This window comes from Rhinoraja longicauda, chromosome 41 (assembly GCF_053455715.1).
Source record: "Rhinoraja longicauda isolate Sanriku21f chromosome 41, sRhiLon1.1, whole genome shotgun sequence".
NCBI lineage: Eukaryota > Metazoa > Chordata > Chondrichthyes > Rajiformes > Arhynchobatidae > Rhinoraja > Rhinoraja longicauda.
Window position 1 is genome coordinate 14,734,619 of NC_135993.1, and position 144,179 is coordinate 14,878,797.

The 144,179-nt window shown below is 47.6% G+C and overlaps 3 protein-coding genes and 1 long non-coding RNA gene across 7 annotated transcripts in view; 3 read left to right on the forward strand and 1 right to left on the reverse strand.

The window, feature by feature from the left end:
* Window positions 1–17,044: 17,044 nt before the first annotated feature.
* On the forward strand, window positions 17,045–79,592 carry LOC144611828 (uncharacterized). 4 transcript variants are annotated; one of them, XR_013549583.1, is made up of 4 exons: window positions 17,045–17,620; window positions 20,411–20,546; window positions 28,705–29,481; window positions 78,795–79,592. XR_013549583.1 is itself a non-coding variant. In XM_078431116.1 (3 exons), the coding sequence occupies exons 1-3, from the start codon at window positions 17,390–17,392 to the stop codon at window positions 29,364–29,366; spliced, it is 1,029 nt and encodes a 342-aa protein (XP_078287242.1). In that variant the 5' UTR covers window positions 17,045–17,389; the 3' UTR covers window positions 29,367–30,096. The 4 variants fall into 4 exon arrangements, 1 of the variants encoding a protein (XP_078287242.1); XR_013549584.1 differs by lacking the exon at window positions 78,795–79,592 and adding an exon at window positions 43,614–43,751; XR_013549585.1 differs by lacking the exon at window positions 78,795–79,592 and adding an exon at window positions 39,616–43,562 and having other exon boundaries at window positions 28,705–29,452.
* LOC144611842 (putative G-protein coupled receptor 139) lies at window positions 64,392–66,691 on the reverse strand. Its single transcript, XM_078431144.1, has 2 exons — window positions 66,622–66,691; window positions 64,392–65,290 (listed from the first exon to the last, which is right to left on the reverse strand). The coding sequence occupies exons 1-2, from the start codon at window positions 66,689–66,691 to the stop codon at window positions 64,392–64,394; spliced, it is 969 nt and encodes a 322-aa protein (XP_078287270.1).
* Window positions 79,593–115,129: 35,537 nt separating the features above from the next.
* LOC144611690 (uncharacterized) lies at window positions 115,130–123,037 on the forward strand. Its single transcript, XR_013549571.1, has 3 exons — window positions 115,130–115,262; window positions 120,896–120,972; window positions 122,980–123,037. It is a non-coding gene; the product is annotated as an uncharacterized LOC144611690 (long non-coding RNA).
* A 13,827-nt stretch (window positions 123,038–136,864) lies between these two features.
* The window catches only part of LOC144611843 (adhesion G protein-coupled receptor E3-like), an 85,437-nt gene continuing 78,122 nt past the window's right edge, over window positions 136,865–144,179 (forward strand). Inside the window, exons 1-4 of the mRNA XM_078431145.1 lie at window positions 136,865–136,960; window positions 137,045–137,121; window positions 138,977–139,222; window positions 139,361–139,581. Of these exons, the coding sequence (XP_078287271.1) occupies window positions 136,865–136,960; window positions 137,045–137,121; window positions 138,977–139,222; window positions 139,361–139,581 (640 nt within the window). The remainder of the gene's footprint in view (window positions 136,961–137,044; window positions 137,122–138,976; window positions 139,223–139,360; window positions 139,582–144,179) is intronic.

A 144,179-nucleotide genomic window follows, 5' to 3' on the forward strand; every position in this document is an offset into this window, starting at 1 on the left:
TATATCCAGGCCAGGGTTTGTCCTGCGTTATCCTGCTGTTAGTTAGGGGACTATCCTGAGGGCTGGAGGTAACGGTAGCCAGCATCTGTACTGCCAATGATCTGCTAATAAAGAACTTATTATTAAGTGCCTCTGAATGTACCCACTCATAAACATGGTGTCAGAAGTGGCTGTAATTTAGCTTTTTGAGTCACCACCATTTGTTTCGTCACGACTTTTATCGTCTCTAACCATGGCTGAATCTTTTCGGAAGCCTTATCCACTTGTCTTCGACGGCAACATCGGTGAATGTTGGCGCACCTTCGAGGAGGATTACGATGTATTCATGGCTGCTGCACACCACGACAAGACTCAATGCGTACAAACATCCATTCTCCTCAATCTAGCAGGTTTGGAAACAATCCGTCGGGCGAAACTGTTTGTTTATGCTGAGGCTGTGCTGGATGCGGCTGGTGCAGTTGTCACACCTGCCCAGATGATTGTGTCTTAAGACTGTGTGTCTTAAGAATAAATTTCGACAGCTGTGTGATCCACAGAGTAACCTTATCATGGAACGGCACAAATTCTTTGCATGTGCCGACAAGGTGAGCCGGTTGAAGCCTATATAAACTCATTGAAACACACCTCGTCGAGTTGCAGATTTGGTGACCTCTGTGATGAACTCACTAGAGACAGGCTGGTGTGTGGTATCACTAATGACAAATTGAGAAGGGACCTTCTGCATGATTGCGATCTGACTGTAGCTAAAGCGATCAGCACCTGTCGGATTTATGAATTGACAGATGTCCACGCAAAACTTTGAGTGCCGTGCCTCAGCCTGTATTGCATATTGACTCGACAGGACCGTATATCAGAAAGGAACGTTGACTGTTCAAAGTGACACAAGACGGAAACAGCAGGGGACCGGGGGTCAAATGAGATGGAGGAACTGAGTGAAATCCAGGTTAGTCGGGAAGTGGTGTTAGGTAAACTGAATGGATTAAAGCCCGATAAATCCCCAGGGCCAGATAGGCTGCATCCCAGAGTGCTTAAGGAGGTAGCCCCAGAAATAGTGGATGCATTAGTGATAATTTTTCAAAACTCTTTAGATTCTGGAGTAGTTCCTGAGGATTGGAGGGTAGCTAATTTAACCCCACTTTTTAAAAAGGGAGGGAGAGAGAAAACGGGGAATTACAGACCAGTTAGCCTAACATCGGTAGTGGGGAAAATGCTAGAGTCATTTATTAAAGATGGGAGAGGAGCACATTTGGAAAGTGGTGAAATCATTGGACAAAGTCAGCATGGATTTATGAAAGGTAAATCATGTCTGACGAATCTTATAGAATTTTTCGAGGATGTAACTAGTAGAGTGGATAAGGGAGAACCAGTGGATGTGTTATATCTGGACTTCCAGAAGGCTTTCGACAAGGTCCCACATAAGAGATTAGTATGCAAACTTAAAGCACACGGTATTGGGGGTTCAGTATTGATGTGGATAGAGAACTGGCTGGCAGACAGGAAGCAAAGAGTAGGAATAAACGGGTCCTTTTCAGAATGACAGGCAGTGACTAGTGGGGTACCGCAAGGCTCAGTGCTGGGACCCCAGCTATTTACAGTATATATTAATGATTTGGACAAGGGAATTGAATGCAACATCTCCAAGTTTGCGGATGACACGAAGCTGGGGGGCAGTGTTAGCTGTGAGGAGGATGCTAGGAGGCTGCAACGTGACTTGGATAGGCTAGGTGAGTGGGCAAATGCATGGCAGATGCAGTATAATGTGGATAAATGTGAGGTTATCCACTTTGGTGGCAAGAACAGGAAACCAGACTATTATCTGAATGGTGGCCGATTAGGAGAAGGGGAGATGCAACGAGACCTGGGTGTCGTGGTACACCAGTCATTGAAAGTAGGCATGCAGGTGCAGCAGGCAGTGAAGAAAGTGAATGGTATGCTGGCATTCATAGCGAGGGGATTTGAGTATAGGAGCAGGGAGGTTCTGCTGCAGTTGTAGAGGGCATTGGTGAGACCACACATGGAGTATTGCGTACAGTTTTGGTCTCCTAATCTGAGGAAAGACATTCTTGCCATAGAGGGAGTACAGAGAAGGTTCATCAGATTGATTCCTGGGATGGCAGGACTTTCATATGAAGAAAGACTGGATAGACTCGGCTTGTACTCGCTGGAATTTACAAGATTGAGGGGGGATCTTATAGAAACTTACAAATTTCTTAAGGGGTTGGACAGGCTAGATGCAGGAAGATTGTTCCCGATGTTGGGGAAGTCCAGAACAAGGGGGTCATAGTTTAAGGATAAGGGGGAAGTCTTTTAGGACCGAGATGAGAACTTTTTTTTCACACAGAGAGTGGTGAATCTGTGGAATTCTCTGCCAAAAAAGGTAGTTGAGGCCAGTATATTGGCTATATTTAAGAGGGAGTTAGATGTGGCCCTTGTGGCCAAAGGGATCAGGGGGTATGGAGAGAATGCAGGTACAGGATACTGAGTTGGATGATCAGCCATGATCATATTGAATGGCGGTGCAAGCTCGAAGGGCCAAATGGCCTACTCCTGCACCTATTTTCTATGTTTCTAAGACCAGCTGGGCAGGAATGGCATAAGATTTGTTAACAATTGCACTAATTGTGGTTACTCTCATATAGCCAAACGGGAGAAATTCCCGGCTTTTGGACGGATTTGTCATGGTTGCAAACGAAGAAATAATTTCTGGAAATGCTCCAGAAGTTCCAATACGATTGAGATAAAACAAGCTGTACATTTGAGCCTTCACACAACTTATCTGATAGTGATACTGTAAACTTTACAGAGAGTATGCCTTCAGTGGATGGAGTTCGTGTCTGTCCGGGACCAGTTAATTAAACACAAAGATCCCATGGTCACATTAAAGATAAACAAAAGGCTGGAGTAACTCAGCAGGTCCGGCAGCATCTCAAGAGAGAAGGAATGGGTGACGTTTCGGGTCGAGACCCTTCTTCAGTCTGATTACAGAGATTGAGGAGGTCCAGGAATACATCGGACCCGGCTCTTTTGGATCTCTCCATGACCTGTTTGGCATTACGGACAGCCCTCTCGGCTAGCCCATTCGACTGTGGGTATTCAGGGCTGCTGGTGACGTGTTTAAAATCCCAGTACGTAGCAAAGTCCTTGAAACACTGACTGGTAAATTGACTAGCATTATCCGACATGACGATGTGAGGAGACCCATGGACCGAAAAATGTCGTTCCAGATTTTGAATTATCGCCGCCGAGGAAATTGTGCGGAGCAAATCGATCTCAAACCACCCGGAATAGGAATCCACCAGGACCAGATATTGATTGCCATGCCACTCAAAAATGTCAGTGGCCACAGAGGACCAGGGTAAATCAGGAACCGGATGCAGCAACAGTGCCAAGGAGAGGCACGACTGTGTGATCAACGACGTAGAATTGCAAATTGTACGATTGTGCCGCGAGGTGGCACTGTAACTCCACACTCCAAGAGGAAGCACTTCGTTCCCCCCGTATGCTGTGAGGGCTGTGTCGCATGTTTTTAATTCTTCAGCTCTGCGAAGCCTTGAAAACTCGGCATGAGATATGACATTGCATGCCGCACCTGTGTCTATCTTCACAACAACAGGCACATTGTTTATCTTTAATATAAGAAAATAACTGCAGATGCTGGTACAAATCAAAGCTATTTATTCACAAAATGCTGGAGTAACTCAGCAGGTCAGGCAGCATCTCAGGAGAGAAGGAATGGGTGACGTTTCGGGTCGAGACCCTTCTTCAGTCTGAAGAAGGGTCTCGACCCGAAACATCACCCATTCCTTCTCTCCTGAGATGCTGCCTGACCTGCTGAGTTACTCCAGCATTTTGTGAATAAATAGCTTTGATTTGTACCAGCATCTGCAGTTATTTTCTTATATTAAAGATAAACAATGTGCCTGTTGTTGTGAAGATAGACACAGGTGCGGCATGCAATGTCATATCTCATGCCGAGTTTTCAAGGCTTCGCAGAGCTGAAGAATTAAAAACATGCGACACAGCCCTCACAGCATACGGGGGGAACGAAGTGCTTCCTCTTGGAGTGTGGAGTTACAGTGCCACCTCGCGGCACAATCGTACAATTTGCAATTCTACGTCGTTGATCACACAGTCGTGCCTCTCCTTGGCACTGTTGCTGCATCCGGTTCCTGATTTACCCTGGTCCTCTGTGGCCACTGACATTTTTGAGTGGCATGGCAATCAATATCTGGTCCTGGTGGATTCCTATTCCGGGTGGTTTGAGATCGATTTGCTCCGCACAATTTCCTCGGCGGCGATAATTCAAAATCTGGAACGACATTTTTCGGTCCATGGGTCTCCTCACATCGTCATGTCGGATAATGCTAGTCAATTTACCAGTCAGTGTTTCAAGGACTTTGCTACGTGCTGGGATTTTAAACACGTCACCAGCAGCCCTGAATACCCACAGTCGAATGGGCTAGCCGAGAGGGCTGTCCGTAATGCCAAACAGGTCATGGAGAGATCCAAAAGAGCCGGGTCCGATGTATTCCTGGACCTCCTCAATCTCTGTAATGTTTCGTTGGGTTTGCCGGCCCAACGTTTGATGTCCAGACAAACACATCCCACCCTTCCTTTTGCAAGACACATGCTGCAGCCCCGTGTTCATGAGCCCCAATCTGTTCAGGCTCAGCTGCAACATAAACGGCAGATCCAGAAGTCGTACTATGACAGGTCTAGCCGTCCTCTCCAGCCACTGTCGGACGGTCAGGCCCAGAAGGGTCATGATTGTCTGGATGTAGTTAGTGGGACCAGCCACGAGCCACGGTCCTATCTTGTCCAATCGGAAGGAGGAACACTTATTATGGACTCTGATTAATTACAGTCCTTACTGTTTCCTTTCATTTATCTTACTCAATTTGTATCCTCCTCTGCTTAGCGTTTGCCATACTTGCTGTTTTCATCCCTTATATTAGGATGTCGTTAGGCTGTATTTCTTTTTCATATTGTAGTGGCTTTATATATTCTTATCTAGTTTGGGGACTTATGCTTAAGAAGGAGGATGTAGATCCATGTCTGGTTTTACTTTTGTGCATCCATTCCATAATCCAGGCTGGGTTCTGTACTGCATTATCCTGGTGTTAGTTAGGAGACTATCCTGAGGGCTGGAGGTAATGGTAGCCAGCATCTGTACTGCCAATGATCTGCTAATAAAGAACTTATATACATCGGAGTGCCTCTGAATGTACCCACTCACAAACACCAAGTCTTTCCAATCTTTGACAGTCCCTTCATCCCAGGGATTAATCTTGTGAACATATGCTGCATTGCCTCAATGGCAAGGACGTCCTTCCTCAATTTAGGAGACCAAAACCGTACACAATACTCTGGATGTGGTCTCACCAGGGCCCTATCTAACTGCAGAAGCACCTCCTTGTTCCGACACTCAAATCCTCTCGTTATGAAGGCCAACTTGACATTAGCTTTCTTCACTGCCTACTGTACCAGCATGCTTACTTTCAGCGACTGATGTACAAGTACACCCAGATCTCATTGTACTTCCCCTTTTGACAATAGATCTCAAAGGTCCAAAAATCTGAATCATTGCTGCCCGTATAAACACCTCAGCCACACATTCATATCATCATGTTCCTACTGTCACTTGCATGTGGCACCGAGATTATTAGCCTGGAGGCCCTGATTTTTATCCTTGCACCTAACTTCTTATGAACAGTTTAGGGCTTTGTATGTGAATAGGAGGAGCTTGAAGTTGATTCTGTACTGTACTGGGAGCCAGTGGAGAGAGGCCAGAATCGGGGTGATGTGGTCCCTTTTACGGGTACCCGTCAGGGTCTCGCTGCGGGGTTTTGGACCAATTGCAGGTGGGACAGAGATGATTGGCTGATCCCAGTGTATAGGGAGTTGCAGTAGTCTAGGCGGGAGGAAATGAATGCGTGGATGATTTTTTCAATGTCGTCAAATTGGAGGAATGGTTTGATTTTAGCTAAGATACGAAGCTGGAAGAAGCTGGCTTTTACCACAGCGTTGACTTGCTTGTCAAACTTTAATGCAGTGTCAAATATCACGCCAAGGTTTTTGACATGCAGTTTGACTAGGGAGGATAGGCTTCCAAGGCTGCCTGTGTTTCGTTTTGATGGAGTCAGGAGGGCCGAATAGGATGACCTCAGACTTGCTGTCATTTAGTTGAAAGAAGTTCTGTGCCATCCAACATTTTATGTCCTCAATGCAGTGCATGAGGCTGATTAAATTTGACCGGTTGTTGGGTTTCAGGGGGAGATAAAGCTGTGTGTCATCCACACAGCAGTGGAAAGGAATGCCGTGCCCTTGAATGATTTGGCCGAGGGGGAGCATGTACAGAGAGAAGAGAATGGGGCCTGGATGGAGTCCTGTGGAACCCCGCAGGAGAGGCTAGCTGGGGAAGAGGAATAATTGCCTATGTTGATGGAGAAACTCCTATTTTTGAGGTAGGAAACGAACCAGCTCAGGGCAGTGCCATCAACGCCAACCCCGTACCGGAGACGGTCAATAAGGATGGTGTGGTCCACTGTATCGAACGCTGCGCTGAGGTCGAGAGGGAGCAAGATTGCACAGTCACCTGTGTCGATGGCGAGAAGCAGGTCGTTGTGCACCTTCAACAAGGCAGACTCTGTGCTGTGGTGGGCCCTGAAACCTGACTGGAAACTTTCCAGGATGGTATTTTGGTAAGGCAGTAGTTGATTTAGAACTAGGTTAGGTTTTTTCAGGAGGGGCTGGACCACCGCATGCATGAAGCAGGTTGGAACAGTGCCAGTGGCCAGAGAACTGTTGATGATAGAGAGGATGCTGGGACCGGCTATTGCAATGACATCCTTCAGAAGGGCAGTGGGGACAGTGTCAAGGGGGCAGGTTGCAGGTTTCATAGTGGCGACAAGTTTTGCAAGGGAGGATGGAGTGACGGGTTGGAAACAGTCCAATTTAGATGAACAGACCAGTGAGACAGCTAGGTCACGGGTGGGAGGGGAAATATTCATTCTAATGTTCTCAACTTTGCTCGTGCCAAATTTAGAGAATTCTTCGCACTTAGCAGGGGACCCAACTAAGCTGGTACTGGGGGCGGGACATATGACAGAGGTAATAGTGCTAAATTGGACCTTGGAATTATGAGAGTTTTTGGAAATAAGGTCGGAAAAGTATTGTGCTCTCGCAGACCTTACTGCTTCCTGGTATTTGAGAAGATTGTTTCTCAGAATTTCGAAGGAAATTTGAAGCTTATCACATTTCCACCGCCGTTCTGATTTTCTGCACTCCCTTCTTAGGGCTCTGGTGGTGTCATTGAGCCAAGGCCGACCGTTGGGCTTAGGCTTTTTCATTTTAAGAGGAGCGATAGAATCCAGGATGGAAGAGCAAGTGGTATTAAATAAAGAGATGAGATCCTCAGTGCTGAGGTGGGGGGGAGAAGCCTCAATACAATAGACAATAGACAATAGGTGCAGGAGGAGGCCATTCGGCCCTTCAAGCCAGCACTGTCATTCAATGTGATCATGGCTGAACATTCTCAATCAGTACCCCGTTCCTGCCTTCTCCCCATACCCCCTGACTCCGCTATCCTTAAGAGCTCTATCCAGCTCTCCCTTGAATGCATTCAGTGTAGATGTTGGGGGCAGCTATGAGAGCCTCGGAGAGCTTACTGGCAGTGAGTGAGTTTATGTAGCGGGAGTAACGAACAGGAAGATGAGATTTGGCGGGAGAGAAAGGCAGAGATGCATCAAATATAATAACGCTATGATCCGACAGACAAGCCTCAATAATTTCCATATTGCAGATTGGGAAACCGGATGATAACACTAGGTCGAGTGTATGGCCTACCTTGTGAGTGGGTCCAGTGGTAAGTAGAGTCAGATTGAAGGACTCAACCAGGTGCATAAATTCACTCATAAGAGGCTTAGTAGGACAGCAAAAATGAATGTTAAAATCACCAAGAATCATGACCCGGTCAAATTTGGGCAAAACTTTAGAGATAAGATCAGCAAATTGGGTGATGAAGCCCTTATGCATTTTTGGTGGGCGATACACAAGAACAATTAAGAAGGGATAGGCTAGGCCTACTTTAATTAGTTGCACCTAGAAACTGGAGAAATGATCAGCATTCAGAAGGCGGCAGTTGAAATGTTTTTTAACACAGTGACTAGGCCCCCACCGTGTACAGAGAGCCTAGATGAGCTGAAGAAGTTACAGTCATCAGGACAGAGTTCCACGAGTGGAGCAAGCTCACCAGGGTTAAGCCAGGTTTCTGTGACCAGTAAGAAGTCCAATCTACGGGTGGTGAAGGTATCGTTGAGGATGAAGGTCTTGTTCAGTAAGGATCTTGCGTTGATCAGGGCCACTTTAGCAGGGACAGCAGGTAAGTTTCAGTCTGGTAATGGCTCCCACGCCAGCGGGCGGAGGTTCAGGGAGACCACGCTGCTGTGTTTCACAGATGGCCTTGCTGGGAGCCCGCGCGCCGGAAGTCCGGGGATCGGGATGATCGGTCGGAGAGAGGCATACCTGAGCTCAAGGGAGTGCTGGTGGATGGAGCGGTAAGGCCGACCAGGTCCGACTTCGCAGCACTGGGCGAGGTAGGCCGATGTTGGGCGAGCATGGGTGAGGTTCTTCAGCTTTTCAGAGGCGCCCGCGCGTTTACTCCGCCTCCTAGTGCGGTTTGTACGGCGATGGCTGTATGGCACATCTACCGGTAGTTGAGCGAGGAGCGATCGTTGGGAGAAGCTTTGTCCGGGACCTCGAATGAAGAAGTCGACGACGGAGGCTCGGATGTTCAGGATGTTCGGCTAAGGTGGCTTGCAGAACACACGGATGACAAGGTGAGCGACGACAGGCAGCCAGACACAACGGCGCGGCCATCTTCAAGTTAACTAAAGATTAATCTACCACTATGGCTCCCACATAGCCATATGCGATGTCTTTATGGCTCTGCCTGACTACAACCTTCCCTGATTTGCCCGAGTGCCAGGCTCAGTGCCACAGCCCTGCCTGATACTGCTGCTCAACCCTGATGGATAATTCCCCCTAATTCCCCCACCACAACAGTATCCAAAACTGTGTACCTGTTTTGAAGGGGAACGGCCACATGAGTCACCTGCTCTCCATGATTGCTAGTCTTCATAGTGGTCACCCACCTACTCTCTTCCTGGACCTTTGACATGACCACCTCACTATGTCTTATCCAAAATGCTCTCATTCTCCCTGATGACCCTGATGGCCTCCAGCTGCAGCGCCAGTTACCTAATGTGGCTTATAACAAGACGTACCTGAACTCAATTTGCACAGGTATAGTCACCAGGAATACAAGCTGTTTCCCTGACTTCCCATTTCTGCAGAAGCAACATTGCACTATTCTACCTTTCGTCACTACTGCACTGAAAGAAGAAACAAAATAAACAAGAATCCTAAACAACAGGTAGAATCGACCATACCTTTACCTCTCCTCACAAAAGACTCTTGAGCCACAGACACACACTTGCCCTCAATACAGTACCTCACTTTAAAACAGCCTCTCTCCCAACCTTCCTGGTTCGCTACACCATTCTCTCTTTATATTTGGTGCTCAATTAGCCAATTTGGATGCCCCAAGCAATCAATGGATTTGCTTTCAAGGCACCCTCTCTCCTCCAACATGAAATTGACTTGCCCAAACCTTTCCACAGACCCTTCAGTCTGAAGAAGGGTCTAGACATGAAACATCACCCATTCCTCTAAAGAGGAATGGCTTCCCAGGTGTTTGTAAATGGTATGGCAGTCGACAGCTTTACCTATCTGGGTAGTACACTCTTGCGAGTGGTGAACATTGACACTGAGGTCAACAACAGGATTGCCAAGTCCAGCGCTCCCTTTGGACGACTCCGTGAGAATGTTTGAGAGCGGAGAGGACTCAGCCTTACCACCAAGCTGAAGGTCTCCTGTGCAGTGGTACTCACCACTCTTCTCTATGCCAGTGAGACCTGGACTGTCTACAGCAGACAGCTCAACGACTTTCACTTGAGCTGCCTACGCAGACTCCTTCACATCAGGTGGCAGGACAAAATTCCCGACTCAGAGGTCTTGGAACGGGCTGGAATCCCCAGCATCCACACCCTCCTATGGAAAGCCCAAGCCAGATGTTCAGGCCATGTCGTCAGAATGCACGAGAGTCGACTGCCAAAACAGCTTCTGTATGGAGAACTGTATCAGGGCAAGCGCTCAGTAGGAGGACAGAAGAAACGGTTTAAGGACTGCCTCAAAGTGTCCCACAAAGACTTGGACATCAACCTGAGCACTTGGGAGTCACTTGCTGTGGACCGTCCAACCTGGCGTAGCAAGCTCACCAAAGGAGCCCGTGCAGCAGAGAACGGATGCACTGCAGAGGCCCAGAAGAAACGCACTGCACGCAAGGCCCGGGCTACTTCCACTTCCACTGCACAGACATCCACTTGTGTCCTACGTGTGGGCGTGCCTTCCGGTCCCGGATTGGCCTCACCAGTCACTTCCAGACCCAGAGTCACCAATTCTCCCTGATGGTCATCTTCGAACCCGAAGGACGAACAACAACAACAATTGTATGGTATGTTTAAATGCCTTCTTAATGCAGGTATAAGAGAGCTTCCAGCACCTAGTCTTTCCTCCAGTCTTTCCATCACCTTTGGAAACTTTTATTGCTGTTTATCAACATGAGGATCAAAGTTGTGCCAATAAAAGTCAAAGAAGCCATTATGAGACTGAGAAACAAGAATAAAACTGTTAGAGACATCAGCCAAACCTTCGGCTTACCAAAATCAACAGTTTGAAACATCATTAAGAAGAAAGAGCTTACTAATCGCAAAGGGACTGGCAGGCCAAGGAAGACCTCCACAGCTGATGACAGAAGAATTCTCTCCATGATAAAGAAAAATCCCCAAACACCTGTCCGACAGATCAGAAACATTTTTCAGGAGTCGGGTGTGGATTTGTCAATGACCATCCTTCTGCAGTTGTACAGGGCCCTAGTGAGACCGCACCTGGAGTACTGTGTGCAGTTTTGGTCTCCAAATTTGAGGAAGGATATTCTTGCTATTGAGGGTGTGCAGCGTAGGCTTACTAGGTTAATTCCCGGAATGGCAGGACTATCATATGTTGAAAGACTGGAGCAACTAGGCTTGTATACACTGGAATTTAGAAGGATGAGAGGAGATCTTATGGAAACGTATAAGATTATTAAGGGGTTGGACAAATTAGAGGCAGGAAACATGTTCCCAATGTTGGGGGAGTCCAGAACAAGGGGCCACAGTTTAAGAATAAAGGGTAGGCCATTTAGAATTGAGATGAGGTAAAACTTTTTCGGTCAGAGAGTTGTAAATCTGTGGAATTCCCTGCCTCAGAAGGCAGTGGAGGCCAATTCTCTGAATGCATTCAAGAGAGAGCTGGATAGAGCTCTTAAGGATAGCAGAGTCAGGGGGTATGCGGAGAAGGCAGGAACGGGGTACTGATTGAGAATGATCAGCCATGATCACATTGAATGGCAGTGCTGGCTCGAAGGGCCGAATGGCCTCCTGCACCTATTGTCTATTGTCTATTGATCACTGTCCGCAGAAGACTTCATGAACAGAAATACAGAGGCTACATTGCAAGATGCAAAATGGTAGCTGCAAAATAGGATGGCCAGGTTACAGTTTGACAAGAAGTACTTAAAAGAGCAGCCACAGTTCTCGATGGTACCTACACACGAACGCTCAGCAAAGTTCCAAATATCAGTTGGGAGGACCACATCACTAACGCCTAGCTCTATGGGGAGATTCCACCTCTGACCGAGAAGATCAGGTGGAGAAGGATGAGGCTGGCTGGCCACTGCCACCGCTACCCAGAAATACCAACAAACAAGGTTGTGCTGTGGGAACCCATCCATGGAAGACGGAACCGGGGACGGCCAATCAAGACGATGCTGAAGACATTGATGGAAGAAGCATATGTAGAGACAAAAGAGGAGCTTGCCAGCAGTATGGCGGACAGAGAAGTGCGGTGCGTCCGTCACCATGCCCATCGGAAACCAGCGGCGCTGCGTCGCTAATGTTTATAAATGATTGTAATTTAAACGAGTCGCAGCGCTTCGAGTGCGGCTGTGACTCACCTTCGGAGGCTCCGGAAGCTTCTGCGTGAACCGCGTGGACATCGGAAGCTCGCAGCCCCTGCCCTGGCTGGGGGCCGACATCGGGAAATCTGGCAGCGGCAGCGTCTTCGCCCGCCCCGAATCATGGGGCTTGGGTCTGCCCGCCACGGACCTTTCACCGTCCGGTGCCGCCTGGAATAGGCCGCGGAATTTTTCTCTGCCCGGCGGGGGCTTCAATTTCGGGAGCCCCGACCGCCCCGACGTGCAGCGGCAGCGTCTTCGCCCATCCCAAATCGTGGGGCTTCGGTCGGCCCGCTGTGGACCTTTCACCGTCCGGCGCGGCCTTGAACGTGGCAACCTCAACAGCCTGACCGCGGGAGAAGACGGCAGGGAAAGAGAAAAGGCATTCTGGCCTTCCATCATCGTGAGGAGGTGACTGGAGGAGACTCACTGTGATGGATGTTTCTTTTTTTTGTTTGTTTTGTGTTGGTTGTGATTGTGTGTGAAATTGTTTATTTTTATTGCTCTATTGCTGGACTGTGGGTGACCTTTCATTTCACTGCACATCTTGTATGTATACATGACAAATAAACTTGAATTAATTAATTTAAAACAGTTCTGGAAAAAGGTCTTATGGACAGATGAGACGAAAATTAACTTATATCAGATTCATGGCAAGAGCCAAGTATGGAGGAGCGAAGGAACTGCCCAAGATCCAAAGCATACCACCTCATCTGTGAAACACAGTGGTGGGGGTGTTATGGCCTGGGCATGTTTGGCTGCTGAAGGTACTGGGTCACTTATCTTCATTGATGATACAACTGCAGATGGTGGTAGCATAATGAATTCTGAAGTGTTTTGATACATCCTATCTGCTCAAGTTCAAACAAACGGGAGATTGGTGAGCAAAATTAGATCACATGGTATTGGGGGTAGGTTGTTGACATGGATAGAGAATTGGTTGGCAGACAGGAAACAAAGAGTAGGAGTAAACGGGTCCATTACAGAATGGCAGGCATTGGTGAGTGGAGTGCCGCAAAGCTCGGTGTTGGGGCCGCAACTGTTTACCATATATATTAATGATTTGGATGAAGGAAGTAGAAGTAACACACCAAGCTTGCAGATGACACAAAGCTGGGTGGCAGAGTGAATTTCAAAGAGGATGTTAGGAGGTTGCAGGGTGACCTGGACAGGTTGAGTGAGTGGGCAGATGCATGGCAGATGCAGTATAATGTAGATAAATGTGAGGTTATCAACTTTGGCGGCAAAAACAAGGAGGCAGATTATTATCTCAATGGTGTCAGGTTAGGGAAGGGGGAGGTCCAGCGAGACCTGGGTGTCCTTGTACACCAGTCACTGAAAGTTGGCTGGCAGGTACAGCAGGCAGTGAAGAAAGCTAATGGCATGTTGGCCTTCATAACGAGAGGATTTCAGTATAGGAGTAAAGAGGTTCTTTTGCAGTTGTATTGGGCCCTGGTATGACCACATCTGGACCACATCAGTTTTGGTCTCCTAATCTGAGGAAGGACGTCCTTGTAATTGAGGCAGTGCAGTGTAGGTTCACAATATTGATCCCTGGGATGGCGGGACTGTCATATGAGGAAAGATTAAAAGGACTAGGATTGTATTCACTGGAGTTTAGAAGGATGAGAAGGGATCTTATAGAGACATATAAAATTATAAAAGGACTGGACAAGCTAGATGCAGGAAAAATATTCCCAAAGTTGGGGTACATTAGTGGGATCCCGTTGGGGGCACAGTCTTAGAATAAAGGGAAGGCCATTTAAAACTGAGGTGGGAAGGAACTTTTTCACCCAGAGAGTTGTGAATTTGTAGAATTCTCTGCCACAGAGGGCAGTGGAGGCCAAATCACTGGATGAATTTAAGAGAGAGTTAGATGGAGCTCTGGGGGCTAGTGGAATCAAGGGATATGGGGAGAGGTTGGGCACTGGTTACTGATTGTAGATAAGCAGCCATGATCACAATGAATGGCGGTGCAGGCTCGAAGGGCTGAATGGCCTACTCCTGCACCTATATATATATATATATACACGTTGGAGGTGACAGAAATGTTGGAGGATAATTTGTGATCATGAAAGGGAGAACCATGTGCTGAGAAGTGTGTGCCTGACACACTTCTCAGCACATGGTTCTCCCTTTCATGATCACAAATTATCCTCCAACATTTCTGTCACCTCCAACGGGATCCCACTACTGGCCACATCTTCCCATCTCCCCCCCTTTCTGCTTTCTACTCAGACCGTTCGCTCCGTAACTCCCTGGTCCACTCGTCCCTTCCTACCCTAACCACCCCTTCCCCAGGCACTTTCCCCTGCAAACTGCAGGAAATGTAACACCTGTCCCTTTACCTCCCCCCTCGACTCCATCCATGGACCCAAATAGTCTTTCCAGGTGAGGCAGAAGTTCACCTGTACCTCCTCCACCCTCATCTATTGTATCCGCTGTTCCAGATGTCAACTTCTCTACATCGGCGAGACCAAACGCAGGCTCAGCGATCGTTTCGCTCAAAACCTTCGCTCAGCCACCTTAACCAACCTGATCTCCCGGTGGCTGAGCACTTCAACTCCCCCATGCACTCCCAGTCTGACCTTTCTGTCATGGGCCTCCTCCAGTGTCATAGTGAGGCCCACCGCAAATTGGAGGAACAGCACCTCGTATTTTGCTTGGGCAGCTTACAGCTTATTAACTTCTCTAACTTTAGATAGCTCCTCTGTCCCTCTCTTCTCCTCCCCTTCCCAGTTCTCCCACTGTTTTCCTGTCTCCACCTATATCAATAGACAATAGACAATAGGTGCAGGAGTAGGCCATTCAGCCCTTCGAGCCAGCACCGCCATTCAATGCGATCATGGCTGATCACTCTCAATCAGTACCCCGTTCCTGCCTTCTCCCCATACCCCCTCACTCCGCTATCCTTAAGAGCTCTATCCAGCTCTCTCTTGAAAGCATCCAACGAACTGGCCTCCACTGCCTTCTGAGGCAGAGAATTCCACACCTTCACCACTCTCTGACTGAAAAAGTTCTTTCTCATCTCCGTTCTAAATGGCCTACCCCTTATTCTTAAACTGTGGCCCCTTGTTCTGGACTTCCCCAACATTGGGAACATGTTTCCTGCCTCTAATGTGTCCAATCCCCTAATTATCTTATACGTTTCAATAAGATCCCCCCTCATCCTTCTAAATTCCAGTGTATACAAGCCTAATTGCTCCAGCCTTTCAACATACGATCCGCCATTCCGGGAATTAACCTAGTGAACCTACGCTGCACGCCCTCAATAGCAAGAATATCCTTCCTCAAATTGGGAGACCAAAACTGCACACAGTACTCCAGGTGCGGTCTCACCAGGGCCCGGTACAACTGTAGAAGGACCTCTTTGCTCCTATACTCAACTCCTCTTGTTATGAAGGCCAACATTCCATTGGCTTTCTTCACTGCCTGCTGTACCTGCATGCTTCCTTTCAGTGACTGATGCACTAGGACACCCAATCTCGTTGAACATCCCCTCTTCCTAACTTGACACCATTCAGATAATAATCTGCCTTTCTATTCTTACTTCCAAAGTGAATAACCTCACACTTATCTACATTAAACTGCATCTGCCATGTATCCGCCCACTCACACAACCTGTCCAAGTCACCCTGCAGCCTTATTGCATCTTCCTCACAATTCACACTACCCCCCAGCTTAGTATCATCTGCAAATTTGCTAATGGTACTTTTAATCCCTTTATCTAAGTCATTAATGTATATCGTAAATAGCTGGGGTCCCAGCACCGAACCTTGCGGTACCCCACTGGTCACTGCCTGCCATTCCGAAAGGGACCCATTTATCCCCACTCTTTGCTTTCTGTCTGTCAACCAATTTTCTATCCATGTCAGTACCCTACCCCCAATACCATGTGCTCTAATTTTGCCCACTAATCTCCTATGTGGGACCTTGTCGAAGGCTTTCTGAAAGTCGAGGTACACCACATCCACTGACTCTCCCCTGTCAATTTTCCTAGTTACATCCTCAAAAAATATCCTTTCTTTGTTCCACCCACTTACTCTACCCGAAACGTCCCCCTTTCCTTCTCTCCAGAGATGCTACCTGACCCGCTGAGTTACTCCAGCAGTTTTTGATACCATAGGCACCTTGTTTTTTTTTTGTGATTTATGGATTCTTCAAATGTGAATATCTCATAACAACACATTTGCGGGTAAGCAGTTTCCCCCTTCAATTTTACATCATTCCAAAATGAACTTCATAAACAAGGAAAAAACGTTCTATTTCTGTCATTCATGGTAAGATTTACATCATTTTGTGTGCGTGTGGCACTGTTTCAAAAATATCAGCTAACCAATGAAAAGATCAGGTCCTGATTTATAATAGCTCTTCACCCCCCCCCCCCCCCCCCCCCCCGTCACCCATCCTTTTTCTCCAGAGTTGCTGCCTGACCCGGTGATTTACTCCACCACTGTTTATTTGAATTGGATTCGTGTTTCTGCATCACGTCAGGCAGCATTCGTCATTTTCGTGGCTATCAACGGTTTTTAACTAATAATTAACTAACCAATTCAAATAATTTAACTAACCAATTCAAATTTTCTTGGCTCTAGGTATAAAGTTAAATGTCTTTTCAATTATATTGTGGATACAGTAGAGTTCTATTGTTTACAAATGCCTAATCTCTGCTTCCATGACTCTTTCAAACAAAACAAAAAGAGATACAGCTCGTGGAGGTGAAATTAAAATTAACAGAGAAAGCAAAGAACAGTTCATTAAATATGATCAATTGGCCTGATACGGAGTGGATATCTCGTGCAATCAGTAACATCTAAATTTTAACGATCACGAAGCAGCAACTCTTCAAGAAATTGTTATAAATGTCAACTATCAACTTATCCAAGAAGCTGAACAAAAATATTTGTTTGCAAACATTTCATATACGAAGAATCGCAGAAAGCTGTGAACACTGCCCAGTGTTTCCCACAGAATCTGCCTACTAAAATGGCGCTGAGATGTCTCCATGACCTACTGCGGTTTGTACAGTCGAGTGGTCTATCTTGCTCCTCTAGTGTCTTTGGCGAGCAGCGCTCTGACCGGCAGTCCCACTTTCCCCCTGATTGGTGGGAATGAACAAGCCGTGGACCGGCCCGGCCCGGCCCGGCGCCCAAACAGGAGGAGGGGTTTCCGGCCGCCAGGACGGCGCTGCCCTCGGTCTCCCAGTCAGTCGTCGGCCCAGATGCCGCTCTCCTTCCGTGCTCTCGTCCGGGGACCCGGGACTCCTCTACACGCGGGATGGCTCAGCCCAAAGCCCCGCGGTTCAGCGACGCGGCCGTGGAGGTCTTGCTGGAGCAGGTGAAGTCCCGCAGGGAGGTCTTCTTTCCCACGGATGGGAGGCCGCTGCTCCGGCACACCCTTCGCCAGGCTTGGAAGGAGCTGGCCGTCAGCGTGAACGCCCGCAGCAATAGCCCCAGGACAGGGGAACAGTGTCGCCAGAAGTTCAATGACTTGACTCGGACGGCCAGGGTGAGTGGGGTCGCTGCCTTCTGTACGGCTGCGCTGGGGAAGCGACTTTCCTTTGGGACAAGAAGCCAAGTCCGTGTCCACGGAGCCACAAGAGACGCAGTGGGCTCAAAATAAAGACAGTAGTTTTAAATAATATTTAGGATTTCTTCTCTGAAAGGGTGAGCTGTCTTTAGAATCACTTTCCCCAGACAGCTGCCAGAGGTGAAACCAGGAGCACACCACGGTGGGATGGACAGATCGTTCCCCGTTGAGGGAGCCGGGATAATAGGCAATGTAGTTTTGAGGAAAGTCAGCTCAGCAAGGACAATTAAAATGGGGAACAGGCCGAAGGGACCGAACGGCGTCCTCCTGTTCCTCATAGTCTGATTGAGTCCATGGTCTCTTCCGGGCACCTCACGTCAAGAAAGAGGTGAAGGTGTGGAGGAGATTCTAGCGATAAGTGATCAGTTCTGTGTCAGAGTCGAGAGGCCGAGGCCATTCCTCCTGGAACAGAGGGTGTTGTGAGAGATTCTAATGGGGTTCAGAATCACGGGAGCTGCCAACAGAGAGAAACCGTTCTCATGGGGGTGACACAAAATGTTGCAGGAACTCAGTGGGACAGGCAGTATCTCCGGAGAGTTTCGTTTAGTTTTAATTTATTTGTCATTCCACTCCTTACAGATCATGCAACGAATGGGACGAAACAGAGTGCCTCGGAGGCTATAGTGCAATACAAATGCAAAACATAGAGAGAGGGGATGACAGTGTAGTACAATACGATACAATACAATACAAATAGACAGTGTAATACAATACAATACAGAGAGACAGGGGATTAAAGCATTTAACCTTTTAAAGCAGGAATAGGTGAAGTTTTGGGTCAAGACCCTTCAGACTGAGAGTCAGGGGAGAGGGACATATCGAGATATGGAAAGGTAAGGCATGAGAACACAGATCAGGGGACAATCCAGAAAAGTGTAGAATGGTTCATTGTTAGATGAGGAGAAGGTGACAACGAGATTACATTCAGTGAAATGGAATCAGGAAGACAGTAGACCTAATTGTAGAACTAGGATGGGGTAGGATAGTGTTAATGTGCAGGGATCGCTGGTCTGCGCGGACCCGGTGGGCCGAAAGGGCCTGTTTCTGCGCTGTATCTCTAAGCTAAACTAAAGTATAACAGACGATGCAGAAAGAGAAAGTAAACAGAGTGCAGAATGCAGTAATACATCTGCAAGAATGTGTAGATTAAAAATGACAGGGTTCCATTAAGATATTTTGTGAGGAGGACTATGCCCTTGCCTTATAAAAGGACCATTCAAAGTGTCTGATAACATTCAGGGAGAAACTGTTTCCAATTGTGGTGGTACACTTTAGCTTTTGTATCATCTGCCTGTTGAGGGAAGGGAGAAAAATGACTGGGGTATAAATAATCCATTATTGTTGTGGCTGCTCTCTTGAGGCAGCATGAAGTATAGATGAAGGCGGGGTTGGAAAAGTCTGGTCCTATTTGACGGTTTGGGCTGCGTCCACAACTCTCTGCAATTTCTTGTAATCTTGGGGGGAGCAGTTGCTACAGCAATGTGTGATGCATCCCAAAAGTAGTGATTGGTTAGATTCTTTTGGGAAATGCCAGATTTCCTCAGTCTACTGTGGAAGTAAAGGTGTTGTGTGCTTTCCTGGTCAACATGGTTGGACATTGACCAATTGAGGGATTCTTTAACATGGCAAACATGAGATTGAGAATGCACTGTGTCCTTGGTTGGCAGGTAAGTAACCAAAGGACAGAATTAAGGTAAAGTGTCCGACACAGAGCTGAGGAAGTTTCTCTAACCCAGAAAGTGGTTGGAATCAGGATTGCACTATACTTGATGTCTCTCTAACCTTCCAAGTAGGTGGGATCGGGAACACACATGCTGAAGGGCGTGCAGCGTAGGTTCACTAGGTTAATTCCCGGAATGGCGGGACTGTCGTATGTTGAAAGGCTGGAGCGATTGGGCTTGTATACACTGGAATTTAGAAGGATGAGGGGGGATCTTATTGAAACATATAAGATAATTAGGGGATTGGACACATTAGAGGCAGGAAACGTGTTCCCGATGTTGGGGGAGTCCAGAACAAGGGGCCACAGTTTAAGAATAAGGGGTAGGCCATTTAGAACGGAGATGAGGAAGAACTTTTTCAGTCAGAGAGTGGTGAAGGTGTGGAATTCTCTGCCTCAGAAGGCAGTGGAGGCCAGTTCGTTGGATGCTTTCAAGAGAGAGCTGGATAGAGCTCTTAAGGATAGCGGAGTGACGGGGTATGGGGAGAAGGCAGGAACGGGGTACTGATTGAGAGTGATCAGCCATGATCGCATTGAATGGCGGTGCTGGCTCGAAGGGCTGAATGGCCTACTCCTGCACCTATTGTCTATTGTCTATTGAAGTAAACGGTGGAGGAAGGTTTCTTTGAAGAGGGAGTTGGATTAGCCGGATGATAGACACAAGAAGCTGGAGTAACTCAGCGGGACAGGCAGCATCTCTGAAGAGAAGGAATGGGTGATGTTTCGGGTCGAGACCCTTCTTCAGTCTCAAACCGAAATGTCACCCATTCCTTCTCTTCAGAGATGCTGCTTGTCCTGTTGAGTGATTCCAGCACATTGTGTCCATCTTCGGATTAAACCAGCATCTGCAGTTCCTTCCTACACAGTTGGATTAGTCTGTTGGAGGGAGCACAGGGAGTGGGCTGGCTGGTGTGGAGTCTTGAGCTGGTACAGAGTGGACAGTCGAATTGCTTCCTGTGCTCATCAAATGATTTGTGACACTTCCACAGGACAAGCTGGCGCACAGACAAAGAGAGAGGAGCTGCGTTCTTCCATTGAGCCGTGTGGAGCAGGAAGCCCTAGATCTTTGGAGAGCTGGCAGGAGGAGACTGGAGAAGCAACCAACTGGTGCTCAGCCCCCACAGGGTAAGGCCCATCCCACTTACCCTCTCCCCTTCCAGAGGCTAGTGCACAGGATGTGTGTCCCTCTTGGAGACACCTGATGCGGCTCACAAGCCCATGAGTAAACAGGAGCAGGAGTGGACCACTCGGCCCCTCTGGGCTGTCCCACCATATGTAGGATCCGTCACAGGCATTGGCTCTCCCTCTGTGTCAGACCCTCAGTGTCTTCAGTCCCCTGATCCTTTAAGCATTGACCCATTTCCCCATTAACTATTGCTGCTGATCCAGCCTCCACAACTCACTGGATGTAGAACTCCAGAGTTCACTACTCTGTGCCGGTGGAAATTTCTCCATTACTCAGTTTAAATATCTGGCCCATGATGTCAAAAGTACATCCCTTGCTGCTGATTCTCCCACCAGTGAGAATATCTCTTTATGTGCCCAGTGGTTCCCCGAGGAAATTAAATGCTTCAATAAGATTACCCTTCATTCCTCTGAGCTTCCAATAAAACAAACCCAATCTCTTTCCAAATACAGAAGATGCAGGGAAAAACTCAGCAGATCAGGCAGCATCAGTGGAAGGTGAAACAGTCTGCAGATTAAGATTGTTGACTGTCTCGCCCCAGGTGCTGCTTCACCTGCTGAGATGTTCCAGTATTTTGCTGCAAAATTCCTGCATTTGCAGTTTTTAAAATTTTCTTTTCCAAACCATCTGATGGAACAGCTCTTTCATCCTAGGGATTAGAGTCGTAAAGTGACAACACATGGTAACAAACCTAACCCATCCATGCCGACAAAGATGCCAACTTAAACCTGCCTCAAATGCCTGCATTGGGCCCTTATCCCACTTAACCTTTCCTAACCATGTGTCCTGCCAGATCTCTTTTAAATGTTATTGTACCCACCCCAACTACTTCCTTTGGGAATCTCTTCCATCTGTGTGAATGTTATCACTGAGAAACCTTTTACATTTTTCTTGTCTCACCTTAAAACCATTTGCTCTTCTTTTTGATTCACATTCCATGAGAATAGAATGTGTTCATTAACCCTATATCTGCCGCCAAGATTTTAGACACCTCTCTCTAGTCATCCTAAATTCTCCCACTCTCAAGAGAATAATATCTGAGCCTGACCAACCTCTCCCTGTATCTCAGGCTCTTGTGTCGTGCCAGCACTTTTGTAAATGTTCTTTGCACTATTTCCAGCTTAATGTCATCTTTCCTATGGCCCGGTATCCAAAACTATACAATGCTCCAAGTGCAGCCCGCCAAACAATTGTAACATTGCGTCCCAGCTTATGTTATCAATGCCCTGTCTGAATAAGGCCAACATGCCAAATGCCTTCTTCACCATCCTATCTGCCTATTTTCAGGGATTATGTACTAGTTCTAATGTCTAATGACACCCCTGACAACCACATATGTGGGAAATGTGTCCACATTCAGCTACTTACTGACCGCATTGCGGCACTGGAGTTGAGGGTGGACGGGTTATGGAGCATTTGCGATGCTGAGAGGAGTGTGGACTACTCCTTTAGGGAGCTGGATACACCGCAGCCTAGGGGTGTACAGGTAGAAGGGAAATGGGTGACCATCAGAAAGAATAGGAAGGTAAGGCAGGTAGAGCAGGGTACCCCTGTGGACATCCCCCTCACTAGCAGGTATACCGTTTTGGATACTGTTGGGGGGAATGGCCTACCAGGGGAAGGTAGCAGTGGCCAACCTACGGGCACCGTGGGTGCTACTGCAGTTCAGCCGGGGGGGGGGAAGCGGAGAGTGTGCGTGCAATAGTAGTAGGGGACTCTGTCGTAAGGGGAGCAGATAGGCGTTTCTGTGGCCGTAGACGTGACTCCAGGATGGTCTGTTGCCTCCCTGGTGCCAGGGTCAAGGATGTCAGGGAACGGCTGCAGGGCATCCTGAAGGGGGAGGGGAACCAGTCAGAGGTCATTGTACACATTGGAACCAACGACATTGGTAAAACGAGGGATGAGGTCCTGAAACAAGAATTTAGGGAGCTAGGTAGAGGATTGAAGTGCAGGACCTCTAAGGTTGTAATCTCTGAATTACTCCCTGTGCCACGAGCTAGTGAGTATAGAAATAGGAGGATTGAGCAGCTTAATGCGTGGCTCAGGAGTTGGAGCAGGGGGGAGGGATTCGTTTTTCTGGATAATTGGGCCTGTTTCTGGGAAAGGTGGGAACTGTATAGGCCGGACGGTCTCCACCTTAACCAGAGGGGGACCAATATCCTGGTGGGGAGGTTTGCTAGCACTGTTGGGGAGGGTTTAAACTAATTTGGCAGGGGGTTGGGATACAGCATGGAGCTAGTATAGGGGGTGAGGAGAGGGAAAATATAGAGGAAAAAACTGGTCAGATTGGGAGGCAGAACAAGAATGCCCCAGCACAATGGGGTAGGGCAAGTCTGAACGGCATATATTTTAATGCAAGGATTATTGGAAGAAAGGGGGATGAATTGAAGGTGTTACTGAACACATGAGAGTACGACATTGTTGCCATTACGGAAACATGGTTGAAGGAAGGGCAGGACTGGCAGCTCAATATTCCAGGATATAGAATCTTCAGGAGAGACAGAGAGCAGGGAAAAAGGGGAGGGGGTGTTGCAGTATTAATCAAATAATCTATTTCTGCTGTAAGAAGGGATGACATATTAGCGGGTTCCTCAAATGAGGCTATTTGGGTGGAATTGAGAAATAGAAAAGGGGCATGCACCTTACTGGGTGTATACTACAGACCCCCAAACAGTCAGAGGGAAATAGAAGAACATATTTGTAGGCAAATCTCAGGGGTGTGTGAAAACAACAGGGTAGTAATAGTAAGGGATTTCAACTTCCCGAATATTGATTGGGGTAGCCAAAGTGTCAAGGGCGCAGAGTTCCTAAGGGTCATCCAGGAGGGCTTTTTGAGCCAATATGTTGAAAGTCCAACAAGGGAGGGGGCGGTATTGGACTTAATCTTGGGAAATGAGGCCGGACAGGTGGCTGAAGTGTCAGTAGCAGAGCACTTTGGTGACAGTGATCACAATTCAGTGATATTTAAGGTGGTAATGGAAAAGGATAAAGAGGGACCAGAGGGAAAATTTCTAAATTGGGGAAAGGCCGATTTGAATCTGATAAGGCAGAAGTTGGCCCTGGTGGACTGGGATCAGCTTCTCGTGGGGAGGACCGCATCAGAACAGTGGGAGTCATTCAAAGGAATATTTGAAAAAGTACAGAGGAAGCATGTTCCCCTAAAGTTTAAGGATGGGACCAACTTGTCCAAAGAACCTTGGATGTCGAGCGATATAGTAGGATTGATTTGAAAAAAAGGGGGGGCTTTTGGAAGTCATAAAGAACTTAAGGCACAGGCATCATTAGAGGAATACGGAAGGTGTAGGGCGGTTCTTAAAAAATAAATTAGGAGAGGAAAAAGGGGCATGAGATAGCACTAGCGGGCAAAATAAAAGAAAATCCCAAAGTGTTCTATAAGTATATCAAGGGTAAGAGGATAACGAGGGAAAGAGTGGGGCCCATCAGGGACCATAGTGGAAAGCTGTGTGTGGAGCCAGAGGATGTAGGAGATGTTTTAAATGAATTTTTTGCATCTGTTTTTACGAGGGAGGAGGGCGATGCGGACGTAGAAATGGAGCAGGAGTGTTGTGATGTTCTTGAGCATATTGCTATTGACAGGGAGGCGGTGCTGGAGGCTCTGGCAGGCTTAAAAGTGGATAAGTCTCCGGGCCCTGATGAGATGTATCCCAGGATGCTGAGAGAGGCAAGGGAGGAGATTGCGGGGGCTCTGGCACAAATTTTCAGAGCCTCTCTTGCAACAGGGGATGTACCGGAGGACTGGAGGATAGTTAATGTGGTGCCATTATTTAAAAAGGGCAGTAGGAATAAACCTGGGAACTACAGGCCGGTGAGTCTGACATCGGTGGTGGGGAAGCTGCTAGAAAAGATTCTGAGGGACAGAATCAGTCTTCACTTGGAGGATCGAGGGTTAATTAACGATAGTCAACATGGCTTTGTTAAGGGAAGGTCGTGTCTGACTAACTTGATTGAATTTTTTGAAGGGGTGACCAAGGAGGTAGATGGGGGTAGTGCAGTGGATGTGGTATACATGGATTTCAGTAAGGCTTTTGACAAGGTCCCACACAGGAGACTAGTCAAGAAGGTAAGAGCCCATGGGATCCAGGGCACCTTGGCAAAATTGATTAAAAAAACTGGCTTAGTGACAGAAGGCAGAGAGAGGGTGATGATAGAAGGGTGCTTCTGTGACTGGAGGCCGGTGTCCAGTGGGGTGCCGCAGGGATCGGTGTTGGGTCCCTTACTGTTTGTAATCTACATTAATGATCTGGATGTCAATGTACAGGGCATGATCAGCAAGTTTGCAGATGATACAAAGGTAGGGGGGGTGGTGAATAGCGAGGAAGGGATCTGCAAGCTGCAGGAAGATATAGATGAGATGGTCAGATGGGCGGAGCAGTGGCAGATGGAATTTAATCCTGAAAAGTGCGAGGTGATGCACTTTGGCAGGAATAACTTGGAGAGGGAGTACACCATGAATGGAAGGACCCTAGGGAAGACAGGGGTACAGAGGGACCTTGGAGTACAGGTACACAAGTCCTTGAAGACAGCATGACAGGTGGACAGGGTGGTCAAAAAGGCATATGGGTTACTGGCCTTCATTAGCCGGGGCATCGAATATAAAAGTAGGGGGGTAATGATGGAACTGTACAGAACACTGGTGTGGCCACAGCTGGAGTATTGTGTACAGTTCTGGTCACCACATTATAGAAAGGATGTGATAGCTTTGGAGAGGGTGCAGAGGAGATTCACCAGGATGCTGCCAGGGATGAAGGGCCTCGGCTATGAGGAGAGACTGAGCAGACTGGGGTTGTTTTCCCTGGAGCAGAGAAGGCTGAGAGGGGACATGATCGAGGTGTACAAGATCATGAGGGGCATAGATAAGGTAGATGGCGGGGAACTTCTTCCACTGGTGGAAGGTTCAACAACGAGGAGACATAGATACAGGGTAAGGGGAGGGAGGTTTCGGGGGGATGTGAGAAATAACCTTTTCACCCAGAGGCTGGTTGGAGTCTGGAACTCACTGCCTGGGGTGGTGGTGGAGGCGGGAACACTCACAACGTTTAAGAAGCATTTGGATGGGCACTTGAAATGCTACAACATTCAAGGCGACAGTCCAAATGCGGGAAAATGGGATTAAAATTAGACTGGCTTTGGTAACGGGCGGCACGGACACGATGGGCCGAAGGGCCTCTTTCTGTGCTGTAGGACTCTACGACTCTATGACGCTGAGTTCCCCACGGGTCTGAAGATGAGTCTTGACCCAAAATATCGCCCGTTCCTTCTCTCCAGAGACTCTGCCTGTCCGGCTGAGTTACTCCAGCATTTTGTGTCCAATTAGCTCCATATACAACAGCACAGAACCTCACCAATCAGTTTGCAATGTTGGCATTGAACATGATGTCAAGTTAAACTAAACTCATCTGTCCATGACCCATATTCCCCTATTCCCTGCACTTCCATGAGCCGATTTAAATGCCTCCACCACCACCAGTGTGTCCCAGAGCCTCACCATTCTATGTAAAAAAAAAACTTGTCTTGCACATCTCCATTAAAAATTCCCCCTCTCAACTTACAGCTATGCCCTCCAGTATTGGACATTTCCACCCTGGAAAAAAGGTCCTGAATGTCTTACCTGTCTCTGCCTTTCATATAATATGACTCACTGTGATGGATGTTTCTTTTTGTTTGATTGTGTGTGTTATGCTTATTTTTATTGCTCTTGTTGTTGGACTGTGGGTAATCTTTCATTTCACTGCACATTTATGTGTATGTGACAAATAAACTTGACTTAACTTGACTTCTATCAAGTCTCCACTCAAACGTCGACATTCCACAGAAAATAATCCAAGTCTCTCCAACCTCTCGCTATAGCTAAAACCCTCCAATCTAGGCGGCTGTGTGGTAAACAACCTATGCACTCTCTCCACAGCCTCCACTTCTTTCCTACAGTGGAGCAATCAGAACTGCACTCAATACTCCAAATACGGCCTCACCAAAGGCCTACATCTGCATCATGACTTCCTGACGCATATTCAATGTCCCAAGCAAGGAAGGCAAGCATACCTTATGCCTTCTTGCCAACCCTATCTACTGCACTGCCGCCTTCAGTGAGCAATGAACTTGGATTCAAAGATCCCTCTGCACATCAATGCTGTTAGGGGTTGATATATGCTGTACATAGACACAGAAAGCTGGAGGGAATCAGTGGGACAGGCAGCATCTCTGGAGAGAAGGAATGGGTGACGGTTCTGGTCGAGACCCTTCTTCAGACTGTATACTCTTTTTACATTCAAACTCCCAAACTGCAATGCCTTTTACTTGCTCAGACTAAACTCCCATCTGTTATATCTCCGCCCATTTCTGCAGCTGACCTATATCCCTCTATCTTTCAACATTCCTTACTGTCTGCAACCACTTCAATATGGTGGCGTAGGCAAATATAGAACCAGACTATGTAATTTCCACCTCAACCCTGTCTTCTAAGAATTAGCCAGTTCTGAATCCATATGACCAAGCCATTTGTGAATTTCGTACATCTTAATCTTCGGGATCGACCTTTCATGAGGGACCTTATTAAAAGCCATGCTAACGCAAGTGTAAACAACATCTACTGCCCCATCTCCATCATCACCTCCTCAAAAACTCAATAAAGTTAATTAGACATAACGTGCCACGTACAAAGCCGTGCTGGCTGTCTCAAATTCATCCATTTTCTTCCAAATGGGAGTACATCCTCTCGAAGAATTCTTTCCGATGGTTTCCCTACCACTGATATGAGGCACAGTGGCCTTCCAGACCAGCCTGCCATGTGAAACTGTTGCATTTGGATAATGTCCACCATTGTGTCCCCAACATTCCTTGGAGACCTCTTCAAACAATTATCATAGATTTATGAGACAAATTTCCCATGCATCAATTCATGCTCATTATCCTTAATCAGGTTTGTCTATCCAAATGCCGGTAGATCATATCCCTCAATACCCTCCACTTCCCCTTCACTGATGTCAGGCTCACCGGCCTGCAGTGCACTGGCTTTTTCTTGCTCTCCTTAAATAACGTTGCAACATTCATGACCCTCCGGTCTTCCCAACATTACCTGTCCCTAAAGATGAAACAAATAGCTCTGTAATTTCCTCCCAAGTTTCTTACAGGGATGCACATGACCAGGTATCCATCTAAATGTGCGAGAAGATGCTAATCTTAAAATCCTGACCTCCTCTTTGATAATCTATATATGGTCAAAGACATCAGTATTTATTTGTCTCAACTTTGAAGATTCCATGATCTCCACTGTAAAAACAAATGAGAAATATTCATTACAAACCTCACCTACTGTGCCTTCACATGTAGTCAACCATGCTGATCTTGAAAGGGAGTAATTTTTTAGTTTAGAGGTACAGCATGGAAACAGGGCCTCCAGCCCTTGGTCCTTGCCAACCAGCAACCATCATGCACTAGTTCTATCCTACAGACCAAGGACAATATACAGAACCATTAAACCTACAAATCTCCACAACTTTGGAATGTGGGAGGAAACTGGAGCACCTGGAGAAATCCCATGTGGTCACAAGGAGAAGGTACAAGCACCCGTAGACAGGATGGAACAAGTCTCTGGTGCTGTCAGACAGCAACTCTACCCCTGCACCACTGTGCTGCTCTTTGTCTCTCGAGCCAATGTTTTACTCTTAATCTATCTGTAGAATCTCCTGCAATGTTCTTTCACCTGCCAGATCAATGTCCTCTCGATTTGCCCTCCAGATTTTATTCTAAAGTGTACCTCTACGGTTCGTATAGTTGATTGGTTTGATCCCAACAGCCTAAACATGATGAACACCTGCTGCCACCTCAGTCACTTGTGCTACCTCACTCTCCAAGAGCAGGCCATTGTGTGGCCTCTCTAGTTGGGCCCTTTACATATTGATGAAGAATCTTTCTTGGACACACACAACCCCTTCCAGGCCCTTTATCCGACAGTTCACCCAGTCATTCATTGGACAGTTAAAATCTGCCACTCTACTCCCCTTTGTGGACACCTCTCCTCCCAATTCCTGCATCCACTTCCCACTGCTCACTGACCCTAGCCTCTGCCGTGTGTTCCAGGTGCATCCCAGGATTGGGGTCGTGCTGGACGAGAGACTGAGGAGGAGCAGCTCCCAGGAGGTACAGCAGCCTCCACAGTCCAGCATTCAGAGCCAGGAGCTGGCAGGGAAAGCGTGGGACAGTCCATGGGCTCAACACGGAGCGAGTCGCTGGGTGAGGGCGAGCAGGAGCCACCTGCCGTGGGCTGGGCAGAGCGAGTGGGCGATGGCTGGAGTGGAGGGCTGGCATTTGGTGCGGGTGAAGATGGCGAGGACAGAGAGCTCGGCAGCCCAGCCTTCAGACGCAGGGTCTTCCACCTGCACCACCAGCTACTGGAGGCTTTGGACAGCCTATCCGGCAGCTGCCAGGCCTTGTCCAGGGGCACAGAGTCCGCCCCCACCCTGGCACACCTCTTGCTCCGGACCCTATCCAGTCTGCAGGATCTGACCCAGCGGGTGCCCAGTTGTGTGAGCACTGCTGGGACCACCTCTGCCCCAGAGCCCGAGGCACCTGCATTGGCACCACTGATCCAAGCTCAGAAGGCTGCCCTCCAGGGTCTGGTCTGCAGCGTCTCCACCGGCCTGGACCAGTTGCAGGAGCGGCTGGACAGAGGCTTCAACCGAGTCACAGGATACCGCAGTCCATCCTCCCATGGGGCAGCAGCGTGGGAGAGCCGTGCATAAGCGGACCAGGCTGCACAGGAGCTGCGGCAAGCCAGGGAAGTGACTGTGACCCCAAGGGCCCAGACTGAAAGACCCCATGGCACCAGGTCTGTGACGCAGCAACGGCGCAGCAAGTGTGAATGTGCTTGATCTCGGGGGTTTGTGGAGGGGATTGGAATGTGCTGCCTCTAGACTGTGACCTGCTTTTGCTGGGTGGCTTTATTATTGAGACAACTCCTATGTTTATGGTGATCATGTCAACTTGTCGCTCAGTACCTTCTGGGAGTGTGTTTTACAATGCAGTCAGTGTTCAAATTTCATGGGATTTATTTGTGTATATCCTGAAAGGGAACAATGAAATTCTTACTTGCAGATGTACAACATATGTAAATGTTGTATATTTAGTATAGTATGTAATTATTACATATAAAACCCATAATAAACAACAACAACAATTATTTTAAATTATTTAAAAAACCCCAGATTAGATGGGATGAGATATGTGCACAGCAAGATCCCACACACAGTTCTGTGCTTCCAGGATGACCTCCCCTGTGGTGGGGATGAGGGTTGTTATTAGCTGGGACACCTGGAAACCATCCTCTGCTCCTCTCCACTTAGTGCCCTTGGCTGTTTAATCATCACATCAGGAACAAGAGGAGGCCATTCAGCTTCTTGCCCCTGCCCCACCGTTCACAAAGACCACAACTAATCATATCATATCATCATATATATACAGCCGGAAACAGGCCTTTTCGGCCCACCAAGTCCGTGCCGCCCAGCGATCCCCGTACATTAACACTATCCTACACCCACTAGGGACAGGCTTTACATTTACCCAGCCAATTAACCTACATACCTGTACGTCTTTGGAGTGTGGGAGGAAACCGAAGATCTCGGAGAAAACCCACGCAGGTCACGGGGAGAACGTACAAACTCCTTACAGTGCAGCACCCGTAGTCAGGATCGAACCTGAGTCTCCGGCGCTGCATTCGCTGTAAAGCAGCAACTCTACCGCTGCGCTACCGTGCTGCCCAATCTTCTACTTGTTCACAAAAAAATACTTCTACAGATGGCTCCCCACCTGAAATGTTGCCTACTCATGTTCTCTAGCGATGTTGCCTGAACTACTGAGTTACTCTAGCACTTTGTGTCCTTTTTGGTAAACCATATCTGCAGTTCCTTGTGTCCACATTCTACCTCAACACCATATCCCTGCATTGTCCCCATCTCCCTTGATTCTCCCAATAAGTTTCAGAGAACTGAGACAGGCTTTGTCCCACTATATCCCATCATCATGCCTGTCTACACAAATCCCACGTTTGCGTTATTGCTGCATCCCATTGTGCCCTGCCCCTTCAAGTACCTGTTCAGATGCCTCTTAAACGTGGTTACTTGTTCCTTCCTCCACCACCTCTTGCAGCTCATTCCAGATACCAACTACTGTTTGTGAAACATTTACCCTTGGATCCCCTTTAAACTTCCTCTTTCACCATCAACATATTCCTTTTCAGTCACCGACTATGGGGAAACAGCCCCCAGTTAGCTACCATATCTGTGCTGTATAATTTTGCATACCTCTATCATATCACCTCTCGACCCCTTTTGTTCAGAAACAGAAAACAGCCTCTCCAATCTCTCCGGAAAACGCAAGCCTTCCAATCCAAGTAACGTCCCGCTGAATCATTCTACTAACATTCTTTAGGTATGTTAGGAGAAAAAGATTAGTAAAGACAAATGTGGGTCCCTTGAAGGCAGAAACGGGTGAAATTATTGTGGTTAATAAGGAAATGGCAGAAGAGTTGAACAGGTACTTCGGATCTGTCTTCACTAAGGAAGACACAAACAATCTCCCAGATGTACTGGAGGATAGAGGATCTAGGGAGACAGAGGAACTGAAAGAAATGTGCATTTTTCAAGAAAGGAGTGAGAGAGAAAACGGGGAATGCCTTCTCCTCGTCCACTCACGGCCCCGGGAGACGCTCTCCGTCCGGCAACGGGTCCATGCCGTCCCCACCGTTCCCCGCCGCAGATTGCAGCCGAGCTGCAGGAGTCGCTTCGGCTCCGCAGGAGAAACGGGGATGGCATCACTGCCTTTCCCCTCTCCTTCCTTGCTTGGTCTAGTATGACTATAAGCTCAACTCTCCTTCCTTGCTTGGTCTAGTATGACTATAAACCCAACTCTCCTTCCTTGCTTGGTCTAGTATGACTATAAACCCAACTCTCCTTCCTTGCTTGGACTAGTATGACGATAAACTCAACTCTCCTTCCTTGCTTGGTCTAGTATGACGATAAACCCAACTCTCCTTCCTTGCTTGGTCTAGTATGACTATAAGCTCAACTCTCCTTCCTTGCTTGGTCTAGTATGACTATAAGCTCAACTCTCCTTCCTTGCTTGGTGTAGTATGACGATAAACTCAACTTGAACTTTATTGCAACAAAGGACACAAAATGCAGTTCAGGAGCAGGACCAGAGAACATGAATAGGTGACGCTTTGGGATCGGAATTCTTCAGACTGACTGGAGGGTGGGGGGGGGGGGGAGAAAGCTGGAAAAGTCCAAACAAAATGAGGGGAAAGAAGTAAGTCAGGAGAGAAAGGATACAACAAGGGAAATTACATGATATCGCGAAGGAAATAATATACTGGAATGAAGTGCCATCAGAAGAGAAACAGGATTAATAATTTAATCGAAGGCTCATGATCAAAACTGGGGAAGGATTGATACCAGTGACAGAAGAGGCTGGTGAAATGAATGGAAGTAAAAAAAATTCCGATTGACCCAAAACTAACAATCCATAATTACTATTAAGATAAGGTGGTACTCTTTTTGTATTGTATATTTGGCATGTTTAGCAGGCCAGACTGTATTAATGCAAGGGAGATGAAGCGTGACATGTAAAGGGTGAACTCAAGGAAGACAAACAGCAGAGATGTAAAAAGCAGAAGGTATTAGACAAAAGGCTTGAAGAGTTGCCAATTATGAACCCAGAAAATGCAAATTGGGGGGGTTTGGGCAAGAAAGTTAGTGTGTGGAAGAAATGGAGGGATGGGGTTCATAGAGATTACCTTGCATTGGAGAATTAAATGTTCACACCATTATGGAATATAAGGTGCTGTCCTCCAGTTTGCATGTTGTCTCACTCTGGCAATGGAGGAGCCCCAGGACAGAAAGATCATTATGGGAATGGGTAGGGGAGTTAAAAAAAATAAATTATTGAGGTGCAGGAGGAGGCTGATCATCTACAATCAGTAACCTGTGCCGACCTTCTCCCCATATCCCTTGATTCCACTCGCTCCTAGAGCTCTATCTAACTCTCTTTTAAATTCATCCAGTGAATTGGCCTCCACTGCCTTCTGTGGCAGAGAATTCCACAAATTCACAACTCTCTGGGTGAAAAACTTTTTTCTCACCTCAGTTTCAAATGGCCTCCCCTTTATTCTTAGATTGTATCCCCTGGTTCTGGACTCCCCAACATTGGGAACATTTTTCCTGCATCTAGCTTGTCTATTCCTTTTATAATTTTATATGCCTCCAAAAGATCCTCTCTCATCCTGCTCAACTCCAGTGAATACAAGCCTGGTCTTTCCAATCTTTCCTCATATGACAGTCCCTCCATCCCAGGGATTAACCTCGTGAACCTACACTGCACTGCCTCAATAGCAAGGACGTCCTTCTGCAAATTAGGAGACCAAAACTGCACACTATACCCCAGATGTGGTCTCACCAGGGCCCTATACAACTGCAGAAGGACTTCTTTGCTCCTGTACTCCATATAACCATATAACAACTACAGCACGGAAACAGGCCCATTCGGCCCTACCAGTCCACGCCGACCACTCTCTCTGACCTAGTCTCATCTACCTGCTCTCAGACCATAACCCTCTAATCCCCTCTTATCCATATACCTATCCTATTTACACTTAAATAATAAAATCGAGCCTGCCTCCACCACTTCCACCGGAAGCCCATTCCATACAGCCACCACCCTCTGAGTAAAGAAGTTACCCCTCATGTTACCCCAAAACTTTTGTCCCTCAATTCTGAAGCTATGTCCCCTTGTTGGAATCTTCCCCACTCTCAAAGGGAAAAGCCTACCCACGTCAACTCTGTCCGTCCCTCTCAAAATTTAAAAAACCTCTATCAAGTCCCCCCCCTCAACCTTCTACGCTCCAAAGAATAAAGACCCAACCTGTTCAACCTCTCTCTGTAGCTTAAGTGCTGAAACCCAGGCAACATTCTAGTAAATCTCCTCTGTACCCTCTCCATTTTGTCGACATCCTTCCTATAATTTGGCGACCAGAACTGCACACCATACTCCAGATTCGGCCTCACCAATGCCCTGTACAATTTTAACATTACATCCCAACTTCTATATTCGATGCTCTGATTTATAAAGGCAAGCATACCAAACGCCTTCACCACCCTATCCACATGAGATTCCACCTTCAGGGAACAATGCACAGTTCATATCATATCATATCATATACATACAGCCGGAAACAGGCCTTTTCGGCCCTCCAAGTCCGTGCCGCCCAGTGATCCCCGTACATTAACACTATCCTACACCCACTAGGGACAATATTTACATTTACCCAGCCAATTAACCTACATACCTGTACGTCTTTGGAGTGTGGGAGGAAACCGAAGATCTCGGAGTAAACCCACGCAGGTCACGGGGAGAACGTACAAACTCCTTACAGTGCAGCACCTGTAGTCAGGATCGAACCTGAGTCTCCGGCGCTGCATTCGCTGTAAAGCAGCAACTCTACCGCTGCGCCACCGTGCCGGCCAGATCCCTTTGTTCCACTGCATTCCTCAATTCCCTACCATTTACCCTGTACGTCCTATTTTGATTTGTCCTACCAAAATGCAGCACCTCACACTTATCAGCATTAAACTCCATCTGCCATCTTTCAGCCCACCCTTCCAAAAGGCCCAAATCTCTCTGTAGACTTTGAAACTCTACTTCATTATTAACTACAATAGACAATAGACAATAGGTGCAGGAGTAGGCCATTCAGCCCTTCGAGCCAGCACCGCCATTCAATGCGATCATGGCTGATCACTCTCAATCAGTACCCCGTTCCTGCCTTCTCCCCATACCCCCTTACTCCGCTATTCTTAAGAGCTCTATCCAGCTCTCTCTTGAAAGCATCCAACGAACTGGCCTCCACTGCCTTCTGAGGCAGAGAATTACACACCTTCACCACCCTCTGACTGAAAAAGTTCTTCCTCATCTCCGTTCTAAATGGCCTACCCCTTATTCTCAAACTGTGGCCCCTTGTTCTGGACTCCCCCAACATTGGGAACATGTTATCTGCCTCTAATGTGTCCAATCCCCTAATTATCTTATATGTTTCAATAAGATCCCCCCTCATCCTTCTAAATTCCAGTGTATACAAGCCCAATCGCTCCAGCCTTTCAACATACACCACCTATCTTAGTATCATCTGCATATTTACTAATCCAATTTGCCACACCATCATCCAGATCATTAATGTAAATGACAAACAACAGTGGACCTCTCGTTGTTGCATACTCTCATCCTCTCATTATGAAGGCCAACATGCCATTAGCTTTCTTCACTGCCTGCTGGACCTGCATGCTTACTTTCAGTGACTGGTGTACAAAGACACCAAGGTCTCGTTGCACTTCCACTTTACCTAATATGACACCATTGAGATAATAATGTGCCTCCTTATTTTTGCCGCCAAAGTGGATAACCTCACATTTATCTACATTATACTGCATCTGCCCACTCACTCAACCTGTCCAAGTCATCCTGCAACCTCCTAACATTCTCTTCGCAGTTCACACTACCACCTAGCTTTGTATCATCCACAAACTTGCTAGTGTTACTTCTGATTCCATCATCCAAATCATTTTATATATATTGTAAATGGTTGTGGCCCCAGCACCGAGCCTTGCGGCACTCCACTCTCCATTACCAGCCATTCTAAAACGGACCCGTTTATTCCTACTCTTTGCTTCCTGTCTGCCAACCAATTCTCTATCCATGTCGATACCCTACCCCCAATACCATGTACTCTAATTTTGCTCCGAAACCTCCCCTATGGTACCTTATCAAAAGTTTTCTGAAAGTCTAGATACATTACATCCACTGGCTCTCCTTCATCCATTTTACTTGTCAGATCCTCAAAAAATTCCAGAAGATTAATCAAGCAGGATTTGCCTTTCAGAAATCCATGCTGACTTGGACTAATCCTGTTACCGCTGTCCAAGTGCGCCGTTATTACCTCTTTAATAATTGACTCCAGCATCTTCCCCACCAGAACAAGGGGCCACAGTTTAAGGTCCAGAACAAGGGGCCACAGTTTAAGTCCAGAACAAGGAGCCACAGTTTCAGGTCCAGAACAAGGGGCCACAGTTTAAGAATAAGGGGTAGGCCATTTAGAACGGAGATGAGGAAGAACTTTTTCAGTCAGAGAGTGGTGAAGGTGTGGAATTCTCTGCCTCAGAAGGCAGTGGAGGCCAGTTCGTTGGATGCTTTCATGAGAGCTGGCTAGAGCTCTTAAGGATAGCGGAGTGAGGGGGTATGGGGAGAAGGCAGGAACGGGGTACTGATTGAGAGTGATCAGCCATGATCGCATTGAATGGCGGTGCTGGCTCGAAGGGCTGAATGGCCTACTCCTGCACCTATTGTCTATTGTCTACCACAGATGTCAGGCTAACTAGCCTATAATTCCCCGCTTTCTCTCACTCCTTTCTTGAAAAGTGGGATAACATTTGCTACCCTCCAAAACACAGGAACTGATCCTGAAACTATTGAACATTGGAAAATGATCACCAATGTGTCCACGATTTCTAGAGTTACCTCCTTGGGTACCCTGGGATGTAGACCATCAGGCCCTGGGGATTTAGCAGCCTTCAGTCCCATCAGTCTACCCATTACTATTTCTCGCCTAATGCAAATTTCTTTCAGTTCCTCTGTCTCCCCTGATCCTCTGTCCACTAGTACATCTGGTACATGAAGCGATTATGTAATGAACTTTATTCCAAAAGAAGGCACATTGTGTGGGTCAGGCAACATCCCCGGAGAACATGGATAGGTAACTTTTGGGGTGGGAAGGAAACCTTGGAGAAGGGGCAGGATAAAGCATGGGAAGTAATAGGGAACACAGGCTAGCCGGGGGGGTGGGGGGCTGACTCACTCTGACTCTGTCTTCACTCTGACCATGGAGTCGGTCCAAGACAGAAAGGTCATTATGAGCATGGGAAATGGAGGTAAAATGGTTAGCAATTGGAGAACTGATGTACAGGAGGTCACATTGGGAACACTGGATGCAGTCGATGAGGTTAAAGGAGGTGCACATGAAGCTCTGTCTCAACTTGTAGGACAGAGTGGTCCCTGCATGGAGCCAAGGGATGAGGTATAGGGATATGTGCTTCTTCAGTTGCAGGGGATAGTACCTGGGGAGGTAGTGGTTTGGGTGGAAGGGATGAACCAAAGAGTTGAGGAGTGAGCAGTCTCTGGAAGGCAGAAAGAAGTGGAGATGGAAAGATGTAACTGGTGGAGAGATCACATTTGAAGGTGATGGAAATGTTGGACGATGATGTGTTGGATGCAGAGGCTAGTAGGCCGAAAGGTGAGGACCAGGGGAACTCTACCCTATTTCCATGTGGGTGGACAGAGAGCGAGAGCAGAACTATGCGTCACCGAAGGGAAGTGGGTGAGGGATCCTGCTATGTCCACAGGGGACACTTGGATATCCTAGAATGGAAAGCCTCATCTTGGGAGAAAATGCGGTAGAGACGGAAGATTTTAAGAGCAGGGGATAGCGCTTTTGCAAGAGTTAGTGTAGTCCGCACAACTGTGGGAGTCAGCAGGTTTGTTGTAGATGTCAGTAGAGAGTTACATAGAAAGTAGGTGCAAAAGTAGGCCATTGGGCCCATCGAGCCAGCACCGCCATTCAATGTGATCATGGCTGATCATCCAGAATAAGTACCATGTTCATGCCTTCTCCCCATATCCCTTGATTTCGTTAGCCCGAAGAGCTATATCTTTAAAAAATATATATTTTTATTGCTTTTTCTGAACAGCATACAAAAACACTTAACATACCATAACATAACATAACATAACAAGGCACATCAACAACAAGGCACATTTAGGCACCTGAAGGCACTTCAAATATAAAGAAAGTAAGGCACGTTTCTGCTGTAGTACATGTTTACAACAAACTATTCCTCATCATAGTGGATAGGGAATAAACAAAAACAAACTTGGTAAAAATAACTATATATATATATATGTGTGTATGTATATGTATATGTATATATATATATATAAATATAAACTGCTCCCACCTTTAATATCCTAACCAGACAATAATCACAATGGAAATAAAGACAGACAGCAGTTCACTACAAGGCCTCAGTAAAATCTTCCCCCTCCAGAAATTTCATAAACGAGCCCCAAATCTTTTAAAAAGTGTCGTATTTCCCCTTAACTATATGTAAGTTTCTCCAAAGCAAGACACTGCAGTAATCCATCAACCCAACTTTGCTCGTTTGGTCTATAAACTGATATCCATGACGGAGCAATTTAATGTTTAGCTTCAAGCAGACAAAATATAAACATCTTCGTATCTGTATTGTTAAGTTCACAGCTTACTGGGAAACACCTGAAAATACAATGTTTAGGACATAGTGGAAGCTTCTCTTTCGTGGCAATAGATAAAGTTATCTCCTTCCATTACTCTTGGATGATGGGGCATTCCCAAAGGCAATGAAACAAGCTACCCTCATGTACACCACATTTGTTGCACAGATCAGGTGTATTAGGGTTAATGCGATGCAGTAAAATAGGAGTAATATCATTATCCATTTGTACTGGAGTAAATTGAACCGCGTATTTATTGTTTGGACTTGAGACTAAACATATATACTGCCATTCTTCTGCAGTAATTTCTTCATCAAGATCTGAACACCACGCAAGCCTTTTATCTTCTGAAAATTCCTTTGCTGTAGCTCTAATAATTTGGTAAAACCGTGAGATTTGGCCACCTGCCTCACGAGGTTTTAAAGCCACCTTTTCTAAAGAGTTTTGAGTTGGCAGACCTATTTTATTCTGAATATCATTAATTTTAATACCAGCTATCTCGCCGTTGCTTCTAATTCCAATAGCTAAAGGCTCAATGGCCAGAACAAAAAGTAGAGGTGACAGGGGGCACCCTTGCCTTGTGCCTCTGGAGAGAGAAAACTGTTCTGATACCATATAATTGGTCATTACTGAAGCCCTTGAATCATAATATAAGATTTTAATACAATTGAGGAAGTAACTGCCAATTCCAAAATGATTAAGCACTTCAAATAGGTATTCATGTCCAACCCTATCAAAGGGTTTTCAGCATCTAGTCCTACCACAGCCGCATCTGGGGACTCTTTCTTTGCATATATAATATTCAACACTCTACGTATATTATGGAAGCCCTGTCTTCCTTTAATAAAACCATTTTGATCTGGAGCAACAATACATGGCAGGTGTTTCTCAAGCCTCCGTGCAAGAACTTTTGCTATTATTTTCAATCGGAGTTGATCAAAGAAATGGGGTGAAAGGTTTCACACTTTGTGGAGGGCTTTCCTGGCATTAACCACATAGTAATTTACCACATAGTAAGGATTTACTACCCGGTCCTTGCAGCGGTTGGTATCACTGGTAAGACACTAGATCTCATTTTATGGTTCCAATTTTCCCGTTCCGTCCCAACATAGTACAGATGCCTCAAAATTATGTTGATGCTGCCTCACCCGATGAATGTTTCTAGCATTAATCTGGCTTCAAATATCTATTTTTATATGGTTGATCTTTTTAATGCCCGCTTTTCGCAGCCGGCGATGTTGAATTGCGGGCGATCCCGTTGATTTGTGTAATGGCAGCGTTCACAATTCTGCAATTCCTTGTGATCTTGGTTCCTCAATCCATTTTGTTACCACTACCGATGCTCACTTCAGCACTTTAGGTTCCAATGATGGGCCAACTGGCGATCAGTTGTTCACTGGAATGGATGGCGTTGTCGTCCCAGGCCAGGTTCTAAACAGCTGCAAACAGCCCCCCCCCCCTCCTTGTCCGCCAATGCACAACCTCCCCCCACCCCCCCCCCCCCCCCCCCCGCCCTTGTATTCCAAGTGGAGGCCAGTAGATTAAATTTCTAGTCTGCGATTCCCAGCCCCGGCATAAGGATCAGAAGGAATGGATTAGGTTTAGAACATTTGAACTAATTTTTTTGTTTTTCCCTCATTACAGTTAATTCACTGGCAATTGTGATCCTCTCTCGGAGTCAATGTGGCCTCTCCAAATGCGTCTCTCGCTATCTGGTGGCAATGGCCACGGCTGATTTAACGGGTGTTGTCTTTGGGGTTGTACTGGAACAGATTACTTATATTTATCTTTATGCTCGTTCCTTGCTCATTACTCCAATTTGCTCTATGACAATTGTCTTGGGGTTAGCGAGCACGGATTGCTCCGTTTGGCTAACTGTGGCTTTCACGTTCGATCGCTGTATCGCAATTTGTAGTCAAAAGCTGCGGGCGCGATACTGCACCGAGAGAATTGCTAACGCGGTGATAACTATTGTCGGTATAGGGAGCTGTGCAAGATGCCTACCGTTTTACTTTACAGTGGAACCTTACGTGGTTATTGACAACGTGCCATTACGATGCACCACCAAACGTGAATACTTTACCTCTACCTCGTGGAAAGCATTTCAGTTGTTCAACAGTATCGTTACACCTTTAATGCCAATCTGCTTGATTGTATTTTTCAATACTATAACTGTCAGTCATATTGTAGCGGCAAATAAAGTACGCCAGGGTCTGCGAAATGGCAGTGAAAATCAGAAGGATCCCGAGGTGAAGAACCGGAGAAAGTCAATGATTTTGTTGCTCGCACTGTCGGCCAATTTCATATTGCTCTGGATACCCTTTATAGTATCTACCATGAGGTGGCAAGTTCAAAATTATTTTTACACAGACAGGTATTTGAATACCCCCACATTTATCCTACAGCAATTTGGGTTTATATTGCAATTTCTCTGTACCTGCACAAACACATGTATCTACACGTTGTCACAGAGCAAATTCAGAAAGAAGCTGATGAAAGGAGTGAAATATCTGTTCACATTAAACGGACAGCTTTGTGGATGAAATGCAAGTCCAATTCCAATTTTTGTTTCGTGTTCACATGAATAGTCACAGGTTAAGGTAATAGCTAATGAATCTACCTAGCTCGGTGCTTAAACGCCTCAAGCTTAAAATTTCCAACCGAGGCAGCAAAAACATAATTTAGTTTAGCAGGATAAATGTGCTAACCGATTAGGTGGCTATGATGCGTTTTCTACATTTATGGAATGACATTCCAAATCCCAGGAGTATATGGATCTATGAAACATGCGTGGACATTTTCAGGAACAGAAGGAGCAATTCAACTGGGAGTTATTCCCAATTCAACTGGGAGACAGTAGACAATAGGCAATCGACGATCGATAATAGGTACAGGAGTAAGCCATTCGGCCCTTCGAGCCAGCACCGCCATTCACGGTGATCATGGCTGATCATCCACAACCAGTACGCCGTTCCTGCCTTCTCCCCATTTCCCTTGACTCCGCTATCTTGAAGAGCTCTATCTCTCTTGAAAGTATCCAGAGAATTGGCCTCCACTGCCTTCTGAGGCGGAGAATTCCACAGCTTCACAACTCTCTGGGTGAAAAGGTTTTTCCTCATCTCCGTTCTAAATGGCCCTCCCCTTAGTTTTAACATAAATGCAGAACTGAAATAGAATGAGCCATAACAAACCAGATTTCATACATTAATCATGTTTAAAATGTTGATTAATACTGATTCTGTCGGTAAACTGACGGTCAGCACAACGGAAATGTGCAACAGTTGGCAGAGAAAACAGGTCTTAGCCAGATATTGTCATTCTTGCAGTATTTGATGGATGAGGCACACATGTTGAGAAGGGCTGGTGTCTTCAATGCGTCCCTGACCTGACAAGCAATGCTCGCATTCTCAATACAAATATATATCTGTGTTGGAAAGAAGTGCATATGCTGGTTTAAATCGAAGATAGACACAAAATGCAGGAGTAACTCAGCGGGATAGGCAGCATCGCTGGAAAGAATGAATGGGTGACGTTTCGGGTCGAGACCCTTCTTTAAACAAATATATATCTCATCTATCCTGTTCCTTCCACGAATCATCTCGCACGACGGTCTAGAAACGTGGGACACGTCATCGGCCCACTCTTATGAGTTAAGTTTCCACACCTTTCATGCTTGATTTTGTTTTGATTTGTCTTTACTTGCAAGAACAAAAACATAACTTTTGAATTGACCATTATTTAAACTGCCTAGAGATTATAACCACACGTCTTAAATTTGTAGGGAGGCAGCACCATTCGTTTGGGTAAAAATGCAAATCTGTGGCAATACGTTAATGTCCATGATCTGATGAAGGGTCTTCGTCCTGAGCGGTATAATTCTTCTCCGACCCACGATGTTTACTGCTTATTTCCGCCTTTTTTAATGTTTATTTTCTGTTTCAGATGTCCACGGTCTACAGTTATATTTCATTTTATTGCATTTCTTTTAACTGCGTTATTTTTCTAAAACATTAGTTAAAACATAGAAACATAGAAAATAGGTGCTGGAGGAGGCCATTCGGCCCTTCGAGCCAGCACCGCCATTCATTGCGATAATGGCTGATCATCCACAAACAATAACCCGTGCCTACCTTCTCCCCATATCCCTTGACTCCACTAATCCGTAGAGGTCTATGTAACTCTCTCTTAAATCCATCCAGTGATTTGGCCTCCACTGCCCTCTGGCAGAGAATTCCACAAATTCACAACTCTCTGTGTGAAAAAGCTTCTTCTCACCTCAGTTTTAAGTGGCCTCCCCTTTATTCTAAGACTGTGGCCCTTGGTTCAGGACTCATCCAACTTTGGGAACATTTTTCCTGCATCTAGCTTGTCCAGTCCTTTTATAATTTTATATGTTTCTATAAGATCCCCTCTCATCCTTCTAAACTCCAGTGAATAGAAGCCTAGTCTTTTCAATCTTTCCTCATAGGACAGTCCCGCCATCCCAGGGATCAATCTCGTGAACCTACGCTGCACTGCCTCAATTGTCCTTCCTCAAATTAGGAGACCAAAACTGTACACAATACTCCAGACGTGGTCTTACCAGGAACCTATACAACTGCAGAAGGACCTCTTTACTCCTATACTGAAATCCTCTTGATATGGCCAATTAGCTTTCTTCATTACCTGCACGTCAACTTTCAGTGACTGGTGTACAATGACACCCAGGTCTCGCTGCACCTCCCCCTTACCTAACCTAACACCATTGAGATAATGATCTGCCTCCTTGTTTTTGCCGCCAAAGTGGATAACCTCACATTGATCTATATTATTCTGCATCTGCCACGCATCTGCCCACTCACCCACCCTGCCACCTCCTAACATCCTCTTCACAGTTCACACTGCCACCCAGCTTTGTGTCATCCGAAAACTTGCTAGTGTTGCTTCTAATTCCATCTTCCAAATCATTAATATATATGGTAAACTGTTGCGGCCCCAACACCGAGCCTCTCGGCATTCCATTCGCCACCGCCTGCCATTCTGAAAAGGACCCGTTTACTCCTACTCTTTGGTTCCTGTCTGCCAACCAATTTTCTATCCATGTGAACACCCTACCCCCAATACCATTTTCTCTAATTTTAGTCACTAATCTCACGTACGGGACATTATCAAGGGCTTTCTGAAAGTCTAGATACACTACATCCACTGGCTCCCCTTCATCCGTTTCACTTGTCACATCCTCAAAAAAATCCAGAAGATTAGTCAAGCATGATTTCCCTTTCATAAATCCATGCTGACTTGGACTTATCATTTTACCGCTTTCCAAATGCACTGTTATTACCTCTTTAATAATTGACTCCAGCTTCTTTCCCACCACCGAAATCAGGGTAACTGGTCTGTAATTCTCTGTTTTCTCTCACGCTCCTTTATTGAAAAGTGGGATAACATTAGCTAACCTCCAATCCATATGAACTGATCCTGAATCTATTGAATCTATAGTTACGTTTCCATTAATTTTCTGAAGGGAACCGCTCTTCAATAGCAGGATGAGAGTCTTGTACTCTCTCACATACAACGGGATCACTGTGTGAAAATGTACCTGTGTGTTGAATGGATAACATGACAGCTGACGGTCATGAACATTTTTGTTATATGTGCAATAGGAAAGGACAGTCTATGCTTGTATCACCTGGTGGTTAGAAGAGCGATCGGGAGACGTGGGGTCCTGTGGAGTCCTCTGCGAAAATCGAAAACCTGCGGATACTGGTTCAATTTATATCTGCGGTTAAGAGAACAGCAATTATTTTAGGTAGAAAAAAATGCTGGGGTAACTCAGCGGGTCAGGCAGCATCTCTGGAGAGAAGGAATGGGTGATGCATCGGGTCGAGAACCTTCTTCAGCTCGACCCGAAACGTCACCCATTCCTTCTCTCCAAAGATGCTGCCTGACCCGCTGAGTTACTCCAGCATTTTGTGTCTGCCTTCGATTTAACCCAGCATCTGCAGTTCTTTCCTGCAACTATTTTTAGGTGTACTTACACTGATGCGTCGAGCAACACGTAAATGCTGCGACCGCCTGTTTCTCACGTGACTGTATTATAAAGGGAAAATCCTCAGTGGACAGAACCGCAAATGGTATTTTTAACAGCAGTGTTGGAAAGCGACTATCAAGAACGGGCTTATCATTAGATGGGACCACCTGTTGTCAAGCTCCTATAAAATGGCACACGAACAGTTGCCATTTGGTTTACATAGAAACATAGAAAATAGGTGCAGGAGTAGGCCATTCGGCCCTTCGAGCCTGCACCGCTATTCAATATGATCATGGCTGATCATCCAGCTCAGTAATCTGTACCTGCCTTTTCTCCATACCCCCTCATCCCTTTAGCCATAAGGGGCACATCTAACTCCCTCTTAAATATAGCCAATGAACTGGCCTCAACTACCTTCTGTGGCAGAGAATTCCACAGACTCACCACTCTGTGTGAAGAAATGTTTTCTCATCTCGGTCCTAAAAGACTTCCCCCTTATCCTTAAGCTGTGACCCCTGGTTCTGGACTTCCCCAACATCGGGAACAATCTTCCCGCATCTAGCCTCTCCAACCCCTTAAGAATTTTATATGTTTCAATAAGATCCCCCCTCAGTCTTCTAAATTCCAGCGAGTTTGGCCTTCTCTGACCATCAGGTGTGGTTCGCTACTTATTGCAAATTTGAGTTCCCCGCCTCCAGCTGACTCCAGCTGTCATCTACCGGCCTCTATCGCACCATTATTTGCACTCCTACGTATACTCGGACAACCTTCGCTGTTCCCTCTCAGTCATAATATAGAGTCTTGTCGTGGTTTTCTTCAACTTCGAAATTAAGACAGGCGACACGGAGAATTCTTCGAGAAGTTAAAAGCCTTTATTTGCAAACAACGGCTGGAACAATCAGGAAGTCAACCATCTGACTGCCCACTTAGTACATCGGGCAGTCTATGTTTATAGGATTATTCCAAACCTTATCTTTTTACATTACCTCATACCCACACTCCTCTATAATAATTCATTTCTTTGCAGTCCTCCTGTCTGGTCTGCCACCATTAAATCCCATTACCCTTATCTTAATACTCTTATCTCTTCACATTCCCCCACCCTTGTTTTCTATTCTAGTTCATCCATCCTCCCAAGACATATGTTTTCTCTTCTCTTGCCACCATTATCTTTCATCCAAATGTGACAAGGCAAAGATATAATGATGTACAGGCAATGCCTAAGCCAAAGGGTACCAAAGTAGGAATACCTAAGGATTAAGTCTAAGGACCAAATATGGAATAAGGGATCTAAGGACTGCTGAGGAATAATGCCAGGCTAACTGAGGAATGCCTAAGAGTACACATGCTACACAGTTAACACTTGAATGTCTGAATAGTTACAATGTGTATGCTGCACAGTTACACTTGAATGTCTGAATTTTGTGCACTATACAAAATATCTACTCCCAAAGTCTCAGCCGGGAACCTCGACTTAATTGATATTTTTTGCCACCACAAACCCGTTGAGTTGTTGCAACGCTCCGTATTTTTCGTTCTAGATTCCATCATCTGCTGCCTCAATTGACAGTGTGATATGGCCTTCCTGTTTAGAACAAAAGTGACATTTTAAATGTGTTGGCTTTCATAGATAACTGCTCTTCCCTGTACATAGTTCCACGATTATTTATTGGTGCGGGCAATGATAGCCCTTATTTATCATTAAATCAAGAATAATTGAGTGAGTGCTTGGAGAGTCTTTTATTCCATTGCTAACACTTCTCTTAGCGACGTTGTTTGGTTTATTCGTGGCGTCGGATTTAATTACACCATTTCCATCCTTCTAGTATACAACTTCATCACATTATTCTCACATTCCCCCTATCGTGTTTACTTAAGACGTCATCATTAATTTGTTATCACGTAATACCGGTTGCAATGCAGTCTGGAGTATCATTAGCCACTGAAAATACTTTTCGAAAACTCTCCAAAATTTGACAGTTATTGCTAATTTGGTTTGCCCAGTTGATCATTTCATCACATACTCTGGTAGTTTCTTATTTTTTTACCACACTATCCCACATATTTCTGGCCTCAAATAGATCTGCGTCAATGCGCACTGTCCATAGTTTTGTTTCGGACATGAACTGTCTTGATCAGTTTTATCAATTAAGATTTATCTTCTTGTTTACCTGACACCACTGCTGCTGTCCCTTCAATAATAAGAGCAATCATTTCTCGCAGAGAAGACGTACAAACACATACTTACTTCGCTGGTCTTTATTTCCCCTACAAAAATAGTTTTTCATTGTTTGGGAAAGAATACTAGATGTACACCAACTTTCATTGTCTTCTGTTTTATAATATGGAACCAGCTGCTCCTATTTTCTCAGATGAACCACATTCTTTGCCAATTGTTCAATGGCACTTATGCCCTGAGCTGCACAAGAATATCTATCTCACTTACCATATTTCCAGATACATGCATGCTTTTCCACTCCCACAACCCAGGTGGAATCTTACCCTCGGGGAGTTAAACGTCTGGGGAAAGTATGCTCAGTGTCCTTAGTCACCAACAGCATTAATTATATGGTTGTCAAATAAGTTAATGAAAACCATTCGGATCACTGTATCCATGGTAGTCGTGCGTTTGCGTATGGCCTCACTGTGGTTGTTGAGGAAGGCAAAATCAGAAAGGTCGGTATGAAAATGAGCAGTGGAGGACACGGGCCTCCTCGGCATCTGCAGCACCGCTCTTGTTCCACCGGCCCCAACCCCCCTCGGTCTGAAGAGGGATAGTGTCTCCATAGTCCTCAAATTCACCCCATACAGCACATTATCCTCCAACACTTTCCCTACCTCCAACGGGATCCATCCGCTAGCCATAACTTCCCATCTCCGCTTTTCACAGGGACCCTTCCTTCCGCAACTCCCTGCTAATTCCTCCATTCCCATCCAAAGTAGTCCCTCACCAGATGCTTTGCAGTGCGACCCGCAGGACATGCAACACCCGACCCTATACCTCCTCCCTCGACTCCGTCCAAGGACCTTGACAAGCCTTTCATGTGAGGGAGATGTTCACTTGCACATCCTCCAACTTCATCCACTGTATCCGCTGTTCCAGGTGTGGACTCCTATATATCGGCAAGCCTAAGCGCAGGCATGGCAATCGTTTAGCTGAATACTTCCGCTCAGTCCGCCTAGGCCTACCCTATCACCCGGTTGCTAAACTCCTTAACTCCCCTCCCATTCCAACACTTACCTTTCTGTCCTGGGCCAACGCAAATTGGAGGAACAATACATATTTCATCTGTTTTTCATAGTTTTTAGTTTTAGAGATACAGCGCGGAAACAGGCCCTTCGACCCACCGGGTCCGCACCGACCAGCTATCCCCGCATATTAACATTCTCTTACGCACACAAGGGACAAATTACACATACTCCAAGCCAATTTATCTACATACCGGTATGTCTTTAGAGTATGGGAGAAAACTCACGCAGGTCACGGGGAGAATGTACAAACTCCGCACAGACAGCACCTGTAGTCGGGATCGAACCCGTGTCTCCGGCGCTGCAAGCGCTGTGAGGCAGCAACTCTACCGCTGTGCCACCCTCATACCCATGCGGGGTGAATATTGATTTCTCTAACTTCAAGTAACCACGTGCTGTCCCTCTCTCTCCATCCCTCCCCATCCTAGTTCTCCGATTAGTTTAATTGTCTTTCTGATTAAATATTACTGAATATATGCCTCGCTGTCAACTTCCCGGCAGCTAACAATGTACCATTCCACATTTCCTTGATTATCGTATCTTTTGATCTGTGTTGTCACACCTCACCCTTCAATATCTCCATGTCTCCCTCTCCTCTGACTCACAATCGGAAGAAGGGTCTCGACCCGAAACCTCACCGATTCCTTCTCTACAGCGGAATTAAAATGTTTGCCAAGCGAGACCTCCAGCAGCACTTGGCGGACAGAACGTAAGTCTTTGGAAAAAGATTCTCCATGCGGAGTCCATGTGTCTCAGGTTAGGTAAGGGGGAAGTTCAGCGAGACCTGGGTGTCCTTATACACCAGTCACTGAAAGTTGGTATGCAGGGACAGGAGGCAGTGAAGAAAGCTAATGGCATGTTGACCTTCATAACAAAAGGATTTCAGTACATGAGTAAAGAGGTTCTTGTGGAGTTGTATAGGGCTCTGACAAGACCACATCTGGAGTATTGTGTACAATTTTTGTCTCCTAGTTTGAGGAAGGACATCCTTGTAATTGAGGCAGTGCAGCGTAGGTTCACGAGATTGATCCCTGTGATGGCAGGACTGTCATTTGAGGAAGGATTGAAAAGACCAGGCTTGTATTCACTGGAGTTTAGAAGGATGAGAGAGGATCTTATAGAGACTTATAAAATGATAAGCTAGATGCAGGAAAAATGTTCCCAATGTTGGGCGAGTCCAGAATTAGGGGCCACCGTCTTAGAATAAGTGGGAGGCCAATTAAAACTGAGGTGAGAAGAAACGTTTTCACCCAGAGAGTTGTGAATTTGTGGAATTCTCTTCCACAGAGGGCAGTGGAGGCCAAATTATTGGATGAATTTAAGAGAGTGTTCGATAGAGCTCTGGGGTCTAGTGGAATCAAGGTATATGGGGAGAAGTTGGGCACAGGTTACTGAATGTGGATGATCAGCCATGATCACAATGAATGGCGGTGCCATGGCTCGAAGGGCCGAATGGTCTCCTCCTGTACCTATTTTCTATGTTTCTATGTTTTCTACGTTTCGTGACACATAACCACAGATTCATTCTGGTTTCTTGCACTCACATTTCTGTTTCGATATATCTTGACTAGAACAAATTGTCATTTGCAAGAACACATACAGGACATGAACGTAAAACAATAACACAACAAGGCTCCCTAATACTATTTTTTTCGTTAACATCACGTTGTTTTTCCGCTCAGCTCAAACTACGCTGCAGAGATGCTGCCTGTCCCGCTGAGTTACGCCAGCATTTTGTGTCTTCCTTCGGTGTTAACCGACATCTGCAGTTCCTTCCTACACATTTTAATTCCCCTGCTCATTTCCATACCGACCTTTCTGTTCCTGGCCTCCTCGACAGCCAGACTGAGACTTCATGCCAACGCAAGTTGCTGCTTCATCAACACGCCATGGACTGCCCCTTAAATCCACACAAACTTACCTCCTCGTCCTCTATACGTAGCTGCGCCTTTAATATTTTCGGCGCAGAAGGCAGTGGAGGCCAATTCACTGGATGATTTCAAGAGAGAGTTAGATGTAGCTCCTAGGGCAAACTGAATAGTAAATATGAGGGAGTAGGAGCATGGAAAGTGGAAGTTATTGAGGAGACGGGGAGCATGTGGTGTGTCTTGGACATAGGTAGGGAGGGATCGGACCGGGGGGATAGTTCTGGACAGGACAGTTCTGTTTGTGGATTTTGGGGAGAAGGTAAAAGGGACTGGGGAACGATAAGGTTGGAGGCTTTAGGGGCCAGAAAGCCGCAAGAGATGAGATCCGTAATGGTGTTGTTGATTAAGACCTGACACTTGTCTGTAAGGTCATGGTTCAAGGATAGGTAGGAGGAGGTGTCTGAGAGTTGACTGGAAGTCAGCACACCAGACGACCACGTCTGAAGAAGGGTCTCGACCTTGAAACGTCACCCATTCCCTCTCTCCTAGATGCTGCCTGACCTGCTGAGTTACTCCAGTATTTTGTGAGACTACCAGGGCACCTCCCTTGTCGGCGGGTTTGATAACTAAGTCGGCGTTGCTGCTGAGTAAACGGAGGGCTGTACGTTGAGGAAGGGAGAGGTTAGAGTAAGTAAGGGGAGTGGAACATTGGAGGCGGTTGATGTCTCACTGGCAGTTAGAAATGAAAAGGTCCTTAATCTCCAACAGCATTACTGATCTCATCTCTTCTGGCTCTCTGCCCCATAATGCCTCCAACCTTATCGTTCCCCATGGTCCGTTTTTAACTTCTCCCCAAAATCCAGGAACAGAACTGTCCTGGCAGACCCATTGTTTCTGCTTGTTCATGTCCCACCGAATTAATTTCCACCTAACTCGACTCCATCCTATCCCCCCTGGTCCGATCCCTTCCTACCTATGTCCAAGACACCTCACATACTCTCCATCTCCTCAATAAATTCAGTTTTCCAGGCCTCCACTCCCTCATCTTTACTATGTCCAGTCACTCTCCACCTCCATCCCCCCAGAGGGTCTTAAAGCCCTCCGTTTCTTCCTCGACCGCAGAACCAGCCAATTTACATCTACAAATACCCTCCTCCGCCTAGCAGAGCTGGTCCTTACCCTCGACAGCTTCTCCTTTGACTCCTCCCACTTGCTCCAAACCCAAGGCGTAGCTATGGGCACTCGCATGGGCCCTATCTATGCCTGCTTCCTTGTAGGGTACATCGTACAATCTCTGTTCTGGACGTACAGTGGCCCCATCCCCGAACTCTACCTCCGCTACATTGACGACTGAATTGGTGCTACCTGTTGAACCCATGCAGAACTCACTGACTTCATCAATTTCACCACTAATTTCCATCCTGCTCTTAAATATAGTTGGACCATCTCCGACATCTCGCTGCCGTTTCTGGATCTCACCATCTCCATCACAGGAGACAGACTAGTGACCGACATAGGATCATAGAAAATAGGTGCAGGAGGAGGCCATTAGGCCGTTCGAGCCAGCATCGCCATTCATTGTGATCATCTACAATCAGTAACCCGTGCCTGCCTTCTCCCTATATCCTTTGATTCCACTAGCCCCATAGAGCTCAATCTAACTCCCTATTAAATTCATGCAGTCAATTGGCCTCCACTGCCTTCTGTGGCAGAGAATTCCACAATTTCATAACTCTCTGGGTGCAAACGTGTCTTCTCACCTCAGTTTTAAATGGCCTCCTCTTTATTCTTAGTCCCTTGGTTCTGGACTCCCCCAACATTGGGAATTTTTTTTCCTGCATCTAGCTTGCCTAGTCCTTTTATAATTTTATACGTCTCTATAAGATCCCCTCTCATCCTTCTAAACTCCAGTGAATACAAGCCTAGCCTTTCCAACCTTTCCTCAAATGACAGTCCCTCCATCCCAGGGATTAACCTCGTGAACCTATGCTGCACTGCCTCAATAGCAAGGAGTATTGCAGACAATACTCCAGATGTGTTCCGACTAAAGCCCTAGACAACTGCAGAAGGACTTTTTTCTCCTGTACTCAAATCCTCTCATTAAGAAGGCCAACATGCCATTAGCTTTCTTCACTGCACGCTTACTTTCAGTGTCTGGTGTACAAGGACACCAGTCTGAAGAAGTGTCTCGACCCAAAACGTCACCCTTTCCCTCTCTCCTAGATGCTGCCTGACCTGTTGAGTTACTCCAGCATTTTGTGATACCAAGGACACCAAGGTCTCGATGCATTTCCCCTTTACCTAATCTGACACCATTGAGGTAATAATCTACTACAAACCCATAACTATCTTGACTACACTTTTTCCCACCCTGTTTCCTGTAAAAACCATATCCCCTACTCCCAATTCCTCTGTCTACACCGCATCTGCGCCCAGGATGATGTGTTCCATACAAGGGCATCGGGGATGTCCTCATTCTTAAGGAAACGGGGATTCCCCTCTTCCATTGTAGATGAGGCTCTCACTAGGATCTCCTCAATATCCCGCAGTTTCGCTCTTGCTCCCCCTCCCCCTATTCGTAACAAGGATAGAGTCCTCCTTATCCTGACCTTCCACCCCATCAGCCGTCGCATACAACAAATTATCTCATCTGACCAGTTCACGTCAGAACTGTGGTCCGCAATGGCTCGCCTGCTGGGGACTCAGCTCCACCACTCAACGGCTTACCACCCCCAGTCCAATGGGTTGGTGGAACGTTTCCACCGCCATCTTAAGGACGCTTTGAAGGCACGCCTCACCGGTCACGGCTGGATGGAAGAGTTGCCGTGGGTCCTGTTGGGGATCCGCACCGCCCCAAAGGAAGACTTGCCATCTTCATCGGCGGAATTGGTTTACGGTTTTCCGCTCACGGTGCCGGGGAATTTATTCCAACCACGGGCGGCCCCCAGTAGTCACCGTCCTCCATGTTGGTCCGTCTGCGGGAGAGGATCGGTGCCCTGTCCCAACGTCTCGGCATGGGGTCACTCCATCGTATGTGCCTCCGGCTCTCGCCAACAGCTCGTATGTTTTCCTTCGGCGCGATGCACATAGGTCGCCCTTGCAGCGCCCGTATGAAGGTCCTTTTGGGGTGCTGCGACATGGGCCCACGACGTTTGTATTGGACATGGGGGGTCGGCAAGAGACTGTATTGGTAGCTCGATTGAAACTGGCCCATTTGGACCTGAGCGAGCCAGTACGGAAGGCCTAGCCTCGTCGTCGGGGGCGTCCCCCATCTCGGGTCCAACCTAATTTGTCCTTACAGGGCGGGCCCATTTTGCGCGGGGACGTGCGCACAAGGTCAGGCTGCCTCCTTCGGCTGCCCGTCCGTTTTTGCGCCTCTGGTTCTGGGGGGGGGGGGGTCATGTAGCGGCCCCTGGTGGTGAGCCACACGAGGTACATAACCATCGGCTCGTTAGAGGTCACGAGGTGCCCCGGGGGGTATGGGTTTTGGCGCGGGCGGCAGATAAAAGAGTGAGTGGAGAGAGAGTAAGTTGGTGCAGTGAATTAAAGTGGTGTCGGATAAACATGGTCTGCTGCCTCGTTCTTGGACAGACTGCTCCTTGTCCACTACACTCCAACATTTCCGCCACCACCAACGGGATCCCACTACTGGTTGTTTCTGCAGGGACCGTTCCCTCCGAAATTCCCTTGTCCACTCGTCCCTTCCCACCCAAACCATCCCCTTCCCACCCAAACCGTACCCTTCCCAGGTACTTTCCCCTGCAACCGCAGCAGATGCAACACCTGTCCATTTACCCCCCCCCCCCCCTCGACTCCATCCACGGACCCAAACAGTCTGTCCATGTGAAGCAGAGGTTCACCTGCACGTCCTCCAACCTCATCTATTGTATGCACTGTTCTAGATGGCAACTTCTCTACATCGGCGAGACCAAGCGCAGGCTCGGCGATCATTTCGCTGAACACCCCCACTCAGTCCGTCTCATCCAACCTGATCTCCCGGTGGCTCAGCTCTTCAATTCCCACTCCCATTCTCAATCTGACCACTCCTGGCTCTAATGATTCTTGAAAGAGCAACACCATTGCCTCCACAGTCTCGAAATATACCTCTTTCAGAACCCTGGGGTGTAGTCCATCTAGTCCATGTGCCTTAGCTTGGTTAATTGGCTTGGTAAGTACAAAAAATGTCCCTTGTGTGCGTTTGATGGTGTTAATATGCGGGGATCGCTGTTTGGCGCGGACCCGGTGGGCAGAAGGGCCTATTTCCGCGCTGTATCTTTAAACCAAACTAAGACAAACTAAACTAAACACTATAGCAATGCTTGAGAAGTGATAATGGGGAATAAAGAAATGCCAGATGAATTGATTTCGTTTTTGCGTCATTCTTCACAGCCGAACACACCAGCAACGTGCTTAAAATGCAAAAAAGGCAGGGGTGGAAGTTTGTGAATGGCTATTAATAAGGAGAAGGTGCTTGCGAAGCTGAAAGATCTGAAGGCAGCTAAGGCACATGGACTAGATGGACTACATCCCAGGGTTCTGAAAGAGGTATACCCCCTGATCTCTTTAGCTACAAGGGGCACATCTAACTCCCTCTTAAATATAGCCAATGAACTGGCCGCAACTACCTTCTGTGGCAGAGAATTCCACAGATTCACCACTCTCTGTGTGAAAAAAACCTCTCATCTCGGTCCTAAAAGACTTCCTCCTTATCCTTAAACTGTGACCCCTTGTTCTGGACTTCCCCAACATCGGGAACAATCTTCCTGCATCTAGCCTGTCCAACCCCTTAAGAATATTGTAAGTTTCTATAAGATCCCCCCTCAATCTTCTAAATTCCAGCGAGTACAAGCCGCGTCTATCCAGACCTTCTTCATATGAAAGTCCTGCCATCCCAGGAATCAATCTGGTGAACCTTCTCTGTACTCCCTCTATGGCAAGAATGTCTTTCCTCAGATTAGGAGACCAAAACTGTACGCAATACTCCAGGCGTGATCTCACCAATGCCCTGTACAACTGCAGTAGAACCTCCCTGCTCCTATACTCAAATATATAACATATAACATATAACAACTACAGCATGGAAACAGGCCTGTCCGGCCCTACCAGTCCACGCCGACCATTCTCCCTGACCTAGTCTCATCTACCTGCACTCAGACCATAACCCTCCAATCCCCTCCTATCCATATACCTATCCAATTTACTCTTAAATAATAAAATCGAGCCAGCCTCCACCACTTCCACCGGAAGCCCATTCCATACAGCCACAACCCTCTGAGTAAAGAAGTTCCCCCTCATGTTACCCCTAAACCTTTGTCCCTCAATTCTGAAGCTATGTCCCCTTGTTGGAATCTTCCCCACTCTCAAAGGAAAAAGCCTACCCACGTCAACTCTGTCCGTCCCTCTCAAAATTTAAAAAACCTCTATCAAGTCCCCCCTCAACCTTCTACGCTCCAAAGAATAAAGACCCAACCTATTCAACCTCTCTCTGTAGCCTAAGTGCTGAAACCCAGGCAACATTCTAGTAAATCTCCTCTGTACCCTCTCCATTTTGTCGACATCCTTCCTATAATTTGGCGACCAGAACTGCACACCATACTCCAGATTCGGCCTCACCAATGCCCTGTACAATTTCAACATTACATCCCAACTTCTATACTCGATGCTCTGATTTATAAAGGCAAGCATACCAAACGCCTTCTTCACCACCCTATCCACATGAGATTCCACCTTCAGGGAACAATGCACAGTTATTCCCAGATCCCTCTGTTCCACTGCATTCCTCAATTCCCTACCATTTACCCTGTACGTCCTATTTTGATTTGTCCTACCAAAATGCAGCACCTCACACTTATCAGCATTAAACTCCATCTGCCATCTTTCAGCCCACCCTTCCAAAAGACCCAAGTCTCTCTGTAGACTTTGAAAATCTACCTCACTATCAACTACTCCACCTATCTTAGTATCATCTGCATATTTACTAATCCAATTTGCCACACCATCATCCAGATCATTAATGTAAATGACAAACAACAGTGGACCCAACACAGATCCTTGGGGCACTCCACTAGACACTGGCCTCCAACCTGACATACAATTGTCAACCATTACCCTCTGGTATCTCCCATTCAGCCATTGTTGAATCCATCTTGCAACCTCACTATTAATACCCAACGATTTAACCTTCTTAATCAACCTTCCATGTGGAACCTTGTCAAATGCCTTACTGAAGTCCATATAGACAACATCCACAGCCTTGCCCTTATCAATTTCCCTGATAACCTCTTCAAAAAATTCAAGAAGATTAGTCAAACATGACCTTCCAGGCACAAATCCATGTTGACTGTTTCTAATCAGGCCTTGATTATCCAAATAATTATATATATTGTCCCTAAGTATCTTTTCCATTAATTTTCCCACCACAGACGTCAAACTAATAGGTCTATAATTGCTAGGTTTACTTTTAGAACCTTTTTTAAACAAAGGCACAACATGCGCAATGCGCCAATCTTCCGGCACCATCCCAGTTTCTAATGACGTTTGAAATATTTCCGTCATAGCCCCTGCTATTTCTGCACTAACATCCCTCAATGTCCTAGGGAATATCCTATCAGGACCTGGAGACTTATCCACTTTTATATTTTTCAAAAGTGTCTGTACCTCCTCTTCTTTAATCCTCCTAATTTCCATCACTACTCTACTTGTTTCGCTTACCTCACATAATTCAATATCCTTCCCCTCGGTAAATACCGAAGAAAAGAAATTGTTTAATATCTCCCCCATTTCTTCCGGCTCAGCACATAGCTGTCCACTCTGACTCTCTAATGGACCAATTTTATCCCTCACTATCCTTTTGCTATTGACATATCTGTAGAACCCCTTGGGGTTTACTTTTACATTACTTGCCAAAGCAGCCTCATATCTTTTTTTCGCTTTTCTAATTTCCTTCTTAAGATTCCTTTTACATTCTTTATATTCCTCAAAAACTTCATTTACTCCCTGCCGCTTATATTTATTGTATATCTCCCTCTTTTTCCGAACCAAGTGTCCAATTTCCCTGGAAAACCACGGCTCTTTCAAATTATTATTCTTTCCTTTCCACCGAACAGGGACATAAAGACTCTGTACTCTCAAAATTTCACCTTTAAATATCCTCCATTTCTCTATTATATCCTTTTCATAAAACAAAAATTTCCATTTCACTCCTTTTAAATCCTTTCTCATCTCCTCAAAATTAGCCTTTCTCCAATCCAAAATCTCAACCCTTGGTCCAGATTTGACCTTCTCCATAATGATATTGAAACTAATGGCATTGTGATCACTAGACCCAAAGTGCTCCTCAACACGTACCTCCGTCACCTGACCCATCTCATTTCCTAACAGGAGGTCCAACACTGCCCCTTCTCTGGTAGGCACCTCTACGTATTGCTGCAAAAAACTATCCTGCACACATTTTACAAACTCCAAACCATCCAGCCCTTTAACAGAATGTGATTCCCAGTCTATATACGGAAAATTGAAATCACCCACAATCACCACTCTGTGCTTACTACTAATATCTGCTATCTCCTTACATATTTGCTCTTCCAATTCTCGTTCCTTATTTGGCGGTCTATAATACACCCCTATAAGTGTTGCTAAACCTTTCTCGTTTCTGAGTTCCACCCAAACAGCCTCCTTAATCGAGCCTTCTAGTCTGTCCTGCCAAAGCACTGCTGTGATATCCTCCCTGACAAGCAATGCAACACCCCCACCTCTTGCCCCTCCGATTCTATCACATCTGAAACAATGAAATCCTGGAATATTTAATTGCCAATCGCAACCCTCCTGCAACCATGTTTCACTGATCGCCACAACATCATACTTCCAGATGTCAATCCAGGCTCTAAGCTCATCCACCTTTCTTACAATGCTCCTAGCATTAAAATATACACATTTAAGGGACCCATCATTTCTTATTCTCAGTTTATTTCTTTTCCCTTCTTTCTCTCCTACATATTGGGTCTGAGTGTTTCCCTTTTCTGCCTCCTGCTTCACACACTGCCTATTAGCTATCTGTGTTTGAATCCCTCCCCCCAACCGTACTAGTTTAAAGTCTCCGCAGTTATTTTAGCAAATCTCCCCGCCAGCATATTGGTTCCCCTCGGGTTCAGATGCAACCCGTCCTTTTTGTACAGGTCATACTTCCCCCAGAAGAGGTCCCAATGATCCAGAAACTTGAAACCCTGCTCCCTGCACCAGTTCCTCAGCCACGTATTTATCCTCCACCTCACTCCATTCCTATTCTCACTATCGCGTGGCACAGGCAGTAAGCCTGAGATTATTACTTTGGAAGTCCTTTTTTTTAACTCTCTTCCTAGCCCCCTAAGTTCTCCTTTCAGGACCTCTTCCCTGATCCTACCTATATTGTTGGTACCTATATGTACCACGACCTCTGGCTCCTCTCCCTCCCCTTTCAGGATATCCTGGACACGCTCAGACACATCCCGGACACCGGAACCAGGGAGGCAAACCACCATCCGGGTCTCCCGACTGCGTCCACAGAAACGCCTATCTGACCCCCTCACTATAGAGTCCCCTATTACTACCGCTCTCCTCTTCCTTTCCCTACCCTCTGAGAAACAGGGCCGGACTCCTTGCCAGAGGCCCGGGCACCGTCGGTGCCCCCAGGTAGTCTGTCCCCCCCCAACAGTACTTAAACAGGAGTACTTATTTCCAAGGGGTACAGCCACCGGGGTACTCCCTAGTCCCTGCCTCCGTTCCTTGCCCCCCCTAACAGTGACCCACTTGTCTACCTCCCGTGGTCTAGGAGTGACCACCTCTCTGTAACTCCTATCTATAACCTCCTCACTCTCCCTGATCAGACGGAGGTCATCAATCTGCCGCTCCAGGTTCCTAATACGGTCCCTTAGGAGCCCCATCTCGTCACACCTGGCGCAGATGTGGATGTCTGGAAGACTATCAGACTCCCAGATTCCCCACATCCGACACCCAGAACAAAAAACTGCCCTGGCACTCATACTCTCCAAACAAAGCCCCGTGCTCGGTTACTAAACCTACCGCCCGGCCGCTACTCCAACCGCTCCAACCGCCCACCCAAAAGAACTGAGTGATCTCCTGGGAGAGGCAAAAAACTGGATAAAAAACACAGGCCAATTTGGGAAAAAATCCGGGAAATTCCTCTCCGACCCCAAGCTAGGCGATCGAAACTTGTCCGGGAGATCACACAGGTCTTACTCCTTACTATCCCCACACAATCCCCACACACTACTTCCCAAGCAACACAGCTTGGTGCTGCTTGCTGCTGCTTGCTGCTGCTACTGCTGCTGATTGCTCAATCTGCAATTTGAGAGGGAGAAGGTTAAATCAGAAGTGTCAGTGTTGCAGTTGAACAAAGGGGACTATGAAGGCATGAGAGAGGAGCTGGTCAAGGTCGACTGGAAAACGATCCTGGCAGGAATGACGGTGGAAGAGCAATCACAGGAATTTCTGGGCATAATCCAGAAGATGCAGGATCATTTCATTCCAAAGAGGAAGAAAGATTCTAAGAGGCAACCGTGACTGACAAGGGAAGTTAGGGATGGAATAAAACTAAACGAAAAGGTATATAACATAGCAAAGAGTAGCAGGAAGTCAGAGGATAACAGAAGGTAACAAAAAGGGGAATACGGGGTGAAAAGATGAAGTACCAGGGTAAGCTGGCCAAGAATATAAAGAAGGGTAGTAAAAGCTTCTTTAGGCATGTTATGCGAAAAAGATTAGTATAGACAAATGTGGGTCCCTTGAAGGCAGAAACAGGTGAAATTATTTTGGAACAGAGGAACTGAAAGATTTTAGTTTTAGATTTAGATTTAGAGATACAGCGCGGAAACAAGCCCGCGCCGCCCAGCGATCCCCGCACATTAACACTATCCTACACACACTAGGGAAATTTTTACATTTACCCAGTCAATTAACCTACATACCTGTACGTCTTTGGAGTGTGGGAGGAAACCAAAGATCTCGGAGAAAACCCACGCAGGTCACGGGGAGAACGTCCAAACTCCGTGCAGACGGCGCCCGTAGTCAGGATCGAACCTGAGTCACATTCGCTGTAAGGCAGCAACTCTACCGCTGCGCCACCTTATAAAAGAAATTTGCCTGAGGCGAGAAATTGTATTGGGTAGACTAATGGGACGGAAGGCTGAAAATTTTCCAGGGACTGATGGTCTGCATCCCAGTGAACTCGTGGAGGTGGCTCTAGATATCGTGGAAGCATTGGTAATCATTTTCCAATTTCTATAGATTCAGGATCAGTCCCTGTGGATTGGAGGGCAGCTAATGTTGTCCCACTTGTCAAGAAAGGAGCGAGAGAGAAAACGGGGAATTATAGACCAGTTTGCCTGACATCGGTGGTGGTGAAGATGCTGGAGTCAATTATTTAAGAAGTAATAACGGCGCATTTGGATAGCAGTAAAACATTGGTCCAAATCAGCATAGATTTATGAAGGGGAAATCATGGTTAACTAATCTTGTGGAATTTTTTGAGGATGTGACAACTGAAATGGATGAAGGAGAGCCAGTGGATGTGGTATATCTTGACTTTCAGAAATCCTTTGATGAGATCCCACACAGGAGATTAGTGGGCAAAATCAGAGCACATGCTGTTGGGTATAGAGTATTGACATGGATAGAGAATTGGTTGGCAGAGTAGGAATAAACTTGTCCCTGTCAGGATGGCAGGCAGTAGCGAGTGGAGTGCCGCAAGACCCGGTGCTGCGGCCGCAACTATTTACAATATATATTTATGATTTAGATGATGGAATTAAAAGTAACACTAGTAAATTTGCAGATGACACAAAGTTGGGTGGCAGGGTGAACTGCGAAGAGGATGTTAGGAGGTTGCCGGGTGACTTGGACAGGTGGAGTGAGTCGGCAGATGCATGGCAGATGCAATCTAATGGAAATGAATGTGAGGTTATCCACTTTGGCGGCAAGAACAAGGAGGCATATTATTATCTCAGTGGTGTCAGATTCGGAAAAAGGGAAGTGCAACGAGGCCTGGGTGTCCTTGTACACCAGTCACTGAAAGTAAACATGCAGATCCAACAGGCAGTGAATAAAGTTGGCCTTCATAACTAGTGGATTTGAGGGTAGGAATAAAGAGGTCATTCTGCTGTTGTACAGGGCCCTGGTGAGTCTGTGGAATTCTCTGCCACAGAAGGTAGTTGAGGCCAGTTCATTGGCTATATTTAAGAGGGAGTTAGATGTGGCCCTTTTTGCTAAAGGGATCAGGGGGTATGGAGAGATGGCAGGTACAGGTTACTGAGCTGGATGATCAACCATGATCATATTGAATGGCGGTGCAGGCTCGAAGGGCCGAATGGCCTACTCCTGCACGTATTTTCTATGTTTCTATGTTTCTATGGTGCGATCACATCTGGAGTATTGTGTGCAGTTCTGTTCTCCCAATTTGAGGAAGGGCATCCTTGCCATTGAGGCAGTTCACGAGGTTAATCCCCGGGATGGTGGGACTGTCATACGAGGAAAGATTGGAAGACTGGACTTGTATTCACTGGAATTGAAGTGGGACTGAGTGGGTGAGTGTGGGGGAGGGGGAGGGGGGTTAAGGGGGGTTAAGGGTGGATGGAGTGGGTGAGTGGGTGAGTGGGAGGGATGGGGGAGGGGGGAGTGGGGGGAGGGGAAGGGGAGGAAGGTGGAGAGTGGGGGAGGGGAGGGTGCTAGACCAATGCAGGTGAGGTTTGGGCCCAACGGGTCCACTCTTATCTAGTATATACATATATATGTATATATACACACACATACTCGAAAAACGATATGTGTGTGTGTGTGTGTGTGTGTGTGTGTGTGTGTGTGTGTGTGTGTGTGTGTGTGTGTGTGTGTGTCTGTGTGTGCGTGCGTGCGTGTGTGTCTGTGTGTGTTCTTGTGGGTAAGTGTTTCCACACTGACCTTTTTCTCTCTCTTTTTTTATCTCTCGTCTATAATATTTTCCTGCTAGATGCAGGAAAAATGTTGCCAATGTTGGGGGAGTCCAGAACCAGGGACCACAGTCTTAGAATAAAGGGAAGCCATTAAAAACTGAGGTGAGAACGAACATTTTCACCCAGAGAGTTATGAATTTGTGGAGTTCTCTGCAACAGAGGGCAGTGGAGGCCAAATCACTGGATGGATTTAAGAGAGATAGAGATAGAGCTCTAGTGGAATCAAGGGATATGGTGATAAGGGTTACTGATTGTGGATGATCAGTCATGATCACAACGAATGACGGTGCTGGCTCGAAGGGCCGAATGGCCTCCTCCTGCACCTATTTTCTTTGTGTCTATGTTTCTATATTGGTTTTTTTTTGCCTACTATGTTTACATATTCTGTTGGCTGCAGCAAGTAAGAATTTCATTATTCTATCTGGGACACATGACAATAAAACACTCTTGACTCTTGGCTCTTGACTCGCATCCGTGGTTGATATGGTACAGGATCGATTTCAGGTTTGGAGAGACCAGCGCTGAATATATTCGTCAGCATTGCTTTGTGCATGTAAGGTCGTGTCTCGTAAATGTAACTGAATTTAGAGACCAAAAATATTGACTAGGGTAAAACGGTCGACGCTGTCTACGTGAACGTTATGTTGACTTAGACAAAGTCCCACAGGATCGATTTGTTCATGAGATTACAACACTTCCTATCAACAGTTAGCTATAAAATAGTATATGCTGGAATTGTGTACATATAGTGGATGTTGGAAAGCGCTGATCCCCATCAGCTTGGATAGTAGGTTGCGGAATATCAGAGTGCGTATAACTTAGATAAACTGCATGGTTCTATTTTTTGTTGCACGTACATAATAAATCACACGTTGTTGTGAACCTGGATGGGATTTTTTTAACGGCTCACAAATCTGATTGATTTTTTTGAAGGCGTGACCAAAATGGGGCAGAGCTATAGATATTGTGTACATGGACTTCAGTAAGGCATTCGACAAGCTTCCACATGGTCGGCTGCTCTGGAAGGTTAGATCGCATGGGATCGAAGGAGAGATAGCCGAATGGATAGCAAATTGGCTACATGGAAGGACGCAGAGGGTGATGGTGGAAGGTTGCTTCTCAGAGTGGAGGCCTATGACCGGTGTTGTGCCTCAGGGGTCGGTGCTAGGCCCGTTACAGTTTGTCATTTACACCAAAGATTTGGATGAGAACAAACAGGGCAAGATTAGCAAGCTTGCTGATGATACAAAAGTTAGTGGTTTTGCAGCCAATGACGATGGTTTTGATCGATTGCAGCAGGATCTGGATCGATTGGCCAGGTGGGCGGAGGAGTGGTTGATAGAATTTAATACAGAGAAGGTGTTGATGTTGCATTTTGGGACGTCGCACAAGGGCAGGACCTACACAGTAAATGGTAGGCCTCTGGGTAGTGGTATAGAGTAGAGGGATCTAGGATCATGATTCTTGAAGATCGAGTCACAGGTAGATAAGGTGGTCAAAAAGGCTTTTGACATTTTGTCCTTCATCAGCCTGAGTATAGAGTACAGAAGTTGGGAGGTCATGTTGCAGTTGATGAGACCGCATTTAGAATATTATCTTCACTTCTGGACACCATGTTATAGGAAAGATATTGTCAAGCTTGAAAGGGTTCACAGAAGATTTACGAGGATGTTGTCAGGACTAGACGGTGTGAGCTATAGGTAGAGGTTGAGTAGGCTGGGTAGCTATTCCGTGGAGTGCAGGAGGATGAGGCGAGATCTTATAGAGCTATACAAAATCATGAGAGGAATAGATCGGGAAGATGCACAGTCTTTTTGGCCAGAGTAGGGGATTCAAGGACATGAGGACGTAGGTTCAAGGTGGAGGGAAAATATTTAATAGGAATCCGTGGGGTTGCCTTTTCACACAAAGGGTGGTGGGTGTATGGAACAAGCTCCCAGAGGAGGTAGTTGATGCTGGGACTGCGCCATCGTATCAGGAGCAGTTAGACAGGAACACGGAGAGGACAGGTTTGGAGGGATAGGGACCACGCGCAGGCAAGTGAGACTCGTGTAACTGGGACATTGTTGGCCGGTGTGGGCGAGTTGGGCCGAAGGGCCTGTTTCCACACTGTATCACTTTTTGATTCCATGACGGAGACCTAACGATACAAGCTTACATGTCAAGTTATTTTTTAAAATATCTGTTATTAAACAGATATATTCTCAGAATTAGAAGTATAGGACACAACATTGAACGGTCTTTCACATCCACCTCTAACATTTTGACCATATATGCAACTTCAATTTCATTATATTGGGGCATATCTTTCCGTTATATTGGGGCTTATCGTTATACCGCCTCCCCCATCTCTGCTGTAAGCTTATTCCAGTTATCAAGTATGGTTGTGTAAGAAAGTGTAATGGGTTCATATGCAGTACGTCAATTAAGCAATATTTTCAAATATGTTAACAATATTCATGAAATCACTATATATGACGTTTTGCGGCTTTGTTAAATAATGTCCGCTTATTCCAGCATCATTAGATATACAATCAAGAGGACCCCCACCCTACACCCCCATCCCAAACTTCCACACACCCCCTCAACCGGATATGAACCGTCAGGACCTTACCTGAATAATCATTTTGATAGCATGGATGCCTTTATCATTCCTAAACATCCACAATTGCCTCCTAAATTGTAATGTAATATCACATCAATTCTGTCATAGCAACAATTATGTTGCGGGACCACGTTTAATGGCCTAGCTACTCTAATTAGGTACAAGTCAGACAAGCTGTGCACGAGGGATGGGTTATACCTGAATAACATCATTACAATCATTTGCGGGATACATGAAGAAAGGTAAATTATTTATTCAGAAGTTATTTAATCTGGGGAACTCGTTGCCACATACGACTATGGAGGCAAAGTCGGTGGATATTTTTAAGACAGAGACAGACAAATTCTTGATTAGAACAGATGTCAAGGGCTATGGGGAGAAGGTAGGAAAAGGGGATTAGGAGGCAGAGATTCTACTCCAATAACTTGTGAACTTGTGAACATGGACAGGAATTGTAAAGAGGTATATGGGTAAAACTCAGGCGAATAGAAGAGCCTAGACGGGGCACCTTGTTTGGCATGGACAAAATGACTTGTTTCTACACCGTATGACACTATAACTCGGTTTGGTTCAATAGTCTGTCTTGTGCAGGAGAGTATTGGGCTCCTTGTCTCAGCCACCTGCTTCCTATTGAGTGTTGATGACAGCAACAAAGCCTCCAGAAAATGTATTGGAAAATTGATCTATCATTTGTATTGTGTTTTTGTTAGTTATTTAAAGAGTATTCCATTCAATGTAATCAAATATTTCACTCCATGTTTCAGCTCCTCTCTGAATTTCCTCTGTGTCAGTGTATAGATACACGTGTTGGTGCAGGTACTGAGGAACTGTAACATAAATCCACATTGCTGCATAATGTATGTCGGGTTATTCAAATGTTTGTCTTCGTAGGCAATATTCACAGTTTGCCATGTCATGGAGTGTATGACATAGGGCAACCACAGTAATATGAAATTAGTTGACAAAGCGAACAGCAGAATCATCGATTTTCTACGGTTCTCCACTTCCGAATCCTTCTGATTTTCACTGTTACTCCGGAGTCCCATGCGGACTTTATTTGCTGCAACAATGTGCCGGATTGTTAAACCATTACACAGAAGAATTAAACAAATTGGTAATAACGGTGTTATAATACTGTCAATTAACTCGTGTGTTTTCCAGAATAACGATGTATAGTATTCAGGTACTGGTACACAGCCCCAAGGTACATTGTCAATGATGACTTGAGGCTGCATTACAAAGTAAAATGGAATGCACCTCAAGCAGCTCAGAATAGCCACTGTTATTATTACTATTGTTGCTGTTCTCTCGGTACAATATTTTTCCCGCTGGGTTTGGCAGCAAATCGCGATGTAACGATCGAACGTGAAAGCAACCGTTAACCAAACGGAACAGTCCATGCTTGCCACTTTAAAGAGCAGCGTCAGAGCACATACCGGGGTTATGAGCAAGAAACTAGCGTACGAATAGAGAAGGTTAATCTGCTCCGCAACAATAGCAATGACAACTACAAGGAAATCGGCCGCTGCCATCCCCACAAGGTAGCGTGTAATACATTTGGAGAGTCCACACTTTCCACGGGAGAGAATCACGATCGCCGTTAAGTTAACTGTGTGAGAGAAAGAAGAAAGTTTATTTCAAAAATGTTGAATATCACTCGCTTCACGCCGAATGTCGTGATCGAACCTCACACAAGCCAGTGCCTGCAGTTGCACCATTGGTATTTATTCGGCTGCAATTAACAACTATGTAAGCGAATGGAGGAAACTTGGTGTCTGGCTTATGCTGAATAATGTGAAACTTGTAAACCAAGGTAAAATGATGTAGTGTTGATCAGGCCTCCATGAAACTATTGTGGCCACCCGAAATGAAAAGAGATAATAGTGGAGATGCATCAGGTAGGTTGCATCGGTGAAAGAATTATGAATGTCTTTTCAGGACGCCAACAGTCTTCAAAACTGGCAACAAGAGAAAACAATTCTTCGTTTTGTTGGAGGGTTGGTAGAGATGAGTGGAATTGAAAACACTATCTTTGATAGGGTGCAGCCCAATTTGTCGTGGAAATAAGCATTGTTTTCTTGTGAATAGCAAATTAATAACAATTAGGTGCTGAGTTAAAAGGTCCTTTGGCGATAAGGACGATGCAACGAGAGAGTGGACGGCAGACAAATGACCGTATTGATATAATATGGACAGCTACCGAGTCGCCCGATGGGGGAGATAAGGGTCATAAAAAGTCGAACGTCGAAGCAATATTACAGACGGATGAGCAGCTGCGCAGGAGGGTAGTGGAGGAATAAGTTTGATATTGGAAGGAAATACTCTATTGAGTGCTGAAGATTCAATATTTGCAAATTGAACAAGTTCTTGACTAAACTTAGGCTGGGCCTCCACAGAACAGATTAATAAACAAAAATAGAAGATTTCAGAGCGATATTGGGACGAAATATTAAAGCGATGCTAAGAGAATGTTTTGCGCACTGGACGCATGCTCTCCTCGAAACGCTATATTCTCTACACAGTGAACAATACATCCTCCACCTGACGCAGACCAGTCCGTTCAACTGCTGGGTCCATGCTTCTGCTTTGTACCTACTCCTTCTGAAACTAAAGGGTCCAGAACCAGGGGTCACACTTTAAGAATAAATGGTAGGCCATTTGGGATTTAAATGCGGAAAAACGTCTTCACCCAGAGTGTTGTGAACCTGTGGAATGTTCTGCCACACAATGCAGTGGAGGCCAATTCACTGGACGTTTTCAAGAGTGAGTTAGATTTAGCTCTGAGGGCTAAAGGAATCAAGGGATATGGGGAAAAAGAGGAACGACGTATTGATTTTAGATGATCAGCCATGACCATATTGAATGGCTTTGCTGGCTCGAAGGGCCGAATGGTCTACTCCTCCTATTTTTCTATGTCTCTATGTTTCTATGAAAGCTGACCGGTTTCGCGCAGACTGCGGCTCTGCATTTCATAGTCCTTACATCCATGGGTTTGCTTCTGAATCTCCATTGGCCCATTCCGCTGGTTTTATAAACAAAGATGACTTATCTCGCCGCAAATGAAGGATCATGAAATCATTGACAACAACCAAGATGTTTTGCCCATGGAGCTGTGCATTAGCTCAATTTAATCCATTCCACACACTCCCGGCATCTGATGTCTTGTGCATTAGACCTTACATATTATCTTGGAAGTTTTTCTGCACGTATCTATGTTTGAGCCAGATTAATTGCATCCACACTGAATTAATTATTGGTCATAATCTGGCGAATAAGACTTTAATCATAGGGAAGCGTGGATCCAAAATCAGCAGCAGCAGAGATTAGCCGCCGTAACAATGTTAGAGTGTTTGCACCGCCTTCGCTACATTCAAGTCCACTCAAACCATTTAGCACACTGACTTCCGCAAAAAACGCGACGTTTGGTCCGCAGAGGAATGCACAAGCAATTCCCACCAATCCATCTGCGACGCTGCGCACAAGATTTCAATCCCGTGGAACGACTTGGAACAGTGCATGAGGACCAAATGTTTTGCTGTGACAGTGATATTCTGGGCACCAAAAAAACAATTTGGAAGAGTAACAGAGGTGGGAAATATTGGGTCCTGTAGCAAATCTGTATTTCTACGTTAATACGGACTCACATATAAAAAATATCTTTGGTAACTGATTATTTTTTATTGATCAGAAACAGTCAACGAAAAGGACAGATACAGTTCGATAAGGAACTGCAACGCAAAACAGATTAAAGTAAAGTAAATGGCACAGTTAATATTAAGACAGACACTGGAATAGCAACCAGATACGGCGTCTTACCGGGGATTCCAATCGCTGCAAGTAAAGGATAGTAAACGCTCCCAATATAGTAAATTGCTGGAAATGGCATTTTCCGTGAGAATCTGCGACCAGTTGATCAAAACGACCCTACGGCCGTGTACTGGTGAATGGTTTAAAAAGTACGCGTGCAGGTGAGATAAAGTTCACTGGTCCAATTAGTGGGCGCTTCTCTCAATCATATCAAATCACTGAACAAACACGTACATTAAACTATTTTGCTCGACCTACCATTGTGAAATACTTCCCATACCTCTAGGGATATGACAAACGTTTGCAAACCCTTCCTGAACCAATGCTGCACGTTTTATCTTTTTGATACCAGGTGTGAGTTACGAGAATGACAATATGACATCAGTATTGTTTAACATATAGCAATCACCACCAAATAAACATATTTTGCACAGTAGGGGCAACAATCAGGGTCAGGGAACGGTGTCAAATTTGGCAGCTAAATGAAAAAGAACGTCATAACGAGAGCACATTTGCGTCCCCGTCATCCCGCTTGGGCGGTTTATTGCTGAATATTGCCATGACGAAAGAGTGGGGAAACAGAATGCTGGACTAACAGGGAGCATCCACGACGAGAAGGAATGGGTGAGATTTCGGGTCCAGATACTTTTTCAGACTGAGGGTCAGAGGAAAGGAAGTCTAGAGGTATGGAAGACTTAGGTGTGCAAACCACAGATCAAAGCAGATGCTGATAGGGAAATGTAGAATGATAAACTGTTACCTGAATGGAAGAAGACAACGCGGCATACAAGCAGTAATATTTAATCAGGTAGTATAGGGAAGGACGGAGTGAGAGGACAAGCAAGGGTTTCAAGAGAAATCAATCGTCATAAAATATTTCAGCAGAATACGAGGCGTGTTGCCCAGTTTGAGTGTGGCCTTTCGAGTTTGAGTCTGGCAATGACGGAGTCCCAGGGCAAGATGGTCGGTGTATGAATAGGGGGTGGGGGGAGAGATGAAATTCTTAAGAACCAGAAGACCCAGCAGGCCTTGTGATCAACCACAAGTGATTGACCAAACGATTCGCTTAGTCGACACGTGTTCCTCACGATGCAAAGGAGGCCACAACGGGAGTTGCATGTGAAGCTCTGTCTCAATTGGAGTCGTTGGCGAGGGCTGCGAAGGAGAAGGAATAGATACCGATGTGACATCCCTTGTAATTGCGTGGGAATGTTCCTGGGGAGGGGATGGTTTGGTTGGGAAAGGATGTGAACCAATTAGTTGCGAAAGTGAGTGGTCACTACAGCAAACCCAAAGGAATGGGGGGAGGGGGGGGGGAGATATTACTGGAATCACGTTGAAGGTGATGGAAATATCTGCAAATGTTGTGTTGGGCGCAGAAGCTGTTGGGTGAAATATAAGGACAAGGGGAACTCTAGTCTTGTTCCGTCTGGCAGGAGACGAGGTGAAAGCAAAACGGTGTGACACTGAGGAGACACGAGTGAGGGATCCGTTCAAAACTGCAGCGGGGAAAGCCCGTTTAATAAAGAAATAGAACAGGTCGGATGTTCGAGAGGAGAAAGCGTCTTGGGCAGATGCGCGGAGACGGGGAAATTGAGAGAAGGAAACGGAATCCTTGTAAGTGGGGAGGGGGGCCGGAAGATTAATCAACATAATTGTGGGTGTCGGTGGGTTTATATTTGATGGACTCGCTTATGTTGTGAAGTCAGAGAGATTAAGAAAGTGGAGAGAATTGTCTGAGATAGTAGAAATGAATGTGAGGGCAGGGTGGAAGATGTGCAAAAGTTGGTCATTTCAGTTCGGATCCAGGAAGCAACCATGATGCAGTCTTCGGTGATGAAGAAAAGGAGTTCACAAATTACGCCATCTTGCGTTTGAAATACGAACTGCTCGACGTAACCAACAAAACGTGAAGCATACCTGGGGCCCACGCGAATGCATATGGGCATGCTTTTCACCAGCCTTGAAGGAAGGGAGATGAGTAAAAAGAGAAGTTGTTATGGGTAATGGCAAGTTCTGCCATGCGGAACAGAGTGTTAGCAGCGATGATCTGATTGGTCTTGGTGGAGGCCGTGCAGAGGCCGTGCGATGATCTGATTGGTCTTGGTGGAGGCCGTGAGGAGGCCGTGCGATGATCTGATTGGTCTTGGTGGAGGCCGTGCAGAAGAGATCGCCACAATTCCGTACTCAGAACGCTTCCATTGCAGTCAAATAATTATTCAAAACGTAACATGCTCTCCGCCCATTAGCAGTGTGCCTGTGTGAGGACGATGTACACTTGAATGTGAATATCTGTGTACGTGAGAAAGAAATAAATAGAATGGGGGAAGAGCGAGAGCGAGAGGAAGTAATTAGAAAAATAGGGGAAAGAGATATAAAGTGAGAAAAAGGACGAGAACAAATTGTGAGCAAGGAAAGACTGCCGGGCATCAGATAGATTCAGAGAGTCATAGAATCATAGAGTGATACAGTGTGGAAACAGTCCCTTTGGCCAACCTGCCATACCGGTCAACATGTCCCACCTATAATAGACTCATCTGCCCGCATTTGGTCCATATCCCTCTAAACCTGCCCTATCTATGTACCTATCTAAATGTTTCTTACATGTTATGTTGGGATAGACCCTCCCTCAACAACCTCATGTGGCAGCTTATTCTATACATCCACCAAACTTTGTGTGAAAAGGTTACCCCTTAGATTCGTATTAAATATTTTCCCCTTAAACCTATGTCATTTTTTCCTCGATCAGCCTAATCTGCGCAAGAGACTCTGCATCTACCCGATCTGCTCCTCGCATGATCGTATACACCTTAACAAAGTTCACCCCTCATCCCCCTGCGCTCCAAGGAAGGTTACCAGACTACTCAACCTCGCCTTGTAGTTCAGACCCTCTAGTCCAGGCAACATCCTTGTAAATCAGCCATGTACCCTTTCCAGCTTGACAGCATCTACTCGCTCACATGGTGCCCAGAACTGAACTTAATACTCTAAACGAGGCCTCACCAAGATCTTATGCAAATGCAATATGACCTCCCAACTTCTATACTCGAGACTCTGACTGATGAAGGTCAGTGTGCCAAACGCTTTTTTGACCACCCTATCTACTTGCGACTGCACCTTCAAGGAACCATGCACCTGCACCCCAAGATCCCTCTGCTCCACAACAATACCAGAGCCAGACCATTCACTGTGTAGGTCCTGCCCAGGTAAGACTTATCAAAATGCAACCCCACACATTTCACTGTATAAAAATCAATCATTCCTCAGCCCACCTAGCCAATCGATCAAGATCCTGCTGCAATTTTTTACAACCATCTTCACCATCTGTCAATCTACCCACTTTTGTGTCATCTGCAAACGTGCTAATCTTGCCATGTATGTTCTCATCCAAATCATTGATATAGATGGCAAACCGTTACGGGTCCGCCACCGAAACCTGAGGCACATCACTGGTCACCAGCCTCCATTCCGAGATTTACCTGTAGATCAGTCACTGTATTCACAGACTATGTCGGGTGCTTGGAGACACAGCTCCTGGAGGAAGTTATCGCGCATGCGTGTTAATCGGCGGAGGTTTCCGCGGGAGGCACTTGTTCGGGAACTGTGGCCTTGTCTGTAACGTTGCATCCTCGACGGTTATTAAACTAGGTTTGAAGTTAAATAACTTGTTCTTATTCTTGCAACTTCATACATGGTGTCAGAAATATTATTCCGGAACTTTCTCGGATTCTGTTTTTTCGACCGGGATTTGATTTTTTCTCAAGCGAGGACAGCTAATTAACCCTGCTAGCCGGTGCAGCGAGCAGTTAATGAGTCATCATGGCGGGTGCATTCCGGACCCACTCGTCTTCGACGGTAACATCGGCGATAAATGGTGGGTTTTTGAACAAGAATATGACATTTTCATTGCGGTGGCAGACTCTGACAAGACAGCCCGCACTAAAGCATACATCCTCATCAATCTCGTCAGACTGGAGGCCATTGAACATGAACGGTCTTTTGTGTGTGCGGGGGAAATGAGGGAGCCCAGCGAGGGAGGAAACATCCTCACTCCTGCAGAATCCAAATAGGATCCTGAATGCCTCAAGAGGAAATTTCAGGAGATATGTAACCCTCAGACTAATGTTATTATGGAAAGACAAAAGTTCAACACACCGGATCAAAAGGCTGGTGAATCATATGTCAGTGATTTAAGGATTATAACAAACAGCTGCAAATTTGGAGATCTCCATGAGGAGCTTAGTAAAGATAGACTGATCTGTGGTATCAATAATGATGATTTGAGAAAGGTGCTACTGCGTGATAGTAATTTCACATTAGTTAAGGCTCTTTCCATCTGTCAAAGTCATGAGAAGACTGAAGAGCACAACACAAACCACTTCTCCACAGCACTCTATCACAAATGTTGATGCAGTCCAGGATAGGTTAATGAGAAAATAAAAGACAGATTAAAATGAAAAACCAGTCAGAAAAAACTGGAACACAGTGTATTGCCAACTGGAACAACTGTGGAGGTAGTCATGCAGCTAAAAGGGACAAGTGTGCAGCTTTTGTTCAACAGGCCTGTAAAAAGTGGAATAATTTAAAAAGTTGTGCAGGTCCACACAACAAACCTACAATGGGCAGCGACCTCGGAGGACTGTTCACCAGCTAGAACCTGACCAAGCCAACATTAGTGCTGATGAAACAGCCTGGTTCGATGGAATAACACTGCAAATGACTGCTGATTCAACTGATGCACAGATAGAAAAAAATGATGAAGTCTTGGTCACTGTGCGAGTTAATGGCATTCCAGTCGAAATGAAAGTAGGCACAGGTGCCAAGTGTAATGTGTTGTCAATCCTGCTTGACTAATCTTCTGGAATGGTTTGAGGGTGTGGCAAGTAAAATGGATGAAGGAGAGCCAGTGGATGTAGTGGGTCTGGACTTACAGAAAGCCTTTAAGTTCCCACACAGGAGATCGGTGGGCAAAATTGGAGCACATGGTATTGGGGGTAGGGTATTGACATGGATAGAGAATTGGTTGGAAGACAGGAAGCAAAGAGAAAGAGTCAAGGGGTCCCTGCCAGAAAGGCAGGCAGTGGCGAATGGAGTGCCGCCAGGCTCGGTGCAACTATTCATCCTATATATTAATGATTTGGATGGTGGAATTAGAAGTAACACTAGCAAGTTCGCAGATGACACAAAGCTGGTGGCATTTTGAACTGCGAAGAGGATGTCAGGAGGTTGCAGGGTGACTTGGACAGGTTGAGTGAGTGGGCAGATGCATGGCAGATGCAGTAAAGGGCAGTGTCAGATTAGGTAAAGGGAAAGTGCAACGAGACCTGGCTGTCCTTGTACACCAGTCACTGTAGGTATACGTGCAGGTACAGCAGGCAGTGAAGAAAGCTAATGACATGTTGGCTTTCATAACGAGAGGATTTGAGTATAGGAGTAAAGAGGTCCTTCTGCAGTTGTATATGGCCTGGTGAGACCACATCTGCATTGTGGGCAGTTTTGGTATTAAATCATGAGGGGCAGAGATAAGATTTGTGATGGCATTCATTTTACCAGGGTAGAGGACGCTAATTGTTCAAAGTCTGCCTGACCTACATGGTATTAATGCCAAGTAGTGGAGGTTGAGGGGAGAACTGATAGAAGTAAATGAAATTGGCATTGAATGGGTAGATGTTCAGAATCTTTTTCCCAGGGCGGCAATGTCAAAGAATTGGGGGCATAGTTTTAGGGTGAGAGGATGAAAGTTTAAAGGAGGTGTGGGACTAGATTTTACACAGAGGGTGGTGGGTGGTTGGAATGTGTCCCCAGGATTGGTGGAGTTAGATGCGACAGTGGTGTTTAAGAGTCTTTTAGATAGGCACAGGGATATGCAGGGAATGGAGGGACATGGACAACGTGCCGGCAGATGAGATTAGCTTGACTTAGCATCATGTTTGGTACAGGTATTGCGGACGAGTCGATTGTTTCTGTGCTGTACAGTTCTATGTTCCAACGTGAGCAGCAAAAGAGTTAAATGGGACCTTTCATACACAGAGTGGACTGGATTCATGGAACAAACAACCAGAGGTGGTGGTTTAAGGGAGTACAATTGCGACAGTTAAATGTCGTTTGGACAGGTACGTGGATAGGAACGGTGTAGAGTGATATATGCCAGGCATGAGCAAATGGGGCATGGACCACAGAGCCTGATGGCATGCTGTACTTATGGGTACAGCACCTAAAGCCCCATTTACTGTCTGCCTGTTATAGTTCCAGAGCACAGAGATCTGTGTCCAATGTGACCTGTTTGAGTCCAACGGGATTGATTTGCAGCCCTCATTCCATCACACAGCTCAATGCTGCCATGTTGAGTTGAGGATAAAGTCTGTCACTGAGATGTCGGGCTAAACAGCCTGTTCTTCCGCAGTAATTTCTAAATAATTCACTCTTGCTCCTGCAGACTTTACAGATTGCAATCAAAGTATTTCATGGGTTAATTCTGCTGTATTTTTAACAGGAAGCACAAAGACTGAGAACAAAGGCCTTTTCATCGGGAAGAAGGTTTGGGAGCCTGAAAATTGTAGCGTTCATATTCAGGACCAGATTCTTTACAACCATCAGGGTATTAAACACTACAACTGCCAAAAAAGCTCAGAACTACAATGACTTGGATGCATTAATTTTTTTCTTTGCACTGTTATTAAACAGACAATTTTATATATTATATATATATATATCAACGTATATTGTTCCATATGTATACACTCATGTATACACATATACATTTACATATCCTACATTTACTTACTGTGCTGCTGCAAGTAAGTATTTCATTGTTCTGGACATTGTCAATAAACCACTCTTGCCGACCAGCTGGAGATATTGGTCACGAGTAACCACACTGGGGTCCACCAGGTCCCACATCACGCAGCTACAGCACACCTGCATCCTTTCTTTCTTCTCCCCCCCCCCCTTGAATGGCTCCCTGATCCATGGTGCCATGGTTCAGTTGCTCATCCTTCTTAAGGCCCTCATTCTCATCCACACACGGAGCAATCTCTCAAAGCTGTCAGACAAGCTCAAGGATGACGACTCATTCTGCACTCCCTCTTGAACCCCACCTGCCTCAGACCCTCTTCCTCAAGAACACAGACTGAATTGGATGTAGTTAACCTAACGGGTGTGACTGCGTCCACGTACACAGCATCCAGGAAATTCTCCCCATCCCTGACGAGCCGCAGTTTTTGAAACTCAGATTCCAGGTTGTCAAGTCTGAGCCTGAATTCCTCAAACAACCAACACATCCTCATCAAGAGACCACAATCTGTAAGAGTTGCCAGCAACACTTCCTCCTCGATAACCATCAGCACAGGAGTATCGCAAGGCAGTGTGTTCAGCCCCCTGCTCTACTCACTCTATACTCATGACTATGTAGCCGGACACAGTTCCAACTCCATCTTCAAATTGCCAATGACACCACCATTATTGGTCAAATTACATTTGATGATGAGTCTGAGTATGGGAGGGAGATTAATCAACTGACCAAATGGTGTCAGTGCAACAACCTGTTTTAAAAGCCTTTGGAAGAGGAAGGCCGAGGATCCACACACCCACCTTCATCGACGAAACGGTGATGGAGAGAGTCAAAAACTTCAAAATCCTGGGCGTGCATATCTCTGAAAATCAGTTCTAGAACAGCACATTGATGCGACTATAAAGAAAGCTCATCAACACCTCGACTTCCTTAGAGGTTTGGTATGCTGACGAATACTCTCGTGAACCGCTCCACGTGTCCAGTAGAGAGTGCATTGACTAGTTGCATCACGGCCTGGTTCGGCAACTTGAACGTCCACGAACGAAGAAGATTGCAAAAAGTAGTGAAACCTAGTTCACCAGGGTAATGACACCCATGACCAATATGACTCACTGTCTTACAAAAGGGAACTAACATCATCTGAGACCCACACCACCCTGGCCACAAACTAATTTCCCTCCTGCCACTGGGAAGATGGTAAAGGAGCCTGAAAATCGTAATGTTCAGATTCAGGAGCAGATTCTTTACAACCATCCATAACCATCAGGGTGTTAAACACGACAAATGCCAAATAAGCTCAGAACTACATAAACTTGGAGGCATTCATTTTGCCTTTGTACTATTATGAAACACCCAGTTATATATATATATATATATAATTGCATCCTAGTTGGCTGCTTGCTCCACACCTCGGCTAGAGCAGCGTCCCTTGTGGCTGAAGAGACCAATGCGGGAGTGACAGTCTATGTCACAAAGGACACATTTGTGTGTGGTCTCTGGTCTGTTGAAGTTGCTGCTCTCCTTTCTGCGCCGTGCTTGTCTGCCGCTGCGTTCATCAGTGTCTCTTCCCCTGTTTTGAGATGTTGGTTCAGGATACCTCTCCACCTCGTACGCTCAGCTGCCAGGACTCCACATCGATGTCAAGCGCCTTCAAATCTCTCTTGCAGACATGTATATACATTGACCTATCTGTTGTGCTGCTGCATGTAAGAATTTCATTGTTCGGTATCAGGACAATAAAACACTCTTGACTTGGCTAGCTGCAGATATGTTCACGAGACACCGCACTGGGGTCCACCAGCTCCCACATCACGCAGCTACAGCACACGCACGTGATCCTGCATCCTTACTTTATTCCCAATGGCTACTTTTTAAACTCCCCACTGCCGCTGCTGCTGCTGTTGCTCCACCGGGCTTGGACCTGACTCGCCCGCTAGCTCAGCACTCCTTTCCTCAGCTCTTCTCGCCGAAGCCTCTCGGGCCGCAGCCTCAGTTCTCCACTTGGCCTCGGTTACCAATGGTTCAGAGGGCTTTGGGCCAAATGCAGGGAAATGAGCCGAGCCCAGTATGCCAACTTGTTTGGCATAGACAATGTGGACAGAAGGGCCTGTTTGGTGCTGGAAATTACATGGCAAGTTTGCAGATGATAAAAAAGTGGATGGTATTGGAGATAATGAAGATAGGTGTGAAAAAATTGTAGCATGATCTTGAGCGGTTGGCTCGTTGGGTTGAGGAATGGGTGTGGGAGTTTGATACAGAGAATGTAAGGTGTTTTATTTTGGGAAGTCTAAAATGGGCAGGACCTACGCAGCGAATGCTGGGGTTATGGGCAGGGTTACGCAGCAGAGGGACCTCGGAGTGCAGGTACTTAATTTCTTGAAGGTGGAGGCGCAAGTAGATGGGGTGGTCAAAAATGCTTTGGCCACGTGACCTTGATCAGTCGTAGTATTGAATATAGAAGTTGGGAGGTCATGTTGCATTTATATATGATATTGGTGATGCCTCTTTTAGAGTATGGTGTTCAGTTCTGCGCACCATGTCATATGAAATATGTTGTTAAGCTGGAAAGGGTACAGAGAAGATTTACGAGGATGTTCCCAGGACTGGTGGTCTGAGCCTTAGCGAGTAGTTGAGTAGGCTGGGACACTTTTCCTTGGATCGCAGGATGATGAGGGGTGAAATTATATAGGTGCATTAAAACATGCGTGGAATAGATCACGTAAAAATGTAGAGTCTCTTGCCCAGAGTAGGGGAATCGTGGACCAGAGAACATAGGTTTAAGGTGAATGGGAAAAGATTTAATAGTAATCTGAGGGGTAAATTTTTCACAAAAGGGTGTTTGGTGTATAGAAACAACTGCAGAGAAGGTAGTTGAGGTAAGGTCAATCGCAACGTTTAAGAAACAATTAGAAAGATACCTGGATAGGAGTTAGTTCCCTCATTTAAGCCGCCAAGATTGTACCGTTTCCTATTTGCATAGGCTGCGACCACTCCAAGAAATTATAGGGATTTGGAGACGATTGTCCATGTTCTAAATAATTTTGATTTCAAGATTTACTTCAAACAGCCCAATGCACGTTTCTGGATAAAAAAGCTTTCAATATTTTCTTCGCTAAAGTTGAATAAACAAGTGTTTGTAATATCCCTAGAGAAGTGAAATGCATTGCACAACGGCACATGAGTAAATATAGTTTACTGTAGGTGTTTGATGAATGGGTTGGTGTTCATTCGCCTGAGGAAGCACACCCGCTAATTGATCCAGTGGATACATTATTTTGTGTATAAGTACTTCTTCAAACAATCACCTGCACAGGGCGTAGTTGGAAAGTCTAAAATGGTTGGTCGCAGATTCTCAGAGAAAATGCCATATCCTGCAATTTACCACATAGCGAGCATTTTTTATCCTGTACTTGCAGCGGTTGGTATCACTGGTAAGGGAACCTGCTCTAACTTTTCGACTATCTTTCTGTTACCTATGATATTTACTGCAGATCGATATCTCTGGTTTCCAAATTTCATTTTCAAATGCCCATTTCAGTTAATCACAGTTTAAACTGTTGCTAACATCTATCCTTGCTTAAGTTCTGGATTGCGAGTTTGTGTTATTTATATTCGAGTTTTTAAATCAAAAGACCAAAATAGTTTAAGAAGAAGTTAGCAGCGGTTTATGCCGCATTTGCAGCTCTTTTAAATATTTTCTAGATCATTACAGAGTCCTGAATAAGAAAACGAGGTACGCATGTCCTTATACCAGCGTCCAGAATGTATCCATAAAACTGGTAGACAGAGTTTGGTGACCCAGCACCGCTCGGAATCGGAATCCAAGCAAATTTAATGCGCTGCTTGCGCTGTGGGATACGCAGCGTCATTGCTCAGAAACGGCCACATTACAGAAATGTCCAATCTGTGAGGCCATGAAGATCGTATTGAAGTCTGAACTGCTCTAACGAAACAGTATTTGTTTTCGGAAAAAGATGTACCGTGGAGTTCGACTGGACATGGACAAAATTGCGACGGTGCATGGACACCAAATTGGAGAAATTGGTCAATCCCAATTTGGACCCAAGCTTCCCATGATCCGAGGCAACCTATCATATAGTCAACGCAAAACATAATAATTGCGCATGGTATCCGTGTGAAATAACAACAGGGAGTTTCATAAACACAGCGTATCTTCTTCTTGCGTTTGAGGCAACAGAAGTTATGAAGCTGCTTCTGCTTCAGCTAACTCTGTTTGTTGTCGTTCACCTGACTGAGGTCAGTTGATAGGGCTCACCACGGGGAGCTCTACAACATGAGCCCCAACACAGTGTATCGGAGAGTAAGAGTTCAAAGTGAAGCAGTTTTAATATTTTAGCTCAAAGGCTCTTCATCCGCACTGGAAAATAGACGGATATTTCAGTTATCAGGAGTGTGGGGAAATGCAGACGATAAGCCTGAGGTCGATGTGAAGGTGATCATTTGTTGGCTGAGGTAACACCACATATTAATCGTTTGCTTTCCTTTCTTTTTGCAGTTAATTTGGTCGCGATCGTGATCCTCTCCCGTGGAAAATGCGGTCTCTCCAAATGTATTACTCGCTACCTGGTGGCAATGGCAGCAGCCGATTTCATTGTAGTTGTAATTGCTCTTATTGCGGAGCAGATTAATAATATTTACATGTTCGCCCATTTCCTACTCATAACCCCGGTATGTGCTCTGACTACTTTGTTCAAAATCGCAAGCATCGACTGCTCCGTTTGGTTCACTGTCGCTTTCACGTTTGATCGTTATATCGCGATTTGTTCTCAAAGAATACGCGAAAAATATTGTACCCAGAGAACAGCTACAGTAGTGATAGTAACAGTATCAGTATTGGCCTGTATAAGATGCATTCCTGTTTACTTTGTAGTGGAGCCCTTTGTAATCATCGACAAAGTACCTTGGCGTTGCGTCCAAATTCCTGAATTCTTCACTTCTTTGATGTGGCAACTATATGAGTATTTTGACAGTATCCTAACACCGTTATTGCCAATTTGTTTAATTCTACTGTTTAATGGCTTAACGGTCAGGAGCATTATTTCAGCAAATAGAGTCCGCCAAACGCTCCGTAGTAAGAGTGAGAGTCAGAATGATTCAGAGTTGAAGAACCGGAAGAAATCGATGATTTTGTTGTTTGCTCTATCAACCAATTTTGTAATATTGTCGATGCCCTATGTAATACATTCCATGATCTGGCAACCAGTGAATTACTTCTACACAGACAAATATTTGACGACACCAACATATATCATGCAGCAATGTGGATTTATATTACAAGCTCTATGCACCTGCAGTAACACGTGTATCTATGGACTGACACAACGGAAATTCAGGCAAGAGCTGAAAAATGGAGTGAAGTATGTTTTCACGGTAAATGGGCATCTGTGTAAATAGTAAAAGATATCTGAATAAAAACTTGGTTGATGTTTTATATAAATAGTGTAAAATCTCTGTCGTCTCTCCAATCAGATAAAAATCCCAGAAGCAGCTTGGTGATCAGACGCTATCGTAATAGCAAAGTGTAAACAGCTGGGCTGATGAGAGCCGCACAGTGACACAGCTGGTAGAGATGCTGCTTCATAGATGTTAGAGTCATAGAGTCATAGAGTCCTACAGCACAGAAAGAGGCCCTTCGGCCCATCGTGTCCGCGCCGCCCGTTACCAAACACAGTCTAATTTTAATCCCATTTTCCCGCATTTGGACCGTAGCCCTGAATGTTGTAGCATTTCAAGTGCCCATCCAAATGCCTCTTAAACGTTGTGAGTGTTCCCGCCTCCACCACCACCCCAGGCAGTGAGTTCCAGACTCCAACCACCCTCTGGGTGAAAAAGTTCTTTCTCACATCCACCCGAAACCTCCCTCCCCTTACCCTGTATCTAAACATAGCACAAAAAGTAAGGAAATTTGTGTTTGGTAGATTATTTCTTTATTGTAACAATGCTTCTTGGCAATAAATCTTATACCGTTGGAAAGCCTGTTTATTTCCCTTTTAAATGGTGCCACATTTGTAAGGAACATGCATTTGTGGGATGAGCAGCAGAGCTGAGTATATGGGATGCACCCATGAAAAATTTGCCAAATCTTCTCTGCCAATGCCAAACAGCTTATTCTGCCATTGACTCTTGTTCGGTGTTGTTTGGTGGATTGGATGATTGGTCTGAAGAAACAAGACATATTGGCAATTTAACAATTTATTCATTTAATAAACAGGAGCGACTAGCGTGTGGAAGAACCATACACAGCCACAACAGCCTGGCACCTCCTCCTCATGCCGGTCACCAGCCTGGTCACACACTGTTGTGGGATGGTATCCCATTCTTGTCAGCACCTGGGGGTACCAGAAGCTCAAAACAAGAGTCAATAGCAACAGCAGAATAAGCTGTTTGGCATTGGCAGAGAAGATTTGGCAAATTTTTCATGGGCGCAACCCATATACTCAGCTCTGCTGCTCATCCCACAAATGCATGTTCCTTACAAATGTGGCACCATTTAAAAGGGAAATAAACAGGCTTTCCAACGGTATAAGATTTATTGCCAAGAAGCATTGTTACAACAAAGAAATAATCTACCAAACACAAATTTCCTTACTTTTTGTGCTATGTTTATGTCCCCTCGTTGTTGAACCTTCCACCAGTGGAAGAAGTTCCCCGCCATCTACCTTATCTATGCCCCTCATGATCTTGTACACCTCGATCATGTCCCCTCTCAGCCTTCTCTGCTCCAGGGAAAACAACCCCAGTCTGCTCAGTCTCTCCTCATAGCCGAGGCCCTTCATCCCCTGTTGGTGATCAGACGGGGATGTTCTATAAATTCAGGATCAGATCCCAATGTTCTACAGATTCGGGGTCTGTTCCTGTGGATTGGAGGGGAGCTAATGTTATCCCACGTTTCAAGAAAGGTACGAGAGAGAAAACGGGGAATTATAGGTCAGTTAGCCTGGCATTGGTGGTGGGGAAGATGCTGGAGTCCATTATTAAAGAGGTAATAACGGCGCATTGGGATAGCAGTAAAAGGATTGGTCAAAGTCAGCATGGATTTATGAAGGAGAAATCCTGCTTGAGTAATCTTCTGGAATGTTTTGAGGATGTGACAAGTAAAATGGATGAAGGAGAGCCAGTGGATGTAGTGGGTCTGGACTTTCAGAAAGCCTTTAAGGTCCCACAAGGAGATTGATGGGCAAAATAAGAGCACATGGTATTGGGGGTAGGGTATTGACATAGATAGAGAATTGGTTGGCAGACAGGAAACAAAGAGAAAGAATAAAGGGGTGCCTGTCAGAAAGGCAGGCAGTGGCGAATAGTGTGCCGCAAGGCTCGGTGCAACTATTCACCACATAGATTAATGGTTTGGATGATGGAATTAGAGGTAACACTAGCAAGTTCGCAGATGACACCAAGCTGGGTGGCAGTTTGAACTGCGAAGATCATGTCAGGAAGGGTGACTTGGACAGGTTGGATGAGTGGGCAGATGCATGGCAGATGCTATATAATATAATAATAATAATAATAATACATTACATTTATATAGCGCTTTTCATATACTCAAAGACGCTTTACAGGGATTTAGAGAACATGGGGAAATGAATAAATAGATAAATAAGTAAATAAGTAAACGAACAGAGAAAGGAGACAGAAGGTGAGGTGACCTTCAGTGGTTGAAGGCAGTACTGAACAGGTGAGACTTCAGTGATGTTTTGAATGTGGTGAGTGTGGAGGAGTCTCTAACGGTTTGGGGTAGTGAGTTCCATAGGGTGGGAGCAGCGATGGAGAAAGCCCTGTCCCCCCAGGATCTGAGTTTGGTCCGGATGTGGGGGGATAGGAGATTGGCAGCAGCAGAGCGGAGGGTGCAGGTGGGAGTGTGCCTGTGGAGGAGGTCGGTCAGGTAGGATGGGGCCAGGTTATGGAGGGCTTTGTAGGTTATGAGGAGGATTTTGTACTGGATTCTCTGGGGGATGGGGAGCCAGTGGAGTTTGTAAAGGACGGGGGTGATATGGTCACGGATCGGGGTGTGGGTGAGTAGACGGGCAGCGGAGTTTTGAATGTATTGAAGTTTACTGATGATTTTTGAGGGTGCACCATAGAGGAGGCTGTTGCAGTAGTCCAGATGGGAGGTGATGAAGGCGTGGATGAGGGTTTCTGCAGCTGTGGAGGAGAGGGATGGACGGAGACGGGCAATGTTTTTGAGGTGGAAGAAGGCTGTCTTTGTGATGTGTTTGATGTGTTTGTCGAAGGAGAGGGTTTGATCAAAGATGATTCCAAGATTCCGGATGTGAGGGGAGGTGGATACTGGGAGACCATCAATGTTGAGGATGAAGTTTTGGGTGGATTTGGTGAGCGTTTTTGGACCAATGATGATGATTTCAGATTTGTTGCAATTGAGTTTGAGGAAATTTGATTGAAGCCAAGATTTTATTTCAGTGATGCAGTTTGTCAGTGTAGAGTGTGTGGTGGGGGAGATTGACTTGGTGGAGATGAGGAGCTGGATATCATCGGCGAAGCAGTGGAAGTTGAGACCATGACGGCGGATTAATTGACCAAGGGGGAACAGGTAGAGGATGAAGAGGAGGGGGCCAAGGACTGAGCCTTGGGGGACACCTTGGGGGAGGGGAGCGGTGGGGGATTTACAGTTGTTAATGGAGATGAACTGGTGTCTGTCAGAGAGGTAAGATTTGAACCAGGATAGGGCTGTGCCGGTGATGTTAAAGGAGGTTTCAAGTCGGGTGAGGAGAATGGAGTGATTTATGGTGTCAAAGGCGGCGCTGAGGTCAAGTAGGATGAGGATGTTGAGGTTGCCAGCGTCGGAGGAGAGGAGAAGGTCGTTTGTGATTTTGAGGAGTGCAGTTTCAGTACAGTGGTTGGAGCGGAATCCGGATTGGAAAGTTTCATACAGGCACGGTGGCGCAGCGGTAGAGTTGCTGCTTTACAGCGAATGCAGCGCTGGAGACTCAGGTTCGATCCTGACTACGGGTGCTGCACTGTAAGGAGTTTGTACGTTCTCCCCGTGACCGGCGTGGGTTTTCTCCGAGATCTTCGGTTTCCTCCTACACTCCAAAGACGTACAGGTATGTAGGTTAATTGGCTGGGTAAATGTAAAAATTGTCCCTAGTGGGTGTAGGATAGTGTTAATGTGCGGGGATCACTGGGCGGCACGGACTTGGAGGGCCGAAAAGGCCTGTTTCCGGCTGTATATATATGATATGATGATATGATATTGGTAGAGAGGTGGTATTTGAGTTGGGAAGCTACAGCACGTTCCAAAACTTTGGACAGAAAGGGTAGGTTGGAGATTGGTCTGAAGTTGTTTGGGGTGTCAGGGTTTAGACCAGGTTTTTTCAGAATGGGGGTGACAGCAGCGATTTTGAGGGATGGCGGGACGATGCCAGTGGACAGGGAGGAGTTTATTGTTGCAGTGATAAGTGGAGAGAGAGCAGGAAGGCAGGCCTTGACAAAGCTGGAGGAGATGGGGTCCAGAGAGCAGGTGGCAGTTTTTATTCCTGTGAAGAGGTCAGAGAGGTCCGTGGTGGAGACTAGGGAGAACTGAGGCAGGGGTTGACAGGATAAGGGGGGGCAGGTGGTTTGAGGGGGAGCAGGTGCGTTGGTGGTTAAAGTGCTGTAGATGTTGTCAATTTTGCTTTGGAAGAATGAAAGGAAAGTGGTGCATTTGTCAACTGTGAATGATTGGGAGATGGTGTCCAGGGGGCTGAGGAGTTTGTTTATTGTAGAGAAGAGTGTTTTTGGGTTTCCGGAGCCAGAGTGAATTATTTGAGAGTAGTAGGTGGAGTGGGCGCGGGAGAGGGCATCTTTGTAGTGCTACAGGTGGTCTTTGTAGGCTTGGGAGTGAATTGTGAGACCTGTTTTGTTGCGGAGTCTTTCATGTTGGCGGGCATGAGTTTTCATCATGCGGAGTTCAGGGGTAAACCAGGGAGCAGAGTGGGTGAAGGAAACTGTTTTGGTTTTTATAGGTGCAAGCTGGTCGAGGCAGGAGGAGAGAGTGCGGTTGTAGTAGTCAGTGAGGTCAGAGGGGCTGTGGAGGTCAACGAAGGGAGAGGCGGACATTATTTCAGAGAGGGAGGATGAGAGCGAGGTAGGTGAAACAGAGTTCAGCTTACGGAAGTTGATTTTGCGTTTTTGCTTTGGAGCTGGGGTGGGAATGTTGACAGACATGGTGATGGCTAAGTGATCAGAGAGGGTAATATACATAAATGTGAGGATTTCCACTTAGCCGGCAAAAACAAGGAGGCAGATTTTTATCTCAATGGTGTCAGATTTGGTAAAGGGGAAGTGCAACGAGACCCGGCTGGCCTTGTACACCAGTCAATGAAAGTAAGCGTGCAGGTACAGCAGGCAGTGAAGAAAGCTAATGGCATGTTGGCCTTGATAACAAGAGGATTTGAGTGTGGGCAAAAAGAGGTCCTTCTGCAGTTGTAGACTGCCCTGGTGAGACCACATCTGGAGTATTGAGTGCAGTTTTGGTATTAAATCATGAGGGGCAGAGATAAGATTTGTGATCACATTCGTAGAAGAGGGTAGAAGAGGCTAATTGTTCAAAGTCTGCCTAAACTACGTGGTATTAATGGCAAGTAGTAGAGGTTGAGGGGACAATAGACAATAGACAATAGGTGCAGGAGTAGGCCATTCAGCCCTTCGAGCCAGCACCGCCATTCAATGCGATCATGGCTGATCACTATCAATCAGTACCCCGTTCCTGCCTTCTCCCCATACCCCCTCACTCCGCTATCCTTAAGAGCTCTATCCAGCTCTCTCTTGAAAGCATCCAACGAACTGGCCTCCACTGCCTTCTGAGGCAGAGAATTCCACACCTTCACCACCCTCTGACTGAAAAAGTTCTTCCTCATCTCCGTTCTAAATGGCCTACCCCTTATTCTCAAACTGTGGCCCCTTGTTCTGGACTCCCCCAACATTGGGAACATGTTATCTGCCTCTAATGTGTCCAATCCCCTAATTATCTTATATGTTTCAATAAGATCCCCCCTCATCCTTCTAAATTCCAGTGTATACAAGCCCAATCGCTCCAGCCTTTCAACATACGACAGTCCCGCCATTCCGGGAATTAATCTAGTGAACCTACGCTGCACGCCCTCCATAGCAAGAATATCCTTCCTCAAATTTGGAGACCAAAACTGCACACAGTACTCCAGGTGCGGTCTCACCAGGGCCCGGTACAACTGTAGAAGGACCTCTTTGCTCCTATACTCAACTCCTCTTGTTACGAAGGCCAACATTCCATTGGCTTTCTTCACTGCCTGCTGAACCTGCATGCTTCCTTTCATTGACTGATGCACTAGGACACCCAGATCTCGTTGAACTCCCCCTCCTCCTAACTTGACACCATTCAGATAATAATCTGCCTTTCTATTCTTACTTCCAAAGTGAATAACCTCACACTTATCTACATTAAACTGCATCTGCCATGTATCCGCCCACTCACACAACCTGTCCAGGTCACCCTGCAGCCTTATTGCATCTTCCTCACAATTCACACTACCCCCCAACTTAGTATCATCTGCAAATTTGCTAATGGTACTTTTAATCCCTCCGTCTAAGTCATTAATGTATATCGTAAATAGCTGGGGTCCCAGCACCGAACCTTGCGGTACCCCACTGGTCACTACCTGCCATTCCGAAAGGGACCCATTTATCCCCACTCTTTGCTTTCTGTCTGTTAACCAATTTTCTATCCATGTCAGTACCCTACCCCCAATACCATGTGCCCTAATTTTGCCCACTAATCTCCTATGTGGGACCTTGTCGAAGGCTTTCTGAAAGTCGAGGTACACCACATCCACTGACTCTCCCTTGTCAATTTTCCTAGTTACATCCTCAAAAAATTCCAGTAGATTTGTCAAGCATGATTTCCCCTTCGTAAATCCATGCTGACTCGGAACGATCCCGTTACTGCTATCCAAATGCTCAGCAATTTCGTCTTTTATAATTGACTCCAGCATTTTCCCCACCACTGATGTCAGACTAACTGGTCTATAATTACCCGTTTTCTCTCTCCCTCCTTTCTTAAAAAGTGGGATAACATTTGCTATCCTCCAATCCACAGGAACTGATCCTGAATCTATAGAACATTGAAAAATGATCTCCAATGCTTCCACTATTTCTAGAGCCACCTCCTTAAGTACTCTGGGATGCAGACCATCAGGCCCTGGGGATTTATCAGCCTTCAGTCCCATCAGTCTACCCAAAACCATTTCCTGCCTAATGTGGATTTCCTTCAGTTCCTCCATCACCCTAGGTTCTCCAGCCCCTAGAACATTTGGGAGATTGTGTGTATCTTCCTCAGTGAAGACAGATCCAAAGTAACGGTTTAACTCGTCTGCCATTTCTTTGTTCCCCATAATAAATTCCCCTGCTTCTGTCTTCAAGGGACCCACATTTGCCTTGACTATTTTTTTCCTCTTCACGTACCTAAAAAAACTTTTGCTATCCTCCTTTATATTATTGGCTAGTTTACCCTCGTACCTCATCTTTTCTCCTCGTATTGCCTTTTTAGTTAACTTTTGTTGCTCTTTAAAAGAGTCCCAATCCTCTGTCTTCCCACTCTTCTTTGCTATGTTATACTTCCTCTCCTTAATTTTTATGCTGTCCCTGACTTCCCTTGTCAGCCACAGGTGTCTCTTACTCCCCTTAGAGTCTTTCCACCTCTTTGGAATAAATTGATCCTGCAACCTCTGCATTATTCCCAGGAATACCTGCCATTGCTGTTCTACCGTCTTCCCTGCTAGGGCCTCCTTCCAATCAATTTTGGCCAGCTCCCGCCTCATGCCTCTGTAATCCCCTTTGCTATACTGTAATACCGACACTTCCGATTTTCCCTTCTGCCTTTCCATTTGCAGAGTAAAACTTATCATGTTGTGATCACTGCCTCCTAATGGCTCTTTTACCTCTAGTCCCCTTATCAGATCAGGATCATTACACAACACTAAATCCAGAATTGCCTTCTCCCTGGTAGGCTCCAGTACAAGCTGTTCTAAGAATCCATCTCGAAGGCACTCTACAAACTCTCTTTCCTGGGGTCCATTTCCAACCTGATTTTCCCAGTCTACCTGCATGTTGAAATCTCCCATAACCACCGTAGCATTACATTTTTGACACGCCAATTTTATCTCCTGATTTAACTTGCACCCTAAGTCGAGGCTACTGTTTGGGGGCCTATAGATAACTCCCATTAGGGTCTTTTTACCCTTACAATTTCTCATTTCTATCCATACTGATTCAACATCTCCTGATTCTATGTCACCCCTTGCAAGGGAATGAATATCATTCCTTACCATCAGAGCAACCCCACCCCCTCTGCCCACCTGTCTGTCTTTTCTATACGTTGTGTACCCCTGAATATTCAGTTCCCAGCCCTGGTCCTCTTGTAGCCATGTCTCAGTGATCCCTACAACATCATACTTGCCCATGACTAACTGAGCCTCAAGCTCATCCACTTTATTTTTTATACTACGCGCAGTTGGAACATAGAACTGATAGAAGTATATAAAATTGGCATTGAATGGGTAGACGTTCAGAATCTTTTTCCCAGGGCGGCAATGTCAAAGACTTGGGGGCATAGTTTTAGTGTGAGAGGGGGAAAGTTTAAAGGAGGCGTGGGACTAGATTTTACACAGAGGGTGGTGGGTGGTTGGACTGTGTCGCCAGGATTGGTGGAGTTAGATGCGACAGTGGTGTTTAAGAGTCTTTTAGATAGGCACAGGGATATGCAGGGAATGGAGGGACATGGACAACGTGCCGGCAGATGAGATAGCTTGACTTAGCATCATGTTTGGTACAGGTATTGCGGACGGGTCGATTGTTTCTGTGCTATGCTGTTCTATGTTCCAACGTGAGCAGAGAAAGATTTAAATGGGACCTTTCATACACAGAGTGGACTGGATTCATGGAACAAACAACCAGAGGAGGTGGTATAAGGGAGTACAATTACGACAGTTAAATGTCGTGTGGACAGTTACGTGGATAGGAAAGGTGTAGAGGGAGATATGCCAGGCATGAGCAAATGGGGCATGGCCCACAGAGCCTGTTGGCATGCTGTACTTATGGGTACAGCACCTAAAGCCCCATTTACTGTCTGCCTGTTATAGTTCCAGAGCACAGAGATCTGTGTCCAATATGACATGGCACGGTACGGCGGCACGGTAGCGCAGCGGTAGAGTTGCTGCTTTACAGCGAATGCAGCGCCGGAGACTCAGGTTCGATCCTGACTACGGGTGCTGCACTGTAAGGAGTTTGTACGTTCTCCCCGTGACCTGCGTGGGTTTTCTCCGAGATCTTCGGTTTCCTCCCACACTCCAAAGACGTACAGGTATGTAGGTTAATTGGCTGGGTAAATGTAAAAATTGTCCCTAGTGGGTGTAGGATAGTGTTAATGTGCGGGGATCGCTGGGCGGCACGGACTTGGAGGGCCGAAAAGGCCTGTTTCCGGCTGTATATATACGATATGATATGATGATGACCTGTTTGAGTCCAACGGGATTAATGCTGCGTCTCCATTTGCAGCCTCATTCCACCACACAGCTCAATGCTGCCATGTTGGATAATGCTGGAGTTGAGGACAAAGTCTGTCACTGAGATGTCGGGCTGAACAGCCTGTTCTTCTGCAGTAATTTCTAAATAATTCACTCTTGCTCCTGCAGACTTTACAGATTGCAATCAAAGTATTTCATGGGTTAATTCTGCTGCATTTTTATCAGGAAGTACAAAGACTGAGAACAAAGGCCTTTTCACGTAAAGGAAACAAATGATATTTGCTGAAATGTTTCAGATGCAAATTAAGCAACAGATGCAAACTAGAAATGCAAACTAGTAAACAGGAGGGGCTGGGTGAATGGGTGCGAGTTGGTGGGGAGAGTGACACGGTTTCCGTGGCAAATTACTGTTCGAGTCATGGGGTCATACAGCACTGATAAAGGCCTGTACCTGTCCAAGTGCCTTTTAAATGTTGTTATAGTACCTGCCAGAACTACCTCCTCTGGCAGCTCATTCCGTGTAGCCACAACCCTCTGATGAAAATGTTGCCCCTCAGGGTTTGTGTAAAACCTTGCCCCTCTCAACTTAACTTATGTCCTCTGGTTTTTGATTCCCCTACACTGAGTAAAAAACTACACCTTGATCCTAACTTCTCCCCTCATGATTTTATACAGCTATCATAAGATCTAATGAAGGGTTTCAACCCATTCCTTCTCTCCAGAGATGATGCCTGCCCTGCTGAGTCACTCCAGCTTTGTGTCTATCCTCGATGTAAACCAGCATCTGCAGTTCCTTCCTACACATATCATAAGATCACCTCTCAGCCTCCTGCACTCCAAGGAATAAAGTCCAAGCCTGCCCAACCTGTCCCTATAGCTGAGCCCCTCAAGTCCTGGCAACATCATTGTAAATCTTCTCTGCACTCTTTCCAGCTTACTGATAACCTTTTTATAGCAAGGTGACCAAAACTGAATGCAGGACTGCCAATGTAATAAAACGTAACTACAGATGCAGGTTCATCTGGCTTCCCGACGGGCTGCGCAGATAGACGGCTTCCCGATGGGCCGCAGCTGTGGACTGGGAACGCGGCCCGAGGCCTTTATTGAGGCGCCGCTGCCTCGATGCCTCCCGGATCTCCGCGTAAAGCCTGGGTCGGGTCCGGCCTGAGCCTCGCGGGTTGGACTGAGGGGCCGGGCCTCGCGGGCTGGAGTCCGGATCGCCGGAGTGGCCGACGGAGCCAGTGGCTGGGGTCCGGGTCGGCACCATGGAGGCGTGAAGTGGGACGTCGACAGCGGTGAGACCTCGGCGGCGGTGAAGCGTTGGCAGCGGTGAAGCCTCGCGACGATAGGCCCTCGGAGACAGTGAAGCCTCGCGGCGATAGGCCCTCGGAGGCAGTGAAGCCTCGCGGAGATAGGGCCTCGGAGGCAGTGAAGCCTCGCGGAGATAGGGCCTCGGAGGCAGTGAAGCCTCGCGGAGATAGGGCCTCGGAGGCAGTGAAGCCAGTGCCAAAGAATGCCTCTCCAGCTTGTTTGAATGACTATCGACCGGTGGACCTCACCTCGGTCATGAAATGCTTCGAGAGACTAATGAAGAACCACATCTGTGCCCTCCTCCCTCGCAACATGGACCCACTACAGTTCACATACCGTACGAACAGATCCACGGATGATGTGGTCTCCCAGATTCTGCACACCGCTCTCTCTCATCTGGACAGCCAGAAGGGGGGCTATGTGAGGATGCTGTTCATTGATTTTAGTTCAGCTTTCAACACAATAGTCCCCACCAGACTGGCTGAGAAGCTGCTGGAACTGGGGCTTAACACTCCCCTGTGTGCCTGGGTCCTGGACTTTCTCACCGCCAGGCCCCAAGTGGTCAAAATAGACAATAGACAATAGACAATAGGTGCAGGAGGAGGCCATTCGGCCCTTCAAGCCAAAATGGGGAGACATACATCTAACCCCCTCACCCTGAACACAGGACCCCCCCAGGGTTGCGCCCTTAGCCCCCTACTGTACTCCCTGTACATACATGACTGTGTGGCCAGGTTCAGCTCCAACTCCATCATCAAGTTTGCTGACAACACTATGGTGGTGGGCCTGATCTCCGATAACGATGAGAAGGCCTACCGGGTGGAGGCGGCTGAGCTGAACGCTCCATGGGGACTACACTCGCCCCCCTGCAGGACCTATACATCAGGACGTGCAGATCCAGAGCCAGCAACATTATGGGGGACCCCTACCACCCCAGCAACGGACTGTTCCAGCTGCTACGGTCAGGCAGACGCTTCCGCTGTCACGCTGTGAAAACAGAGAGGATGAGACGGAGTTTCTTCCCAAAGGCCATCAGGACTGTTAACTCTCATATCACCAGGGACTAATTTAATTTACTGTATTCATTTATGTTTTTGTTGCCACTTTCATTTCACTGCACATCTTGTATATGTATGTGACAAATAAACTTGACTTGACTTGAAGCCTCGCGGGTCGACGGTCGATGAGAGCATGGAGGACCACCGTGAGGGGGGAGGGGAAGAACAACGGAGGACCCGGCCGGGGGGGGGGAGGGCGTGATGGAGGTAGGCGGAGAACAATGGACAATTGGGGGGGGGGGAGAACAAAGAACAATGGGGACCCAGTGTGGGGGGGACCGCTGTGGGGGGGGGGGGGGAGGTGGGGGGAGGGAACAAAAGGAGGAGCCAGCGTGCTTTGTAACTTTGTCAGTGCCGTAGGTGGCTGCTATTTGTATACATTGGGTATGCAGCAAAGAATTTCACATGTGACAATGTATTCCATTCCATTATACCAAAGACAAAACATGCTAGAGTAACTATCTATTTAGGTAATTATCCAAGATCCCTGTGCTCTACAACACTCTCTAGGGCCCTACCAATCACTGTGGTTCTGCCTGACTTTGACTTCCCAAAATGCAACAACTCACACCTATCAGCATTATACTCCAAAGATAAACACAAAAAGCTGGAGTAACTTAGACGGACAGGCAGCCTCTCTGGAGAGAATGAATGGGTGACATTTCGGGTTGAAATCCTTCTTCAGACAAGTTAGGGATAAGAGAAACAAGGTATAGACAATGATAGGCTCGGCGCAGTAGAGTGTTAGTAGAGGGAAATTGAATGGTTCTGCGGTCGAGGAAGAAACAATGGGCTTTAAGGCCTTGCTGGTGGGGGATGGAGGTGTAGAGTAAATGAACGTCCACAGTAAAGATGAAGGGGTGTGAGATGGGAAAGCGGAAGTCATTGAAAAGACGAAGGACATGTGAGGTATTTGGACATAGGTGGGGAGAGATTGGACCAGGGGATAGGATGGAGTCGAGGTACGTGAAAATCATTTCAGTGGGACAGGAGCCGGCAGAAACAACGGGTCTGCAGAGCAGTTATGTTCCCACTCCCTCATCTTTACGATAGACGTTCAGTCACTCTACACCTCCATCCCCCACCAGGATGGCCTTAAACCCTCCGTTTCTTCCTCGACCGCAGAACCATCCGATTTCCCTCTACTAACACGCTACTCCGCTTAGCGGAGCTGGTCCTCACCCTCAACAACTTCTCCTTTGACTCCTCCGAGCTATGGGCACCCGCATGGCCCCCAGCTATGCCTGCCTCTTTGTAGGGTACGTTGAACAATCCCTGTTCCAGGCGTACACTGGCCCTATTCCCAAACCCTATCTCCGTTACATTGACGACTGCATCTGTGCTACCTCCTGCACCCGTGCAGAACTCATGGACTTCATCAACCACCACCAATTTCCATCCTGCACTCAAATTCACTTGGACCATCTCCGACACCTCCCGCCCTTTCTTGATTTCACCATCTCCATCACAGGAAATACAAACCCAATGACTCCCACAACTATCTCGACAACACTTCTTCCCACCCAGCTTCCTGCAAAGCCCCTTACTCCCAATTCTTCCATCTACACTGCATCTGTGCCCAAGATGAGGTGCTCCATATCTGAGACGTCCTCATTCTTTAGGGAACTAGAGAGTTTTTTGAAGACATGACCAAAAAGGTCGATGAGGGCAGAGCTGTAGATGTTGTATACATGGATTTCAGTAAGGCATTCAACAAGGTTCCACATGGTAGGTTGCTCTGGAAAGTTAGATCATATGGTATCCAAGGAGGGATAGCTAAATGGAAAACAAATTGGCTTCATGGAAGGAAGCAGAGGGTGATAGTGGAAGGTTGCTTCTCGGACAGAAGGCTGTTACTAGTGGTGTGCCTCAGGGTTCGGTGCTGGGCCCGTTACTGTTTGACATCTACATCAATGATATGGATGAGAAAATACAGGGAAAGATTAGCAAGTTTGCTGATGATACAAACGTGGGTGGTTTTGCAGATAGTGAAGATAGAAACATTGAAACATAGAAAATAGAGTTCAGGAGGAGACCATTTGGCCCTTCAAGCCAAATTCATGATTCATTGTGAACATGGATGATCATCTACAATCAGTAACCTGTACCTGCCTTCTCTCCATATTCCTTGAGTCCACAAGCTCTTGGAGCCCTATCTAACTCTCTTTTAAATTCATTTTAAATTAAGGGGAGTAGGAGGCAACTGTGGCTGACAAGGGATGTTAGTGATGGAATAAAACTAAAAGAAAAGATGTATAACACAGCAAAGTGTAGCAGGAAGCCAGAGGATTGGGAAACTTTCATAGAACAACAGAAGGTAACAAAACGGGCAATACGGGCTGAAAAGATGAAGTACGAGTGGAAGCTGGCCAAGAATATAAAGAAGGACAGTAAAAACTTCTTTAGGTATGTTAAGAGAAAAAGAGTCGCAAAGACAGATGTGGGTCCCTTGAAGGCAGACACGGGTGGAATTATAATGGGTAACAAGGAAATGGCAGAAGAGTTGAACAGGTACTTTGGATCTGTCTTCACTAAGGAAGACACAAACAATCTCCCAGATGTACTGGAGGACAGAGGATCTAGGGGGGTAGAGGAAATGAAAGAAATTTTCATTAGGCGAGAAATAGTATTGGGTAGACAAATGAGACTGAAGGATGATAAATCCCCAGGGCCTGATGGTTTGCATTCCAGAGTACTCAGGGAGGTGGCTCTAGAAATAATGGATGCATTGATGATCATTTTCCAATGTTCAATAGATTCAGGAACAGTTCCTGTGCATTGGTGGATAGCCAATGTTATTCCACTTTTCAAGAAAGGAGCAGGAGAAAAAAAACGGGGAATTATAGATCAGTTAGCCTGACATCGGTGGTGAGAAAGATATTGGAGTCAATTATTAAAGAGGTAAATACATTTGGATAGCAGTAAAAGGATAAGTCCAAGTCAGCATGGATTTCTGAAAGAGAAATCATGCTTGACTAATCTTCTGGAATTTTTTGAGGATGTGACAAGTAAAATGGATGAAGTGGAGCCAGTGGATGTCGTGCATCTAGACTTTCAGAAAGCCTTTGATAAGGTCCTGCACGGGAGATTGGTGACTAAAATTAGAGTACATGGTATTGGGGGTAGAGTGTTGACATGGATAGAGAATCGGTTGGCAGACAGGAAGCAAAGAGTAGGAGTAAACGGGTCCTTTTCAGAATGGCAGGAAGTGGTGAGTGGAGGGCCGCAAGGCTCGGTGTTTACTATTTTACTACAGTGAATTGGCCTCCACTGCCTTCTGTGGCAGAGAATTCCACAAATTCACAACTCTGGGTGAAAAAGTTTCTTCTCACCTCAGTTTTAAATGGTCTCCCCTTTATTCTGTGACTGTGTCTCCTGGTTCTGGACTCCCCCAAACGTTGGGAACATTTTTCCTGCATCTAGCTGGTCTAGTCCTTTTATAATTCTATACGTCTCTATAAGATCCCCTCTCATCCTTCTAAACTCCAGTGAATACATGCCAAGTCTTTCCAATCTTTCCTCATATGACAGTCCCTCCATCCCAGGGATTAACCTGGTGAACCTACGCTACACTGCCTCAATAGCAATGACGTCCTTCCTCAAATTAGGAGACCAAAACTGCACACAGTACTCCATATGTGGTCTCACCAGGGCCCGAGACAACTGCAGAAGGACTTCTTTGCTCCTGTAATCAAATCCACTCGTTATGAAGGCCAACATGCCATTAGCTTTCTTCACTGCCTGCTGTACCTGCATGTTTCCTTTCAGTGACTGGTGTACAAGAACACCAAGGTCTCGTTGCACTTCCCCTTTACCTAATCTGACACTATTGAGATAATAATCTGCCTCCTTATTTTTGCCGCCAAAGTGGATAACCTCACATTTATCTATATTATACTGCATCTGCCAAGTATCTACCCACTCACTCAACCTGTCCAAGTCATCCTGTAAACTCCTAACATCCTCTTCGCAGTTCACGCTGCCACCTAGCTTTGTGTCATCCGCAATCTTCCTATTGTTACATCTAATTCCATCATCCAAATCATTAATATATATTGTAAATAGTTGCGGCCCCAGCACCGAGCCTTGCGGCACTCCACTCTCCACTGCCTGCCATTCTGAAAAGATCCGTTTATTCCTGCTCTTTGCTTCCTGTCTGCCAACCAATTCTCTATTCTTGTCAACACCCTACCCCCAATACCATGTGCTCTAATTTTGCTCACCAACCTCCCGTGTGGGATCTTATCAAAGGCTTTCCGAAAGTCTAGATACACTACATCCACTGGATCTCCTTCATCCATTTTACTTGTCACATCCTGAAAAAATTCCAGAAGATTAGTCAAGCAGGATTTCCCCTTCATAAATCCATGCTGACTTGGACCAATCCTTTTACCGCCATCCAAATACGCCGTTATTACCTTGTTAATAGGGCGGCACGGTAGCGCAGCGGTAGAGTTGCTGCTTTACAGCGAATGCAGCGCCGGAGACTCAGGTTCGATCCTGACTACGGGTGCTGCACTGTAAGGAGTTTGTACGTTCTCCCCGTGACCTGCGTGGGTTTTCTCCGAGATCTTCGGTTTCCTCCCACACTCCAAAGACGTACAGGTATGTAGGTTAATTGGCTGGGTAAATGTAAAAAATTGTCCCTAGTGGGTGTAGGATAGTGTTAATGTACGGGGATCACTGGGCGGCACGGACTTGGTGGGCCGAAAAGGCCTGTTTCCGGCTGTATATATATGATGATGATGATGATGATAAATGACTCCAGCATCTATCCCACCACCGATGTCAGGCTAACTGGTCTATAATTCCCCGTTTTCTCTCTCGCTCCTTTCTTGAAAAGTGGGATAACATTAGCCACGCTCCAATCCACAGGAACTGACCCTGAATCTATTGAACATTGCCAAATGATCACTAATGCGTACACAATTTCTTGAGCCACCTCCTTGAGTACCCTGGGATGCAGACCATCAGGCCCTGGGGATTTATCAGTCCCATCAGTCTACCCAATACTATTTCTCGCCAAATGAAATTTTATTTCAGTTCCTCTGTCTCCCTTGATCCTCTGTCCACTAGTACACCGGGGAGATTGTTTGTGTTTTCCTTCGTGAAGACAGATCCGAAGTACCTGTTGAACTCTTCCGCCATTTCCTTGTTACCCATAATAATTTCACCCGTTTCTGCCTTCAAGGGACCCAAATTTGTCTTTACTAATCTTTTTCTATTAACATATCTAAAGAAGCTTTTACTGTCCTTTATATTCTTGGCCATCTTCACTTCGCACCTCATCGTTTCAGCTTGCATTGCCCTTGTTGTTATCTTCTGTTGTCCTTTGAAAGTTGCCCAATGTTGAAAGTTGAAAGTTCCCGCTACTCTTTGCTATCTTTTCCATCTTTAGTTTTATTCCATCTTTAACTTCCCTTGCCAGCCATGGTTGTCTCTTACTCCCCTTAGAATCTTTCTTCCTCTTTGGAATGAAATGATCCTGCATCTTCTGAATTAAGCCCAGAAATTCCTGCCATTGCTGTTGCACCGTCATTCCTGCTGGGATCCTTTTCCATTCGACCTTGGCCGGCTCCTCACTCATGCCTTCATTGTTCCCTTTGGTCAACTGCAACACTGACACTGATGGTCGTGAAAGATTGCAGCAGGATCTTGATCGATTGGCCAGGTGAGCTGAGGAATGGTTGATGGAATTTAATACAGAGAAATGTCAGGTGTTGCATTTTGCAACATCTAACAAGGGCAGGATCTACACAGTGAATGGTAGTCCTCTGGGGAGTGTTGTAGAGCAGAGGGATCTAGGAGTGCAGGTGCATGGTTCCTTCAAGGTCAAGTCGTAGGTAGATAAAGTGGTCAAAAAAGCTTGTGGCACATTGGCCCTCATCGGTCAGAATATTGCGTATAGAATTTGGGAGGTCATGTTGCAGTTGTACAAGATGTTGGTGAGACCACATTTAGAGTATTGTGTTTAGTTCTGGGCACCGTGTTGTTGGATATTGTCAAGCGTGAAAGGGTTCAGAAACGATTTATGAGGATGTTGCCAGGACTAGAGGGTGTGAGCTATTGGGAGAGGTTGAGTAGGTTGGGTCTCCATTCCTGGGAACACAATAGGATGAGTGGTGATCTTATAGAGGTGTACAAAATCATGAAAGGAGTAGATCGGACAGAATTGGGTAAGAAGGAACTGCGGATACTGGTTTAAACCGAAAATGACACAAAAAGCTGGAGTAACTCAGTGGACAGGCAACATTTCTGGAGGGAAAGAAAGGGTGATGTTTCGGGTCGAGATCCTTCTTCAGCTGTGGGCTATTTGAAGTTAGAGAAGTCAATGTTCATACCGCTGGGGTGTGAGCTGCCCAAGCGAAATATGAGGTGCTGTTCTTCCAATTGCGCTGGGCCTCACTCTGACAATGGAGGAGCCCCAGGGCAGAAAGGTTAGATTGGGAATAGAAGGGTGAGTTAAAGTGTTAAACAACCGGGAGATCAGATAGGTTAAAGCGGACTGAGCAGATGTGTTCAGCGAAGCGATTGCTGAGCCCGTGCTTGGTCAAACAGCAGATGAGGTTGGAGGAGGTGCAAGTGAACCTCTGCCTCACCTGAAAAGACTGTCGGGGTCCTTGGATGGAGTTGAGGAGGGAGGTAAAAGGACAGGTGTTGCATCTACTGCGGTTGCAGGGGAAAGTACCTGGGGAGGGGGTGGTTTGGGTGAGAATGGATGAGTTGATCAGGGAGTTGCGGAGGGAACGATCTCTGGGGAAAGCAGATAGGGGAGGAGATGGGAAGATGTGGCCAGTAGTGGGATCCCGTTGGAGGTGGGGAAAGTGTTGGAGGATTATATGTTGTACGGGACGGCTGATGGGGTGGAAGGTCAGGACAAGGGGGACTCTGTCCTTGTTGTGAATGGGTGGAGGGGGAGCAAGAGTGGAGCTGCGGGATATTGAGGAGACCCTAGTGAGAGCCTCATCTGTAATGGAAGAGGGGAACCCCCATTTCCTAATGAATGAGGAAATCTCCGATGATCTAGTTTGGAAAACCTCATCCTGGGCGCAGATGCAGAGTAGATGGAGGAATTGGGAGTTGGGGATAGAGTCTTTACAGGAAGCAGGGTGGGAAGAAGTGTAGTCTGGATAGCTATGGGAGTCACAAAATGCTGGAGTAACTCAGCGGAACAGGCAGCATCTCTGAAGAGAAGGAATGGGTGATGTTTTGGGTCGAGACCCTTCTTCAGCGATGGGTTTGTAGTAGATGTCAGTTAATAGTCCGTCTCCTGTGATGGAGACGCTGAGATCCAGAAACGGAAGGGAGATGTCGGAAATGCTCCGTGAATTTGAGTGGAAATTAGTGCTGAAGTTGACGAAGACAGTGAGTTCTGCATGGGTGCAGGAGGCAGCACCGATGCAGTCGTTTATGTAGCGGAGGTAGAGTTGGGGGATAGGGACAGTGTATGCCTGGAATACGGATTGTTCGATGTACCCTACAAAGAGGCAGGCTTAGCTGGGTCCCATGCAAGTGCCCATAGCTACGCCTTGGATTTGGAGGAAGTGGGAGGAGTCGAAGGAGAAGTTGTTGAGGGTAAGGACCAGCTCTGGTTGGCAGAGGAGAGTTTTAGCAGACGGAAATTGGCTGGTTCTGTGGTCGAGGAATAAACGGAGGGCTTTAAGACCTTCCTGGTGGGGAATGGATGTGCAGAGTGACTGGACATCCATGGTAAAGATGAGGGAATGGGGGGCCTGGAAAACAGAAGTCATTAAAGAGATGAAGAGCGTGTGAGTTAGTCTTGGACATAGGTAGGGAGTGATTGGAGCAGGGGGGATAGGGATGGAGTCGAGGTAGGTGAAATTAATTCGGTGGGACATGAACAAGCAGAAACAATGGGTCTGTCAGGACAGTTCTGTTTGTGAACTTTGCGGGAGAAGATCAAATCAGGCCGTGCGGGGGCTGGGGAACAATAAGGTTGGAGCCTATGGACGAGCAGAGAGAGCAGAAGTAATACAAGCAGAAATGTTGTGTGATATTAAGGTCTGATGCTTGTCTGTGGGGTCATGGTCCATGGATAAGTAGGAGGAGGCATCTTGAGAGTTATCGCCGTGTCTCTACAAATCTGATTGAGTTTGTTTGAAGTCGTGTCTAGAAAGATCGAAGAGAGCAGAGCTGTATGTAGGGACTTCAGCAAAGCATTCGACAAGATGCAACATGGCCGGGCTGCTGTGGAAGGTTAGATCACACGGGGTACAAAGAGAGATAGCTGAATGGATAGAAAATTGGCTTCATGGAAGGAAGGTGATGGTGGAAGGTTGCTACTCAGACTGGAGGCCTGTGAGACTCGTTGGTGTGCCTCAGGGTTCGATGCTGGGCTCGTTACTGTTTGTCATCTATAGCAATGATTTTGATGAGAACACACATGGCAAGATTAGCAAGTTTGATGATAATACAAAACTGGGTGGTTTTGCAGGTAGTGAAGATGGTTGTGAAAATTTGCAGCAGGATTTTGATCGATTGGCCAGGTTGGTCTTAGGAATGGTTTAGTTTAGTTTAAAGATACAATGTGAAAACAGGCCTTCGGCCCACCGACTCCGCAACAACCAGCGATCTGCGCACACTCACAGCTATCCTACACACACTGGGGGACAATTTTTACTTATCCCAAGCCAATTAACCTACAAACCTGTATATCTTTGGAGTGTGGGAGGAAACCGAAGATCTCGGATAAAACCCTTGTGGCCATGGGGAGAACATACAAACTCTAGTAGGCTGGGTCTCTATTCCTTGGAGCGTAGGAGGATGAGGGGATATCTTATAGAGGTGCATTCAAATCATGACGAGGAATAGATCGGGTAGATGCACAGTCTTTTACCCAGAGGACATAGGTTTTAAAGTGAAGGGGAAATGATTTAATAGGAATCCGAGGGGTAACTTTTTTCACACAGGGGGTGGTGGGGTGTATGGAATAAGCTGCTAGAGGAGGTAGTTGAGCCTTGGACTATCCCATTGTTTAAGAAACAGTTGGACAGGTACATGGATAGGGCAGGTTTGGAGGTATATGGACCAAGCGCATTGCAAGTGAGATGAGGGTAGCCGGGATACCGTTGGCCAGTGTGGGCGAGTAGGGCCGAAGGGCCTTTCCACATCTGTATCATGCTATGACTCTAGGAATCAGAGGAGTACCTTTTTCACACAAAGGGTGGTGGAGGTATGGAACACGCTGGCAGTGGAGGTAGTTGACGCAGTGACTGTCCCAAATTACAACTATGTGTCTCTTCTGCCCCCCTCTTGAATGGCTCCCTTTGCCTGGTCCACCAGTGTACTGACTTTCCCACCAGATAAGGGACCGACAGGACTCATTGCCTCAAAAAGGCAGTCAGCGTCATCAGAGACCCATATCACCCTGGCCATACTCTCATGTCGATCCTACCATCGGGAAGAAGGTGTCGGAGCCTGAAAAATGTAGCGTCCAGATTCAGCAGCAGATTCTCTACAACTGCCAGACAAAGCTCAGAACGCTTTGACTTGGAGGCACTGATTTTGACTTTGCACTGTTATTAAACAGACAATTATAAGTATATATATATATATATATATATATCAACGTGTATAGTAGTCCATATATATACTTTTACACACATATACATTTACATGTCTGTTGTGCTGCTACAATAAACATTGTCTATAAAACACCCTTGACGACCAGCTGTAGATATGGTCACGAGTAACCACACTGGGGGTCCACCAGGTCTCACTTCATGCAGCAACAGCACACCCACGTGATCCTGCATCCTTTCTTTCTTTTGCCCCCCCTTGAATGGCTCCCTGATCTATGGTGCCATGGTTCCATGGTTTAATTGCTCATCTATATACTAAAACGTTTGTTTGTTTCTTTGTTCCTGAACTACAGCCAAAACGGTACACGATAGCCGGACAATTACAGTCCCACCTTACTCACCGTCGTCCCTTTGGTGCTAATGGAAGAAGTTTCATTGAAATCGTTGTTTACATTTTATAAAGGGTGCCATTGACTAGTTGCATCACGGCCTGGTTCGGCAGGTCGAACGCCCAGGAACCAAGAAGATTGCAAAAAATGGTGAACATTGCCTGGTTCACCAGGGTACTGACACCCAGGACCTATAGGACTCACTGCCTTAAAAAGGCAACCTGCATTTTTCTCAGTCAATTGCTTTCTGCAACGGCCAGGAAGCGAGCGGGCAAGATCATCTCTGACCCTTCTCACCCTGGCCACAAACTCTTTGAAGGACTTCCCTCTGGAAGGTGACTCCGGACTGTCAAAGCCGCCACATCCCGACATAAAACCGTTTTTTTCCCGCGAATAGTAGAACTACTCAATAACCAAAAGTCGGCAGCCTCTTTTTGCTCTGGTTTATTTCATTCACAGGAAGGGTTTAGAGTGCTTGGGGCAAATGAGACTAGCCCAATATGCCAACTTGTTTGGACAGAATGTGGACAGAAGGGCCTGTTTTGGTGCTGGGTGACCCGAGTTAGTTGGTAGGGATATATACAGGATATATACATTCCCTCTCATACATTTGCCCACTACCATTACAGATCCTGTTCAATGTTGCCCATCATTGCGGTTGTTAGAGGAAGTTCACCGACTGGAAACAATGAACGTCATTCCAGAGACCCACAATAGGTGTCGGCTTGCTTGCTTTGCATGTTTATCCAAAACATATATCAACTGCACTGCCATCCCACCCTGCAGTTCATTCACTTGAGAAGCAGAAGTGGAAAGTAGTCGCTGAGCTGTCACCGAACACACCACTCGCGGAAGATTGTTGCCAAGACTGAGGAGGTTGTAGGTGGTCACATCTCCCTTCATCTCAGACAGCAACATCACTACAGATCCAGGTATGAAGACAGCTGCAACACTTCATCAAGCTCAGAACTTTACCTTTGGTTGTTAACTGATTGGGTGTATGGATGTGAGTGTGTGTGTAAGTGAGTGTGTGTGTGTGAGTGAGTGTGTGTGTGAGGCTCTGTGTGAGTGTGTGTGTGTGTGGGGGGGGGGGCGGGTTTAGTTTTGCTTAGTGCAGGGGTCAGCAACCTATTTTTGGGGGCCAAGAGACAAAATCGAAGATATTATGTAGGTACTTATTTAACAGGGATATCAAACACGGTTTTATTAACACCATCGGTAAATGGATTTCCCTTGCTTAGATAACAAATGAACCACTCGGAATGGCAGGACTGTCGTACGTTAAAAGACTGGAGTGACTGGGCTTGTATACTCTGGAATTTAGGATGAGAGGGGATCTTATAAAAAAAAAATCATATTATTATGGGATTGGACACATTAGAGGCAGAAAACATATTCTACAGTTTAAGAATAAGGGGATGAGGAAAAACTACAGAGGCCAATTCCCTGGATGCTTTCAAGTCAAGTCAATTTTATTTGTATAGCACATTTAAAAACAACCCACGTTGACCAAAGTGCTGTACATCTGATTAGGTACTAAGGAAAAAACGAAACATACATAACAGCATATACAAAACAGTTCACAGCGCCTCCTCAATGGGCCTCAAACGCTAGGGAGTAGAAATAGGTTTTGAGCCTGGGCTTAAAGGAGTCGATGGAGGGGGCAGTTCTGATGGGGAGAGGGATGCTGTTCCACAGTCTAGGAGCTGCAACCGCAAAAGCGCGGACACCCCTGAGCTTAAGCCTAGACCGCGGGATAGTGAGTAGCCCCAAGTCGGCCGACCTGAGGGACCTGGAGTTAGAGAGGTGGGTTAGAAGGTTTTTGATGTAGAGGGGGGAATGTCCATTTAGGGCTTTATACGTGAATATGAGTAGCTTGAAGTTGATTCTGTACCGTACAGGGAGCCAGTGTAGAGAGGCCAGAATCGGCGTGATGTGGTCCCTTTTTCGGGTACCCGTCAGGAGTCTCGCTGCGGCGTTTTGGACCAGTTGCAGGCGGGACAGGGAAGATTGGCTGATCCCAGTGTATAGGGAGTTGCAGTAGTCTAGGCGGGAGGAAATGAAAGCGTGAATGATTTTTTCAGTGTCGCCGAATTGGAGGAAAGGTTTGATTTTAGCTATGGTACGAAGTTGGAAGAAGTTGGCTTTTACCACAGCGTTGACTTGCTTATCAATCTTTAATGCAGAGTCAAATATCACGCCAAGGTTTTTGACATGCGGTTTGACTAGGCAGGATAGGCTTCCAAGACTGCCTGTTATCGATTTGATGGAGTGGGGGGGGGGGGGGGGGGGGGGGATAGGATGACCTCAGACTTGCTCTCGTTTAATTGGAGGAAGTTCTGTGCCATCCAACATTTTATGTCCTCAAGGCAGTGTAAGAGGCTGTTTAAATATGACTGGTTGTTGGGTTTCAGGGGGAGGTAAAGCTGAGTGTCATCGGCATAGCAGTGGAAAGAAATGCCGTGCCTTTGAATGATTTGGCCAAGGGGGAGCATAGATAGAGCTCTTAATGATAGCGGAGTCAAGGGATGTGGGGAGAAGGCAGGAACGGGGTACTGATTGGGGATGATCAGCCATGATCACGGTGAATTGTGGTGCTGGCTCGAAGTGTTTCAATTGACGAATTTTGTTTCTTATGAAGATTGCCTAGCAAGCATTACTTTTATGATTGGTATTAACTTACAGTCCTAGGCTACAAGAAAGTTGTGATGAGAAAGACAAAAAACGATACTATTTTGGCTGAGATTGTTTCGGCAGCAACACCCTTTCCATTAATAAACCATTTGAAATCGAACATTAGCTGACACAAATGTAGACCTAACGAAACATATTGTAAATGTAGGCTACACAACTGCACCTATTTTTTATTAGCCTGCTTCCAGCAATCAAACTCAGAAAATGAACACAGTTAGCCTCTAATTTTTATTGAAGTGATCACATTACATGTCCAGTGCTTCGAACACTGTCACTCAGTTTTCACTTGCTGCTTCCAGACACCTGACACCTCTTGGCTTTAACCAGCCTGTCAACGGCAGGGACCCCAGGTAGACACAAAATGCTGGAGTAACTCAGCGGGTCAGGCAGCATCTCTGGAGAGAAGGAATGGGTGACGTTTCGGGTCGCGACCCTTCCCCAGAAGAGTCTGAAGAAGGGTCTCGACCCGAAATGTCACCCATTCTTTCTCTCCAGAGATGCTGCCTGTCCCAGTGAGTCACTCCGGCATTTTCTGTCTACTCTCCAGAATCAGTACCCCATTCCTGCTTTCTCCCCACATCCCTTGATTCCATTAGTGCTAAGCGCTAAATCGAACTTTTGAACATCCAAGGAATTGGCCTTCATTGCCTTCTGCGGCAGAGAATTCCACAGATTCACAACTCTCTGGGCTCGCAGGCATTGATGCCTAAAGCCACATCTCACACAAAGTTAGATGGTTATCGGAAGTAATCTAACGCGGAGACTAAACCAGATCACACTGATCAAGGGTCTCGATCCGAAACGTCACCCATTCCTTCTCTCCAGAGATGCTTCCTGTCCCGCTGAGTTACTCCGGCTTTTTGCGTCTCTTTGTTTTAAACCAGCATCTGGCGCTTCGTCCTCCACTCTTCCCGCACATTCACTGACGCCAGCAAAGTGCCAATGTCAGCTGAATGTGCTGATGGTGCAGTCGGACCCTACTCTATAAAACCGCGCCGAGGTCACCGCGGCCGGGAGCTGGGATTCACACCGCACTGATCATGGACACTCGCTGGGATCTGCAGTGCCGGCAGAATCTGCCACGATTTCATGGTGACTCTGAAGACCCTCCCGGACACCGACCACCAGGGATAGAGAGGGGGTAGAGACAGAGAGAGAGAAAGGGCAGAGATAGGGAGAGGAGAGGGGGTGTCAGAGGAGAGGGGGGCAGAGGGGAGTGAGGAGGGGAGAGTCAGAGAGGAGACAGAGGGGGGAGGGAGCGGGGATGAGGGGGGAGTCAGGGGAGGAAGAGAGAGTCAGTGGAGGGCAGAGAGAGAGGGGGCGGGTGACTGGGGAAAGGGCCAAAAGGGAGATCAGGAAAGAGAGGGGTGGGTGGAAGGGGAGAGAGGAAGAGGGAGTGACAATGAAGAGGGTGAGAGAAAGCGAGAAGAGAGTGAAGGGCTGGAGAGAGAGAGAGAGAGAGAGAGAGAGAGAGAGAGAGAGAGAGAGAGAGAGAGAGAGAGAGAGAGAGAGAGAGAGAGAGAGAGAGAGAGAGAGAGAGAGAGAGAGAGAGGGGCAACGAGAGGAGGCGAAAATATAAACAAGAAGCGGCACGTGGGGAAGAAAGATCGAGCAGAAGGAAGTGGAAGAAAACCTGGGGCAGATAGAATGGACGGCGGGAGAGAGGTGGGAAATGTGTGGAGTGGGGAAGTGAAGCAGGAGAGTGGGAATTAGGGAGGAGACAGTGATTCTCGGACTGGAGGTGGAGCTGAGCGGGGACATGGGTTAGGGATAGTCGGTATCGATCCACGGACCGAAGAAGGGCCTCGACCCGAAACGTCACCCATTCCTCCTCTCCAGAGATGCTGCCGGTCCCACTGAGATACTCCAGCACTTTGTACCTGTCCATGTTCTCCAGAGTTACTCCAGCACTTTGTACCTGTCCATGTTCTCCAGAGATGCTCCCGCTGAGATACTCCAGCACTTTGTACCTGTCCATGTTCTCCAGAGATGCTGCCTGTCCCGCTGAGATACTCCAACACTCTGTGTCTACCTACCGTTCAAGGCAAGTCAAATCTACCTTATTTGTCACATACACATACAATATGTGCAGTGACATGAAAGTGCCAATGCCTGCGGATTGTGCTAAAACTATAAAACAGAATAGAAAATTTAAAAAAAAGACACAACACAAAAAATAAATTAATACAGTAAATTAGTCCCTGGTGAGAAAGAATTAACAGTCCTGATGGCCTGTGGGAAGAAACTCCGTCTCATCCTCTCTGTTTAATCGGTTGGTCTGTGGTTCTGTGTGCCCACGGATATTTGACCGGATGGGATCGGCAGGGAGAATACTGTGGTATCTCCCTCACTTTTAACGTGACCAGTGCCCAGTGAAGTCTTTGGTTACCGAGTGCACACGTAGTGACGGGGTTCGGAGACCACTCTGGGGCAGACAGTACCTCTGTGCTAAAGAATACGGCTGTCTTGGAGTGCGGTCTAGATTCTCCGGTGTGAGAGCGTGGGTTGCCGCGGCTTTGTGTGTAAACAATAGACAATAGACAATAGACAATAGGTGCAGGAGTAGGCCATTCAGCCCTTCGAGCCAGCACCGCCATTCAATGCGATCATGGCTGATCACTCAATCAGTACCCCGTTCCTGCCTTCTCCCCATACCCCCTCACTCCGCTATCCTCAAGAGCTCTATCCAGCTCTCTCTTGAAAGCATCCATGTAAAGGCGGATGCTGGAGTTTGAGAGTTATAGGTGTATCACCAAACCAGCCTCTAGTTCAGTGGATCATTGAGGGGGGATCTTATAGAAACTTACAACATTCTTAAGGGGTTGGAGAGGCTAAATGCAGGAAGATTGTTCCCGATGTTGGGGAAGTCCAGAACAAGGGGTCACAACTTAAGGATAAGGGGGAAGTCTTTTAGGACCGAGATGAGAACGTTTTTTTTCACACAGAGTGGTGAATCTGTGGAATTCTCTGCCACAGAAGGTAGTTGAGGCCGGTTCATTGGCTATATTTAAGAGGGAGTTAGATGTGGCCCTTGTGGCTAAAGGGATCAGGGGGTATGGAGAGAAGGCAGGTACGGGATACTGAGCTGGATGATCAGCCATGATCATATTGAATGGCGGTGCAGGCTCGAAGGGCCGAATGGCCTACTCCTGCACCTATTTTCTATGTTTCTATGTTTCTATCAGGCGTTTGGAAGGGCATCTGTGGTCTAGTTTCCTAGTATTACTTTTCCCCCAAAACATCAGTTATACGTTGGAAAATACGTTCTCTTTAATTCCGATTCCAACATCCCAGAAGAAATACAGAACGTTCCGACGTCTCGGTTGAAACTTCTCATGTTAAAAAAAAGAGGGAATGAAACGGTTCGTTTTCTTCCCGCTGTTTCCCTTTTTGGGGGTGAAATGCAACAGACTTCTGTGGTGTTTTCTTTTTGCCTTTTGGTTGTTGGTGCTTCCAGTCCACTCCAGTCCGTCGCACAGCTCCCCCCCTCCGCACCCCGCTCCCCCCCCCCCTCCGCACCCCGCTCCCCCCCTCCGCACCCCGCTCCCCCCCTCCGCACCCCGCTCCCCCCCCCCTCCGCACCCCGCTCCCCCCCTCCGCACCCCGCTCCCCCCCTCCGCACCCCGCTCCCCCACCCCTCCGCACCCCGCTCCCCCCCCCCCTCCGCACCCCGCTCCCCCCCTCCGCACCCCGCTCCCCCCCCTCCGCACCCCGCTCCCCCCCCCTCCGCACCCCGCTCCCCCCCTCCGCACCCCGCTCCGGTCCAGTCGCGGACTCGCAGCTATCGTCGCCGAGCCGGGTGGGACTGGCAACTGGCACTGCGCCCGCCCGCACCCACCCCCCCCCACGCCCGCACCCACCCTCCCCCCACACCCACCCTCCCCCCCCCCGCACCCACCCTCTCACCCCGGACCCACCCACTCTCCCCCCCGCACCCACCCCCCTGCACCCATTCTCCCCCCGCACCCACCCCCCTGCAACCATTCTCCCCCCGCACCCACCCCCCCTGCACCCACCCCCCCCTGCACCCACCCCCCCTGCACCCACTCTCCCCCTGCACCCACCCCCCCTGCACCCACTCTCCCCCTGCACCCACCCCCCTGCACCCACCCCCCTGCACCCATTCTCCCCCCGCACCCACCCTCCCTGCACCCACCCCCCTGCACCAACCCCTCTGCACCCACTCTCCCCCCCCGCACCCACTCTCCCCCCCGCACCCAACCCCCCCCCCCCCCCCCCCCGCATCCACCCCCCCCCCCCGCAATCAGGCCCTGGGGATTTATCAGCCTTCAGTCCCATCAGTCTACCCAACACCATTTCCTGCCTAATGTGGTTTCCTTCAGTTCCTCCGTCACCCTAGGATCTCTGGCCACTAGAACATCTGGGACAGATCCAAACTACCGGTTCAACTCATCTGCCATTTCCTTGTTCCCCATAATAAATTCCCCCGCTTCTGTCTTCAAGGGACCCACATTTGCCTTGACTATTGTTTTTCCTCTTTACATACCTAAAAAAGCTTTTACTATCCTCCTTTATATTCATATCATATCATATCGTATGATATGAAAAAGCTTTTACTATCCTCCTTTATAACATATAACATATAACAACTACAGCATGGAAACAGGCCTGTCCGGCCCTACCAGTCCACGCCGACCATTCTCCCTGACCTAGTCTCATCTACCTGCACTCAGACCATAACCCTCCAATCCCCTCCTATCCATATACCTATCCAATTTACTCTTAAATAATAAAATCGAGCCAGCCTCCACCACTTCCACCGGAAGTCCATTCCATACAGCCACAACCCTCTGAGTAAAGAAATTCCCCCTCATGTTACCCCTAAACCTTTGTCCCTCAATTCTGAAGCTATGTCCCCTTGTTGGAATCTTCCCCACTCTCAAAGGGAAAAGCCTACCCACGTCAACTCTGTCCGTCCCTCTCAAAATTTAAAAAACCTCTATCAAGTCCCCCCTCAACCTTCTACGCTCCAAAGAATAAAGACCCAACCTGTTCAACCTCTCTCTGTAGCCTAAGTGCTGAAACCCAGGCAACATTCTAGTAAATCTCCTCTCTACCCTCTCCATTTTGTCGACATCCTTCCTATAATTTGGCGACCAGAACTGCACACCATACTCCAGATTCGGCCTCACCAATGCCCTGTACAATTTCAACATTACATCCCAACTTCTATACTCGATGCTCTGATTTATAAAGGCAAGCATACCAAACGCCTTCTTCACCACCCTATCCACATGAGATTCCACCTTCAGGGAACAATGCACAGTTATTCCCAGATCCCTCTGTTCCACTGCATTCCTCAATTCCCTACCATTTACCCTGTACGTCCTATTTTGATTTGTCCTACCAAAATGCAGCACCTCACACTTATCAGCATTAAACTCCAACTGCCATCTTTCAGCCCACAGGCCCAAGTCTCTCTGTAGACTTTGAAAATCTACCTCACTATCAACTACTCCACCTATCTTAGTATCATCTGCATATTTACTAATCCAATTTGCCACACCATCATCCAGATCATTAATGTAAATGACAAACAACAGTGGACCCAACACAGATCCTTGGGGCACTCCACTAGACACTGGCCTCCAACCTGACATACAATTGTCAACCGTTACCCTCTGGTATCTCCCATTCAGCCATTGTTGAATCCATCTTGCAACCTCACTATTAATACCCAACGATTTAACCTTCTTAATCAACCTTCCATGTGGAACCTTGTCAAATGCCTTACTGAAGTCCATATAGACAACATCCACAGCCTTGCCCTTATCAATTTCCCTGGTAACCTCTTCAAAAAATTCAAGAAGATTAGTCAAACATGACCTTCCAGGCACAAATCCATATTATTGGCTAGTTTACCCTCGTACCTCACCTTTTCTCTCCGTATTGCCTTCTTAGTCATCTTCTGTTGCTCCTTAAAAGTGTCCCAATCCTCTGGCTTCCCACTCTTCTTGGCTTTGTGGTTCTCTTTTATTTTTATGCTGTCCTTGACTTCCCTTGTCAGCCACGGGTGTCTCTTTACTTCCCTTAGAATCCGCCCGCCCCCACACGCCTGCACCCTCCCGCCCACATCCTCCCGCCCGTCCGCACCCTCCCGCCCGGCCGCACCCTCCTACACGCCCGCACCCTCCCGCCCGCCCGCACCCTCCCGCCCGGCCGCACCCTCCTACACGCCCGCACCCTCCCGCCCGCCCGCACCCTCCTACACGCCCGCACCCACCCGCCTGCACCCACCCGCCCACATCCTCCCGCCCGCCCGCACCCTCCCGCCCGGCCGCACCCTCCCGCCCGCCCGCACCCTCCCGCCCGGCCGCACCCTCCTACACGCCCGCACCCTCCCGCCCACATCCTCCCGCCCGTCCGGCCGCACCCTCCTACACGCCCGCACCCTCCCGCCCGGCCGCACCCTCCCGCTCGGCCGCACCCTCCTACACGCCCGCACCCTCCCGCCCGCCCGCACCCTCCCGCCCGGCCGCACCCTCCTACACGCCCGCACCCTCCCGCCCGCCCGCACCCTCCTACACGCCCGCACCCACCCGCCTGCACCCACCCGCCCACATCCTCCCGCCCGCCCGCACCCTCCCGCCCGCCAGCACCCTCCCGCCCGGCCGCACCCTCCTACACGCCCGCACCCTCCCGCCCACATCCTCCCGCCCGTCCGGCCGCACCCTCCTACACGCCCGCACCCTCCCGCCCGGCCGCACCCTCCCGCCCGGCCGCACCCTCCTACACGCCCGCACCCACCCGCCTGCACCCACCCGCCCACATCCTCCCGCCCGCCCGCACCCTCCCGCCCGGCCGCACCCTCCCACACGCCCGCACCCTCCCGCCTGCACCCTCCCGCCCCCCCGCAACTACCCTCCCCCCGCAACTAACCTCCCCCGCACCCCCACCCACTCGCCGACACACTCCCACCATCACGCACCCTCCCACCCGCACCCTCCCGCCCACACACTCCCACCGCCCGCACCCACATGCCCGCACCCTCCCACCCTCCCACCCGCCCGCACCCTCCCGCCCTCCTGCCCCCACCCGCACCCTCCTGCCCCCACCCGCACCCTCCTGCCCCCTCCCACCCGCACCCTCCCACCCGCACCCTCCCTCCGGCACCCACCCGCACCCTCCCTCCGGCGCCCACCCTCGCGCACCCACTCACTGCGCCGGGAGCTGTAGATCACAACCTTCCTCCCTGTTACCACTCACGCGTGCCCCGAACTACAGCCACGACATGCCGCAATAACTGCCGCCCGCCCGCCCTCCACACCACCATTCACAACGCAGTTTTCCCCCAAATCATCCCGCGGGCCGGATTGGACCCTTTCGCGGCCGGATGCGGCCCGCAGGCCGGTAGTTTGACACCCCTGATTTATAGCAAGCCAATTCACCTACAAATCTGTATGTCTTTGGAGTGTGGGAGGAAACCAAAGATCTCGGAGAAAACCCACGCGGTCACGGGGGGATCCTACAGACCCCGTACAGACAGCGCCCGTAGTCAGCATCGAACCCGGGTCACCGGCGCTGCAAGGCAGCAACTCGACCGCTGCGCCACAATGAGGGACATCGCACCTTTGTGTGGGGAGAAGGAGTCCCAGTGAGGAGAGGGGGAGGTCAGTGTGGGGGTGGGGGGTCCCAGTGAGGAGAGGGGGAGGTCAGTGTGGGGGTGGGGGGTCCCAGTGAGGAGAGGTGGAGGTCAGTGTGGGGATGGGGTCCCAGTGAGGAGAGGTGGAGGGCAGTGTGGGGATGGGGTCCCAGTGAGGAGAGGGGGAGGTCAGTGTGGGGGTGGGGGTCCCAGTGAGGGAGAGAGGGGATATCACACCTCTGTGTGTGTGTGTGTGTGTGTGGGGGGGGGGGTCCAGTCAGGGAGAGGGGGAGATCATACCTTTGTGGGGGGGGGGAGGGGTCCAAGTGAGGGAGCAGGAAGGGGGGGGGGAGTGTCCGTTTGAGGGAGCGGGGGTGGGTGTTCGCAGCTTTGTGTGAGGGAGTGAGCTACATTGCCTACTGTAGATTCTGTCCCAGATTACACCTTTGCCTGATTACACCTTTGCTTACATTTCCAGAATGCCACCTGGTGAAGTGGGGTTTCTGCTGCTGATTCTGGGCTCTCTGGGTGAGTAGATACTAACAAGAGTGTGGTGGGGATGCACTGTGCACTGGGTACAATTACTGGATGTTGGTTATGTATTGTCTGTGTGATAAAACGTCATCTGAATCCTCCACAAATACCTCAAATGGTCTAGTGTCCCCGCCCTCCGGAGTAGAGAATTCCAGCGATTCACCGCCCTCTGTGAGAGGAAACTCCGGTGCAGCGTAGGGTCACGAGGTTAATCCCTGAGAGGAGGGAACGTCATATGAGGAAAGATTGGAAAGACTGGGCTTGTATTCACAGGAGATTAGAAGGATGAGAGGGGATCTTGTAGAGACGTATAAAATTATAAAAGGACTGGACAAGCTAGATGCAGGAAAAATGTTCCCAATGTTGGGCGAGTCCAGAACCAGGAACCACAGTCTAAAAGTAAAGGGGAGGCCATTTAAAACTGAGGTGAAAAGAAACGTTTTCACCCAGAGAGTTGTGAAGTTGTGGGATTCTCTGCCACAGAGGGCAGTGGAGCCCAATTTACTGGATGAATTTAAAAGAGAGGTAGATAGAGCTCTAGGGGCTAGTGGAATCAAGGGATATGGGGAGAAGGCAGGCACGGGTTACTGATTGTGGATAATCAGCCATTATCACAATGAATGGCGGTGCTGGCTCGAAGGGCCGATTGGCCTCCTCCTGCATCTATTTTTTATGTTTCTATGTTTCTATGTAATTGCCTATCTCTCTATGCCCTGTTTGTTCAAAGACCTATCAAGATGCCTTTTAAATATTGTTACTGTTCCTGCCTCCACCATCCAGCATCGACCCAATGACACTTTGTGTGGGGAAATTACCACTCTGATCTCCTTAAACCACTTCCATCTTCAACTGGTTCCCTTTGATCTTGGACACCCGTGCGGTGGGATATGGACTCTGGCCATCTACTCTGTCTGTGTCTCTCATAATTTGATATAACTATATCACAGTCATTCCTCAGCCACCTTTGCTCCGGTGAAAACAGACCCTGTCCAATCTCTCATTATAACACAAGCTGGCCAATCCAGGTAACATCCTTGTGAATCTTTTCCACCCCTCTCTTCACATCCACCCTCCAACCACCCCTCAGGATCATGCTTCATTATAAGATCACCCCTCATTCTCGATTCCAAAGACTGGAGACCAAGTCTCATTAGCCACTCCTGATGGGACAATTCTCCTATCAAGAATGAACCAAGTGAATCGCTCTGGACTGCCGGTATATCCTTGTTAAATAGGGGAACCAAAACTGTCACCAGTAAACCAGGTTTGGCCCCACCAGCACCCTGTCCACTTGTACCAATACTTCCTCATTTATAAGCTCCAAGCCCTGAAGCTCTCAATGACCCATAGAGCCTACAGCACGGAAACAGGCCCTTCGGCCCACCTGACCCGTGCTGACCAAGATGTTGCATCTAAGCTAGTTCCCTTTGCCTGCGTTTGGCCCACATCTCTTGAAACAATTCCTATCCATGTACCGGTTCAAGTGTCTTTTACATGATGTTATCGTGCCTGCCTCCCCCCCTCCCCTGGCAGCTCATTCCATATACCCTGCACTGCTGAGTGAAAAGGTTGCCCCTCAGCTTCCTATTAAATCTTGCCTCTCTCACCTTAAAGCTATATCCCCTGGGCCAAAGGCACTGTGAAAACCTCATCTATTCCCCTCATGATTTCATACACATTTATATAATCTCCTCTCAGCCTCCTGGGCTCCAAGGAATAAAGTCCTCTCTGGCCAAACCTCTCCCCATAGCTCAGCCCCTTGACTTCTGCCAACATCTTCCTCAATCCTCTGCGATCTTTCCAGCTTAATGACATCCTTCCAAAAGCAGGGTGACAAAAACCAAACATCCTACTTCAAGTGCGGCCTCGCCAATGCGCTGTACAACTGCCACATGCCAAAATGCAGCAGCTCGCACACATCTGCATTAAGCTCTCATTTCCTCCCACACCCATGCACTCATGGGTTAATCGTCTTCTGTAAACCAATCCTAGTGCAGGAAAGTGGCACAAACGCCAAAGAGTAGTGGATAGGATCAGAGAGAGAGAGTGGGTAAGTGGGTAAATAAGGAACAGGTTTGGAACGAATGGGATTGCTCCACTGTGAGCTATCATGGGGACGATGGCTGGAATGGCCTCCTATGTGGTGCGGTAAGTGGATGTTAAACTGAGGTGATGCTGTTTATTCCACTATTTACAATGAAAGTCCACACGTGGAGCACAGAGAGCTTGTGTGGAAATTACAGAGCAGCCGAAGAAATCCCCAATGAAGGAAGTTCAATAAAACCCATCGTCCGCAGTCCCAGTTGGAAATCCCCACGGTTCAGCAACTGGCTCTACAGATCTTGATAGTCCCCCCCAATCACCGAGACCCCCGATCCCAGAGATCCCTCCCCCCACTCATCGAGATCCCCGTTCCAGAGCCCCTCCCACCAATCACCGAGACCCCCGTTCCAGAGCCCCCCCCAACAATCACCGAGACCCCCGATCCCAGAGATCCCCCCTCCCCCCACTCACCGAGACCGATCCCAGAGATCCCCCCTCCCCCCACCCACCGAGACCCCCGTTCCAGAGCCCCCACCCCATTTGCCGGGACCTCCTTCCCCACAGCTCTGTCCCTCCCAGTCGCTGGAACCCCGAATCCCACGCTCCATTTCATATTCCGGGCCACAGTTCCCACTCTCCCTGTGCCAGTGTCACAATACTGACCTCCGGTGCTGTCTGTGTGGAGTTTGCATGTTCTCCCCGTGACTGCGTAGGTTTCCCCGGGTCTCCAGTTTGTCCCACATCGCTGAGACTTGCTGGGACGTTAATGAACAGCAGTAAAATGTCCCAGTGAGAGTTAATGGCAGGTGATGGGCCGGTGTCAGAGAGTGACCAAGGTGCAGGGGTAAGGAGAGGGGCAATAGGACTGATGAGATCGACCCCCTGGATACTGGCATGAATCCGATGGGCCGAGTGGTCGTCCTTGTGGCAATCAGTTCATGGTGGGACAGCGATGAAGCCGGGCTTAGAGACGTGGGATTGGTGCCAGCGTTTATCCGGGCGATGGTGTCATTGTTCAGGGAGTGAACGGGAGATCATTGGTGCTCGGGGTTGGTGAATGTGGAGATGCAGATGAGGGAGGTGGGGGACAAGAGGCTGGGGACGTGAGCTGAACTTGACATTAACACGGTACATCAATCTGTCCCTCAGCCACAGACTCCACACTGGGTGACCCGTGTGTGACCCATACCGTCCTGGATCAGCCCTGGAGGAGCACGGGTTGTTCCGGCACTGGGTACAGTGGGAAATGGATGGATGATGGAAATCTCGCAGTGGGATGGTACAGATTTAACAGGTAACGTGAGTCGTTCATTGCTGAGAGATTGTACATTGATGGAGAATGTAAACGGGAGACAAGAGACGTGGGAGATGTAGGGAAATGGGAATCTTCAGTTGCTGCAATCGGACGGGACATCAATACTGAGAATGTGGAGATCCCACATTGTGGAGAGAGACCGGGGAAGACGGGAGTGGAGGGAAAACAACATTGAATCATTGAAAATAGGTGAAGGAGAAGGCCATTCGGCCCTTCAAGCCAGCACCGCCATTCATCGTGATCATGGCTGATCGTCCACAATCAGTAACCTGTGCCAAACATCTCCCCATATCCCTTGGATCCACTAGCCCCCAGAGCTCTATCTAACTCTCACTTAAATTCATCCCGTGATTTGACCTCTATTGCCCTCTGTGGCAGAGAATTCCACAAATTCACAACTCTCTGAGTGAAAAAGTTTGTTCTCACCTCAGTTTTAAATGGCTTCCCATTTATTCTAAGACTTTGGCCCCAGGTTATGGACTCGACCAACATTGGGAATTTTTTTCCTGCATCTAGCTTGACCAGTCCTTTTATAATTTTATATGTCTCTATAAGATCCCCTCTCATCATTCTAAACCCCAGTGAATACAAGCCTAGTCTTTTCAATCTTTCCTCATATGACAGTACCGCCATCCCAGGGATCAATCTCGTCAACCTACGCTGCACTGCCTCAATTACAAGGATGTCCTTCCTCAAATTAGGAGACCAAAACTGTACACAATTCTCCAGATGTGGTCTTACCAGGGCCCTAGAAAACTGCAGAAGAACCTCTTTACTCCTATACTGAAATCCTCTTGTTATGAAGGCCAACATTCCATTAGCTTTCTTCACTGCCTGCTGTACCTGCACGCCAACTTTCCGTGACTGGTGTACAAGGACACCCAGGTCTCGCTGCACCTCCCCCTTACCTAACCTGACACTTGTCATGACGATGTGTCATGATGATGATATGCAAATATCGTGACCTGTGTATCAGGTGAGTGGAGAGATGGAAGGTGTGCTTGCTGTGTGCTGAATACTGCAAGGCTGGAAGGTTCCAGTCAGGAGAGACAATAAACATAGAAACTAAGTAATGTAACTTATACAGATTGTGTCTGCATCATTATTACACATCTGAGGCAGAGATGTGACATTGGCGATGAGGATATTTTGGATTTGGATATTTTGGATTCTGAATCTGTGACTACCTGCTGGAAAAACGGTTAGAAAAAGGTCATAATGGCAGTCGCTTGAGCACTTCACGGAGTTCCACACTCGATCCAACGGGTGCTGCGAGTACCGTCAGCGTGAAGTGGAATGCGTGGCTGGAGGAATTGGAGGCCTACGCCGACAGTCGCGGGCTCTTTCGTGATGAGAGTGCGCCAGGCAAGAAGGCGCAGCGGAGATCGTTGCTTCTCTTCACCGCGGGGCCAGCAGTTCGAGAAATGTTTAAAACCCTCCCTGACACCGGAATGAAGGATGACTATAAGACTATATGATGCATTGAACAGTCATTATGTGGTGGTGCCGAATGCTACATTACAACACCATTTATTCCGCAAAACAACACAGGAAGACTGTTGCTCAATTTGTGACGCGACTCAGACAGGTTTCTGTAGGATGCAAATATGTGGCTGCTGATGTGGAAAACTAGATATTGGATCAGGTTGTCCAGCAATGCAGGTCAGACAAGCTCAGGAGAAGGCTGCTAGAAAAACCTTAATGATGCTTTGTTGATTGCAGCGGCACTGGAAGCTGTTGAGGGACAATTTCACGATTCCAAGACTGGGCAAGTTAACTGGCTGTCCCACGGGAGACCAAGAAGGAAACCTGAAAGTGAGATTGAGTGTTACAGGTGGTGCAACAAGGGTCACATAGGGAAAGATTCATGTTGTCCGCAAAAGGTAGAACATGTACAAAGTGTGGAGGCAAAGATCATTTTGCAAAAGAATGTAAAAGTAAGGCCATGGAAAATACAAGTGATTACAACAAGAGTGAATCTTCCAAGGCAAGGGAGAAAGGGAAGTCCAGTGACAAGATAGACAGACCGTGGCAGAAAAAGAAGGGTCACGTCTGTCACGTCGAAGGTGATTTCGGAAGTGATGAGGACAGTGATGAACCTGGTGAGCATGCTGTTAAAAGGAATTATCAGTTTGCATTGAATGAAAGCCGTCTGGAGATAGTTACAGTGACCATCGGAGGTGTTACAGTGCCAGTGATTATAGATTCTGGTAGCGACAGCAACATCACTTTGGGAATGCTTGAAACAGCAGAAAATCAAATGCACATCAAGGAGGTGTAGTAGGAAGTTATATCCATACACTGCAACTGAACCATTGCAGACCATTGGATGTTTCACGGCTAAAGTAAAAGTCGGAGATAGAAAAACTGATGCAGAATTCATGGTGATAGAAGAGAAAGGAGAACCCCTGCTCAGTACAAGTACAGCTCGAGAGCTGGGAATGCATGTCAAGTCAGTGGGAGTGCATGTCAAGTCAGTGCAGTCATATGATGACATGAGGCAGGAATTTCACTCAGTATTCCAAGGAGTTGGAAAATTGAAAGGCCGGCAAGTGAAGTTAGCTATTGATGAAACTGTTCAGCCGAGAGCACAACGAGTGCAGAGAATGCCATTTGGACTTCGTGGAAAAGTAGAAGCTAAAATCAAGGAGTTGATTGATCAGGACATTATTGAGCCAGTTGAACATTCAACACCATGGGTGAGTCCAGTAGTGATAGTGCTGAAACCCAATAATGATATCAGACATGAGGAGAGCCAATGAAGCAATAATCAGAGAAAGACACCCAATTCCGACGATCGATGAGATGCTACAAGAGTTATCAACCAGTAAAGTGTTCTCCAAAATTGATCTCAAGTGGGGATATCACCAATTGGAATTACATCCAGAGTCAAGAGAGGTGACAACATTTGTCACTCACTGCGGATTGTACCGGTACAAAAGACTGATGTTTGGAATCAATGCCGCCCTTGAGATTTATCAGTATGAAATCCACAGAGTGATTCAGGGTGTACCAGGAGCAGCAAACATAGCAGATGACATCATCGTCCATGCATCAATTTGTGAGGAGCATGACAGAAGATTCAAGCTAGTGTTGACTAAACTTCAAGAAGCAGGTCTCACTGTGAATGAAGACAAGTGCAAGTTTGGTGTCTCTGAGATGGATTCCATGGGACACAGACTCACAAGTGAAGGGTTGAACCGGGCAAAGGCTAAAATGAAAGCTGTTGCAGATGCACGTGGACCTCAGAATGCAACCGAGATGAGGAGCAACCCACCGGAACCAATTAGAAGTTCAAAGTTGCCAATAGGACCATGGGTTGACATAGCTGTTGATGTTCTTGGACCACGTCCAACAGGTGAATCAATTATGGTAGTGGTAGACTACTACAGTAGATACTATGAGTATGCAGTGATGAAATCAACTGCAGCAGAAAAGACTGTACAGGCATTAGCAGAGATTTTCGCCAGACATGGGTTGCCTATTAAATTGTACTCCGACAATGGGGCACAGTTTGTTTCGGAGACGTTTGCTGAGTACATGAGAACCACAGGTGTTCATCATCACAAGGTGACTCCTAAATTGCCACAAGCTAACTTAGAAGTAGAGAGGCAAAACCAGTCCAGTGAGAAGAGGATACGAATCGGCCGTGCCGAAGGGAAAAACTGGAAGAAGGCACTGGTAGCATACGTAGCTGTATATCGGGCAACCACTCACTCAACGACAGGGAAAAGCCCAGCAGAAGCCTTGTTTGGAAGGAAAATTCACACTAAAATGCCAGAAGTGCAAGACATCACGGAAGGATGAGGGGGGATCTTATTGAAACGTATAAGATAATTAGGGGATTGGACACATTAGAGGCAGGAAACATGTTCCCAATGTTGGGGGAGTCCAGAACAAGGGGCCACAGTTTAAGAATAAGGGGTAGGCCATTTAGAACGGAGATGAGGAAGAACTTTTTCAGTCAGAGGGTGGTGAAGGTGTGGAATTCTCTGCCTCAGAAGGCAGTGGAGGCCAGTTCGTTGGATTCTTTCAAGAGAGAGCTGGATAGAGCTCTTAAGGATAGCGGAGTGAGGGGGTATGGGGAGAAGGCAGGAACGGGGTACTGATTGAGAGTGATCAGCCATGATCGCATTGAATGGCGGTGCTGGCTCGAAGGGCTGAATGGCCTACTCCTGCACCTATTGTCTATTGTCTATTGTCTAAGACCAGGAATTGAGAGACTGTGATGCCGAAAAGAAAGGTGTGGCAAAATGGTATGCCAACTTGAAACAAGGAGCCAGGCACTCAGAAATAATGCCTGGTGATGACATATTTGTGAGGCGAGATGATGGTGGTAAGATGGACACTCCTTACCATTGGCAGCCACACAATGTTGTATCGAGGAGCAGTAGCAGGGTGACAGTCAAGTCTCCAAAAGGTGTTATATACAAGAGGAATGTATCGAGTGTAAAAAAGTACATGTCGAGAGACACTCGAATCGAGGGGGGGCCAAAGTCCTCCGAGAGTCACCGATTCAGAGGGGCCATAAGATATCCCTGAGGTGGTGACTGGTGTTCCTGAGACAACGAGGATTCCTGAGGTGGTGACCAGAGTTCCAGAGGCAGCACGCTACGACGCAGGTGGTGAGCAGAGATGGTGTCTGGATGACAACACATTAGCAGATTCCACTGACACTGATGTTCTTGTGCCAGCTGGGAGACTTCAACATGAAAGGAGAGTTCCCAAAATATATGATGATTTTGTGTTATAGACGATAGTTATAGTTTTGTTTAGTAATTATATGATATTTGTTTAGAGGCAAAGGAAGTTCACAAGTTATTATTTGTATATTTGTATTAAGGGAAAAATAACGTGATTTTTAAGAGTAAAGAATTGTTTAATTGGGGGAAAGAACACAGTAATTTAAAGTTTAATTCTGGTAAAGGAGGGATGTCATGATGATGTGTCATGATGATGATATGCAAATATCGTGACCTGTGTATCAGGTGACTGGAGAGTTGGAAGGTGTGTTTGCTGTGTGCTGAATACTGCAAGGCCTGAAGCTTGTAGTCAGGTGTGATAATAATCATAGAAACTAAGTAATGTGACTTATACAGACTGTGTCGGCATCATTATTACACATCTGAGGCGGAGATGTGGCACCATTGAGATAATAATCTGCCGCCTTGTTTTTGCCACCAAAGTGGATAACCTCACATTTATCTATATTATACTGCATCTGCCCACTCACTCAACCTGTCCAGGTCACCCTGCAACCTCCAAATATCCTCTTCACAGTTTACACTGCCACCCAGCTATGTGTCATCTGCAAACTTGCTAGTGTTGCTTCTAATTCCCTCATCCAAATCATTAATATATATGGTAAACAGTTGGGGCCCCAACACCGAGCCTTGCGGCACTCCACTCGCCACTGCCTGCCATTCTGAAAAGGACCCTTTTACTCCTATTCTTTGCTTCGTGTCTGCCAACCAATTTTCTATCTATGTCAACATGATTCCAGGGAATGATGAGCAGGGACGGGGTGGGTGAGAATGGCCCTGATTCAGGGTCTTTCTCTGGGTGAACAAACTCCCTCAGTTCAGGGGCTGACTCTCTGATTGTTGTTTCAGTTCCGGTGGATGGAAGATTCCGGAGACTCCCGTTCCACACTACCACTGCTCCGGGAAGTACCCAGGCTGGCTAGACGGTAGGGTCAGAGTTTACAACAGATGGTCTCAGTTATTGTGGGGGAGGGTCAGACTGATGACCCAGATCTCTCCAGAGGGCCCCTCACACAGACACGGAACCCAACCTCCCACAGCGGGTCCCCCACAGTCACACAGACCACGCTCCGGCCCTGGATCCTCACGGAGTGCGGTGGGGAAGCTCCAGCTTCCTGGAGTTTCGTGGCAGTGGGGCTACGGATCCCACCCGCCCGCTGTCCCCGCTCCAGATCAACAGTTTCAGTGGAGGAGCTGCTCCCAGGGAGCTGGGCCCGTCTCAGGACACACACAGTTCAGCAACGAGGCGGAGAAATTAAATACACACAACATTTAGCACAAATGTGCTCATGTTGTGTGATTGAAGCATTTGTGATGTGTCCTGGTTAAAATTATTGTAACCAACCTAGTGACATTTCCCATCAGGCTGATCTAAATACTATATCATTTGACAAGGTTCCACATCGGAGATTAGTGGGCAAAATTAGAGCACATGGTATTGGAGGCAGGGTACTGACATGGATAGAAAATTGGTTGACAGACAGAAAGCAAAGAGTGGGGATAAATGGGTCCCTTTCAGAATGGCAGGCAGTAACTAGTGGGGTACCGCAAGGCTCGGTGCTGGGACCGCAGCTATTTACAATATACATTAATGACTTGGATGAAGGGATTAAAAGTACCATTAGCAAATTTGCAGATGATGCAAAGCTGGGTGGTAGTGTGAACTGAGAGGAAGATGCTATGAGGTTGCAAGGTGACTTGGACAGGTTGTGTGAGTGGGCGGATGCATGGCAGGTGCAGTTTAATGTGGTTAAGTGTGAGGTTATCCACTTTGGTGGTAAGAATAGGAAGGCAGAGTATTATCTGAATGGTGTCAAGTTAGGAAAAGGGGACGTACAACGAGATCTGGGTGTCCTAGTGCGTCAGTCACTGAAAGGAAGCATGCAGGTACAGCAGGCAGTGAAGAAAGCCAATGGAATGTTGGCCTTCATAACAAGAGGAGTTGAGTACAGGAGCAAAGAGGTCCTTCTGCAGTTGTACAAGGCCCTAGTGAGACCTCACCTGGAGTACTGTGTGCAGTTTTGGTCTCGAATTGTGAGGAAGGATATTCTGGCTATTGAGGGCGTGCAGCGTAGGTTTACTAGGTTAATTCCCGGAATGGCGGGACTGTCATATGTTGAAAGATTGGAACGACTAGGCTTGTATACACTGGAATTTAGAAGGATGAGAGGAGATCTTATCGAAACGTATAAGATTATTAAGGGGTTGGACACGATAGAGGCAGGAAACATGTTCCCAATGTTGGGGGAGTCCAGAACAAGGGGCCACAATTTAAGAATAAGGGGTAGGCCATTTAGAACTGAGATGAGGAAAAGCTTTTTCAGTCATAGAGTTGTGAATCTGTGGAATTCTCTACCTCAGAAGGCGGTGGAGGCCAATTCTCTGAATGCATTAGAGAGAGAGCTAGATAGAGCTCTTAAGGATATCGGAGTCAGGGGGTATGGGGAGAAGGCAGGAACGGGGTACTGATTGAGAATGATCAGCCATGATCACATTGTATGGCGGTGCTGGCTCGAAGGGCCAAATGGCCTCCTCCTGCACATATTGTCTATTGACTATAATTAATCATTAGTCATACGGCCCAGAAACGGGCCCTTCGGCCCATGGTAACCATGATGTCCCATCTGAGCTACTGATTCGGCCCATGTCCGCTCATCACCAGCTGTCAGCACCCATGGGGGGAGGGTGCGGGGCTTGTGTTTCCAGTCCAGACCCCGGCACCCCAGGGTGTCAGCACCAGGAGCCGGTCTCAGGGAGCAGGGGCTGCTGTGGGGAGTGTGGGTGGGGAGGGTGAGGGCAGCAGCTCACCACTGACTGAGGCAGGTCAGACCCGACCGTGGCTTGTGATCACTGCCTTACACTGGCTCCACATTCACATTCCCCACCGCACTGTGACCGGGTACATTTTACAATGTTTATAATCCTCATTCCAGGTCCCCATCCCAGCATGGGAGACGGGGAGGTGACCAGGACTGTCTGTTTCACCACGGGCCATTACATCTGCAACTGGAACCGGGAGATCAGGGTGAAGAACTGCAGCGGTTACTTTGTGTATCAGCTGTGGCCGTCACCCCTCACCAACGCTGTGTATTGTACAGGTAGGTCCCCGTTCCCCAGTCACACGGGCTGTTGGGGTTGTGGAGATATTTTGGGATGTCCCGAGTCACCAACACACACAGTGGACGTTCCTGCATTTAGTACTTTCCTGCACAAGAGGCTGGTCAACAAGGTCAGAGCACATGGAATTGTTCGCACACTGACATGGATTGAGAGTTGGCTTTAGGACAGAGAGCAAGAGGTGGGAATAAGCAGATCATTCTCAGGTTGGCAACAGTGACGTGTGGGTACAAGAGGGCTCAGTGCTTGGGTCTTGGCGATTCACAGTCTATATCAATAACTTGGCTGGGGCGATCATCTGTGGACTGAGATACACCATGATATCTCCCACTGACCAGCAGTGTCCCTCACTGTCCACGGTCAGTTCCCTGGGAACTGAGATAAACTGTGATATCTCCCATCGACCACACAGTGTCCCTTTAGTCTTGCAGCTGTCTACAATGTCCCAGTACATTTGTTCTTCTAATTCCCACTGACTATTTGAGGGCCTGTCGTACACTGCCATAAAGGTGATCATCCCCTTTTCAGTTCTCAGCTCCACACTTTTACCACCACCTCCATTTTCCCTGCCCCCAGCACCAACTCCTCAGCCACACATTCATCTGCCCTATCCTCCTGTTCCTACCCTCACTAGCATGTGGCACCAGTGGCAATCCAGGCATTACTACCTGGAGGACCTGCATTAACCTTTTGCCTAATTCTCTGTCTTCAGTCCACAGGACCTCATCCCTTTTCCTACCTCTGTCATTTGTGCCAACGTACACAACGATATCTGGCTGCTCTCCCTCCCCCTTGAGAATGCTCTGCAGCCGCTCGGTGACATCCTAGACCCTGGGGCCAGGGAGACAGCACACCATCCTGGAGCCTCATTTGCTGCCCCACAATCTCCTGGCTGTTTCCCGAACTAACGATTCCCCAATCACTATCACTCTACCTGACTGTGACCTTCCCCATTGTGCCTCAGAGCCGGGCTTGATTCCACACACCTGACTACTGCTGCCCTCCCTGGCCGGTCATCCCCCCAACAGGATCCAAAGGGACAAAGCTGATGTCGAGGGGAATGGCCGCAGGAGATCCCTGCACTTTCTCATGACTCCCTTTGCTGGTGATCACCCATCTACTTTCTGCCCCTACCCGAGGCGTGACCACCTCACTGTGACCCCTACCTGTGGCACCCTGGGTGTCCTGATGATGTGTCCGGATGATGCTGATGTCATCCAGCTGCTGCTCCAGTTCCCTTAATCAGTCTGTAAGGAGCAGCAGCAGGACACCCCTCCCACACCTCCTCAGCAACACTGAAGGTTTCCCTGACTTCCCACATCATGTAGGAGGAGATGTACATGAGGGACGTGCTGTCCAAAATGGGCCTTGGGGAGGGAATCAGGAAGTGATCCAACTGCTCTACACCGATATCCTTAGTGCAGTCCAAATCAATGGGTGGGAATCAGACAGCTTCCCCGTCAGGTCTGGAGTCAGGCAGGGTTGCCCTATCTCCCCTGTCTTGTCCGTCTGTTGTATTGAGCCCTTTGCCGAGTCCATCAGGAAGGATGCGAGCATAAGAGGAGTGACATTGCCAGGCAGTGGGGGCACTCAGGTCAAGGCCTCCCTGTACATGGACGATGTCGCCGTCTTCTGCTCGGATCCAGGGTCGGTCCGCAGACTGATCAGCGTCTGCGACCAGTTTGAGTCGGCCACGGGGGCCAGGCTGAACTGCAGGAAGAGCGTGGCCATGCTCTTTGGCAACTGGCCGGACCAATCTTCCATCTGCTTCACCATTACTTCTTGAAGGTGCTGGGGATCTGGTTCGGGAAGGCTGAGGCATGTAACAAGAATTGGCTGGAGCGGATAGCCAGGGTGGGGAAGAAGCTGGAGCTGTGGAAGCAGCGTTCCCTCTCCATCACGGGGAAAAACCTGGTCATCAGGTGTGAGGTGCTCTCGGGGCTGCTGTATTTGGCGCAAGTGTGGCCCGTCCCTCCCTCCTACGCCATGGGGATCACCCGGGCCATCTTCCACTTCATCTGGGGGTCGACGATGAACCGGGTGCGACGGGCCACAATGCACAAGTCGGCAGACAACGGGGGCAAAAGCGTGCCCAACGTCGCCCTCATCCTGATGGCCACCTTCGTGTGTGGCTGCATCAGGCGGAGCATAGAGCCAAGGCACGTGGGCACCAAGTGCCACTACCTGCTGAGGTTCTACCTGTCCCCGGTGTTGCGAAGGATGGGCCTGGCGCAGATGCCACGCAATGTGCCAGTCAGCTGGACATTGCCGCACCATCTGTCACTCGTGGAAAGGTTCTTCCGGACCAACACCTTTGACCACAAGTCCATCGGGCAGTGGTCAGCACGGAACATCCTGCAGGCACTGCAGGGGAATGACTCCATGGATCCTGTGGCGTGGTTCCCAGAGCAGACTGCCCAGCTTGTCTGGCAAAATGCCTCATCACCAGAACTCACCAACAAACACCAAGACCTGGCTTGGCTGGCGGTGAGGGGAGCCCTCCCAGTCAGATCCTTCCTGCACTGCCGGAACCTCACTACCAGTGCACGCTGCCCTCGGGATGGCTGCTATGGAGAGGAGACGGTGGCCCACCTCTTCACAGAGTGTGGATTTGCAAAGAGAGTCTGGAGAGGTTTGCAGGGGTCCCTGTCATGATTCATTCCGAGCAGCTCCGTCACAGAGGACTCTGTGATCTACGGACTGTTCCCAGGGATGCATTCAGAGACTGACATCGAGTGGTGCTGGAAGGTCATCAACTCAGTGAAAGACGCTCTTTGGTCTGCCCTAGCTTTGTTGACCTCCCAGCGGAGCGAGCTGTCCGTCGGGGAGTTTTGCTGACTGGCCCGCTGCAGACTGCAGGAGTACGTGCTGTGGGATGCACTGAAGATTGGTGCAGCCAACGCCAAGGCTCTGTGGGGGAGGACCACAGTCTAGGGTCCTTCCGCTGCTGGACATGGGGGGCAGGGTGTGGTGGAAACGACACTCCAAATAAGGCATTCTGTGTAAATTTCTGTGTTAATTTGGAAATGAATATCTGTATTGAACGTGAAACCTCCGGAAATGCCGGATGGGGGTTTTGAAAAGAAGATGTTTTGTAAATATTTATGACTTGAATAAAGTATTTTTTGATATAAAATATACTAACTGCCCAACCTGCCATCCTTACTGCCCTGGACCACAGAGAGTGTATATTAGAACAATAACCACAAACCAGACCTTATCCCGCTGTCACCCTGTACGTCGAAGCCTCTCAAGCCAAAGCATCGCACTCACCCTCCCCACGGCAATGTGTTACGTGCCATCCAGTCAGCAGAAAGTCCATTCATGATTACATCCAAGCCGTCCACTATGTACTAATACAGGATAAAGAGAATAATGTTTTGTGCAAGATAAATTCCAGTAAAGTCCAATTATAGAAGAGGTGGGACTGCATCGTTGATTCTGCTGGTGGCCTGGCCAAGGCAACATCAAGTGTAGATGGAGTCAATGGAAGGGATGCTGGTTTGAGTAAAGGTCTGGGCTGTGTCCACAATTCTCTACAATGTCTTGCAGTCTTAGATAGAACTGTTCCCAAACCATGCTGTGATGCATCTGGATAAAATGCTTTCTGTGGTGCATCTGTAGAAGTTGGTGAGAGGTGCTGGGGACTTGCCAACCTTCCTTAACGTTCTCTGGAGGTGGAGGTGTTGATGTGCTTTCTTGGCCATTGCATTGATATGACTGCTCCAGGACAAGTTGCTGGAGATATTTACTGCACGGAATTTGAAGCTTTCAACCATCTCTACTTCTGGGCTGTCAATGTTTACGGGGTATGTGTACCGCTTTGTGTAATAAGCTCATGAGTTTGAGGAGCAGAATTAGGCCATTTGGCCCATCAGGTCTACTACGCCATACTATCATGCCTGATCTATCTTTCCCTCTCTCCCCATTCTCCTGTCTCCTCCCCATAACTCGTGACACCCTGGTGACACCCTGGTGACACCCTTACCAATCAAGTCTCTGTCAATCTACGCCTTAAAAACACCTCATGACTTGGCCTCCACAGCTGTCTGTGACAAGAATTCTACAGATCACCACCTGCATTTTGAAAGGAGATGAGGGGGAATTTCTTTACTCAAAAGAGTATTTATTCTGAGGTTGTGGCCTCTGGTTCTAGGCTCTCCCACAAATGGAAACATCCTCTCCATATTCACTATCCAGGCCTTTCACTTCTCGGCAAGTTTCAATGAGGTCCCCCCACTTCCTTCTAAAGTCCAGTGAGTCGAGGCCCAGTGCCACCAAACGCTCATCATATGTTAACTCATTCATTCCTGGGATTATTCTTGTAAACCTCCTCTCGACCTTCTCCAGGGGCAACTCCTGCTTCATCAGATATAGGGCCCAAAACAACTCACAATACTGCAAATGCAGTCTGACATGTGCCTTATAAAGCCTCAGCATTACATCCGTGTTTCTATATTCTAGTCCTCGAAATAAATGCGAGCATTGCATTTGCCGTCCTTACTATGGATCACTTGCAATTTAACTTTTTGGGAATCCTGCACCAGCTCTCCCAAGTCCCTTTGCACCTTCAAACTCTGAATTCTTTCCTCATTTAGAAAATAGGCCACGCCTTTACTCCGACTACCAAAACGCATGACTCCACACTTTACCGTGCTGTATTCCATCTACCACTTCCCTGCCCACTCTCCCAACCTGTCCTTCTGCAGAGTCCTTGCTTTCTCTACACTATTTACATCATGGAATTAAAAGTAACACAAGGACACAAAGAAGACACAAAGCTGTGTGAACTGCAAAGAGGATGCTAGGAGGTTGCAGGGTGAGTTGGATAGGTTGAGTGAGTGGGCAGATGCATGGCAGATGCAGTGCAATGTAGTACTGTTAATGTGAGGTTATCCACTTTGGCTGCAAGAACAAGGAGGCAGATTATTATCTCAATGGTGTCAGATTAGGGAAAAGGGAAGTGCAATGAGACCTGGGTGTCCTTGTTCTCCAGTCACTGAAAGTAAACATGCAGGTACAGCAGGCAGTGAAGAAAGCTAATGGCATTTTGGGTTCATAACGAGAGGATTTGTGTAAAGGAGTAAATAGGTCTTTCTGCAGTTGTACAGGGCCCTGGTGAGTACATCTGGAGTATTGTGTGCAGTTTTGGTCTCCTAATTTGAGGAAGGACATCCTTGCTATTGAGGGAGTGCAGCGTAGGTTCACGAGGTTAATCCCTGGGATGGCGGGACAGTCATATGAGGAAAGATTGAAAAGACTGGGCTTATTTCACTGGAATTTAGAAGGGTGAGAGGGGATCTTATCGAAACATATAAAATTATAAAAGGACTGCACAAGCTAGATGCAGGAAAAATGGTCCCAATGTTGGGAGAGTCCAGAACCAGGGGCCACAGTTTAAGAATAAAGGGGAGGCCATTTAAAACTGAGATGAGAAAAAACTTTTTCACCCAGAGAGTTGTGAGTTTGTGGAATTCTCTGCCACAGAGGGCAGTGGAAGCCAGATCACTGGATGAATATAAAAGAAAGTTAGATAGAGATCTAGCGGCTCGCGGAATCAAGGAGTACGGGGAGAAGGCAGGCACGGTTTTACTGAATGTGGATGCTCAGCCATGATCACAATGAATGTCGGTACAGGCTCGAAGGGCCAAATGGCCTCTTCCTGCACCTGTTTTCTATGTTTCCTACCTACCGTACCACCGATCTTCATATTAGCTGCAAAACTGGCCACAGAGCCTTCAATGTTGCTCTTACAGCTTCCTGTGATGAGCTGACCATTTGCCTCTGACTATCAGGGTGGGGGAACTATACGACACTCCATCAATGTGTCTGCCTCACGTTAACCCACATGTTCTCATGTGTCCATCATTCTGTTACCTCCACCCACCACACGTGTGTCCCTGCCTTCCAGCTCGTTCCCTGAACCCTTGCCTCCCACATCCTCCCCCTTGAGCCCCTGTCACTTCCCTTGGTGCTGCCTCTCTGCCCCGACCCCTGGTCCTCACTGGTAGCTGCGGGCTCTGCTTCACCATTCAATCGAGGCAACGAGGACGTTTCACTTTTCAATGCGAGAAGGCAAAGAGTGGCAATAAATAGGGCTAGCAGTCTTCCGCAAGGGTCAGAGCTAAATGATTTGGCTGAGGGAATTGAAGGCTTTGCGGCCAAGTTTGCAGTTGAAATTAAAATAGGTGGAGGGGCAGGTAGTGTAGAGAATGCAATGATTCTGCAGAAGGACTTGTCATGTTGGGAGGGTGGGCTGAGAAGTGGCAAATGGAGTGCAGATTAGCAAAGTGAGGAGTCATGTATTTGGTTGTAGGAATAAAGAGGTAGATTATGTTCTACATGGGGAGAGAATTCAGAAATCGGACACGCAAAGGGACTTGGGAGTGCTGGTGCAGGATTCCCAGAAATGCAATTTGCAAGTCGAATTGGTGATAAGGAAGGTGAATGCAATGCGAGCATTTATTTTAAGAGGGCTAGATTACAAAAACAGGGATGTAATGTTAAGGCTCTTTTAAGGCTCTAGTCAGGCCACGTTTGGAGTATAGTGAGTTGTTTTGGGCCCTGTATCTGAGGAAGGATGTGCTGGCATTGGAAAAGGTCCAGAGGTTTGTGAGAATGATCCCAGGAATGACTGGGTTAACATATGATGAGCATTTGAAGACACTGGTCCTATAATCGCTGTAGTTTAGAAGGATGAAATGGGACCTCATTGAAACTTACTGAAACGTGAAAGGCCTGGATAAATTGATTGTGGAGAAGATCTTTTCATGAGTTGGAGAGTCTGGGACCAGAGGCCACAGCCTCAGAATAAAAGGACATACATTTATAAAGGAGATGAGCAGGAATCTCTCTGGTGAATCTGTGGAATACAATGCCACAGACGGCTGTGGAGGCCGTCAATGGATAATGGAGATTGACAGATTCTTGATGAATAGGTGTGTCAGGTATTATGGGGAGAATGCAGGAGAATGGGGTTGAGAAGGAAAGAGAGATTAGCAGTGATTGAATGGCAAAGTAGATTTGATGGGCTGTTTGGCCTAATTCTGCACCTAGAACATCTGGACTTCCTATGATTAAGCCCAGTACAGCTCCGTATTCCCGACTCTGATCGAGGGTCCCAGCCTGAAATGTCTCCTATCCATTTCTGCCACAGTTGCTGCCTGACCCACTGAGTTACTCCAGCATTTGTGTTTTGCTGAACATTCCTGCATCTGCCATTACTCGTGTCTCCAACCCCATATCTGGTAGATTTATCTACGCATTGGCTCAATAACCTCTCCTGAGCGCACTGTTCAAATTTCACCCAAACAAAGCTCTTCATACAAAGTCACTCCAGGTCAATATTGTGGACGTTAAATCTTCCACTACTGTAACCTGTTGCACTTACAGCTTCCTGTGATGAGTTGACCATTTGCCTCTGAATATCAGGGTGGGGGAACTATACGACACTCCATCAATGTGTCTGCTCACGTTAACCCACATGTTCTCATGTGTCCATCATTCTGGTGCCTCGTCCCTCCTCACATTGTATCCTCCTCAGCTCAACCCTCTCCTGTTTTACAATCTGAAACCCTGTGAGCTGGAATGTTCCACACCACCCTGACATTGATTGAACCCAGTTGCAGTCATGGACACCCCTCACTCACCCACGTACCTATCTGTGGCCTCAGTACTTTGCCTTCATTCCCCAGGCATTTAAATTACCAGCAGTCGACACTGGCCATAAACAAAACCTTTGGTGGGGAGAAGGCAGGCACGGGTTATTGATTGTGGACGATCAGCCATGATCACAATGAATGGTGGTGCTGGCTCGAAGGGCCGAATGGCCTCCTCAAGCACCTATTTTCTATGTTTCTATGAGAAGATACAGGGCAACATGAGCAAGTTTGCTGATGACACAAAGGTTATTGGTTTTACAGATAGTGAAAATGGTTGTGAAAGATTGCAGCAGGATCTGGATCGATTGGCCAGGTGGGCGGAGGAATTGTTGATGGAATTTAATACAGAAAAGTGTGAAGGGTTGCAATCAATACCATCCAGCCGGAGCTTCTGGAGGGCAAGCTGGAGCACACAGGAGTAGATCACCACCTCACATCCTGGATTCTGGACATCTCACCAACCGACCACAGTATGTGAGGACAAAGGACTATGTCTCGGACAGGGTGGTCTGCAGCACAGGGGTTCCACAGGGAACAATGCTAGCTCCATTCTTGTTCACCCTGTAAACCGCAAACTTCAGGCACAGCTCACCAAACTGCTATCTACAGAAGTTCTCTGACTACTCTGCCATCGTCGGCCTCATCACAGGCAACGATGACAGGGCGTACAGAGAACTGATCAAGGAGTTTGTGGACTGGTGCCAGCGGAACTGCCTCCGGATCAATGCGGGGAAAACCAGGGAGATGGTGGTAGATTTCCGCAGGTGCAGCCAGGTCCCCCCGACACTGGTGAACATCCAGGGAATGGACATCGAGAGGGTGGATTCTTATAAGTACCTCAACAATAAACTGGACTGGACCGTAAACCCCGATGCGCTATACAGAAAGGGCCAGAGCAGACTTTATCTGCTAGGGAGACTCAGGTGTTTTGGAGTGCAGGGGGCACTCCTAAGGACCTTCTACAACACGGTGGTTGCATCGGCCATTTTCTATGGAGTGGTCTGCTGGAGCAGCAGCATCTCAGCGGTGGAAGGGAAGAGACTCGACAAGCTGGTCAGGAAGGCCAGCTCTGTCCTGGGTTGCCCCCTCGACTCAGTGCAGGCGGTGGGAGAGAGGAGGATGATGGCAAAGTTAACATCGATGCACGACAACGACTCCCACCCCATGCAGGACACTGTCACTGCACTGAGTAGCTCCTTCAGTGCCAGACTCCTTCACCCCAAGTGCATGAGGGAGAGATATAGGAGGTCCTTCCTTCCCGCTGCTGTGAGACTGCACAACCAGCACTGCTCCCAGCAGACGAGTCAACAGTAACAGTTAAGGAATACACAGTAAACTGATGACAATTTATCCTTGTCTTTACTTTTATTTATAATGAATGATCTCTTGCTATCCACTTTGCTGCTGTAACACTGTAAATTTCCCCGGTGTGGGACAAATAAAGGAATATATTATTATTATTATTTTGCGACTTCGAACAAGGGCAGGATCTACACAGTAAATGGTAGCTCTCTGGGTAGTGTTGTAGAGCGGAGGGATCGAGGAGTACAGGTGCATGGTTCCTTGAAGGTCGAGTCGCAGGTAGATAGGGTGGTCAAAAAGGCTTTTGGCACATTGGCCTTCATCAGCCAGAGTATTGAGTATAGAAGTTGGGAGGTCATGTTGCAGTTGTATAAGACGTTGGTGAGACTACATTTAAAATATTGTGTTCAGTACTGGGCACCATTTTACAGGAAAACTATTGTCAAGCTTGAAAGGGTTCAGAAATGATTTATGAGGATGTTGCCAGGATTAGAGGGTGTAAGCCATAGGGAGAGATTGAGTAGGCTGGGACTCTGTTCCATGGAGCGCCGGAGGATGAAGGGAGATCTTGTAGAGGTGTACAAAATCAGGAGAGGAATAGATCGGGTAGATACACAGAGTCTTTTGCCCAGAGTAGGGGATTTGAAGACCAGAGGACATAGCTTCAAGGTGAAGGGGAAAAGCTTCAATAGGAATCCGAGGGGTTACGTTTTCACACAAAGGGTGGTGGGTGTATGGAACAAGCTGCCAGAGGAGGTAGTGGAGGCTGGGACTATCCCATCATTTAAGAAACAGTTGACAGGTACATGGATAGGACAGGTTTGGAGGGATGTGGACCAAGCGCAGGCAAGTGGGACTTGTGTAGCTGGGACATTGTTGGGTGGTGTGGGCGAGTTAGGCCAAAGGGCCTGTTTCCACACTGTATCAATCCATGACTTTATGACTAGTTGGGAATAGGGAGCTGTACTGGACTTAATCTTAGGATGCCCGTCAGTTCTCGGAGCAGTATTAGGCCATTCGGTCCATCAAATTTACTTTGCCATTCAATCATGGCTAATCTATCTTTCCTTCTCAACCCCATTCTCCTGCCTTCTCCCCATAATACCTGACACACCTATTCATCCAGAATCTGTCTGTCTCCATTATCCAATGACGGCCTCCACAGCTGTCAGCAGCATTGTATTCCAGATTAACCAGTGTGTGTGTGTGTGTGTGTATGTGTGTGTGTGTGTCTATGTCTGTGTGTGTGCGTCTTTTTGTCTGTTTGTGTGTGCGTGTGTTTGCGTGTGTGTGTGTGCACGCGTGCTTGCGTGCAAGGGTGCAAGTGTGCGTGTATGCGTGTGTGTGCACCTGTGTGAGTGCATGTGTGTTTGTGTGTGCATGTGAGTGGGTGCGTGTGTGTGTTTGTGTGTGCATGTGAGTGTGTGTGTGTTTGTGCGTGCGTGTGTGTGCGTGTGTGTGTGTGCGCCTGTGTGTGTGCATGTGAGTGTGAGTGTGAGTGTGCATGTGAGTGTGTGTGTGTGTGTGTGCGTGTGTGTGTGCGTGCGTGTGTAGGAAAATAAAATTGCAGATGCTGGTACAAATTGAAGGTATGCACAAAATGCTGCAGTAACTCAGCGAGTCAGGCAGCATCTCTGGTGATGTTTCGGGTCGAGATCCTTCTTCAGACTGATGTCAGGAGGGGCGGGATAAAGAAAGGATATAGATGGAGCCAGGAAGACAGTGGGAATACTGGGAAGGGGAAGGGTGGGACAGAGGATCTATCTAAAGTTAGAGAAGTCAATGTTCATACCGCTGGGCTGCCAGCTGCCCAAGTGAAATATGAGGTGCTGTTCCTCCAATTTCCGGTGGGTCTCACTATGGCACTGGAGGAGGCCCATGACAGAAAGGTCAGACTGGGAGTGGGAGGGGGATCCGCTGTTCCAGACACCAAATTAATTTCCACCTACCTCGACTCCACCCTGTTCCCCCTGGTCAAATCCCTCCCCACCTACGTCCAAGACACCTCACATGCTCTCCATCTCCTCTACCTCCGCTACATTGGTGCTACCTCCTGAACACATGCAGAACCCACTGACCATACATTTCACCACTAATTTCCATCCTTATCTTAAATATACTTAGACTGTCTCCAACATCTCCCTTCCGTTTCTGGACCTCACCATCTCTATCACAGGACACAGACTAGTGACCAACATCTGCTACAAACCCACTGACTCCTACAGCTATCTGGACTACACTTCTTCCCACCCTCTCTCCTGCAAAAAGTCTATCCCCTACTCCCAATTCCTCCCTGTACGCCGCATCTGCGCCCGGGATGAGGTGTTTCACACTAGGGCATCAGAGATGTCCTCATTCTTCAGGAAACAGTGCATCCCCTCTTCCATTATAGATGAGGCTCTCACTAGGGCCTCCTCTATATCCCGCAGCTCCGCTCTTGCTCCCCCTCCCCCCACTCGTAACAAGGACAGAGTCCCCCTTGTCCTCACCTACCACCCCATCAGCCAGCGTATCCAACAAATCATCCTCCAACATTTCCGTCACCTACAACGGGACCCCACTACTGGCCACATCTTCCCATCTCCTCCCCTTTCTGCTTTCCACAGAGACCGTTCCGTCCGTAACTCCCTGGTCCACTCATCCCTTCCTACCCAAACCACCCACTCCCAGGGCACTTTCCCCTGCAACCGCAAGAGATGCAGCACCTGTCCCTTTACCTCCCCCCTCGACTCCATCCAAGGACCCAAACAGTCTTTCCAGGTGAGGCAGAGGTTCACCTTCACCTCCTCCACCTCATCTAACTGTGCATTGTTCCCTGAAGGTGGAATCTCATGTGGATACGGTGGTGAAGAAGGCGTTTGGTATGCTTGCCTTTATAAATCAGAGCATCGAATATAGAAGTTGGGATGTAATTTTAAAATTGTACAGGGCATTGGTGAGGCCGAATCTGGAGTATGGTGTGCAGTTCTGGTCACCAAATTATAGGAAGGATGTCGACAAAATGGAGAGGGTACAGAGGAGATTTACTAGAATGTTGCCTGGGTTTCAGCACTTAGGCTACAGAGAGAGGTTGAACAGGTTGGGTCTTTATTCATTGGAGCGTAGAAGGTTGAGGGGGGACTTGATAGAGGTTTTTAAATTTTTGAGAGGGACGGACAGAGTTGACGTGGGTAGGCTTTTCCCTTTGAGAGTGGGGAAGATTCCAACAAGGGGACATAGCTTCAGAATTGAGGGACAAAAGTCTAGGGGTAACATCAGGGGGAACTTCTTTACTCAGAGGGTGGTGGCTGTATGGAATGGGCTTCCGGTGGAAGTGGTGGAGGCTGGCTCGATTTTATTATTTAAGAGTAAATTGGATAGGTATATGGATAGGAGGGGATTGGAGGATTATGGTCTGAGAGCAGGTAGATGGGACTAGGTCAGAAAAAGTGTTCGGCGTGGACTGGTAGGGCCGAACGGGCCTGTTTCCGTGCTGTAATTGTTATATGGTTATATGGTTATTGTATCCGCTGTTCCAGATGTCAACTTCTCTACATCGGCGAGAACAGGCTCGGCGATCGTTTCGCTCAACACCTTCGCTCAGTCCACCTTAACCAACCTGATCTCCCGGGGGCTGAGCATTTCAACTCCCCCTCGCACTCCCAGTCTGACCTTTCTGTCATGGGCCTCCTCCAGTGCCATAGTGAGACCCACCGGAAATTGGAGGAACAGCACCTCATATTTCACTTGGGCAGCTGGCAGCCCAGCGGTATGAACATTGACTTCTCTAACTTCAGATAGTTCCTCTGTCCCTCTCTCCACCTCCCCCTTCCCAGTTCTCCCACTGTCTTCCTGCCTCCACCTATATCCTTCCTTTGTCCCGCCCCCCCCCCACATCAGTCTGAAGAAGGGTCTCGACCCAAAACGTCGCCCATTTCTTCTCTCCAGAGATGCTGCCTGACCTGCTAAGTTACTCCAGCATTTTGTGTCTACCTGTGCATGCGTGAGTGCGTGTGTATGGTGCGTGTGTGTGCGCATGTGTGTGTGTACGTGTGCGTATGAGTGTGTGTGGGTATGTGTGTGTTTTTGTGTGCGTGAGTGTGTACGTGTGTGTCTGTGTGTGTGCATGTGTGGGTGCGTGCGTGCGTGTGTGCATGTGTGTGTGCGTATGAGTGTGTGTGGGTGTGCATGGGTGTGTGGGTGTGCATGTGTGTGTGGGTGTGTGTGTGTGTGCATGTGTGTGTGTGTGTGTGTGTGTGTGGGTGTGCATGGGTGTGTGGGTGTGCATGTGTGCGTGTGTGTGTGTGTGTGTGTGTGTGTGTGTGTGTGTGGGTGTGTGTGTGTGTGTGTGGGTGTGCATGTGTGCGTGTGTGCAGTGAGCATTTCCAGTGAGCAGCTGCTTCAGGTGGGGAACAAGAGGCTGGGGACATGAGCTGAACTTGACATTAACACGGTACATCAATCTGTCCCTCAGCCACAGACTCCACACTGGGTGACCCGTGTGTGATCCACACCGTCCTGGATCAGCCCTGGAGGAGCACGGGTTGTTCCGGCACTGGGTGCATCAATGGGACACGGATGGATGATGGAAATCTCGCAGTGGGATGGTACAGATTTAACAGGTAACGTGAGTTGATCATTGCTGGGAAATTGGGCACTGATGGAGAATGTAAACGGGGTAACGAGGGGGTGTGAAGGGGAGATGTAGGGAGATGGGAATCATCAGTTGGTGCAATGGGATGGGGCATCAATACTGAGAATGGGGAGATCCCACATTGTGGAGAGAGACCGGGGAAGACGGGAGCGGAGGGAAAACTACATTGGATTCTGGGGAATGATGAACGGGACCGGGTGGGTGAGAATGGCCCTGATTCTGGGTCTTTCTCTGGGTGAACAAACTCCCTCAGTTCAGGGGCTGACTCTCTGATTGTTGTTTCAGTTCCGGTGGATGGAAGATTCCGGAGACTGCCGTTACAGTGAATCACTGCTCCGGGTGGTACCCAGGCTGGCTAGCCGGTAGGGTCAGAGTTTACAACAGATGGTCTCAGTTATTGTGGGGGAGGGTCAGACTGACGACCCAGATCTCTCCAGAGGGCCCCTCACACAGACACGGACCCCAACCTCCCAGAGCGGGTCCCCCACAGTCACACAGACCACGCTCCGGCCCTGGATCCTCACGGAGTGCGGTGGGGAAGCTCCAGCTTCCTGGAGTTTCGTGGCAGTGGGGCTACGGATCCCACCCGCCCACTGTCCCCGCTCCAGATCAGCAGTTTCAGTGGAGGAGCCGCTCCCAGGGAGCTGGGCCCATCTCAGGACACACACAGTTCAGCAACGAGGTGGAGAAATTAAATACACACAACATTTAGCACAAATGTGCTCATGCTGTGTGATTGGAGCGTTTGTGATGTGTCCTGGATACAATTATTGTAACCAACCTAGTGACATTCCCCATCAGGCTGATCTAAATACTATATAATTAGTCATTGGTCACACGGCCCAGAAACAGGCCCTTCGGCCCATTCCGACCATGATGTCCCATCTGAGCTACTGATTCGGCCCGTGTCCGCTCATCACCAGCTGTCAACACCCACGGGGGGGGGAGGGGCTTGTGTTTCCAGTCCAGACCCCGGCACCCCAGGGTGTCAGCACCAGGAGCCGGTCTCAGGGAGCAGGGGCTGCTGTGGGGAGTGTGGGTGGGGAGGGGGAGGGCAGCAGCTCACCACTGAATGAGGCAGGTCAGACCCGACCGTGGCTTGTGATCACTGCCTTACACTGGCTCCACATTCACATTCCCCACCGCACTGTGACCGGGTACATTTTACAATGTTTATAATCCTCATTCCAGGTCCCCATCCCAGCGTGGGAGATGGGGAGGTGACCAGGACAGTCTGTTTCACCACGGGCCATTACATCTGCAACTGGAACCGGGAGATCAGGGTGAAGAACTGCACCGGTTACTTTGTGTATCAGCTGTGGCCGTCACCCCTCACCAACGCTGTGTATTGTACAGGTAGGTCCCCGTTCCCCAGTCACACGGGCTGTTGGGGTTGTGGAGATATTCTGGGATGTCCCGAGTCACCAACACACACAGTGGGCTGAGTGTTCAGGTCAACTGTCCCCTCTCCCCTTCCCCCTGCCCCTAGACCTGTCCCCTCCCCTCCCACCCTGGTCCCAGCTTCATCCCCTCCCTTCTTTGCCTCGGCACGGCTCCTCCACCCCCTCCCCCACCCACCTCGCTCCTGGCTGAGACCCCTGCACTTGCACCCTGACCCCAGCGTAGTTCCCACTCCCTGGCCCCACACAGTCCCCTCCACGCCCTCCTTCAGGACAGAGAGCAAGAGGTGGGAATAAGCAGATCATTCTCAGGTTGGCAGCAGTGACGTGTGGGTACAAGAGGGCTCAGTGCTTGGGCCTTGGCGATTCACAGTCTATATCAATAACTTGGCTGGGGTGATCATCTGTGGACTGAGATACATCATGATATCTCCCACTGACCACAGTGTCCCTCACTGTCCATGGTCAGTTCCCTGGGAACTGAGATAAACTGTGATATCTCCCACCGACCACACAGTGTCCCTTTAGTCTTGCAGCTGTCTACAATGTCCCAGTACATTTGTTCATCTAATTCCCACTGACTATTTGAGGGCCTGTCGTACACTGCCATAAAGGAGATCATCCCCTTTTCAGTTCTCAGCTCCACACGTTTACCACCACCTCTATCTTCCCTGCCCCCAGCACCAACTCCTCAGCCACGCATTCATCTGCCCTATCCTCCTGTTCCTACCCTCACTAGCATGTGGCACCAGCGGCAATCCAGGCATTACTACCTGGAGGTCCTGCATTAACCTTTTGCCTAATTCCCTGTCTTCAGTCCACAGAACCTCATCCCTTTTCCTACCTCTGTCATTTGTGCCAACGTACACAACGATATCTGGCTGCTCCCCCTCCCCCTTGAGAATGCTCTGCAGCCACTCGGTGACATCCTGGACCCTGGGGCCAGGGAGACAGCACACCATCCTGGACCCTGGGGCCAGGGAGACAGCACACCATCCTGGACCCTGGGGCCAGGGAGACAGCACACCATCCTGGAGCCTCATTTGTTGCCCCACAATCTCCTGTCTGTTTCCTGAACTAACGATTCCCCAATCACTATCACTCTACCTGACTGTGACCTTCCCCATTGTGCCTCAGAGCCGGGCTTGATTCCACACACCTGACTACTGCTGCCCTCCCTGGCCGGTCATCCCCCCAACAGGATCCAAAGGGACAAAGCTGTTGTCGAGGGGAATGGCCGCAGGAGATCCCTGCACTTTCTCACGACTCCCTTTGCTGGTGATCACCCATCTACTTTCTGCCCCTACCCGAGGCGTGACCACCTCACTGTGACCCCTACCTGTGACATCCTGGGTGTCCTGATGATGTGTCCGGATGACGCTGATGTCATCCAGCTGCTGCTCCAGTTCCCTTACGCAGTCTGTAAGGAGCAGCAGCTCGACACACCTCCCACACCTCCTCAGCAACACTGAAGGTTTCCCTGACTTCCCACATCCTGCAGGAGGAGCACTAACTGCCCAACCTGCCATCCTGACTGCACTGGACCGCAGAGAGTGTATATTAGAACAATAACCACAAACCAGACCTTATCCCGCTGTCACCCTGTACGTCGAAGCCTCTCAAGCCAAAGCATCGCACTCACCCTCCCCACGGCAATGTGTTACATGCCATCCAGTCAGCAGAAAGTCCATTCATTATTACATCCAAGCCGTCCACTATGTACTAATACGGGATAAAGAGAATAATGTTTTGTGCAAGATAAATTCCAGTGAAGTCCAATTGTAGAAGAGGTGGGACTGCATCGTTGATTCTGCTGGTGGCCTGGCCAAGGCAACATCAAGTGTAGATGGAGTCAATGGAAGGGATGCTGGTTTGAGTAAAGGTCTGGGCTGTGTCCACAATTCTCTGCAATGTCTTGCAGTCTTAGATAGAACTGTTCCCAAACCATGCTGTGATGCATCTGGATAAAATGCTTTCTGTGGTGCATCTGTTGAAGTTGGTGAGAGTTGCTGGGGACTTGCCAACCTTCCTTAACCTTCTCTGGAGGTGGAGGTGTTGATGTGCTTTCTTGGCCATTGCATTGATATGACTGCTCCAGGACAAGTTGCTGGAGATATTTACTGCACGGAATTTGAAGCTTTCAACCATCTCTACTTCTGGGCTGTCAATGTTTACGGGGTATGTGTACCGCTTTGGGTAATAAGCTCATGAGTTGAGGAGCAGAATGAGGCCATTTGGCCCATCAGGTCTACTACACCATACTATCATGCCTGATCTATCTTTCCCTCTCTCCCCATTCTCCTGTCTCCTCCCCATAACGCGTGACACCCTGGTGACACCCTGGTGACACCCTTACCAATCAAGTCTCTGTCAATCTACGCCTTAAAAACACCTCATGACTTGGCCTCCACAGCTGTCTGTGGCAAGAATTCTACAGATCACCACATGCAGGACCTGCATTTTGAAAGGAGATGAGGGGGAATTTCTTTACTCAAAAGAGTATTTATTCTGAGGTTGTGGCCTCTGGTTCTGGGCTCTCCCACAAATGGAAACATCCTCTCCATATTCACCATCCAGGCCTTTCACTTCTCGGTAAGTTTCAATGAGGTCCCCCCACTTCCTTCTAAAGTCCAGTGAGTCGAGCGAGGCCCAGTGCCACCAAACGCTCATCATATGTTAACTCATTCATTCCTGGGATCATTCTTGTAAACCTCCTCTGGACCATCTCCAGGGCCAGCTCATGCTTCCTCAGATATGGGGCCCAAACAACTCACGATACTGCAAATGCAGTCTGACAAGTGCCTTATAAAGCCTCAGCATTACATCTGTGTTTCTATATTCTAGTCCTCAAAATAAATGTGAGCATTGCGTTTGCCGTCGTTACTACGGATTACTTGCAATTTAACTTTTTAGGAATCCTGCACCAGCTCTCCCAAGTCCCTTTGCAACTTCAAGCTCTGAATTCTTTCCTCATTTAGCAAATAGGCCACGCCTTTACTCCTACTACCAAAACGCATGACTCCACACTTTACCATGCTGTATTCCATCTACCACTTCCCTGCCCACTCTCCCAACCTGTCCTTCTGCAGAGTCCTTGCTTTCTCTACACTATTTAGTGAGTCCTGAACCAGGGGCCACTGTCTAAGAGTAAAGGGGAGGCCATTTAAAACTGAGATGAGAAAAACCTTTTTCACCCAGAGAGTTGTGAATTTGTGGAATTCTCTGCCACAGAGGGCAGTGGAGGCCAATTCATTGGGTGAATTTAAAAGAGAGTTAGAATGAGCTCTTGGGTTGGCTGAATAATGGGATATGGAGGGAAGGCAGGCATGGGTTACTGATTGTGGATGATCAGCCATGATTAGCATGAATGGCGGTGCTGGCTCAAAGGGCCAAATGGCCTCCTCCTGCACCTATTTTCTATGTTTACTACCTACCGTCCCACCGATCTTCATATCAGCTGCAAAGTTGGCCACAGAGCCTTCAATGCATCCTAGAGTCTATCACTATCTCAATTGTCTTTCTGCCATTGGGGGACAGATTGTTGTCCTGACACCAGGTAATGTTCTCATTCTCCTTCCTGTATTCCATCTCATTATTATTTGATATCTAGCCCACTACGTTGGTATCGTCTGCGAATTTGTAAATTGAGTTGGATTTGCATTTGCCTGCACAGTCCTGGGTGTACAAGGAGTAAAGAACGGGGCTGATAGTGCATTATTGCAGAGCACCAGTGTTACGGATTATCATAGAGGATGATTCGTTACTTAACCTCACTGATTGTGGGCTGTTAGTCAGGAACTGTTTCCTGGGGTCTGACAGTGGGCTGAGTGTTCAGGTCAACTGTCCCCCCTCCCCCTCCCCCTGCCCCTAGACCTGTTCCCTCCTCTCCCACCCTGGTCCCAGCACAGACCCCTCCACACCCTCCCCCCTCACTCTGCAAGACCCTCACTCATGGACATATCTCTCCCCTCCCCACATCGCTCCAGCATCGCAACTTCCCTTCTCTCTCCCATGCTCCGTTGGGACTTCCCCAGAGTAGGAATAATCAGGTCCCTGTCAGAATGGCAGGCAGTGGTGAGTGGAGCTCAGTGCTGGGGCCGCAACTATTTACAATATATATTAATGATTTAGATGATGGAATTCAGTAACACCAGCATATTTGCAGATGACACAAAGCTGGGTGGCAGTGTAAACTACAAATAGGATGCTAGCAGATTGCAGGGTGTTTTGGACAGGTTGAGTGAGTGGGCAGATGCAAGGAAGATGCAGTAAAGAAATATGAGATTTTCCACTTTGGCGGCAAGAACAAGGAGGCAGATTATTATCTCAGTGGTGTTAGATTCGTTAAAGGGAAGAGCAACGAGACCTGGGGATCCTTGTAGACATGTCACTGAAAGTAAACATGCAGGTACAGCAGGCAGTGAAAAAAGCTGGTGGCATTTTGACCTTCATAACGACAGGATTTGAGTAAAGGAGTAAAGAGGTCCTTCTGCAGTTGTACAGGGCCCTGGTGAGACCACATCTGGGATATTGTGTGCAGGTTTGGTCTCTCACTTTGAGTAAGGACATCCTTGCCATTGAGGCAGTGTGGCGTAGGCTCACAAGGTTATTCCCCGGGATGGCGGGAATGTCATATGAGGAAAGATTGGAAAGACTGGGCTTGTATTCACTGGAGTTTAGAAGGATGAGAGGGGATCTTATAGAAACATATAAAATTATAAAAGAACCGGACAAGCTCGATGCAGGAAAAATGTTCCCAATGTTGGGGGAGACCAGAACCAGGGGCCACAGTCTAAGAATAACGGGGAGCCATTTAAAAGTGAGATGAGAAAAAACTTTTTCACCCAGAGAGTTGTGCGTTTATGGAATTCACTGCCACAGAAGGCGGTAGAGGCCAATTCACTGGATGAATTAAAAAGTTAGTCAGATAGAGCTTTAGGGGCTAGCGGAATCAAGGGATATGGGGAGAGGGCAGGCATGGGTTACTGACTGTGGTTGATCAGCCACGATCACAATGAATGGTGGTGCTGGCTCGCAGGGCCGGGAGAGGGGACAGTTGACCTGAACACTCCTCCTGCACCTATTTTCTATGTTTACTACCGACCGTCCCAACGATCTTCATATCAGCTGCAAATTTGGCCACAGAACTTTCAATACTTTCTAGAGTCTATCACTATCTCAATTGTCTTTCTGACATTGGGGGACAGATTGTTGTCCTGACACCAGGTAATGTTCTCATTCTCCTTCCTGTATCCCGTCTCATTATTATTTGATATCTAGCCCACTACGTTGGTATCGTCTGCGAATTTGTAAATTGAGTTGGATTTGCACTTGTCTGCACAGTCCTGGGTGTACAAGGAGTAAAGAACGGGGCTGACAGTGCATTATTACAGAGCACCAGTGTTGTGGATTATCATAGAGGATGATTTGTTACGTAACCTCACTGATTGTGGGCTGTTAGTCAGGAACTGTTTCCTGGGGTCTGAGATACACCATGATATGTGTCAGTATGAACTGCAGATACTGGTTTAAATCGAAGGTAGACACAAAATGCTGGAGTAACTCAGCGGGACAGGTATCACGTGTGCACCGTGATATCTCCCACTGACCTCCAGTGTCCCTCACTGTCAACAGTCAGTGTCCCTGGGGACTGAGATACACTGGGATACCTCCCATTGACCATCTAGAATGGGAGCACATTTACCCTGAAGTCACACCCTCTCCTGTATAAAGGATTCTCACATGTGTGTTGTTTTATTCACAAGTAACTGCTTCCAATCTACTTTGGCTGGTCTGCCTTCAGTCTGAATAATCACACGTAATACTGGATGAGCACATCTGATTTATTCCACCATGGGGTTCTTCCCGTGAGTCTCTCCAGACACAATACTAGTGTCTGAAAAGATCTCAACTCATGGGAGGGGAAGAACAACTTCTCCACCATTGTTTACTTTTTTATACAGAAAGGAAAAAGGGGCGTAACAGATAAAATCAAGGACCAATTACAAATCTAATACAAT

Excerpts from the sequence above, each read along its gene's own strand:
- LOC144611842 (XM_078431144.1), bottom strand. The coding sequence starts at position 66,691 with ATGGAGATTCAGAAGCAAACCCATGGATGTAAGGACTATGAAATGCAG. Across the intron at positions 65,291-66,621 it reads CCGCAGTCTGCGCGAAACCG|TTAACTTAACGGCGATCGTG; the intron begins GTCAGCTTTCAT and ends TCTCTCACACAG.
- LOC144611828 (XM_078431116.1), top strand. The coding sequence starts at position 17,390 with ATGGCTCAGCCCAAAGCCCCGCGGTTCAGCGACGCGGCCGTGGAGGTC. Across the intron at positions 17,621-20,410 it reads ACTTGACTCGGACGGCCAGG|GACAAGCTGGCGCACAGACA; the intron begins GTGAGTGGGGTC and ends ACACTTCCACAG. Across the intron at positions 20,547-28,704 it reads TGGTGCTCAGCCCCCACAGG|GTGCATCCCAGGATTGGGGT; the intron begins GTAAGGCCCATC and ends CGTGTGTTCCAG.